Source organism: Rhipicephalus sanguineus, chromosome 4 (assembly GCF_013339695.2).
Source record: "Rhipicephalus sanguineus isolate Rsan-2018 chromosome 4, BIME_Rsan_1.4, whole genome shotgun sequence".
Taxonomy (NCBI): domain Eukaryota; kingdom Metazoa; phylum Arthropoda; class Arachnida; order Ixodida; family Ixodidae; genus Rhipicephalus; species Rhipicephalus sanguineus.
The window spans coordinates 63,990,212-64,134,390 of NC_051179.1; the positions used below are offsets into that span (position 1 = coordinate 63,990,212).

The following is a 144,179-nucleotide window of genomic DNA, read 5'->3' on the forward strand; positions in this document are numbered from 1 at the left end:
GTAAGCTTAAAGAAACAGTGTTCTTCATTTTACTTTGAGATAATCGATGATAGAAAGCTGAAGGCGTGAGTAAAGAACTGCAATGGAAATTAAAAATGAGGCAAAGATCGATGCATCCGTCAACCAACTGAACTATAGAAGTGCTTAGTGACCTCTTATTCCGGTCGCGTCAAGCAAAACCCTTCTTACAGACCTTCCTGGCTTTTTTTTGTTGTTGGTATTGTTGTTGTTATTGTTGTCGTGGTCCCCCCCCCCCTTTCTCCGTTCCTTGTTACGTTCCTAATTCCCTTCCTTTCTGTCCTTTCCCCTCCACTCTCAACATGCTATAAGACGACACACACACGCTGTAAATATTGTTATGTCCTGAAGAAGACGGGGCTCCCGTCGAAACGTAGACAAAATAAACAGTTGTTTTTATGAAGGCGCATATACTTTTATACTTATAACAACCTTGTGGCAACCGAAGTTACTCTTCCGCATTTAAGCCTTATATATATATATATATATATATATATATATATATATATATATATATACACAATATTAATGAGAACTAACAGACAATAATGCCAAGGAAAGTATAGGGGATCTTTTTAGTAATAAATGTAAGCTAATTGTGAAGAAAAGTGGACTAAAAGATAGCTTGCCGCGGGCAGGGACCGAACCTGCGACCTTCGAATAAAGCGTCCGATGCTCTACCAACTGAGCTACCGCGGCGGCCATCCCCCCGTCCTCTTTATAGGGTATATGTGTGCATTTAAACGTGGGAGCGTCAGTCAGCGCCGCCAGTAGCCATGACGGCGAGTGTGGAACACTCTTTTTCTGCCTGTTGGCGTCACGTAGCACGTGAACTTATTACGAGCTGGCAGCTGACCAATAATCCCTCGCATACTACCTGAAAGCATCAAGTCTGCCAGAACGAGACCCTCGCTATGAATGAAGGAAAGAAGTGTGAATTTCAGGGGCTCGTTTTCTTTGTTATACACAATATTAATGAGAACTAACAGACAATAATGCCAAGGAAAGTATAGGGGATGTTTTTTAGTAATAAATGTAAGCTAATTGTGAAGAAAGAAAAGTGGACGAAAAGATAGCTTGCCGCGGGCAGGGACCGAACCTGCGACCTTCGAATAATGCGTCCGATGCTCTACCAACTGAGCTACCGCGGCGGCCATCCCCCCGTCCACTTTATAGGGTATATGTGTGCATTTAAACGTGGGAGAGGGAGCATAATATATATATATATATATATATATATATATATATATATATATATATATATATATATATATATATATATATATATATATATATATATATATAGTTGAAGGAGTGGTTGCCTTTGGTTGAAGAACAACTAATTAAATTTATTGATGCATTTAACAACGTTCATAAAAACATTTCTTTCACGCATACTTATTCCAGAACTGAAATTAACGTTCTTGATGTTAACGTAAGGGTGGAAGGGGGTAAACTGATAACTAGTGTTTACAGGAAGCCTACAGACGCGCAACAACACCTCCACTTCAAGAGCTGTCATCCGCGGCATTGCAAAACCAGCATCCCATACTCCCAGGCACACCGATTTAGGAGAATATGCTCTGAAACAAAGGACTTCAAAGAGAACACGGACCGTCTACGTAACGTCCTTATAAAGCAGCATTATCCACCTCCAATCATCGACGACGCAATACAAAAAGCAGCGAATCTGAACCGCCACCAAATCCTACACAATCAGAACAAAGAAAGTAAAGAGGAACGAAGCAACCTAATTCTTACATTCACTAGTAATGCGCCGAATGTTAACAAAATTCTCAAAAAGCATTTCAATATCATTGAACAAAGCGACCGCCTCAAAAAGATCTTCACTGTCCCGCCGCGGGTGGTATACAGACGCCCGAAAAATGTGAGGGACTACGTAGTACACTCTAAAACAAAAAGAACAGGACAAGTTGGCTGTCATCCCTGCGGGAAAAGTAGATGTCAGGTGTGCAAGCACATGCAAACAACGACGATCGCTGAAAGTACGCATGGTAATTTTACACACACCATACATGGTGACCTTAACTGCGACTCCCCAAACGTTGTCTACCTGTTGGAGTGTGGAATCTGCGCTAAACAATACGTTGGACAAACTGATACACCTTTTCGAATCAGATTCAACAACCACCGCTCTCATGTGAACACACTACCGAACCTTCCCCTTTCCAAACATATTAAGTCAGAAGGTCACAGTTTCGATTCCATTAAAGTAACACTACTCCAAGGAACTTTCCGCTCTCAGAGAGAACGTGAACAGCGTGAAGCATACTTAATACACAAATTCAACACCGTTGAACATGGGATAAATGAACATCCGGGTGCTCTTCCTGTTTTACGTGCCTTAAAGCACAAATAGTACTTTAAATGAAACTAACATCAACCCAACAAAATACGCAGCAAAGATGCATGTGTAAGCCAATGCCTTCGGTGATCGTACCTGCAGTGTTTTCACCCTTTCATGTGTGCCGTCTTTTACCTTCCCCTGCTTTGTATTGTACAGCGCTTGGAAAGAGCAGCAATCGATCAATCTAAGTGGAAGCCCGCCCTCCCTCTTCCTTCTTGCCCCTACCTCTTTTTTTTTTTTTTTCCCTTCTTAGATCCTTGACCGGAAGTCCCTAATGTCACTCAACGTGTTCGTTCTCGCTTTGGAGGCGGGCGTCGTTTATCAGACAAACGAGCAGGCTCGGCAACAAGTCAGATGGTATACAAGACTCCTTCGGCATGGCCCAAAAGTACAATACGCCGCGTCAACAGTGCTCACCGACACCCACTTAACCCCCCCCCCTTTTTTTTTTTTTCTCTCTCTGGTCAGCCTGTTTGAACCGCACACCGGCTGTTTTTAACTCGAGCCGGCTCTTCGTCCAGCCCTACGGGACAGAATAGAGCGACGAATTTTAACGATGAGTAATAGCCGACGCATAAGTATAAGCTCTGTCGCGAAGCACTCCGCTGTCGGCGGTGGCGTGTTACTCCTCGCTCCTGATGGGCCCTAAGCAAACTTTTTCTCCCTCCCGCTCCTTCTTTTTCTCTGTCACCTCCTTCCTCTCTCATTTGATGTCCATATAAACACGGAAATATGCACGAAGATTTCGTCTTGAGAAAGGTCAGGCTCTGACCGAAACGTCGACGTAATAAATGAAGTTTTCTTGAAGTGCCACCTCTCATACTTATATATATATATATATATATATATATATATATATATATATATATATATATATATATATATATATATATATATATAATATATATATATATATATATATATATTATATATATATATATTACTTACACTCGGCCACGCTGCGAAATCGCCTCTGGAGGGCGGCATTGCGTGTCGGTCGGTCTTGGACACGCAACGATTTAGTCTGATGAAGTGCCAACGATGCCTCATGCGGTCGGCATCGGCTGTGTTGCGGAGGTCGGTAGTGTGTCTGGTGTGGTTGTGGTGGTCGCGGCTTGTCTGGCCAAGCTGACGAACATTCTGGGGGGCGACACTGGCTGTGTCGCGGTGGTCGTTCTTTTGCACTGCACGCCGTGTCTTGCTGAAGTGCCGAAGGCTCAGGTGGCCGACATTGGCTGCCTCGTTGTAGCTGCAGGTCTCGGCCACACTGCGACGTAACGTGCTCTGCAGTAGGTGCAACTAGCGGGTAGCACTGAATATTCGGTGCGGGTAGAAGGTGCTTGCGACGATCGTCCCGTCGCAGTTCTGAACTTCCTGTCGGAGGCGAGAGGAGCCCGTGAGGAGCCAGCAGTTCTGCCGGCAGGCGAGAAGAGCCCGCAGTTCTGAACTTCCTGTCATACTTAGGCGAGAGGAGCCCCTGCGCATCGTTGGCGCGAAGTAGCATGTCGCCGGACAAGTAGTTCCTCCGAACCACAATGGAGGCCTGGACGCCGTCCTCTGGTGGTGGGATGGATACTTGCTGCGGCGGTCGACTTCCATCAGCGAGGAAGCGTGACGGTGTTCCTCAGGAAGACGCGTTACCTCAGCGCTACATTTTGCCCCGGAAATCGTACCCAACCAAGTGTACAGGATCGAAATTTGCAACTTTACGGTCCGATTATACGAAAGAGAGGCGAGCAAACGGGACATCCAACGCATCGGATAAGCGAACCTTGAGTGTTCTCAACTGCGCAACAAGTCGTATTTAAAAACTGAGCGCGAGTTATTCTCGGCCCGCTGTGTTTGTTCGGAAGAAAAGAATTGAGGTAATCCTGATGCTGGATATGCCATTATCGAAGCCGACCAGCCAATAGCGCACTACAAGAAAGAAGTTGTGAATTCGGACCTCATTTATTGGATTCGTGGTTATCCGTGTGCATTGGCAGGCGAGCTGTAGAATCCGCAACCGCATTCATGTTTCTTGCCGCAGTCGGTTGTATCGCGCGAAAGCTGACACCCACGACGTTCACAGAGGCCAGAAGGAAAATGACCGCTGACTAAAATACTAGAGATGCGCCGATGAAGCGGTGATAACAGCGCACAAGTAGCCAGGGGTGCTATGCAGGATGGCCCGAGTTTGGCGATACTCGGGATCTTTCCGAGCTCTGGCGACACCCCCTTTTGAACGAGCTAATAGTACGAGAAGGTGAAATCCATCCCTCAGCGCGCGCTCCGTTCCATTGGTTCCGATGGAACGCGGCGTCACGTCAAGGGCGGTCGAGAAGGTTGGGTGGTGTCTTCAAACTTCTTTCATTTGTTTGTCGTTCCACTGAGTGCAGAAGTGCACCCATGCAAGAAAAGTGGCAGAAAGCTCTAATAACTATATTGTTACGAGGCATTGTGGATGAGCACGCCGTTGGAGACGAAGAGACGAGGAAGAAGCGGGTATGCCGCGCGAGATGCTGGCAGCCATTCGGTGGCACAGTTGCTTGTAAATATTGTAAATATACTTGCTGCTGTCTCTCTCGTGTATTCGTCATCCCCGTGACAATTTGGTGGAGCTGCGGGGTAGAAGAACCGCTGTACAACGGAGCTCCGCAGTGGTCGTCGACTCGGAGTTTCCAGGATGGAAGACGAGACCGATGCTATGACTACTCCTGCATCGGCCACGACAACGCGTGCACCGGCCCCGGCAACGCCTGCACCGGCCACAACGCCGCCAACGTACGTGTTGACGCATCCGAAAAACCCTGGGACGTTCTGCGGTACGGATGAAGTCGACGTCGAAGATTGGATTGCTGACTATGAGCGTACCAGTGCTCTCAATCGTTATGACCCGACTCTCATGCTGGCCAACGTGCTCTTCTACCTGAAAGGCACGGCAAAGGTATGGTACGAGAACCATGAGGAGGAGATCGGAAGTTGGGACACATTTAAGCGAAAACTGTGCGACTTGTTTGGAAAGCCCATGGGTCGAAAGGCAGCCGCAAAGAAAGAGCTATCCACCCGTGCTCAGACGTCCACTGAACCCTACATATCGTACATTCAGGACGTGCTGGCTCTTTGTCGTAAAGTCGACAGCGACATGTCGGAGTCGGACAAGGTTGGCCACGTGCTGAAGGGTATCGCGGACGACGCGTTCAATCTATTACTGTGCCGGAATTGTGCGACCGTCGACGAAATCATTGAGGAATGCCGGCGTTTTGAACAGGCCAAAAGCCGACGTATTGCAAAGCCATTTTCTCGGCTGCCAAACACAGCTGCGACGTCTTCATGCGAAGATGGACTGACCTCTCATCTGCAGTCGTCACCGGCATCCGATATTACACGAATCATCCGTCGGGAAATCGAAGCAATTGCACCTGCTCTTCCCAACAACGGTCACGTTGATTCGCACCTGCCCTCAGTTGCCCTCGTCCAGTCAATTGTGCGGGAGGAACTCGGCAATTTGGGCTTCGCTGTCTGCGCCGTTGCTCAGTCCCGGACATCTGACGTTCGCCCAAGATCGCCGCCTCGCCCCAGGTCGCCGCCCCAGGAACAACGGTTTGCTCCACGGTCTCGTAATCCAGCTGAATGGCGAACTGCAGATGATCGGCCGATCTGCATCAACTGCCGCCGTATAGGTCACGTCGCACGACATTGCAACAACCGTTGGTCTTCGCCTTTAAGAACCCGGTATGCCACTGCTAGCCCCGCCGACAGCTACCGCCGTTCCCAGCCTCCTGAGCCGTACCACGATAACTACCGCCGTTCCCAGCCTTTCGAGCCATACAACGCCGATGCCACTGCTACGCCGCACAGCCGCTCGCCGTCGCCCCGAGGTCACCAGTCCCGTTTGCCGCCAGCGCGTCGCCCGTCGTCTCCGTCTCCTCTACGACGACGTCCGACCTCGCCGCTCAATCTTCGACAGGGAAACTAAGAGATGCAGCTCTTAGAGGTGATGCTGCATCTTCTAATTCCACCTCAAATCCTCTTCTTGTACTGCCGACACGACGAAATTTGATCGACGTTGACGTTGACGGCCTGGCTGTTTCCGCACTTGTTGATACTGGGGCGCATATTTCCGTGATGAGTGCTCGACTTCGTCGCCGCCTGAAGAAAGTGCTTACTCCGGCTGCTCCTGGTATGATTCGTGTCGCCGACGGAAGAAGTCCTGCCGTTATAGGAATGTGCACAGCACGCATCACGATCGCCGATCACCACACATCTGTTTTGTTTGCTGTTCTTGAGCAATGCCCAAATGACCTCATTCTCGGATTGGATTTCTTGTCTACTCACGCCGCCCTCATTGACTGTGCAACCGGCGTTCTTCAACTTGAACTGCCTCGGCTTGCTGACGGCGCAGCTTCACCGCCAAACCACTTGTGCTCTGTGGATTATGTTCGGCTGTCACCGCAAGCCGCCACGTGTGTGGCCTTGACGACATCACCACCTCTTCCCGACGGCGACTACATAGTGTCCCCATTAGTTGACGTGCTGTTGGCCCGGAATGTTGCTGTGCCGCATACCCTCGTGAATGTTGTCGACAACTACGTACAGCTCCCTCTCCTCAACTTCAGTAACTCGACCCAAGTTCTCCCGCAAGGCATTTCGTTGGCCAACATATCAGCACTTGATGCGTGTAACATCGTGGCATTAGACGCAGGAGAGTGCTCGTCCGGTGTTGCAGCCAGCTCAGCAAGCGCACCCCCCGACGAAATCGCGAAAATGATTGCGCCTGATCTTCTACCGCGTCAAGCAGCGCAACTTCGCCATGTTTTAACGACCTATAAGGATATCTTCGATTTCGATGAGCGCCCTTTAGGTCAAACGTCATTCGTACGGCATCAAATACATACCGGCGATGCTAGTCCTGTCAGACGGCGGCCATATCGTGTATCCCATTCCGAACGCCAGGTCATACAACGAGAAGTCGATAAGATGCTCTCAAAAGGCGTCATTGAGGCCTCCTCAAGTCCATGGGCGTCACCTGTCGTCTTGGTCAAAAAGAAGGATGGCAGCTGGAGATTTTGCGTCGACTATCGTGCCTTGAACAAGATAACCCGCAAAGACGTATACCCGCTGCCACGAATCGACGACGCCCTTGACTGTCTTCATGGTGCGAGATACTTCTCATCCATAGACCTGCGCTCGGGTTACTGGCAAATTTTTGTCGACGAGTTAGACCGAGAAAAACTGCCTTCGTCACACCAGACGGCCTTTATCAGTTCAAGGTTATGCCTTTTGGGCTGTGCAACGCCCCGGCGACGTTCGAACGCATGATGGACTCTCTCCTCCGTGGCTATAAATGGTCAATCTGTCTCTGCTACCTCGACGATGTCATTGTCTTTTCCCCAACGTTTGAGAGTCATCTAACTCGTTTGTCGACCATTCTTGCTGTTTTTCGTCGAGCGGGACTCCAGCTGAACTCCAAAAAGTGCAATTTCGGCCGGCAACAAATCACTGTGCTTGGTCATCTTGTAAGTGCTACTGGTGTACAACCTGACCCTGACAAGATTAGCGCCGTCACGCACTTCCCTCTGCCTTCTTCTACTAAAGATGTTCGGAGCTTTGTTGGCTTATGCTCATACTTCCGACGCTTTATACGCAATTTCGCCACCATTGCCCGACCGCTCACTGACCTTCTAAAGAAAGACGTCCCCTTCTCGTGGGGCCAGGACCAGGCGGCTGCATTCTCGACGCTGATCAACTTGCTCACTTCACCACCAATACTGGCCCACTTTGACCCGTCCGCGACTACGGAGGTTCGCACAGATGCCAGTGGGCATGGAATCGGCGCCGTCCTCGCCCAACACCAGGGGGGCCAAACACGTGTGATTGCATACGCCAGCCGCCTTCTCTCCACATCTGAGCGGAACTATTCGATCACGGAGCGCGAATGTCTTGCGTTGGTCTGGGCTGTCGCAAAATTTCACCCCTACTTGTATGGCCGTGAGTTCTCAGTTATTACCGACCACCACGCTCTCTGTTGGCTGTCATCACTCAAGGACCCAACTGGTCGCCTTGGTCGCTGGGCTCTACGTCTCCAGGAGTATGCCTTCGACGTAATTTACAAATCGGGCAGGCTGCACCAAGACGCCGATTGTCTCTCGCGTCATCCGGTGGACCCTGCTAGCCTCGCTGACCATGACAATGATTCTTGTGTACTCGCCATATCTGATTTGTGCGACATCGGCGCAGAACAGCGTCGGGATGCAACCCTCAAGATGGTCATCCACCAAGTCTCCTCGGGACGTTCCGACCCTTCTCTCCGCCAGTATGTCCTACGCAATGACATTCTGTATCGCCGCAGCATGAAGCCTGATGGTCCAGAACTTTTGTTAGTTATTCCCCGACACCTGCGTGCAACCATTCTTCAACATCTCCATGATGCTCCGACTGCGGGACACCTGGGCGTTTCACGCACCTATGACCGCGTGCGGCAGCGGTTCTTTTGGCCTGGCCTTTATCGTTCTGTGCGACGATATGTCGCTGCTTGCGAGCACTGTCAGCGGCGCAAACGTCCTGCTCTTCTTAAGGCCGGCCTGCTTAAACCTATTGACATTCCATCCGAACCATTCTTCCGCGTCGGTCTCGACTTGCTCGGACCTTTTCCTACGTCCGTGTCAGGTAACAAATGGATTGCTGTCGCAACTGACTATGCGACCAGGTATGCCATAACACGGGCCTTGCCAACTAGCTGCGCTACAGACGTCGCGGACTTTCTGCTCAATGACGTCATTCTTCGACACGGTGCTCCGCGCCAGCTTCTTACGGATCGGGGCCGCTGCTTCCTCGCAAGAGTCATCGACGAAATACTCCGTAGCTGCTCTACCGAACATCAACTTACTACAGCCTACCATCCGCAGACTAACGGTCTTACCGAGCGCCTCAACCGTACACTCACGGATATGTTGTCAATGTACGTCTCTGCTGACCACCGTGATTGGGACGCAACCCTACCCTATGTTACTTTTGCCTATAATTCGTCGAGGCATGACACCGCCGGCTATTCGCCGTTCTTTCTTCTGTACGGCCGCCATCCTACGTTGCCCTTCGAAACGCTCCTCCCTTCTGATACCATCGTACCAAGTGTGTATGCTCAGGACGTCGCTTCTCGCGCCCGCGAGGCTCGCCGAGTCGCCCACGCCAGGCTCTGTGATTCCCAGGTCTCGCAAAAAGCACGCTACGATAACCGGCACCGCGACGTCGACTACCCGCCCGAATCTCTTGTCCTACTCTGGACGCCGTATCGACGCGAAGGCTTGTGCGAGAAGCTTCTCCCTCGATACACAGGGCCCTACAAAGTTCTCCGCAAGGTCACTGACGTTGACTACCTCATCACTCCCGTCCATCCGCTCTCGTCTTCTCCTACACCACCTACTGGTGTCGTTCATGTGTCGCGCCTCAAACGCTATAACACTCCCAGTGCTGAATGACTTAGGAGGCGCCGTGACGGCGCTCCGTCCGCCGGGGGTGATGTTACGAGGCATTGTGGATGAGCACGCCGTTGGAGACGAAGAGACGAGGAAGAAGCGGGTATGCCGCGCGAGATGCTGGCAGCCATTCGGTGGCACAGTTGCTTGTAAATATTGTAAATATACTTGCTGCTGTCTCTCTCGTGTATTCGTCATCCCCGTGACAATATTTTTATGTGTGCGCGGGCCGTTTGAATTCATTTTCAAGCGTTTAATGTGTGCACTAAGTATCCTTTAGGATAATCAGCACCGTGTCCTCTGAGATTAGTTCCGACCGAGCGCCTTATAACACGGCGGCTAGAGCTAATCGCCGAGGCCACGTGTATAATCACCATGGTCGGCCTGTACATTCTAGAGCGTTGCTCGGCCGGCGCGCGCCCTCGTCGTTCTCTTCATCGTCTGCTCGCTCCCAGAGCACGTGCGCCCGGCTGATTAGCTAATTGGCTGGGTGGTATACCTAGCTAAGTCAGGGCGTGCTATGACGAAGCTGATTAAGCCAAATCATGCGAAGGCCGAGCTAACTAAGCCACGTCTTACTAAGACCATGCTAATGGAGTCGTGTAAAGCTAGAAACAAGGTAATTAAGATCATGCTAACTAACATGACGCTAATTAGGAGCATGTAATTAAAACCAATATAATCAAGACCTTAGTCACCGAGATCGTGTTCATTAGGGTCGTGCTAATTAGGATTATGCTAATTACATCTGTACTATTCAGGACCTTGCGAATTAAACCTGAGTAATAATGCCGTGGTAATTAAGACACTATAAACTAATGTTAACTAACGCGACGCTAATTGGGAGCGTGTTAATTAGAATCGTGCTCATTAGAATTTTGCTAATTACATCTGTACTATTCAGGACCTTGCGAAATAAACCTGTGTCATTAATGGCACTGTAATTAAAACACCGACCATTAGTGCTCATTAACACGACGCTAATTATGAGCGTGTACTTAAAACCAAGATAATGAGGACCTTACTCACGGAAGTCGTGTTAATTAGGTTCGCGCTAATTAGTATTATGCTAATTAACTCCGTGCTATTCAGGACCTTGCGAATTAAACCTGGGTAATTAATGTCGTGCTAATTAAAATCATGTTAGTTAAGACCTTCCTAATCAATTGCTCCAATATTGAAACCGAACTGACACGGTCATTACTCCGAAGCAGACCAAGCATACTGAGTAGACGAGCCACGTAAAAAGCTGCAGGAAGCTAGGTGATCACAAGCTCCTCCGATGGCTCCAGCCTTCGCACAAGTAGTGCAAGCTGACCAAATTATTTTATATGCAAAGAAGCTGCTGAGTAGCGTCCACCGCATAAAACACTTGACAAGCACACCGGCACTATGGCAGTTACGAGTTGAACTGGGGCCTTTTCAGAATCAACGAGTTTGTGCCCGAGTTCGCGCGTCGATCAATTTGATTGACAGATGCCCGCGGCGAAGAGCGGGTCCGCCCACCGCGTTTCCTCTTGCCGAGGAACAGTGCTCACGACACAACGCCAGCGAGCGGCACGATTCATCTATGAGCCTAATCGCACAGACTATGCACACACGAACGAAGAACTAAAGGTTATATCATCACGTGGCTACGATATCTCGCAATAACTTTCACCGCTCTCATGACGTACCACTCACAGCTATGAAGCAAGCGCCCCTGGTGGGATTTTCGGCCAGAACTATTTACTTGTTTACTATTTACTTGTTTGTGGAGGCATTGTTTCTACCGATTCGCTACTACAGAAAATTTTCAGACGTGTAATGTCAGTATAGCAGTAACCTGTACATTTATTTATCTGTAATATTCCAGAGAAGCGAAACGAGCTGCACCAGAGTGCTGCGCGTGCGCCCTTGTTGCCTTCGAGTGTGGAAATTTCCATGCTGCAGGTGGAACGAAAGAATTTTCCGAAAGAGGACAAACGCGCATGAACACGCCCGTGGGAGGCGCGATGATCAGCTGGCAAAAAGATAGCGCGACAATCCCGCTGACGTCGCTGCACTGTCAAAATGTTGACTGAGTGGCGGCGCTGACGCGTTCGCACGCGGTGTTCCTTTGAAAACCGCCGCAAATGCCGCATATGCGCTTGTGACGCCATTCTCGTTCTTGTAGCCGTTTTTATCAACGCTGCTATCACGTGCTCCGCACTGTCTTCCTGTCATGACCACCGTAATGCGAGCTCGGAGCAAACTCGTGTGCCCGAGAAGCTCGGGCCATCCTGCATAGCACCCCAGCTCTGATGCCGGCACTGAACAGAAGCGGCGAAGGTCGCGTGATGTCGCTCGACCCCAATGAATCCAGCTTTATATATCGAACTATGAGCGTTAAGATGTACTGTATTTGATCGTGCACGGAAATCAGCGCTTCGACAATTCAATAGTACAATATTGAAAACTGAGCATATCGCATCAAGGGAACTTTTTTCGCAATGCTAGCCTTAAACTGTAAACGCCTCGGACCTTTAATTGATAGTATGTCGTTTTTCTCCAAACTGTGCACAAGTGGCGCTCTAACAAAAACAAATGCTCGCGACGTTTTTTTTTTTTCCGGTGTCACTTTAAGCGATATACTTTACCAACGACATGGTACCGAAATTGTTCCGACCACCCCACCCATCCTGCAAATGGCATCCAGGGATCATCTGGTTATTCCTCTTAGTTTTCAAGATCGCGGTTTCTTAAAAATGCGTAATCATATTGCACGATAATAATATTTAGATAACTCGCAGGGGAAAGCAAGTGTCACTTTAGGCGTTTCCTATAAAAACATGGAGGGCACGACTAAGGACACTGAATGAAATTGGCTGCATCATCGTACTCCAACTCCCGCGGAAACAGAGAAAGAAATAAAACAAGCTTTTATCCTTCACGGTATAGCCCGTCTGCGTGCCATGATTGCAATACTAGTAAAATTACATTGGTTACCTAACCTTAGTTTTGCTGCAAGTGCGTGCCGTCCAGTGTGCCACCGCCCCCAAAAATTTTCGGAACGCGAAATTTCCGAAAAGGCTATATTCCCACTTTGTCTGAGGACACAGCCTCCAAACGAATGTTCCAGCCTGCGGTGGTGCCTGCGATTTATGCACCTACCCGCTAGGTTAGAAGCGCCGTGCACCAACAAAGCAGAAATTCGCATTTTTAGTGGAGCCCACGTTCCGTAAAACTTTGTGGGCGGGAGGTTGTGGATGATATAGTGTTGCAATTAGGCCTCTTAATTTGACGCTGCGAGTCGGTGCATTCGCTCTAATGCGAATCTTAAAAAGCGGTCATATAGATAGAAAACTAATCTCCTAATGTAAGTGTTCTTCTGTCGAGATACATAAAAAACGCGCGTTCGTTAAGAAGAACTATATTCAGCCTTTTCGTAGAATCGAATCCGCTATCTAAATAAGGAAATAGCTTGATCGGGGTGTTTCGTCTTCTTTTTCTGTGCAGAGCACTGAGCAGAAGAAATCGCGCTTTCATGGTGACTTCGTCAGCCACTCATGAAATAATGTTTCTCCTTGACGGGATTTTTTCGAAATGAAATAGAAAGCAAAACTGACTACGCTAGCGCGTGGCGCGAATGCATTTGCCACCGTGAAACGAATGTTCAGAAGTCAACATAGTTTAAGTTTGTAAGCATAACATAATTTTTGAAGCAAACGAAAGTTCCATGCTTTAAAAACTTGGAACATTTCTGGGAATGATACACAGGAATATTGTTGATATCTAAACAATTCAACCTCCACAATGGGAGTAATTCATCTAGACGAAAATGAATTTCGGGTGTTCATCAATGTTATTGTTAGTAACAGAAGGCCAACTTCACAAACGTTTAAGTCCTTTCGTACCACATGTTAATTGATAGCTGGCAGCCTATGGTAATATGTTCAATGTCACAACTGGTTGGCACCTGTCCTTTGAGCAATTTGCGGTACTTGCTTATGAATTCTTTCAAGAAAGCGGGTCATTTAGGGGAGCACGATCGATATGTGTAGAGCACTTGACTCAAATTACATGAGACACCCTGTCTTTATTCTCCGTAACATATATTGATGTTGATTCCACTTTTCCTTTCCTTCATGACAGTTCACTGGCTGCATCGTCTGCCTTTATACTATTGCTGATCTTCGTGATCACCGATGCTGCCAACAGCGAGTTGCCAGACTCGAACGCGGCACCGAAAGGCACATGTCCAATCGGAAGTGGAACAGCGCAGCCAAAGGCCAATGCTTCAAGGTCCATTCTTGGAAACTACAGCCACTGGGCAATCACCACGGACGCCGCACAATGTGCAAACGTGAGCAGGTGAGAAAAATACATTTACAAGTTGCTCAGTGAAATAAGAGTTACTATAACAAAATTTCGCAAAGAAAGATCTCATATAGTGCAAACTGCTGTTAAAATTCTGAGGCCTTTCAGTGACACACAATACTAAGGTCAAGGGCCAGTAGCTTGAAGCTCGTTACCGCAATCACAGTGGTAGTAAAGCTGTCTCAAAGCAGTTACGGTGGCTTGAAAGTGCTGCGTAAATGCCACAATTATTGTGCAGCCAACTAATTGCCAATTGCAGGTAATTTTCTGCACTTTGAGAAGTGAAGTTTAATGTTTGACGGAAGGCCCGTCTGGTACGGATGATACATGGTGAAGGTAAAAAACTCCGAGACACTGCGCCGACTAAAGTGAAAATTAGAACACACAGAAAAAGACGTTTCGGCTCCTACACAGAAGTCTTGTTCACAGGTGATTTCACTTGTGAATAGCAGAAGGGGGATCTTGGCCTCTCTTTATATAGCATAAGGATGCATAAGGACATAGCAAAAAAGGAAAAAAAAACATGGCTGATCCCTCCGTCATAGGAATCGGTATAACACTGTGGCATACTTTTCTTCTTCTTCTGGCACGACGCACTTGGGACATAAACTAGTAGTGGGTAGTCTGCTGTGGAGAGATAATTGTAACCAATAGCTCAAATCAGGTTCTTATGATAGATTACGAAGAGATTTTTCCTCCAAAATCTAAATTTCAATCCCAAAAATTCTTAGAGAACAGGTTAGAGGATTTTCTGATACATGCACAAACACGAAACGTAATAGCCACTGATGCTTCCGTGAACGAAGAACGGGCAGGCGTAGGAATTGTCTCCCAGTCGCTGGGCTGGTCATTCGCTGTGAGGTTACCCGATTTTACTCCGGTTTTCGAAGCTGAACTCATGGCCGTCATCATGGCACTGCGAAAACTCCCGTCAGACGAGATCAGGGCGATAATAATAACTGATTCGCTCTCCGTATGCACAGCACTTACAGCTTCACATAACTCTCGTGCCCTCAAGACATTTCGATCTTTAGTTCCGTCTCAGCTGAAGCACCTAAAACTAGTGTGGGTCCCAGGTCACTGTGGCTTAAAATTAAATGAAATGGCTGATGCTTTAGCGCGCGCATCGCTAGATCTCCCAATAATCCAGGTTCTTCCAGTGGTAGAATATTTCACCGCAATCAGATATAGAAAATTGGCAATTCACACTGATAGGATGGAAACAATAACAACGTGGACGGAATACAAACATCTCAACTTCCCATGGAAGTCTCATTGGAGCCAATCTAGACAATCTGAAGTTACGATCACCAGATTTCGATGCCGTGTCCCCCCATTAAATCTATACTTACACAGAGCTGGTCTGACGATATCGCCCCTATGTCAATTCTGCGGAGAATTAGAAAATATTGCACATTTCTTTTTGTCATGCCGCAGATATTCAATTATTAGATCTCGACTGCTCATTACTCCGCTGTTAAAAATAGGCTTAAACTTAACTGAAGAAATTATACTAAGCTTTGGAGCCTCAGGGTTGGGATACTGCCATAGGGATGCCTTCAATGCCGTGTGTAATTTCATGCAAACCACTAAACGTGTACCATTTTAATCTTCCTTCAAAAACGCTCTTTATTAAAATGCGGTTCAATATATCTAATCTCACCAAATTGTTCTGATCAGGGTAATACGGCTGTCTGAAATACGAGCGCAATAGCATAATTTTTGAAGTATTAATTTGATGTCTTATTTATTATTACCATTTCTACTCTTAATTTTTTTTTAACCATTTTACATTCTTCGAATAACATTTTAAGCTTCAACTACATATTCTTGGCCCATCCCCCAGAGTGGGTACGTGCCATAGAAAAGAAGGCAAAACAAACAAACAAACAAATGGCGGAGATACAATAATAAACCGCGCTGTGTTTTCGGAACCGCGTTTCAGTGTGCTATATTTATTGGTGACCCGGACTACGTCTTCCACCTACCGTGCGAATGGCTCTTGTCCCAGCTCAGGATAAGACGCTGTCGGAGCTGGCAGAAATGGCCGATGACATGATGGACGTTGCTCCGGCAGTCATAAACGCTGCCCACACCTCTCCGATTTCTGAAGCAGATTCCCTTCGAGAAACGGTAAAAGATCTCGCAGCTGAAGTCGCTAACTTGCGTCTGCAATTGCTGAGCATTCATAACTTAAATGACCATCCTCGTCCACACCGACCATCTCTCACGTCGCCTGCTCCGCAACGGCCCCTCCACCAGCCCGAGCACCGCTTTTCACCGCAGAACACATGCTACTATCACCGGCGTTTTCGTGCCGCGGCTCGCAGATGTGTGCCACCCTGCTCATGGCGCATGGGAAACGCTCCGGCCGATCGTCAGTAACAGCGGCGGGCGATCAAGGCCAAGCATCAAGCCGCCTCTTCCACATCACCGACAGAACCACAGGTCTTCGCTTGCTGGTGGACACTGGAGCAGAAGTCAGCATAATTCCAGCGTCCAAAACTGACCGGCGTCTCCGCGAGAAGTCTACTCCTTTACAAGCGATCAATTCTTCGGTCATCGCAACTTACGGACAGAAGTCTCTGACCCTTGATCTCGGTCTCAAAAGGAAACTGCAGTGGTTATTTTGGATAGCAGACGTACGCTACGCAATCTTAGGCGCCGATTTCTTAAGGCATTTTCATCTGCTCGTGGATATGAACCGCTGTCGCCTGGTGGATAGCTATACCGGCTTATCGGTCAATGGTTTTCTGTCACGCGCTACGGCCCTAAACCACACTTTCGTGAAACCGCCTACGTCACCATATACAGCTCTGCTCAACGAGTTTCCGGAGATTACAACGCAGTCTCCAATGGATAAGACCCCCAAGCACACTGTGACCCACTGCATCGTAACCACAGGCCCACCGGTTCACTGCCGCCCTCGCCGACTTGGCCCTGATAAACTTCGCATTGCTCGCAACGAGTTTGAGCATATGTTACAGCTGCAGATCATTCGTCCGTCATCAAGCTCGTGGTCGTCGGCGCTACACATGGTTCCCAAGAAGAACAATGACTGGCGGCCCTGTGGTGATTATCGGGCTTTCAATGCAGTCACCGTTCCAGATCGATACCCGTTACCCAATATTCAGGACTGTACTGCCTTTTTAACCGGCACAACAGTATACTCGAAGATTGATCTCGTGAAAGCTTATCACCAGATCCCCGTTGAGCCTTCTGACATTCCCAAAACTGCAATAATTACCCCATTTGGGCTCTATGAGTATTTACGAATGCCCTTCGGTTTGAGAAACGCAGCTCAGACATTTCAGCGTTTTATAGACGAAGTCACAAGAGGCTTGCCGTTTTGTTTCGCCTATATCGACGATCTTCTCGTTGCCAGCAAGGACGCTGAAACGCACAAGGCACATCTACGTGAGCTTTTCACTCGACTGCGTGATTACGACCTTGTCATCAATGTAGAAAAGTGTCAGTTTGGAGTCTCGGAGATAGCATTCCTCGGACATCAGATCACTAAAGATGGCATCACTCCTCTACCTGACAAGGTTCAAGCTATCCTCGAGTACCCGCCTCCCACGTCCATACGTAGTCTGCGACGTTTTCTCGGACTCGTCAATTTTTATCGCCGCTTCATCCCTTCATGCTCTACACTGCTGCAGCCTCTGGAAGCACTACTCTCGACTTCGCAAGCCGAGTCAGCCGCACTTTCCTGGGACACGGTCGCGGATCAAGCTTTTTCCGCCGTTAAGACCAAACTCGCCCAGGCCACCCTCCTGCATCACCCTTCACCAACTGCTCCCACTAGCCTCATGGTGGACGCTTCTTCAGAAGCAGTTGGAGCCGCTCTTCATCAATGGATCAATGGTGCATGGGCTCCAATTTCCTTCTTCTCCCGCAAGTTACGCGACACTGAGCGCCGATACAGTACTTTCGGACGGGAGCTCCTCGCAGCCTACCTTGCGGTGAAGCATTTCAGGTACTTCCTTGAAGGGCGACAATTTGCCATTCTTACCGACCACAAGCCACTTGTTTCGGCTTTACGTTCCTGCAGTGCCACGCACACTCCTAGAGAACTTCGGCACCTTGCTTTCATTGCCGAATTCACCACAGACATACGTTATGTAAAAGGCAGTTTTAACAGTGCAGCGGACGCTCTCAGTCGTATTACCATCAATGCCACGACAGGCACCACCGACCTTTCATTGTCTTCGCTCGCGGAGGCACAGGCATTAGACGATGAGCTTCCACGACTCCGATACTCTACTTCCCTCCGACTGGAACAAGTCAACTTTCCCGACGACGACGTTACGCTCTGGTGCGATGTTTCACACAACTGCACTCGTATCTATGTTCCTTCACAGCTGCGTCGTGCTGTTTTTGACACCCTCCACTCCATCTGCCATCCAGGCGTAAGAGCTACGCAACACCTGGTCACTGAACGCTATGTCTGGCCGCGCATACGCGCTAACATTCGTGACTCGGTTCGCACTTGCACAGCGTGTCAGCGTATCAAGGTACAACGGCACACCAAGCCTCCATGGGGAAAATTCCCTCTCCCTGATGCACGTTTCGACACCATTCATTTGGACATTGTCGGGCCTTTACCTCCATGTCGGGGAAATACGTATTTGCTTACGTGTATTGACAGGTACACTAGGTGGCCTGAAGCAGCTCCAATGCCTGACATCACGGCAGAAACAGTTGCTCGTACCTTTCTTGCTACCTGGATTAGCCGTTTCGGTGTACCATCAACGGTGACTACCGATCGAGGCAGACAGTTTGAGTCAGCGCTTTTCACCTCTGTCACATCTCTACTGGGTTGTGCGCGTATTCGCACAACTGCGTATCATCCAGCATCAAATGGCTTAGTGGAGAGACTCCACCGTCATCTAAAAGCAGCACTCGCCTCGCAGCCTCACGCCGAAGATTGGGTATCACACCTCCCTATCGCGCTTCTCGGCCTGCGTTCAACACTTCGGCCAGAACTTGCCTGCTCTGTAGCCGAGATGGTTTATGGCTGCACACTCCGTTTGCCTGGTGACCTCGTCAGCCCCGTTACTACGCAGAGTGTTTCGGATCCATCTTCTTTCGTCCAGCGTCTGCGGGTTTTCATGCAAAACTTGCGCCCATCACCAACTTCAGCTCATACTAAGAACGACGTTTTTCTGCCGGCAAACCTACAGACATCTTCACACGTTTTTGTTCGTGTCGATGCGTCTCGCCGTGCTCTTCAGCCTCGCTATGACGGTCCTTTCCCAGTCATCAAGCGTTCTGAACATCATTTTACAATCCTGCGTAATGGGCATGAAGACACAGTCAGCATTGAAAGGATCAAGCCGGCACCCATTCTGACAAGCTCAGTCTGACCATTTTTTTTTCTTCAAGTGCCCACGGCCACTTGTCTGCAGGGGGGGCCTATCTGTGGCATACTTTTCTTCTTCTTCTGGCACGACGCACTTGGGACATAAACTAGTAGTGGGTAGTCTGCTGTGGAGAAAGAAGAAGTAGTTGGAACAATGGCGGAGATACAATAATAAACCGCGCTGTGTTTTCGGAACCGCGTTTCAGTGTGCTATAACACGAAAGTGAAACGTGTCTTCACAGAAGTAGTGCTTATTGTGTAGTGATATATGAGACCTTGTACAATGCCTATTCGTGTTTGGTAGCTATAGCACCGTTTGACGTGGATGCATCCATGTTGACAGCATGTCTCTATCGCGACGACTAACGGCCATGATTATGAATAAACCGTTGTGGTAGCTGACGGTGTGAACATATATTTGGACACAGCGGATCGTGAATCCCGCGTAAGGATGATATCAACAAGCTCATAATCAGCACTGGTACTCGGTATGCACTTCTTCAAAGCGTCGTCAATTAAGGAGTGAAACGCACGGTGTGCGCTTTCTAGTAATGGGTAGCCGACGCCTGTGCTCATGCATACACTAACACAGAATCTATCTATCTATCTATCTATCTATCTATCTATCTATCTATCTATCTATCTATCTATCTATCTATCTATCTATCTATCTATCTATCTATCTATCTATCTATCTATCTATCTATCTATCTATCTATCTATCTATCTATCTATCTATCTATCTATCTATCTATCTATCTATCTATCTATCTATCTATCTATCTATCTATCTATCTATCTATCTATCTATCTATCTATCTATCTATCTATCTATCTATCTATCTATCTATCTATGTCTGGGCGCTCTCCTGGTCGTCTCCATAACTTGTAATATACCAAAATTGGCATAGGAGGGGATCAGTGTATGACGAACCCGATTCACTGGTCATGACATGAATAACGCATAACGTTTGTGGCGTACGTCATGAAACCCTTTCCATCACTCACGTGTGGCACATAACCGCCTACCGCAGTCATGTTATGCGGGTATGTGCCACAGGTGTTTCAGTCTCAATCAACACAGCAGCCGAGAACATAACACATTGAAACGCAAGGCAAGTGAGGGAACTGAAGGCAGAACTCCCCTGGAAGACGCTCGAGTGCCATCCACTCGTCGACGTGGTCCGCCAGAATGACGCAGTGTTCTCTCCACATCATATGAGACTGGGCGATGGCCTCATGCTGGCTCAGGACGACATCAAATTGATTGAGAGCCGCTTTGTGATACGCGATGGTGCCGCCGCTAAGTGCCCTGACGGCATACGGCTATACTACAGCAATGCCTACGTCGACCGCTATAACACACGTTGCCTCGACGCTGCCGACAACGCGTTATGTCATCCTGCATGCGATAACGTAACTGGCAATAAGAACGGGCAGGTGCACATGAATGCCCTGACCAAGGTGGCCAAGATGAACGCAAGCGACGTGGGTGGCCTGCCGGCCTCAATTAGCGTAAGCATCGGCAAGCCGTACATGAGCACAGCCACATCGACGTAAGCGATGGCCTCGTTAATGGAAACAAAGGCACCTTGTGGTACATCGAGCGTGACGAACACGGGAACCTCTTGCGAATGTGGCTTCAATTTCCAACGTCCACGGTAGGACCATTGTCATTGCAGCCAGGACGAAACACATCACTACGGCAAACCCATCAACAGAATTGATATAGATGCCCGTGGTAATGCGAACCACCACAATCACAATATACACCAGAAAAATATCTCGTGTAAGAGGACACAGTTTCCCTTGACGCAAGCGCCATAACTATATATAAGTAACAAAGGGCCACATATCGCCCGGGTAGTCTACGGATACGATCAGCGCCAATCACTGAAGTTGGTCTACGTAGCACCTTCCAGGGCTGCTAGCCTCGACAGCTTATACTTCACCAAAAAGGGGACTGCGGGTTCAGGCATGTCGCCGGCTCTATCGACAGACAGTTTGTCGACATGACCCGGCTAGCAAATAGGCCTCTAGACACTGTCTTGGACAGGGCTACCATCTTCATTCTGTGCCAAAACCACAACAATCACCTCAGGCTTGCCGCTCTCAACGTACAGACTGTGCACGCGCACGTGTACGACCTCGAAAAAGACGCTCTGCTCACAGAAACTGGCGTGTTAATACTTCCTGAAACCTGCAGCGGTGAGCCCACTGTGTCGTCAGCAAGCGGCTTCATTGCAGGTGCGAAGGCGTGGGCACAAAAAAAAAAAAAAAAACACGGTGATGTCCAATTTCAACGCAGGCCGTATCCCACTTTGCCGGCCGCCAGACACAGGACACACGAAGACAAGCAGCGGAATCGGTGAGGTCTGCGTTGCGCACATTAGTTACAACAACAAAGACATTCCGCTCGCCGCTGTCTACCTGAGAATTCTCAAGAGCCCCTTCCACACATGCACACGGGTTCGTGAAACGTGCGTGCGTTCTCCATCATAAGGAAAAGTATAAGCACTACGTATCAGCTTAGCGCATCTGCTTTTGTTAATACCTATGTTGCTGTTGGCATCGTTCCGCTACTGTAAACAACTGGTTATATAACACATGTGCGACTCGTCAACATGTGTGTGTGCGTATACCATTGCACATATCTTTAGCGTTATTTCGTAACGTTTTGCTCAATGTTAAAAATTACGCGCCGGTCACCTACCCGCCTCACGCTTCGCATAACATTGATTCCCACGATGCGTGGTATCTGCCGAATTTTTTTTTCATCGTCCGTGTTTTCCCTATGTTTTGGTCGCCCAATGGCAATATCAATGTAATCATCTAGGTTTCCTTCAGTCTCGACTGCATCCACAGCGTCACGCAGGTGACACTGCCCCTCGCTCCTGCGGCACGACGGGAGGTAGTTTGGAAAGGAAACATTGAAGCCATCAGAAGAGCGCGAAGCATTGTGCTAGTGAGGCTGGAGAGCTACGCGAGCACAGCTTTTACCTTCGCCGCAGGGTCTGTCTGGCTGTGCCAGGTCCGGCAGCGTCGGCGACATCACGAGAAAAGTGCATGACTGATGCCGAATACCGAGTTTGGTCGGTTCAGTTAGCGTTCCTCTTCAGGGTCCACTCGACCTTATGTCCTTGTAACGCAATCATGCTCGCAGTAAAACAGCGCCGGCGAAAACAACAGACCAGACGAGAAGGACACGTAACACACCTCGTCTGGTGTGTTGTTTTCGTGGCGCTGTTTTACTGCGATTATGAACCAACTAGCCCAAAAGTACATCTTGGCAATCATGCTGCTTAAAGGGGTCCTGCGACACTTTTTAAGCGTGTAGTTTTCACCGCTTCTTCTCGAACTGGTAATGTACCGATATCGTCGCGCGAGTGCCAACACCAGAAACAAAGCCGTTACAATTTTATTTCAACGGAGAAACCACATTGTTTCTGGAATAGGGCGCCACACAGCGACTATTTTTGTTATGGGAAGTGACGCTTCATCACGTGGGAGTGACATCATTGTCCGTGCGTTTTGATTGGTTCGACGCGACCAGTCCCACGTAATATTCATATGGTTTTAGCTAGGCCATATGAATGAGTGCTAAAAACAATAAAACTTTCTTTTAAATTCTCCCAGGTAGAAATCATTTCTATTTCTAAATGACGTTTTTTCAGAACAACGAACACGACACTAGGAGCACTGTGCAACTAGGGGGATACTTCCCCTTGTTTCACCTTTTGCGGTGTTGTGTCGGACTAGGAGCGTCGTACACTCGGTGATCGTTCATCGCTCATAATTTGCTGCTTGGCCCTCTGTAGTGTAGTGCTATAGCCATGTAATGGCCTGCGTGCGTGGAGTACATGGTGCACGTTCGATGCGCAGTTGCTGGCTGCGCGAGCAACAGCAACATACCAGCAGGTGTATCGTTTCACCGGCTACCGACGAGCCATGAACGACGGCAAATGTAGCTACAGGCGCTTGGTCCTGCGAGCCAAGAAAGCCTTCCAACTCGCAAAGTGTGCTCTTTGCACTTCACTGCGAGCGCTTACGATGACGGAGCCGGACTGAAGGGCACAGTGGGCTATTGCTGCCGACGACTTCGTCCGGACACGGTGCCTAGCTGCGCTCTGCGGGGTGACCAGTGGCATGGCAGTGAGGATTACCAACCAACGCTTTCCGTGTCATCGGGCACTGGCGGTTCGTCCGGGTCCGCAGAGTCTTCCTCGCGTTGCGTGGGGCTCGGCGGCGCACTCTCGATTTGCAACGGCGTGTCCTCATATGGCACGACGTGCAATTCATCGCTCCGTCGTAAGAGCTCGCGCTCGAGTTCTGTCAGGTCGTCCATACTGTTACGTGTGGCGTCGGTGGCCGACGCGGACTCAGGGTGTAGCGTGGAGCTGAGTGGCGGGAGACGTACCGCAGGCCCAGGGATGTCCAGAACAGCAGGAAGCCGAGGCAGAGAGACCGGCGTTGAGGAAAACTTAACAGACGTTTATTTACAACATCTAGATGACAGGATCGTCAAAACGACATCTAGTCCGATCGATCCGTCCCGAGCAGACGCGCTGCTGCTTCTTAAATACTCTTCATTTCCAAGATAAGGGAAACTCCTTAACTAGAAATGTCCAATCACAAACGTGCATGCTTTTGAAGGGTCCGTCCCTCCGACACATAGGTCACCGCCCCCAGGATGGCCAGACAGGGACCACTTTACTCTCACTATCCACGTCCGACCAGTTCGGAAGAGAGGGGGGCAATGCCACTTCGGGGAACTGTCAACTTTTGACGAACAAAGGCACCAGCTTCCACCAAAAACACGCTCGTTGCAAACACGTGTTCCACGGAGGAGACCCGGCTGAAGGACTTGATTGCAGTCACCCTTGCAACATACAGCCGGCATTCCTCGCATACAGGAGAGGCCCGTGCGTAGCTGCCACCGTGCAGCCGAAGCGCCCAGTTGAGGGAAAGGCCTAGTGCGCTGCAGTTTTGACTGAACAAGTTGCGCCGCCCGCGGCGCGGCGCGTTTCTAGTCAGTCGCGGCTGAGAGCGGGTGCGTACGGGCGGAACCATAGCAGCTCGAAAGGACGAAGCTAATTCGCGGTCAAACAGGAGTGTAACTATGTATTGTGGCGTGTATCGCTGTCGCAACAGCTACAGAAACACTGTCGGTAAGCTGCCAAAAATAAAATTATATGGATTTATATGGAAGGCTCACGAGAACGAGCGATGACAGCGTCGGATAAGGGTGGTGCGACATGCGAGATAAACAGACGCTCTTAACTTTTAATGCTTTCCTTGCTATTACTGCGCATATTTGCTCGTTGTGATCGTAAACTCTGCCTTCTTTTAGCCCCGATGGAGGTCTTAGGCAGCTTGTGAAGCACCGAAACCGCATATGCAGTGCCCACTTTTTGCGCAATCATGAGAGAAGCTCGAAAGCCCTGCATTCTGCCTGTGTTCTGACGCGTTTTCTTGCGTGCTATGGGAAGGGTGACAGCGTGACCCTGCGACGAAGCGTTAAACATCTTGCTATCTAGAAGGGGACGCGGCGATGGCCAGAGCCAAGCGCATGATAGGTCTGCGCAGGATGTGTGCTCGCACTTGTTGACAAACATAGACAACGCGGCGACGAGCTTACACCATCCTCAGCGTCCACCCTTGCATCTGCACCTTGCTCCCACAATGTGCAATTGGTTCTAAGACAGCTGGGAAAATGTGCAGAAATCATCGAAAAGTCCGAAGGAACGAGCCAGCGTAAAAAAAAGCGAGAGGAACGAACGTTTTTTCTCTTGCTGCTTAGCGCGAACACCAACACATGCAGACTGATTAATAGCGAGAAGCCCTGGTGAATAGCGAGAACGGATGCAAAAGTCAAAGGTAGCTCTCCGCGTAATAGATGAGGGAAGAAAAAGCACAAGCCGAGCGTGCCGAGCGTTGGCGATGCTGCTGGATGGAGGCGCATCTTCGTCACAATGATTTTAATTTAATGTAAATAATAGAAGACCTTGATAAAACTTTGATAACCTGAATGCGGACGTCCTAGTCGACGCCCTTCACACACTTGCCACACACTTGCAACTGACTTCGAAGGGCCTTTTTGCTGACACAGTTTCCTCCCTGACGCCGCAAACATGATTAGCGGCGTAAAGATCACTGCCGTGAAGAAGATTGCTTTTATTTTAAATATCTTTCTACGTATTCAGTACAGCGGAATCCACATAATCGCGCGCGCTGCTCGTTCCGCAATGCCATTGCTCTGCTCCCACAGAGCGGCGTTCGCAGCATGAAACGACGGGATAACGCGCGCGGCCGCTACTCGCGGCGCTGACTGTCCTAGCGCAGCAGCGCCACCATACCAGCTGTCGAGGCCTTACAAACCCGTTTCCCGCAACGAAAAGGGGTCCAAGAAGCGGGAAGACTCGTTTTGGGACAGCTGGCCCAAGAACCTCGCTTCTGCTTTGTAAAAATACTCATTTTGACTAACGACAAAACGCGAGAGCATCTGCTAGCCGAAGCACATGGGTCGTCGTAACCATGGTAACGACGCCGTCAAAACAGTGGTAGCAACATAGTGTGTGAAGGCCACCTTGAGGCGACACTTCCGGTATGTCTCGATAAGACGCGCGAGGTGATTGGAAACGGACACCGACGTCAGCGGGTGAGTGAAATGTGCGAGGGAAAGTTTCTCGTCGTCGTCTGCTCGAGTTTTGAACTTTGAAGACTAATAACTTCACTTTTCGTGCACCGATTTGCATCATTCTTTTTGCATTCATCTCGGCTTTCATTACTAAACACATTCCAGTCCTAAAACAAGGCAGTTGCAAAAGTGTCGCAGGGCCCCTTTAAAGCGAACGATGCGGCGCTGGTGTTCTGCGCAACTGAAAGGACATTTCGATGGCCCCGCTGTGCGCACACGGTGTTTCATGAACATCTATGTTTTCGTGCGGTATCTAACTCGATAAATACTGCTGCATACATTAAACTGTCATTTCCAAGTCAGTCGAAGATCATAGTAGCGCGAAATCATTTTTCCTCGCCTACTCCAAGCCGCACCAGAAGCGCGGCAGCTTCCCCGATGCCTCGATGCCTCACTGGCAAGCGCCGCGGTGCGGAGGAGGAGTCGGCGATGCCCACCTCTGAAATTACGCTCTCTCCATGCAATTGGGACGGCCGGAGAGAAACCTGCCGGTGCGCAATCTCGGAGGCTATGGTACATGTAAGCATGTCCCGAAGAATGCGAGAGATGGCGCCACGCTGCCTCTAAGATTAGGGCGCCGTTTACTCGCCAGCTGCTGGCGTTCAAAAGACCGCAGGCTTGGCCCTCGCGTTGAAAAGAGCAAGCGTATGATGCCTTATCTGCTTTTGGAACGTCGCTATGCAAATAGTAAATAAAATGTCAACGCACAAGACGTTACAGCTTCAGTGATAGTGTGAACAAACAATAACAACTCTGAAGCAATATATATCGTAATTTGTTTGAACCGCACCTAGGATATGTAATGCGATCGTCTGTCAAAGACCCAACTTTCTTTTGACTGTCAAAGACCGAACTTTGAAAAACTTTTCGGTTTTTGATTGGTCACGTTGCATGACCTCAGTTGTTACGGATTGCCAAGTTTTCTCGCGAACCGAAAAACGATTAAAAAATTTTCGGTTTCACTCCGGAACGAAATAATAGATAAAGTTACGTTTTTGTTCCGGTCAGAAATATGGCATTTCTTTCGTTTTTCGTTTTTGGTTTTCGTTCCGTTCCGACACATTGATGAAGACACTTTCGCGACTTCTTAGTACTCCTGCGAAGTTGACAAGAAGCAGCGACAAGAAACAGAAGAAGTAATTTTTTATCAGCCAAGACGTTTTAACACAACTTAACCACATATTACAATCCTCCTTTCGGCGTAGTTCACTGGGATGTACTGTACTTAAGTGGCGAGCCAAGCGTCGGGAGCTAATAGAGGTTTTTAGCTTGTATAGAAGCTAAGCCCCTTTTCGTATACTTGAACAGCGCATACGGTATTCCGGTATGCGCAAAGAGGTTTACGGAATACTGGGTTACCGGACGATGGTATCGACATCTTGTGACACTTCGTGGTATCACAATTATGTACACATTTGTTTCTTTTGGTCTAGTGTATTCGATTGAAAAAACATCGAAAAGGCAGCTCATTCAGAATACGCTTGCGCAAGGAATTTACGCAAGCAGAGAAGTAGAATACGCTAGGTTTGCACAATAACAATGCTGTACTTGCCTGGTTCATCTCTGCCCCGCCATATGAGAACACCTATCAGGTGTCTAATGTTTACTGTTTACGGCTACGGTACCCCTCATAACGCTAGCTTAAAGAAGTTCGCGGACAAACTAAAGCTCTAATAACCGAGCGAGATATCATCGGCTCGGACAGTAATCTATGCATCTTAGAAATCTCACATTTGCCCATTAAATTTTGATAAGAGTTTACCTTCCGCTGAAGCAAGTAGAAATCGCGCGAAACCTGCGGTACTGCTGGGCCAACAATCTCATACTGTTGCGTTTATAGCATTAGGTAGGGAAGCTTAACACAATGCGTTGACGGGCTAGTTCGTGCAAGTCCATAGTGACATTTAGCGCAACAATACGATGCAAGAAGGGAGACAGGACAGTTGAGAGTAGCGCTGTGTCCTGGCGTCCTTCTTCTGTCGTTTTATCGCGCTAAAAGTTACTAAGGTAAGGAAGTGTACGCACACAAATTTCGTAGCGCCTTTAGAGATTCGTTGTAATTTTAGTATTTTACTTGGAGCAACCAGTGTTATGTTACCAGAAAGTTACTTCTTCTTGCGATAGCGTTTAGAGCATTCGAACCAAGACTTTCTGTGAATATGACCCCGATCTGCAATATGTTGAGTCGCATGCCATGTCTGCATCATGCTGCTATACTAACATCAATTCCAACATCAAGGAAGGAAGGCATGGGCACAACTAACGCAGCTTGGCCTACGTTGCCGAAGTCGCAGCGACTTGGAGATTCACAGTGCATATGGGCAACAGTGAACACTGAATCTCCGACTGACCTTTTGCCTGAAAAAGACAAACCAGTCATCACAGTCCTTCAGTCACTGTTCGCGTGTTCGTCGGCAAGTTGAAGTCAACATACACTCAGTCCGTACAACAGGTACAGTGTGTTCTATGCCCACTACTTGCGAGGCTTCAGTAGGCACGATGACACGACTGTCTACAGTGGAACATGATATGCCCGAGATCCTGAGTCGTGTACTATGGAACTCAGCAGTGTTGTTCAAGCTTACGTGTATCTTTTTTGCATGTTTCCTCCTTTCTATCTCCCTTTCGTTACCTCCCTTAATCCTCTTCCCCCAGCATAGGATAGCCAACCGGACGTGCGTCTGGTTGACCTCCCTACCGTTCCTTTTGTTCCTCTTCTCCTCCTCGTCCTCCTCTTATCTATATACTGAAATCAGGTATTTCGGCGCAAGAACTCACATGCCTGTTTGCATTTGTTTAACTCAGGAGCATCTATGCGAAGAACGGGAGCACCGTGGATGCAGCCATCGCCACTCTTCTGTGCATGGGAGTCGTCATACCTCACTCTATGGGCATTGGAGGAGGCTTCATAGCGACTATTTACAATGAGTACGAGAAAAAAAACGGTACACATATATGCATGCGATCTATATTTATTAATACTGTTGGAGGCCTGGTTTGGCAGAGGTGAGGAAAATATACGCTTTGACAGCTCGATACCAGAGAGTAGACCACCAATTATTGATTAGGAAAAACCGGTCTGCCGAGAGGGTGCGGATACATATGAGACAACTTGCCACCATTCCGCCGAGAAGCGGGGCAAAAATTTCCTTAATTTGTTAGCGAAACGCTCTTCCACCGTGGTGATAGTGAAAAGCACTGGACTCCTGGAGGAACGATCGAAATGACAGTAGAACGGCCGCCACATCAGTTTCTAGCACAATATGTGACTACTTTCTTGAGGCAACCATAAATAACAGACCTTGATGCCAATTTACGTACATTTATAGAGAGCTCTTGCTGCAATGGCTACAAGGTTAACTTTTTCCTCCGACATCCAATTGCGACTCTGAAAATAGGTGGATGTGTAAATAAAAAGGAATATGTATCAAGATTAAATGAATACGCTTCAACTTTCTCTCCACTTATACACTGAAAGCAGCAAAGCTTTGAAGGACGGCAAGTAACCGACAAGAGCTTCGCTTTTCAGAGACATTTGAAAGGAGTAATTGCAGTACATCCTTTCCAGGTCATCGCGAGAAGCACAAGTGTTGATCGCCAGAGAAACAGCCCCGGCAAATGCTAGCAGGGATATGTTCGTCAACAATACAGCACTAAGTAAATGGGGTAAGCTGCGCATAAGTTTCCTAATAACCGAGATAACGTCTGTGCACCAGACGACGTGATTGTTACACCACTGCAAAACTATTTTGAGTTCGGTTGAAGTGATGAAAAACGGAAGGCACGATAAACATGAGTAGTGACAACTCCACGCGACACTTAACGCGTGATTAAACGAGAGGAAGGATTGATGCAGTGGGAAAGAAAGAGAGGCACGCAAAATAAACTGTGCATCATTTCGACGTCAAGTCTGCAGGTGTTTTTGATGTTTCCATTACGTACCATATCTCGCTTAATATACGAGAATAAACCTAAAAAAAGATAAATGCGAATTTCGGGAATTATCGAACAATGCAGGGTGGAGGGATGCAGCCCTGTGTGCATTGAATTGTGTTAAGTGTACTAATACCATGTTTTTGTGCTACGTAGTATTCGTATAGGTTCTATGCGATGAAAAGTCACGGCAATAACGACAGGCGTGATGTATGAAGTTGGAGAGGTGCTTGTGCTTAAGTGATGGATTTTAAATGTGGTTGCCAAGGGTGTGTGCGTCTTGAATAATATGTGTTCAGAAGGTTGTGTTCTAGAAACCGCATATTAGTGAACAGTCTCTGATGTCATCACATTTATCCAAAGACAATGGTTCCTTAAGCAGCAGCGATATTACCTAATTTGGTCTAAGTAGGTATAACCTCGTTTCCGCTGTTCTCGAAAAATCTCGCGGAATAGCCTTGACAAGACAGGACAATTAGGCGAATGAGCTTCCTTTCTTTTTTTTTTCTTAGAAAAACATGTGAATAATGTATAGTTTGGAGTCCCAGTATCAATAAACCTGCGCCTCGGTGCCCAGGTGTTCAATACGTGATAGATTGTTCTCGAACTTTCTTTCATGATGTCCTAGGACTTACTTTATTCTTTTTCCTTTTTAATGGAGAGGGGGAGGGCAAGTTATAATATATTCCCCTAACTTACCCATAACGTACAATAATTGTAACATGTAAGAATCCTACACACGTTCCGTCGAGATGCAGCATAAATATTAGCTTCTGGAGCCGGAGCAGAGAACATGAGTGCAGGATAACATTCGTGGTCACTTGCCGCCATTCAACTAACATAGAGTGCGATGACTGGCCCCCGGAAGACAAGTTTCGTTTCATCACAGGATAGAGCCTACCACGTCTCCACGGATATGCACACGATGGTGGAAAAGCTCCATTACAGAAATATAGGCTTCGTGTTCCATGAAAAACTATATTTGAGAGTCTGAAAATATAGTTCTTCAAACATTACCGGGAGGCACGGATAAGGTTATTTAGTAATGAAGCGCACCTACAGCTCTACGCACGTGAAGAGTAGTAAGTTGTTCGGGGTAGTGTGCTAGCCTTTACTAATAAGGCTTCTCTAAACAATTATGGAAACGTGGTCAAATTTTTACGCAAATACCTATCATAACAACTAGGAGCACTTAGTTGGTGAAGTATAAAGTGGCATGCCTAAAAGAGGAGGAGGAAAGAACTCACGGGGTCCCTTATGCATTCGCCTGAGACGACTCGAAGGCGAAGGCCATCTTCTTCTTTCTCTTCTCAGTCGACGCATTCATCCTCCCCCGCCCACCTCCAAAATCTTTCTGCACCTAACGTGGTATTGCGCCACCTCCAGGATCGGAGGCGATACAAGGCTTCTGCACCTCATCTGATTTTGCACCGCTTCCGTGATCGGCCCACATTTGGCCAAGTGACAATGTCATGTGATGACGTTATCATGGGAAGCCATAGTGACGTGATTTTTGCGATCTGATTACGCCATACGGTGGCGTAACCACGTGACGATGATATTTCGAATCACTCGTGTTGACGCCTACGCTGAGAAACGGAGGTCGACGCTGACGGTCACTTTACGCGTTTGATGAGGCATCTAAGGCTTTCGTCTGAATAAGCTTTATTGAAGAGAAAGGGGAATGAGAGGAGGGATCAACGTTCAACATAATGCTGATTTCTTATGGCGCGCTACCAATCCATGTACCATTGTACGGATTCTTTCTACACCCCCTCTCTTGCCCCTATCCCCCCCCCCCCCCCCCCCAGTGCTGGGTAGCAAACCAGATGATAATATCTGGTTAATCTCCCGGCCTTCCTTTTTTCATCCTCTCTCTTGCAGCGCTAGACGCACACACGACGCCGTGCTGGTGCGGACCATGCGCGGTGGAATGAATACGTTGCAAGTATCTTAACGCGCTAGGCTTGCAAGCGGGAAATTGTCAAGGGTGTCCCATAGGCCCTGTGTACTTCTTTGGTCATTATGTAGTACTATTTTTAACCGTTGAAGAAACGAGAAGCGTGCAGTATGGCATTACTCCTGGGACTCCGCAGTACATTGAAGACACGCATGCAAGTGAGGCACACCGAGCTCGGCGTGCATCCTCTGCAAGCAAACTTTATCGAACCTAATGGGCACGGAAGAGAAATGTGGTGTACGCAGGTTAAACCTTCTGAATGAATCAACGTATTTAATTTCACCTGCGAAATACAAAAACAAAATCTAATAATTTGTTCCAGCCTTACAGAGGTTCAAACGCGCATTTATCATTTCGTATTTTATGTCTGTATGTTGCAATGGGCCAACCGAGGCACTAAAGCAAGCAGATTAAGGCATACGGATTACAATGTGGTGCTTCCAAGCTAGAGGTCCTGGGTACGAGTCAGAGGAAAACGTCACTTCATATTTATCATTCCCTTATCTTTATTCAATGAAGTTTACTTGTTATTGCGCCATTTTTCAACTATTTTTTGCCTTAAAGGACGCTCCTATCGCGGATGGATACCGCACGAATGCTTTTCCCGCATTTTGAAGTAAAGTGAGGCATCTAATGCTTAGGCATTAAAAGTAGTATACTGATGCAGCTCCCAACACACAAGGTATTTACCCGCGACGTGCATTTTCCAGGCGGCGCAGCTAGCCAGAGTCAAGGTTCTGCATAGCTTAGTATTAGAGATAACCGAAGAAGTGTCCTGGAGCTTTGACAGTAGATTTTCTGCAATTAAGGAGAGGTGTGGAGCTCTAGCGACGTGTGGAAAAGTAAGCGAAATGCACGGCGACATACTTGGTCTGTGGTTCATAGGTTACCGCCAATGAAGTTCGCCTTTTATTGGTGAATGCATTGCATGGGACAGATAATAATCCATAATGAAGTTCCCAGAGATGTTAGCCTGGTCTGTCGCCTGGCATGAAATTACTATATATTTAATTGCATGGAACATATGGTAAACCATTCGTTTTGTAAGACACTACTTAGTTCAACAGGATCCATAGACCATAGCTAAGAGTGAGCTTCAGTCAAAACTTCATCAATAGCTCTGTTAATAATTCTGCCTTTTATTTCAGGAGGCATGGCGGTGGCAGTACCAGGAGAGTTGCGTGGCTACGCTGAGCTTCACCGTCAATATGGCAAGTTAAATTGGAGCGAATTGTTTGAAGACGCCATTCTACTGGCGGAGTGTGGTTTTCCTGTTGGCCGTCACCTGGCAATGGCTCTGAAAGCAGGCGAGAACTTTTCGACCGCGCTGGCAAACGAAACAAGGTAATCCAATAAATAAAGTGGGATCAAATTACCCGTATTTTGTGCTTAGGCAACCTATATATGATATGAGTAGATGATATTTATGCACTGCTTTTCAATTCTTGAGCGGCTTTATGGGACGGGCCTGCGACGTGTACAATGATTTTGCAAGGACATTAAGTCGATTGCTTTTACAACTACTGCCCAAGTAAACGCTTTTTTCTTCAGTACTTTAGAATTCGAAATAGCGGAAAACGGATTTCGCATTTACACTCGTTTCCTCTTTCTTCCGCCTGTCTCATGTTCTCTGCGCTGGTAATTACCACTGGAAATATGTAAATGCTAATGAGACGCTAGCACCATTTCATGGCTGATTTGCCTCCTGGCGTTCTATTGTGTTGAGTGCTTAGTGCTGAGTGCGATTCTTGCTTCGTTCTGTTTATGAACAAGCAAAAAAATAATAAAAGGCTAACCAAAGTACCTGATATATATATATATATATATATATATATATATATATATATATATATATCAGGTACTTTATCAGGTACTTTTACATATGTGTGTGTGTGTGTGTGTGTGTGTGTGCGTGTGAAGGAAACAAGAGGACTTTTTTTAAGGGCTCGTTTTTCTTTGTTAGACACAATAGTAATGAGAACTAACAGACAATAATGCCAAGGAAAGTACAGGGGATGTCATTTGTCGAAATTAGGATATCAATGTGAGGGAAGTAAAGTGGACGACAACATAACTTGGTAGCCGCCAGGGACCGAACCTGCGACCTTCGAATAACGCGGCCGGAATAACGCGGCAAAGGCCTCTCCCACGAGTTGGAGAGGCAAAAGCCTCTCCAACTCGTGGGAGAGGCCTTTGCCTCTGCCACGAGACTGTCCCGGCCCTTGTGGTACTAAATTTCGTGACTGTGGCCCGCGAGCTGAGGTGTGTTTGAGACCCCTGGCGTAAGAGAACGCGGCCGCTGTAGCGAGCGAAGCGACCTTCGTGATGTGTATCCCTTCAACGCAAACTAAGCGGTGAAAGCGCGGCACGTACGAAGGTATGAGGCGTCTGCTCATTGCTATCAAAGTGCGCAATACGCACCGCAACGGTGCACGTCACTTGTAGACAGCGCAGCTCCCATTCGACCAAGAGGTGCCCACAAAAACTTTTGGATTATTTGTATGAAATGGAAGCGCCCGCGTTGGATTGGCGGTGACGATGGAAATGCTTGAAAGCATTTTAACTGACGTGTTCTAGCAAACTGCGCGGCAGACGGGACACAAAGAAGGAACGAAAGAGACAGACGAGCGCAGGCTGACGTGGCCATTCGGTGTCCTAAATATCTGCAAAAGTTGCTACGTAATATGAGCAACATATATTGCTAGCCAAATTTTACGTTAGGTCAGTTATGTCAAAAGTTTCATTAGAATAGAAGCTTCAGCGAGTTGGATAGTTGGAAAAGTGTGCGCTTCACGATGTTTTTGACGAAAGACGAATAGACATCCAGTCTACTTTTCTTCGTCTTTCACCAAAGCATCGTGAAACGTACATTTTTTCCAAGTATGAATATCAAAAGTAGCCAAGTAGCTAAGGCGAATATTTCCCTCCAACAGCCTGAAAAAGTAGTGAATCTGGCGCAAAGTAGCCAAACGTTGCAACCATGCTATGGATAGTACCAAGCAGACAACACGGTGCGCCGATGTAGCCATGACGTCTATTCCGTTGGTGATTGGCCTCGCGCTGTGCGGCTGCCGTAGAACATCGCGAAAATGAGACTCGGTCCCATTTTCCGAATGGCAAGAGAATCTTGATATGCGCGATGGAAAACGGCGCACGGCGAGCCGCCGTGCCGCTAGCGGGGCCGTGACTTTACATGTATTTTCGCAGATATTGAAACTACACTATTTATAAATTCATTCACCTGTACTCCAAAGAATGGCCTCGCTCTCGATATTACTTTCTTCGGCGATTGCTATTTTTCCTTCCGTGCGAATGTGATTGTTATTTTAAATTTTCATTCTATAGCTTGGCAAACTATTTGATATTTTTTCTTCATTTTGGTAATTATGGGTAATTTGGCCATACTATATGCTGCGCCTTTGTACCGTGCACTTCAGCAAGCGAACTTTCTTTTGTGTGCAGGCGAGCGTTCTTGAATAAAACGACAGGGAGAGTTCTTAAAGAAGGAGACACACTAATCCAGGAGGATCTGGCTAAAACCCTCAAAGAAGTGGCTCAGTATGGAGCAGACTACTTCTACAATGGAACGTTGGCCGAAGACATTGTCAAGACAGTAAAGAGGTGGGGTACGTATAGCAATTTCAATACCTGCATCGCACAAGAGGGGCCAGACAGAGAGCTTGCCTCCACATGAAGAAACGACAAAGGACTAATCAGGATCCGATATTAGAATCTTATGAGGATGCTATGACAAATACCAGCCAGGTGATAATGTATTGATGGAAGTAAGTAGCGCGAAAAGCAAGACGCCGCACACAGGGAGGAATGACAAGAACAAGCGCTGGCCATACCAACTGGCCCTGCTAACTATACTTTTGATAATGTATTGGTCTGGCCTCCAATATACCGACAAGATTTATGTGAAAAGTTCAGGCAGAACCCGTTATACTGTGTGGAGATTATTGTCAGACTAGCATTTAAGTGACTGTGAACTGAAAAAGCCTCCGCTAAAACATGTCATGTCTGAGTGGCGTAGTGAAGCCGTGCTCGTCCACACACGGTGACCTCTGAAAAACGCACTGTCATTCTCGGGTTTTGAGCAGCCGTTATCTTACTGAGCGACTGACTAAGGCTACCATAGACCGCAGAGATTTGTAACCGGCGCCCACTGCTCATGCACGTTTATGAATTTACTTTGCTTGTGGTCGATAGAATAAGTCTACAATAATGCCAGAATAACGCTTCTAAATTATGAGTGGCTATTCACAAAGTCTGTTCTTTTGTCGACGACACTTGGATGCCGCGACACTAGTCCTGGAGTTCGACGAAGGTAGTCGTTTCATAATTGCACTGAAAACGCCATTTATTGTTCGCAATTGTAGTTTGGTGTTAACAAGCAGCACCTCGCTGACGGCTTCGCATAACAGCGATTCTCAAAGTTCGTGGGATCTGCCAGAATTTCCTCAGCCTGTTTCTCATTCTTGTGAGAAGGCTCATTATAAGCGCACAAGTTTTGTCAATGATACAAGTTGTTTGTGCGGTCGGCTAGCTCAGCATCTGATCGCCGCGACTGAAGGGATTCCAGTACAGCGAGGGCCAGCAAGCAGACTATTTTAGTCGGCGTCGTTAGCACTAGAAACCTCTGAAGGTGATGATTGGCATTTACCTGAACTGAAAATTTTGTCGTTCAGCCACACTGCGTGCTGATGATTTGGCTAATCGTTGACGTTGGATTCTTGTCTGCATCAGCTGATGCATACAGTGACATGTCGTGCCAAAGAACGACATATGCACATATGCAAAGAGAAAACGATGACCCAGAAAGCATGGCACACAACTGTAGTACTGCAAACATGCACTGGTAGTCAGAGGAACCGAAGTCGCTTGTATGTGTAGAAAAATTGACAGTTTGCGAACTCTGGGGGGCGATCGGAGATCTGTTCGTTACGCTTGTTCGTTCTCCTGGGGAAGAACAAGCGTGCTGATTGGCTGAAGCGGGAGATGCCACTCAAGGCCGGGGGGTGTCGCCATTTCTTTTTTTTTTGCTTGATGTTTTCTTTTTTGGTGACGTCATATCGCGGCATAACGAGTGGGGTGATCGGAGATCTCTGTTCTGCGCCGTTCGTTCTGTACCCATTCTGGCGGCGTACGCGATTGGCCGAAGCCGGAAAAAACCACGTCTCTGAGGGGCGTAGCCATTTTTCGTTTTGCTTCATCTTTTATTTTTTGGTGACGTCATACCGCGTCATAACGAGCATGTCGTCTGCTACAAACGAACGGAGCGCGAGACCGTTCGCACGCGTTCTCTGGAGCGAACAAACGGCTTCGCACGGCATGATGCGGCGGTTGCGGCTGCCGCAACAGCTGATTTTGAGAAAATGGCGCTTGCGACGTGTGCTTCTCTTGCGGTTGGAGGTGCGAGATGCGTTTGAAGACATGAGCGAGTGCGGCGTCGCTTTCTGTTCTCGAAACGAACAGTGCGAACAAAATGAACGGGCCTGCCACTGGGCTGTGGTCTTACGCGCAGGGACTTAGTTCAAAAGCGCTACCAGCTACTGCCACGTGTCGTCCCGGTCCTCAGTCGTGAACGACGGCCCCAGTGGGCACGACGGCGTAGGTATCTATGGGTGCTCTTTTATAAAAGCAAGCAGAAGCTCCTTTTGACGATTCGACACCCGGGAGCCAAGCCAGACATTCCGGTGGGGCGACATCTTGAAAAACTGCGCCAACCGCTACTTTTCTCTTTTTTTTTTTCGCGTGCGCGACTTCACATAGCGAGCACGTTAGAAAAACTAACACCAATAAATATCAGCGCTCAAACCTATTGCTGTTTCAGAAACTGTTTGAGCTTGAAAAGAAAAACAATATCTTTTCGTATAACAACTGTATTAATAGAAGGCGAGAAACACTTCGTTTTGAAATATATGGTCCCCTTGCCGAGGACAAACGATGCGCGGCTACTTCCGGAAAGCTCGCCGCTCACCGCTTGACGATTGGCTGTCCTCTTCGTCTCGGCGGAAGAGAGCTGCGGACCGCCCACTTTTGTGACGTAACACCGCCAGAACGAACGCGGAACGAACAGAGATCTCCGATCCCCCCCCCCCCCCTGGTCTCAATTGTTGGTCTGCTTGTGTCGTATTGCGAAAACGATGGCAAAGTCCTCTAGAGTAGCTGGGATTGTCAAATTGACGAGCTATCCGTACCGGCAGCACTGTTATGTTTGGGATTAGTCGTCACAATGTTTTGTAGGTAATAAGTCTGACAGTTCATTGTTAAAGGAATTTCACCGAAGAATAAGGACGCGCTGGTGCGCATACGGTAGACAGTCTCAACCCATGACTTGCAAGTTGCCGTTGTCACTAAAGCAGAAAGTATACAACCGTTGCATTGTGCCATTTCTAACAAATGAAGCCTAGACAATTAAAAAAAAAAACGTCCCGAAGCACTTAAGGACCACGTAGCTTAAGAAGGAAAGAAAAATTATAGGCGTACCTTTAAAGGGGGCTTGCAACACTTTTTCAGATAATCGTCAAATGGCTTCATTAAAATAGCTTATTGCCTCACGAATCGACTGCCGCAAACATTTTTGGAAACCGTCAAGTACGAGAGGAGTTACATGGATTTGCCGCACGCTTAAAGAGCTTTCTCTCTCCTTTCGTACTAGCGAGCGCGCTGAACGCTACGCAGGGAGGGGGATGACAAGGGAGCACGAAGATGCGTCCCTTCGTCAGCGCGCGTCATGACCTTGAGCACTTTCTTTTCATGTCTTCTTCGAACGCGGCTTACTTTCAGCGTGATCGGGAGCGCGAGCGCGAGCGCGATCTATGCAGTGCAGCTCGCTATGTTGAAATGAGCCAACGGCCGTCGACTTGCGTATATGGGGCAGTGATTTGGGTATATGACATCATTTGTGGAGAGAAGAGGGAGAGATTTCTAGCTGGCTTTGAGAATTATTTGTAATTTCCAGGCCGCGCGCTGCGCTATAATGTTTGGCTCGCGTGTTCTCAGAAGCCTCGACTACTGATCACAAGCGCTTTCTGAGATGCTGAAAAAGTGTTGCGGGGTTCCTTTAGGAGAGAGGAAGACAGCGGAGTGGAGAAGAAAGAGAACGAACATGGGTAACCAATATCCATTAGATATTAAAAGAAAGAAATGGACATGGGCAGGTCATAATTTTCCACGCATGAAACGAAAACAGCTAGCGTAGGACATGGTGGGTTGCAAGGGAATCGGGTGCTTTCCTCCTGCTGAGGATGAAGACGACAGTGATCGTCCATGGTGGAGGGAGCGGTGAGCACTGACACGCATGTGGGTCCGTTTTCATAATATGCATGCATTTCATGGAAGCCTCGACGCAAGTGGAAATTCATGCTTTGCTTTGGTAGCGTTTGTACTCTGATCGCGAGTGGTGGGCAGCCTATGAACCAAAGAACCATTTGGCACCTTGGTAAATACATTTTCCTTGAATACTTTCATTGGACATTTCTCAAGAAAATGGAGTTATTTTGCTGGCCTAAGGAACATGAAGCGTATATATCCGAAGATGCTTAAAAAAATTGCAGCGAATTCTTGTTTTTACTCCGCGAAGGCACAAGACTATCTACGATGCCAAGATACGCTACAATAAAATACGTCTTAGTACGCCACTCAAAGTCCCCTCGCAACACTTCTCCAAGTAAACGTCGAGTTACTTCACTACCGGTGTTTATGTCCTCACGAGTACGTTGCTGCATTTTTTTTCTTCTCAAATCGGTCAAGTACGAGCGGAGTTACAAGGATATGTCGCACGCTTTCAGCACTCTTTCTCTTCTTTTGTCTCGACGAGAGCGCTGGAAGCTACGCAGACGGGGGGGGTGGGGGGTGGGAGGGAGACAAAGGGCCAGTCAGCTAGATCAGCGCGTGTGATGACGTTCAGGATTTTCTCTTCTTTTTTTCTTTTGAACTTGTTCGCACACTTATATAACGACACGTGCCCCGCCACGGTAATCTAGCGGTTATGGCGCCCGACTGCTGACCCGATGGTCGCGGGATCGAATCCCGGCCGCGGCGGCTGCATTTTCGATGGAGGCGAAAATGTTTGAGACCAGTGTACTTAGATTTGGGTGCACGTTAAAGAACCCCAGGTGATCGAAATTTCCGGAGCCCTCCACTATGGCGTCCCTCATAATCATATCGTGGTTTTGGGGCATTTAACCCCAGATATTATTATTATCATATAATAACAAGAACGTTATTTCATAATTCTAGCCAACTATGAAGTGCGCGGGCGCTACGTTTCGACACCCTTTGGCGGCCACGGCAATGATGTAGCGCAATAATGCTCAATGTGCGAAAGTCAGGCTACAGTGTCTAGTACACTATAGTTAGGCCGAGCTCTGTGAGTACGTCGTGCGCACCGGTTTTGTCCTGCGTCAGCTTGACCGACGGAAAGAAGCCAAATTCAATTATATAAACCCCGAACGATGTCTTCAAAGGCGTCTTGCTCGCGAGGCGCGTAAAAGAGACAAAGCGTGCAATGACAAGCTTACCTGTGCTATTGAAAACAACGACATACATAGGCAAGTACTGTCGCAGCAGGCTCATGGTGAATTCCCTTGGTTGAGCTGCAGCAGCTTTTCTTGCTCGGCGGCCGAGAAATTGAATTACACTAGTCGATGCGGGGCAACCTGCCCCACGACGGAGCATTCCGCGTTGATTCGCTTCATGGCGCTGGATTTAGCCGGAACTCCGACAAAGTGGTGTCGTCATTTCCGGTGCATTCGAGGGCCTCGATTGTTTTCGGCACTTTATGAAGTGTTGCCAACGCGGGCAACTGGATATGTGCGACACATATCCGGTTGCACCTTGCCGGACCGAGTTTACATTTCGCTGGTCGATCTGAATCGGGCCGCGCCTGATTTTGCCGCTCCGTCGTGGATTTACCGCAGCGCTCGAGATCTACCAGTGGAATTCACAATAACACAAAGCGAACACATAAGAGGACGACCGTTAATCGAGACTGGGAGTACTAAGATATTTACTTTTTCAGGGTTTCTTAAGAAAGAAACAACACGTCGATATTTTATTTATTGAACTCAAAACAAATAATATAAATATTATTAAGGATGTTTTCACGATCATGATATCAGCAAATGGCAGTGTTCTTTCGTATGCATAGTCGGTCTCTTAATCTACGTAGTTTGCTGAGAGGAGAGCGAGCGATTCTGCCCTATTTTTAAATCTAAATTGCAATACATTATTATTTGGCTCGCATGTTTACAGCAGCCTTGACTACTGGTCGCTGGGGTTTACTGACTATATTCACACGCACGTCGCAGCACATCAGTCATCAACTGCAAGTTACCCGTCCTCGAACACGAACCGTAACATTACAAGCCTAAATTTTTCCTCGGGCTGCCAGAGTTTGGAACGACCTGACGCACACTGCTGCTGCCGTAACAAGTCATTCCGAATTTTCGGACGTTGTGCAGAGAGAGAAGAAGAAGGAGATGTTTTAATGAGAAGAAGAAGGAGAGGAGAAGGAATGTAGGAATGGCAGGGAGGTGCAGACATGTATTTCACCATAGCACCTGCTTTTTTTGTTATCGTACAAACATGATAACCGCCCTTTACGTAATACACCAAACGGGGCCTTTAAGGTATTAAAATGAAATGAAATTAAAAGTCTTGCAGGGCCCTTTAAAGCTCTCGGTGAAAAGGTTAATGGAATTTGAACGAGGCACGGACAGCTTTTGAAAATCTGCCATGCACACAGCAATGAAGCTACTATATAGATTCTAGGTACATATCACATAACACAATAAACCAACGGGCGATCTTAAAAGAAAACGAGAGCATGCATGTACTAGCATGCACGTAAAAAAAAACAGAGCGAAAAAAACGGACAAACAAGAGACAAACAGCGCTGTGTTCGCTGTTTTTGCGCTGTCTTTTCACGACCATGATCAACCAACTAGCCCGAATTACCGCCCTTGTGAAGTTCATCACTACCATGCACTAGAAGAAATGTTATAAAATTATGATTCGATATTTTTAAAGCAGTCGCGTGTTCTACTGATGGGTCTATATTTAGCGAAATCCGTCATACTAATGTCACTCCAGATGGTATTTTCGTGACTAATGTGTTACTTAAGTGTTATGGTATTGTTAAGACGTTATTGCTTACTACATGACTTTGGTTGTTTACATTAAACGTAAAATTTCGCGTTCTAAATATGCGGTTATTGGGCTGCACTTCTTTTATTTCCTTTTTTTGAAGGAGGCATAATGACTGTAGATGACCTAAAGAACTATTCAGTCCAGTGGATGACACCTGTGAACACGACCTTTCAAGGCAACTACACGATGTTTTCACCACCACCCCCGGGGAGCGGTCCAGTGCTAAGTTATATCTTGAATATTATGGACATGTTTAGAACGACGGAGAAGCCGTGCCTGCCGGACAACGTCACTACTTTGCACAGGTGAAACGACATCATAGGAGAAAAACACATTTTGTTACTTGCGTTTTATTTCCGATGGTGACCCATTCGTTCAGCCGTGTCATTAGTGTTAGATTTCCTTTTTCTGGGCATATCGAGCAGTGCGTCCTTAGAACTCATATATATAAAAGACGCTCTCTCTTGACTGCGGATACGAATACATGGTAATGGTTATAGCTCCTGTCGAGTCACTGAATTAGGCGAAGTAGACAAGCTACTCGAGAAGGTCTACAAACATTTCAATTATAAAGAGCGGAGAAGTGCCGATGAATAAATGCACCGACGAAAGGAACGCAGATATGGAGAGGAAAGGCACTAAAAATCATCGCGCGAAACTCATCGGCAACTATCCGTTCTTCATGAGAGAAATGGCCCACGAACTAGCTCAATGGTTCGCGCTTCTGTAGTCTGCAAACAGGCTCCCCCTCTCCCCCAACCGGCTCTTCGTACTTGCACCTTCTGTTTAGAATTTGTGGGCGACTACAATACTATGATAAAGAAATCATAGAGACGCTTTGAACCAACGAAAGGATAAGTCTTGTTCTCGCACCTGCTGGCAGCATTGAAGTTTGCAATCTCACCGACAAGCAAGGACTACATCCACGAATTCGGGTATAGATAAACGTCCCACACTGCGAAAAATGCACCCGTATTTCCATTACGTACGTCACAAAACTTGTGTAAAAAGAATGGCGATGAATCTGGCGCCGTTAGGTAGGCGCGGCTAAGCACATCCATCATTCTGGCGACATGGCCAGCACGGCCGAGAATAACGACAGAAAGTCGCGTCAGTCTCGTTTAAGCTTACCAGTTTCATTTCAACTGAAGAGGCGCGAATTTTCATTCCAAGCGATTGTAGACCAAGTGAGGAACAAGTGATAGTTATCTGCTAAGCTTGCGGTGGTGAGGGGGGATATGTTGTGATAACCTCACTACCACCGACCGCATCCTTTGACAAGTTACCCTCATGGTACCCAGCATCTGTCTTGTATGAACTCTAGGCCACGAGTGTGTTCGCAAAAACCGGAGAGCCCACGTTGCCCGAGGGAGCATCAAAGGGCGCCGCATGAAGAATTAGACCATGAAACGCAAGGTCAAGGTGGAGTCCATATGTACGCCTACAGGCATTTCTTGCTTTGGCACCCAAAGATTCGTACACGATATGCTGCAACACAAAACAGGAGGAAGAGCTTACCCCATAAAGAAAGCGAAGAGTACTGGTAGGACAGGGGAGGGGGTGATGAGGGTATTGCTAGAAATGTGTTCCAAAATCTCCAAAAATTAGGGTATTGCGATATTTGCTCCCGGCCTTCATAATTGCTTTTTTTTAGCGGCCGACATCGCGCATTTCTTAATTCATTCATACCGCGTACATCGAGTGTAATTGTATTCTCGCACTAACGGCTGAAATTAACGACAGTGACCAGTGACGTCGTAACTCTTTCTTTGCTGCATATAGTGAACACAGTGGAAGTGGTATGCTTCAGTTTACATTATGTTCGGCGTTATTTCACTTTTCACTGCTTTATTGTGTTACTCTTAATTTTTTCCCTTTTTTCCCTCAAGTATCATTGCATAAATTTATTGGTTTACCTATTGTGTTATATCGTATTATTAACTTGTGTATTGTGCAATTTCATTTTAAGCTATTATTGTATCAATCGGAATGACCACTTCACTTGTACGAATAACCACTCCCCTCTGTAATGTCTATTGACCCTGAGGGTAACTAACTAACTAACTAACTAACTAACTAACTAACTAACTAACTAACTAACTAACTAACTAACTAACTAACTAACTAACTAACTAACTAACTAACTAACTAACTAACTAACTAACTAACTAACTAACGTTGCGTGTGCAAACGATATGCTTCCCTCGCGACGGTTCATGACAGCGATAAGCAGACGCAGCGATTATCGCTTGTGGCGCCGCTAGCAAAACGCGCGTCATTGCACAGCCACCACCATCGTCGCTGCCCTGTCGAGGCAGCGCACCCGGCCGAATGGTATGGTCGTTTGAACGCGGAACATTTTGGACCACTGCAATGCGGCTCGCAAACGGGCATGTCAGGTGGTATTTTATTGCATTTCGTGGGCATCTGTAGTAAGCGCAAAACACTCTAATACTTAATACATAGGAAGAAAGAAACTGTCCAATCGGACGTTTTGCAAACTGATGTACAACATTTCTCTTTGGAATTTTTAGCCCAGCTTCGCTGCCTCAAAAGTTAGGTAATCAAACGTGCCTAATTAGCCAATTAAGAAGAACACAAAACAGTGTGACGTACTCCAGTCAATAGTCAGCAACCTGCATTTGGCCGCATATATATATATATATATATATATATATATATATATATATATATATGTATGCATGCAACCATTACTATTCCTACTTCACATGCATAGGAAAGCCGCAAGAGCTGCAGTGAGCTGAACGAACGTTATGCAGAGGAGGCGCTGGCTATGCATATGGGCAATTTTGGATAACCTCCCTTAACCTTTGGCGCTTGTTTTCTTTGGTAAACTGGTACTTAAGGAGCTTTTTTTTAGGTTTTGGCAGTTAAAGTTTTCCACGCTGTTTGTTACAGGAACTGTGTGCTTGAAGGAACTGTAGAAAAATGGAGATGTGTAGCTTGAGCCCAATTAAGTACGCCGTTTCATTCTGTCGCGCGTGCACATATATTCTCATTTGCGGTCATTAGGCATACGAGAACGTTTGCCTCAGAAAGTGGGTTTATCCCCTCGCGCTTACGCTACAGAATTTCACTGCTCCAATATGTTATTGACAAGTAGAACAGAATTTTGTGCCCTGTCTTTCAGGTTTGCTGAATCATGCAAGTTTGGGTACGCAAAAAGAGCTCAGCTGGGTGACATGAGTTTCGTGAACTGCAGTGAGGTACGTGCGCGAGACAATCTGAGAACGTTAAGGTTCGAATTGGTGTGTAATTTATGGTTTCAAGGCAATATTACGTATCGATTAACAGTATATGTATATATATATATATATATATATATATATATATATATATAATATATATATAATATATATATATATATATATATATATATATATATATATATATATATATATATATATATATATATATATATATATATACTACAAAACAACCAGAAAAGATGTATTTTCTAAGCGGCTAATCAAGTGATGAAGTATAATTACGTCTGTTTACTTATTCCCGCTATGCTCCTTACATACTTTTTTACAGACTCTACTACTAACATGCAGCACAACATATAAAGGAGGCAGCGTTCTGATGCCGAAGGTTGCCTTCGACTAGTAATAGGAAAAGGGAAAAAAGTTGCAAGAAAACACACAAAGCGCATAACACTGAGAAGAAAAAAAAACCGAGCAATTCAGGAGAACGCTTGCGAAGACTTTTGGGGCTTCTGGACGTGGGCACGAGAAAAATATGCAGAAAATGCAGGAGCCTTTAGATTTAGAAAACTATCTGGCTGTTTTCTCCGGAAGCAGAGTAACTGACAGCGATAGCGAATATTAACATTGTGATCAGTGTACTCGTACTGAACATGGGTGTAACGTGTTGGAGCGGCGCAATGCGCAGAGCAGCTTCTGAGCATTTGGAACACCGCCCTGACAGCTATACTAGGGATTGTACAAAGCTGGTGTGACAAAGGGCGCTACGACTGGCATTGCAAACACTGCATTTTTTTATGCATAATATCACGCAGACAGAAACCCATCGACATTAGTCAGAACTTTGATACGTACAAGATCAGACCGACGTGTTCGGTCTTTTACTTTAGGACTCATGCATTGATAAGGCTTCTCCATAGAAATTGTGCTCTTCCAGTACGAGCGCGCACAATGCTCACGCCAGCATCGGAAGGCAGAATCCTGTCCTGATTCCGTCACTGAGCCGAGTGAGCGAAGTGTTTTGCCGCCAATTTCTTGGCTCGTCTATGGAGGTGCTATAACCATGCCTCCTCATTGAACAAACCGAGCTTTGAGCCTACAGGTTCGTGTGCAAACAACGATAATGCTAAGGAGCCTTGCGCGTCTACATAATTTTTCGATCGAAATAACAGTGCCAAACGAACAATGAATGAGGAACGAAGGTCCCTCGAGGGAAAAATTTGGCGGTGTCAACTAAAGAGTTAATGAAGATTGCACACGTAGTCGTTTGCTCAGAGAAGTTATGTTAGAAACCACTGCTTACATTGAATAAGCGTCAGCGGACGATAACATTGTTAGGTTAGAATAACAGAGAGCTGAGCTAGTAGGTAAGTATTCATTCTAAAAAAGACAGGGCGTGCAAACACGGACACAAGAAAGAAGTCAGGACACCACAAACACGAACTTGTGTTCGTGTTTGCACGCCCTGTCTTTTTAGAATGAATTGTGAGGTTATTACTGTTACCCTCCCTATCCACCAAAATGTTACGTGAGGAGAAAGACAGATAGAATATTCACACTGTTTTCTCAAAAGCCGGCTAGCCGGAGATCGTGATAAAAACTATTGCGCCAAAAGCCAAGACACTTCGTTGTCGTTGTCATTGCAGTCACATGATTTCTCAAGAATTTGCTGATGCTACCGTGATAAATTAAACAGACCTATACGACGCGTTTCAAGCTGTTTTGTATAAGTTGCGTGATACTTCATGCTGTCAGACAGATTTACTGGCATGGATGGATGAAAGTTCAACCATGCAGCTAAGTATGCTTTAAACTCAAAGCGTTTCAAACATAATTGGTTTAAAACGTTAAAATTAACATCAACTTATTGTTACGATCAACCAGACCAATTAAGAATGGTACCGTTACATGCGACATTAATACCCAAAACTTACATTTTACGAATGGGCCTAAAAAGTGAGACTGAAGTGAGGCAGTGACGTGAACAGGTGGCATGGATATTAATGTTTATATAGTGTTTTTTGACCCAGCGGCGTGTATTTTCCTCAACTTTGTGCCATATACAGAAAATACTAAAGAAAATGATTATAGGCCGAACATGAACTTCCCTCTTTCATCGATAAAGGAAAATGGGCAAAGAAGAATACATACTTACTGCGTTAATAGACGTCGCAACACTCGACGGGCCAACATATCATGACATGCTCTTTTTCTTCGTATTTAAACAGCTCGTTGCAAATATGACGTCTCGAGATTTCGCCGCACAAGCGAAGGCTAAGATCAACGACTCTTGCACGTACAACGACCCGAAATACTACGGCTTTGTGAATGAGACTGCGCAGAAGGATACAGGAACTGCCCATGTAACCTTGTACGGCAGTGATGGCATCGCCATTTCGGTTTCCAGCACCATCAACTATTAGCAAGTATCATCTTTTATTTATGTACTTTTCTGGTGGAAGAAGAAGGTTTATATACCAAAAGTAATCGCTTTTATATCGATTTGTCACGAGTGTAAAAGCTTCAACTCTCTTTATATAGGTTTGGCAGTTAAAATACACGGAACACAGATGCATGAGCACAAACCCGCATAAACACCCGCATAAACACACAATAGGTATTCAGGTCATTGTACACAAATTGTACACCTCATAGACCTACGCTTCATTATTTGCTAAGATATAGTTCACATTTGCTTCTCTTGCAACGCATTTTTATTCGAAACGACAAATGAATACATTTAGTACATAGAGAAATTGTAAATGATAGAATATACTGTACTGTTTAACGCGAAAGCGATAAAGCGTCTTTGCTGCAGATATTCTGGTGTCGGCGTCGTAGGTTGTCAGCGAGAAATCGGCGTTTCCCGTGACCTATAAAAATCGCAAATGATGCAAATAATAAAATTCCGAAATGATGCAAAGCGGGGGTTCAAGGCAGAAGTGATACCAGGCCTTCTGCGTGGCAGACAGACGTTCTACCACAGAGCCTCGCCTGTGCATAAAACTGCTTCGAAAAAAGAAAAGAAACACTCTATACAGACGCATTTTGTGCGAGGAGTCGCGTTAACGCACGTAATATTGCGTGGCAGAAGCATGGGAGCGCACCACACTCCAAATTATGCGAACTAGGAACGAGCGGGTGGATAAAGGCTCACTCATAACAAAGCGCTCGGGCATAATTTATCATGATCATCAGCCACAGCACCAGTAAAGTGTGCAGCTGCGTAAATCTGCATATTGCCCAGCAGATGCTTAATGGGCACTTCGCCAATTCACAAAATAAAATATGGCGTAGTGGGAACTTCGCAACTGTACTTGCAGTAGGCATCCTAGGAGGATATAAAGGGGCACTAAAGTAAAACAATAAATTAGCTTAGACTAATAAGTTATACTCTGGAAGCTGTAGTGTCGTTAATTTCACTACCATAGGTTTATTACCCATATATGCGCAGTGTCCTACATGTAGGACGCTTTTTTGATGCGCTTTAAAATCGCTACTTCTTCAGGTGAAGACTGGAGTCATTTATAGCAAATAAAGCAGGTGTCTACCGAAACATGTGATATAGCCTACACATTGCTTGCCCTTAATATTACCACGCACGGACTACTTCATCTGAGCGAACGTGTACTCTGTATGGGAGAGGCCCTGGAGCAGAGGATAGCCTAAGTCATGACGCTTGTTTTTTCTTCAAATTATTGCAAGAATCCCGCCACTCCACCATTCGTGCTAAAAGTAGTTTGGTAGCAGTGACCATACTATTGCCCGTAATTGCAAGCACGTAACTTGAGCTCAGTGCTACGAAAAAAAAAAACTGGATGCAAAAAGCGCTGCAAAACTGTGTTGCACTTACCTGAGAGTAAATAAAAATGTTGTACGTTTTGTTGAGGGCACAAATCCCCTATTCGTGAATAAAAATATTTGTTTGCTCAATTTTTTCCGAGTATGGGCATATGTGGGTTAATAAAATCGATGTCAAAAGCTTCCCCTTTAAATTTCCCGCCGAAATCTCCGATGGTGACGTCACTGATTTTAAAGTGTTCTTTTTCATATCTTGGCCACATCGGCTCAACGAAATCTCTTGAAACGTGGCGTGTTAAGATTCCAGCTCCCTGAAAAGACAAAGTACTTTATTTTTACCGTTTAGGAACTACGTAGGCCTTTAGATGCCGTCAAAATTGATGCCGTCACGGCGATTAGAGTGGGAACTTCAAGGTGGCGTCGCCACCCGAATTTTCTTTTCGCGCGTTTTCTTGCTTAACAAGCGTGATCTCGCGGCAAGCGTAGTGATTCTGATATTGTGAAAGAGTAATTACTAATTCGAGAAAAATCTTTTTCACGTTAGTGCCCCTTTGACATGTACAACGTTACACGCACAGACGCACCTTTCCACGCGGCACACTTGAGGGGTCCACAGAGAAGAGAAGCATGGCAGGCAAATGAGAAGCTATCATGTGGAAGGCTATCGCGTTTCACTCTTGAAGGAGAAGATCAAGCGCCTCTGAAGTTTTTCTTACTACTTGACGCATACTTCGATTAGAAACTACAAAATCTATGTACACTCGAATAACGTCATCTCTTGTGTTGGTGCAGTTTCGGCAGCTTAGTACGCACAAACTCGGGCGTCTTGCTCAACGATGAGATGGACGACTTCTCGACGCCGGGAAAGCCCAACCTATACGGACTAGCTCCTTCCAGTGCCAACTTTATCGAACCAGCAAAGCGGCCCATGTCGTCCATGGCGCCCATGGTGCTTGTCGACTCGGAAGGAAAAGTTCAGTTGTCCTTGGGTGGAACCGGTGGCCCGCTGATCACCTCCGGCATCTCTCTGGTATGTTGATGTTGAAAGTTTTCTACTAAAATTAATGCAACACTCAAATAATTCAAGGTAAAGCCAAATTATGAAAAACTACAAAACTGTCACGTGTCGTTCTATAACGCATTTCATATTTTCGTACATAATTTTTATAGACCTTCATTATCAATTTACTTTCTAAAGAACTTGCGTTAGACACAAACACTACTTTTTATTATCGCATCGTGATCGTCCTCTGGAGAATATTTGAGCGCACGTTATTACGGTAAGAGACATTTTACCCAGAGGTGACCAGTGCTTAGAGAGCATCGGCCGCTGTTCGGAACCAACAACCGATTTCCTTATCTTTTGTAAAGACATGATCGCCTTGGACATTCAACACGAAAGTGTTTTATGTCGGAGTCCACCACGGCTCCACTGACGTATTTCAGTCACGGATATGGCGTTGTAAAATACACACTTACAGATGGCGAAGAAAAAAAAACTAGAAGAAAAAGTTCCGTTACTGGGAGTCGAACCTACGATCCCTCGCTCCGCAGCTCGAACCGACTCGGCCACAGACGGCATGTTCTACAGCCTAATAATGACGAGCTATTTATATACACCATTTCCCGTTGACGGTACTCAGAGATTGGTGGCATTGCAGCGTGTTTTCGTTATCACTAGAGAGATGGCGCGAAGGGCTGGCAGGGCGCGCTTTAAAGGTCGTCGCTCCGCGCGTTGCGATGCGCGGGCACCTCCACAGGGCGTGGTCGCTCATGCGCGCGCGATTATCTCGTGATGGGGGGTGGTTTGTACGTCTTGTGCTCTCACCGCAAGTTTGCGTTGAAGTTACAGAGAGCACGAAGGTCACTTCGCTCACTGCAGTGACCGCTTTTGCGAAAGGAGCGCGCTGCTCACACACAAATAAGTTACAACTGTGACAGTTAGTTCGCGCTCATCCTGTGTATACTTGTGCGTTCGTTTCGTGCATCCTCCTTTGTGTTTGAGCAGCGCGCTTTAACTGTCGAGCTGTGACAGTTGTTAGTTCGCGCTCATCCTGTGTGTGTTCTTTCCGTGCGTCCTTTCTGCTCGAGCAGCGCATTGCGAGTTTCGAGCGGCTTGCTGTTCTTCGCGGGACATTACAATTTGCTGCTATAGCATTCATTCTTTCGCCCTTGTGTCGAAACAATGCAGAACAAACGCTCCACTACGTCTGTGAAGACTCGTTTCACTTTCGTGTTATACGAATTCCTATGACAGAGGGATCAGCCGTGTATTTTTACATTTTATTTGCAATCTTTTCTTGCTGCGCGACGCATTTCAAATGTGAACGTTGTTTCAGAGCCGTGATTGTGACCCGATGCTTCATTCTCTATCATGTAATCTATCGCTGGTAGCCGAAGTGGCTCCTCCCAGATGAGCATTCAGATTTGCTGAATTTAGGGTGACGTACAACCGTGAGTAATACGATAGAAAACCATGAAGGTCATAACGGCTAAACCCAGTTGGTAAACGGTAAAGTGGTTATAGCACTGACTGCACAAGCGGAGAGGTGGCACTTGTAGTTGAGTGCGTCAAATTCATATCTGTACGTTACAAGTAATAATTGATTAAACACGCATTTGATGTTCCCTCTCAGATAGCTCACGAATGTACATAGGCGTAATGCTTTACACAGTTGACCGTAAGTGTTTAAGTGACATGCTGCGTTTCTGTCTTTAAGATGAACTACCTGTGTATACAGGGTGTTTCAAGAAATGTGTCCAAAATTCTCAAAAATCAGGCAAATGCGATATTTATTGGATGTGTTCATAATTACTTCCTCTGTAGCCGCAGGCATCTTGAGATGGCTAATGACATAAATTGGGATAGTAAATAAAGTTAACTTGATTAACTTTTTGATTAGTGGAGTTAGACGGTTATGTCACATGGAAAAATTGAAGTCCTTCATGCGAAGAACCTATTGCAGCTTTGAGATTTCAAAAAAAGCGGTGTCTTGTGATAATTGCGAAGTAATAAAATTGAACCAGATTCAGCCGCGAAACCTAAACCAAAACGCGGAAGAGCGCAACTGCCACATTCTTCTGAGATGTCCAGAATGAGTGCGTTGCTTTTTCTGTAGCTGTAGGCATCTTTAAATGGTTAAAGACATCATCCGGGCCAGTAATTAAGAAAGTCAAGTTAATTAACTTTTTAATTCGTTGAGTTAGGCGGTTATGTCAATGGGCGAATTGAAATTCTTTATGCGAAGAACCCATCGCAGCTTTGAGTTAAAGAAAAAGCGGCCTCTATAGATAAATTGTTGCGGCGCAATGAAATTCAGCCAAACGCCGTTGAATTCGCTCATTTGACATAACTGCCTAACTCAACTAAATAAAAAGTTAATTAGCTTAACTGTCTTAATTGCTGTCCCGGATGATGTTTTTACTAGCTTAAGGTGCCTGCCGCTACAGAAAAACAACTCTGAAGGCAGCGAGTAAATATCGCATTTTCCTGATTTTTGAGGATTTTGGACACATTTCTTGAAACACCTGGCATATGAAGCCAATGGATGATGAGGCTGAAAACTTATGGAAGTTAATTGTAGTTTTCATTGCAGTGTGCATATGATAAACTACAGAAAACCAACACGCACGAAAAAAAGAAAACAACTTGCCGCTGAAGAGACCAGAGTGAAACCTAGTGCAAATGGTCTTGCACTACTAGGCGGTGCTACGGCGGCTGCTTCTCCCGCGTCAGCTTTCCTGGGAGTTGATGTATATGTACAGGATATTACACTGGCAGGGTTAAGAGCCACCCATGCTATGGCTGGCGATGTGCAAAACTTTTTACCGCTATGACTTCATGTAGTGCGCGGGAAGCTCTCGTATAAGCTCTCGTATGCTACCCAAAGGAATCAAACCTGCCGTAGATGAGAATATCGCCACTCAATGGACAAGAATGGGAACCAAAAGGTTCAACTTACTGTTGCTTGTTTGCTAGACTAAAAAAAATAGGGCCCCCTTTGTGACTGTCGTTCTTGCTCTAGAGCAAAGCTTCTTTAAGGTGCCTCAACGATACAAATCATGCATTTTGAGCATATTTACGGCTGTCTCTCACTAGCAGAAGTAGAAACTTAACGTGCATCGGGAAGCTCTTTATTGCGCCTGAGGGGCCGCGAAGACGCGTTTCCGCGCGGCAAATTCAGAACACGAGGGGCTTGACTACCCGTTCCACATGAATATTTAACATGTTGAGTGGTTTTCAACACGAAACAAACTAGTGCGAAACTTCTGTTCTCGTTTGTTTCGCGCTGAAAACCACTCAACATGTTTAACTAGAAAGAGCGTATGGTTGTTAATGTTGGTAATTCATGTTTCACATTTTTTGCGCACAAACGAACAAGAACGAAAAGCGACGCGTCGCTTTTCGTCCTTGTTCGTTTGTGCGCTAAAAAAGTGAATCATGTTTAACTACATCCAACTCGCCCAAATTTCAATAATTGTTGGGATTTAACCTCCCGAAACCGCGATATGATTATGAGGGACGCCGCAGTGGAGGGCTCCGGAAATTTTGACCACCTGAGGTTCTTTAACGTGCACCTAAATCTAAGCATACGGGCCTCAGGTATTTTCGCCTCCACCGAAAATGCGGCCGCCGCGGCCGAGATTCGATCCCGCGACCTTCGGGTCAGCAGTCGAGCGCCATAACCACTAGACCACCGTCGCGGGTCCCGCCAAAATGTCAGTTCTTCTACATGCATATACGTATATTCACCGTGCATATGAGACATTTCTTTAGAAACGGTTACGATCGAAGTTAATTTGTTCGCCAGCGAAGCAAAATGGTCGTTTGTTTAGGGAGGAGGAGGAGGAAACACTAAAAGGTCGTTTGCTTAATTGCACATACTTTCAATGAGGCGCTGCTTATAAACAAATTTGGGCGTTCCTGAATTTATTAGGTACGCGATGAATGAAATCCAGGAATAATGAATATTTTATGCGCAAAGTAAAACAGACATGTCATCAGGCTGCAGTGATTGCTCTTCGAGCTTGAATGATAATAAACTAAATGGGTAATTATATATATTGCCACGCCCGCTTCTTGTTTTATTTTTATGTTTTCGGGTTTAATTGACCCGCAAGGACGGTTAAGCAACGCTCGACGCTGACCACGCCGCAGTGTTCGAGAAGCTTCGCGATTGTTGTAGATCACTTTGTTAAGATTACGCGCAGGACGCGAACGGTGTAGATTATTCCAGAGCTTGCGCGACCACCAGTGATAGGAAGTTGGACGCGTGATGTATAAAAGACGGCGCGTCCCAGCCATGAGCAGTTTTTCGACGGCCGACGCTCTGTTCGCCGCTATCAGTGTACAGACGGGGCCACTGTTAAAGGGAACACTTGCGTTTCGGGTATGTTCGGATTTCGCTCTCCTACAAAAGCATAATGGCTTAGCTTTGCATAACACTACTGGTCGTTTACAGTTCCTAACCCTTATGACGGACTAGTAACGTGCATGAACAATCTTTCCGCAAACACTAGCCGTTAGGGGGCCAACAAAATGAAAGTTGCTCATTCGAGAGTGTTCCCTTTAACAGTGGACCATAGTGTGCAGCGTGTATTGCTGTGGTTTGACTTTCAGTTTCCCGTCCACAAGTTCGGCCAGATAAAGAGTTTGATCTTGGACAAGCCGAGTGCTACCTTCATCGACGTCACGACCACGTGACAATATATATATATATATATATATATATATATATATATATATATATATATATATATATATATATATATATATATATATATATATATATATATATATATATATATATATATATATTTGCGTATCTTCCACAGGTGACTGTTCGGGCACTTTGGCAGGGTTACAATATCAAGCAGGCCATCGACGAAGCAAGGCTACACCACCAACTCATTCCGAATATCTTGATGGTTGAACCTTTCTTCCCGCAGGTAATACAAAATTATACCAACCCTGCCGTTAGAATGCAGAACAGACCATAGCACTGAAATACCACAAACCAAACTTCAAATGGCGTCCAAGAAGTTTAACTGGCATTTATTTAAAGTTAATCTTGCAATCAGGAATATATTGTACTATAACAGAACGCAAAGTTTTGCAGAAATAAACTGTCAGCTGTAGTGGACGCCCGCAAAAGCTAATGTCACCTGTATTAGTAGGTGGTCACTGAAATGCCCTCATTAACGTTTGACTATTAACTAAACTGCACGAATTGCAAATAACGAACTGTAGCTGATTACTCTGGAAGGCGTATCCACTTCGAACAAGTATTCAGGTCGACGCCAATTTCGATATAATAAATTCAAGACTATGCGATGAAATATATGAGTGCTCCAGCCATATTCCTGCTTCAGTGCGCGAAATGGCGCTTTAAGAAAGATAAAATAGACAACCACCCCTTTGTACCACGAAGCCACAAGGAAATCTATACGGATTTCTCAGAAATAAAGCCTCTTAGTTGCCGAAATTTTTTTCCGGCAACTAGGAGGCATTATTTCTGAGAAATCCGTATGGATTTCCTTGTGGCTTCGTGCTACAAACGAGTGGTTGTCTATTTTTCCTTTCTTAACCCTTCCGCCACCTTGCGGGTTCCCGCAGAACTGATTTGCGAAATGGCGCTTTGTTGCAAGTATAAAAGGATCAACAGTGTACTTTAAGCGCAAGCTTGATGGCGCGTATATCAGTATCCACCCAGCACTGATATTCAATTACAAGTGGACATGCCTAGCAATATCGCAAGATTTCAGTTCCTCAATGTCAATATGTTGCACAGTGTAATTAATCAAAGAGTTCCCATTAGCATTCCTGGTAGGCTTAGTATTATTGCTACTTTGTCCACGTACAAATTAAGCCACGTTGAAAACAGCAGAATAATACGAACCGAAGTAACAACATGTATATCACAAAGTAATTAACTTCGCATTAACTTCCCATTAGCGCTACTGTTCGGGTTAGAATTATTTTTACGTTTCCCACGTACGAATTAAGCCACGTTCAAAACAGCGCAATAACACCAAACGAAGTAACGTTTCTACCTCACATGGCAGCGTTGCGTCATTGTAACGTTTCTACCTCACGTGGCAGCGTTGTGTCATTGTCTTATTCTTATGGTTTGAGCTTGCTTTGTCTGTTCACAATGCCAGTTGGCGTTTGTGAACACACAATCACATGAAAAGCATTTCGTTATAAAGTGCTAATTGCATTATGCGCTGTAATATTTACCTGACAATGCTCGCGAAAGCATTCATAATTCTCGTTTAAAATTTGGGTCGAAGAAAAGTTCGGCATTTAAACACAAAGATGGTGTTTCAACTTAACACTTTGCGACAATACACGTGACTCACTTTTACCATTTTTGTGCACTATTGGCAATGAATAGACCGCTATCACTGAGCTCATGGTAAATTCAGTATTCGTGTTACCTAAAGTTCCATGCTATCACTTCTCGTTAAAATATTTTGCTAAAAACGATCGCTTTGGTGAAGGCAATACCGTGTTTAGCAAGACGTTGGGCATAAGACGTTTCAGCATCAATTTCAAAACATCTTTTTACCTTTTTAGAAATCCTTGCTGCGAGCTGATAACGTACTCATGTAGTTTGAGTGGGTCGCTAAATTACGGTTTAAGGAAATACAGCATGACTGATTGCAGAATAAGTAAATTATTATTTACGTTGTAATTGCAATTATTTGCTCTAAGTACATTGTAATTTATTCCAACACTTCCACTTGCTTTAAATGTCGCCTTCAGATCTTTACATTCAATTATTAAATTTCATGCCTTTAGACAGTCGACCATGGTACTCGTCGCAAAGAGTTAAAGTAAAATGACCATATTCTGCAGACCCCAAAGCGGGAAAGGGGGGAGGGGGAGTCGCGGAATGACGGAAGGAAGAACATGTCATATAGATCAAACCGAAAATTACGCTTTAAATAGCGGAGCTGTTTTAAGCTTGAAGGCCGCGTATTGTACGCGAAAACTCGGGCGTATATGCACCACTGGAATTGGGCAAGCCCCAATACCGAGTACAGCAGGTGCGAGGGCCATTGGAGGGCGAGAGCGGGGCGAAGGAGAGTGATGGACTGTGGTGGGGAAGGAAGTTGTATTCTGGGGTGGGTGAGAGTAAAGCCTAGTAAAACAAGGAGTGCTGAGGCAAGGACTCGGGGGGGGGGGGGGGGTGGAGGCGAGCGTTAAGTGATAACTGTGTTCGGCGAAAACGAGAGGAAGGAAAGGAGGAGGAGAGGATGAGGAGAAGAAGAATTAAATGCAACGCAATAAAATTTTGAGGCGGGATTCGAACCCGGGTATTGACGGTCCGAAGGCGAGCGCCGTAACCACTCGGCTATCCAGGCGTAGTACATGAATAAGCATTTGTGGGAGCCACATATGATTGCGTTGCTATAGGCGAGAGAACGAGGAAATGATCGAGACAAAGAGAAAAAAAAAGATGGAAACAATGAAAGACAGAAATAAAGAGAAATAGAGAGAGAGAGAGAGAGAGAGAGAGAAATTGAGATAGACAGAGAAAGAAAGCAGATCAGAGCCATGTATAGTATAGTATTGCAAAGGGGTGTGATAGCTGACCGCGACTGCGCTAGCTGACCGCGACTGCGCGCCGGCTTTCGGCCGAAAGCGGGACAAAACAGCGTCCCGCAGGTAGGTTGGCGGGACAGCGGGACCCCAGCCCCAAAACCAGGAGATGTCCAGCCTAAATCAAGACGCCTGGCCACTTTACCTTAAACAGAAAGTGAAATATTTCAGACGATTTGCTGGAAGAATTTTGTTTACAGAGTACTCAGTAAATGCTGTTGCAGGAAAATGCAGAAATTAGACTGAGCACTGAAGCGATCTCGTTTAAGAAAGATTATAAATATTATATTTACACAGTTCAGTACTTTACCAAACTTGAATTATCTCACACAGCTTCTTTTTCCATGAAGGTTAGAATGGTTGACCTATTCATGCATTTAAGTACACTCATCTGAAAATTCGTAGGATTATTTCAGTGCCCGCACTTTGCGGTGCAATGGTGCGTTAAAATACGAAAAGAAATGACCGGTAGGTGGAGCACAAAAAATTCTACATTACTTACTACCCGATATACCAATAAGAAACTGTCTCATCAATAATGAAATGTTGATAACCACCCCTCTGTCGAAGCTAATAGCTGTATAACCAAGATATATCCGCATGAATTACATCGAGATATGAAATCCCCCCCCCTTCCCCCCCCCCAAAACACGGCAGGAAGTGGAAGATGGAAGCTTGCGCTGAAAAAAATCCGTAAACAGGGGTTGGGTGCTCGAGCCGACGTTTCGACAAGTGGACTTGTCTTCTTCAAGGCTGGAACTTGAAGCCCTGAAGAAGACAAGTCCACTTGTCGAAACGTCGGCTCGAGCACCCACCCCCTGTTTACGAATTTTTTCGTCGAGATATGAACTATTACTCAGTAATCATTTCTATTGAGTGAGGAAATGCAGAAAAACCTGAAGATATCGCCACTTCTTCAAAAGACTTGAGGAAACGCCAAATGAAAGAATCAGGCAAAAATGCTTTTTAGGAGCTTGCTCGCCAAGCTTCTTACGCTCGCGCCTTGTGCATCGCGCCGTATCCGCTAGTTCTAATTGCTCACGCTAGAGGGGCAGCTGTGCTTTCTCCGGTGATTCAAGCGCGCTCACTAGGTGGCGCGGTGCCGCACACTCCGCTGCACACTCAGCGCGTGCTCTCGTTAGATAGGTGACCTTTAGAGGGCCGCGCCCATATACAGCGCTTGCTCTCGGCGCGCTTCCTTTCTCTTCGCCGGTAGCTCACTCAGTGCACTTCCCTACAACTACTCCAGAGGCGGCGGCAGCGGCGAGGGCTCGCGCAGTAAATTAATAAACATTGTGTATGTAATGTGTACATATATATAAATACGTGGCCACGTCTTTATATGACGACAGAGGAATTTGTACGGAGGATTGACGGGTTACCCGATCATTTCCGAGCAAGCGTTTTTAACATCATTCACTTCGTGGATATGGCGTTATCTTTTTTTTTATGGCGATCCACACAAAGAAAACGTAACCATACACTCAACAGCGGTTCCGATGAACGTTAGCTTCAATACAAAGTGCCGCTTGAATGCCGTCTGGTACAATAGATGCGTTCTTTTCCAGGACTATGTAGAAGAACTGAGAAAGCTGGGCCACAACGTTACAAACCGCACCGGAAGGTTCAACGTTATCTTGGGTGTTCAGCGAGATGGTGACCACATACTCGCCAACTCGGACTTCAGAAAAGGTGGCACCGTAGATGGCGAATGACACTGCCGCCGGCCTGTTGCAGGTCTCTTAGGAGATAGTTACTACAATTACTCTTTTTTTGATAATAAAATATTTCTCCAAATATATAAAAGTTTACCTAATGAACTTTCGAAGGCCAGAAATTTTTCTGTTTGAAGCTCGGAGTATTTATTCGCCATTTTAACCAGTCCTGTAAAATAAGTGAGTCTCTGACGAAAGCTGCAGTTATAACATTATGGCAGAACAGCGCCCAAAAAAACGGAACAGCGAACATGCAGGATACAGCGGTGCGTACTTTGTGTTCCATGTCCTGTTTTTTGCACAATTCTGCCATAATGTTCATGCACCAACCAGTCCACCTAAGAGCCCTTGTAGTTAGGAATATTTTTAATAGACGCACTGAATCCCTCTTGCCGATTAGGTACTTTATGCTTGGAAATGTTTCAGCTAATCGATGCACGAAAATTGCAATAATTTGTGTATTTATTCAGATAAGTTCGAAGATCATAACAGCCCGTCAGTTTTTTGTAAAATGTTAAGAGTAAAGTGTGGCTTATGTCAACAACGCGCCTTGAAATATTCCATCACACAATTTTCGATGTGTGCCACTGCGTGCATAATAGATATAAATCACAGCGTCTTTCAGTATGTCTTGAGAGTTAATGGGACTCTGTGAAGTGCAATATTACGCTCAATTACAAAGTTACTCGAAGAACTAGAAACAAAAAGAATGCCATTATTATAGTCATAGTCGGTGGATTCTCGGTAATCCAGAATGAGCACTGCTGCTGAAAGAAGTATAAGAAGGCGACCTCATAACCTCTTTGTCGAGCAGGTCCTCGTGATGTCAGACATTTTCGTAATACTGCCTGGGCACTGATTCATATTTTTACTAAGTGTACTTAATGATAGGTTGGTGCCTATGTGCGGCGCCGGCTACTCCTCTCCTATTGCCTAATAATAGTTGTCCGCCTAAAGTAGTGGACAGTCAGAAAAGTGTACAAAGTAGGCACATGAACGAGCACTGACTCACTTATCGTATTAACTCGAATCTAACGCACACCCAATTTTCCCTGGCTCAAAATAAAGATGCACCTGATCCCAGACTACACTTTATCTGGAGAAACCTTACCTAACACTTCGTTAACGTACCGATCAGAGTACGCGGAGCAAAACTGGAGTTGTTTGCTTCCCTCTTTAAAGGTACGGTCGACATTATAATGTCTTGTGACTGCGGAGAACACTAATACTATAACATCACAGCTTCGAGCATACGCGAAGATGACAGAGATGCTAAAGGCGTTGAGTAGATTTACTGAGTTACGTCACCATATCATAGCTTACCGATGACCTGAGACCCGCAAAGACGCAAACGTTCAGTTTGGCAAACAAGACTAGGAAATTCTGTTCCGTACTCTGTACTGATGCTGCTCTTTCCGTTTGGCTCGTAGAATAAAGCTGACGACGTATAATTCTACCAAGCAGCCATAAAGTGATACGCACCCACAACTAAACTTGCGTGCTGCGCTGACGTGATTTACATGTTATATTCGGCGAGATGAGCTTCTTTTGCCCGTTCATGAACGAGTGACAATTGCTTTGAAGAACAGAACGCTGAACACGTTATTGTAAGCACAAATGCACACAATCTAATCAATATGCATGCATAACTTCGCAGACATAGGGATAATACGCATAACGTTATCTGATTTTACATACAGACGGTGTTCTACAGCGCACACAACTTTGAGAAAAGGTATAGGTAGAGACAAAGGGATAGTCTTTGTCTCTGCCTTACCCTTTTCTTAAACACGTGTGGCATGCAAAATACGTTCTGAACGTATTTCCACCAACTTGCCCAAGCCTAACTCTGATATTAAACAGATATGGTAGACACTTTTATGAATGTATTATTTAGAAGGCCGTCTCTGCTTAAGGTGCCTATTTTTTGTTATAAAATAACAGATTACGATTTCTGGAGTAAGATCCGCCTGCTTTAAGTTTACCTGGTGCAAAGGTTTTATAGATAATTGTCATAATTACTAAAGTAACTTCATGCCACGCAGCCTAGTCGCAGTTTCATAAAATGGAAGTAGGCGACTTTCAAAGCTATTCCTATTGCAATAATGGCCACCTCAGATCTGTTAAGCTTTGACAAAGCGGCAGGTATGCCACTTAGTTAACCGGCAACGTTCTTCACGATAGCAACAACTTGAAGTTACCCCCATGTCTAGAAAATTTCGCCTGTATTAAGTATAAAACATCTTTGTTTATCTTGTTATTTGTATGCGTTGTTGCTTTATGTTTACAGTAGATTCTATGTCAAGTAACAGTGGCCGAAGAAACATTTCATTAAAGAAGAGCGACCACAGAATTATCAGTGTTACTGCATTATTCAGGCAACTTGAAAGCCTTAGATGCCTCATCAAACGCGAAAACCTACTGTCGGCGTCGGCAGCGCCATCACGCGATCGCGTCACCGTGTATCGTTCTCATGGCGTCAGAGATCGCCATAATTCGTGACGTAATCATGACTTCACTATGACGTCACATAACGTGACTTCATATGATGACATCATCACATGACGTCGTCGCTTGGTCGAAGATGGGCCAATCCCGGAGGCAGTGCAAAACCACGTGAGGTGCAGAAAGCTTGGAATGCCTCCGATCCTGGAGGCAGTGCAAAACCACGTTAGTTGCAGAAAGTTTTGGGAGGGGTACGGGGGTCTAGTACATCGACTGAGAAGAACAAGATGGCTTTCACCTTTGAGTCGTCTTAGCCAAATGCATAAGGGACCCTGTAAGTTTTTCTTTACCGCATATACGTGGGCGTGCGTGCGTGTGTGTGTGTGTGTGTGAGGGAGGAAGAGAGAGAAAGAGAAACTGGGCATTCTAATATCAGAAAAATAATTCGGTCGGCCTGAGAACCCTTGGCTCTAGCTTGCTGGTTTGCTGTGCTGTGCAACGTTAAAGTGCATATGTATTATAGTGCTAAGATTTTCTACCATACAGCCATAACTGTGCTTAGTGCCAAAATATTGCAGAGTTCCGACAAATTTCTATGCGAGTTGATGGAATTGTTGCACATGAGATGGACCAAGATTATATCAGCGACACCTGCGTATTAATGCGTAGCACCGAACGCAATTACTTAGGTCATATTGTCTTGAGGCCCGTGTACTTAACTTTAGGAGCACGTAAAAGAACCCCAGGTGGTCGAAATTTCCGGAGCCCTCCACTACGGCGTATCTCATAATCATATCGTGGTTTTGGGTCGTTAAACCCCAACAATTAGGTGATACTGTTGCAATGAGTATCAATAAATGACTCCATAGAATGTATCTTCAATAAATGCTACAAAAAGGTAGGATTTTTCTGTGTGCTATTTCCTCTCCTAATTTAGTGCGTGCACGAAATAAAGGTTTTTGTACATCAGTATCCACCTTGCGTCTCCATAGCTTATCAACATTTCATGACGAACTAGTTAAGCAACCCTAGTATCATTAGGGACCGATGTTAACGTATCATTCGTTGTCGCTCAGGACCGTAGTTCTCGATCCGTCCACAGCCGAGTGCCGGCTGTAGACGTGGAACTAGCTACTACAGCGCGACGCCTTCATCTTCTCCTCCCATACCACTTGTCGCCACACGCGAGTTCGTCTACCATTGACGTCATAGAGTTAATATACTGACTCTAGAGGAAAAGCTCCCCATAGGGCCCATGCATTGAAACCTATAACCGCATGGGTTCCGCCATGATGGAACAAAACGAACGTTGCCAGACCCTGAAACGCTCGCTATATTTGACGGTAGTAATAAGTTTTAATCTACCAACCTGAGCCAGCTACGCGCTGTTCAGGGAACATCAGCTGTGTTTTGATGCGTGAAGCCGTGTGTTAGTGTCGCGTTGTCTGTGCAGCTGGTCTGATTGATAACAGTTAAAGTTTGCACCTGTTTGTGCATGGTTTTTACTAGGCACTCACTACCAAAGTTTCTCCTTTCGCTGGCACAAAGGTCACTCGACAGATTCGCAGCTCGAAGCAAAGTGTGTAGACTGTGGTCGCGCGCTGATTCGACTTGCAATGGCGAGACACCTGTATCCACGTTCTTTTTCAGCTCATTGCTGCCGTACTTCAGCGCAGACAGCAGTAAAGCAGAAAAATGTCGATTGCAGCATGCAGCGGCGAATGTGAGTGAGACATCACCTGAGAGCTTCAATCAAAACTAAAGAGACACGGCCCACGAAGTTTTATCGCCGTTAAAAAGTCTAAAAAAAAAATCGGTTGCGCCTAGTTGGTACATAACTTTCAGGGCTTGCCTCATCTCCTCTTTGCCGTCCGTCCTGGTTTGCACTCAAGTTTTCAGCTTGAAAGAAAAAAGGGCTGTCACATGAAGTAGAGTGGTATACGACGACAGAAAACGCATACAACGGGACACTATGACAACTACGAGATACACGACATGAATGAAGTTTCAGGGGCTTTAACACGACGCGCAAACCGGCGCAATCGGCCGCGAGCACACACTCGCGTACTCGCGAGCATGCTCGCGAGTGTTGATATGGTGGTGCCATCTAGTTAACCAGCCTGCAAGCGCTCCTTTCCGCGCGCAGTAAATTGCATAAATAACCGTCGTATTCTTTCGTAGAAGTACTCAAAATAAACACAAAACAATATCCGCGCGTTTTTAATTGTGCAAATGCTTCTTTAGGATTCATATGTGATGGCAAGAATGACAACGTTCCAAGATGTCAGCGTTCTTGTGGTTAGCGGTCTCGCGGCCCAGCTTTTCCTCTAGAGTCAGTATACTAACTCTATGATTGACGTGCCTTGTTCTCTGCCGCACCTATACGCCTCCTCTTTCCACTGTTTACTTTCCTGGCGTTTTATTATTGTGCAAGACAAGTCAAGCTCTATCCAAAGTCGTTGAATCAGCTTTTAGATGCGACATATATTCTCGGGAATTTACAGAGAACGATGACATGGGAATATTCCATATGCCGAGGTGAACTTATTGGTTGGAGAATATATGCAGTGGAACGTGTCCTACAATACATGTCCACGAAGTGATGATGCAAAATTATCGGTAATTTGAATGTCGATACCTTCGATAGCTTTTCGAAACTATCGATAGTGTTAATAAAATATCCATTGTGCTACTACCGATAAACTATAGATAACGCCATCGGGAGTACTGCTGCTTCAAATACTATCGATAGTGCTGTAAATTATATAAGCTGTTGTTGGCCGGCGACATCGACATCGCCGTTTTCTTCTCCGTAAGAGAGCAGCCAGTACGCCCTCAGTGACATAAGTCAACTCTCCTTTTGGCATTCACTGCACGAGATCGGCAGCAGTCTATCAAAACTGGGCGAAGTAGCATGTCGGACTGTTGGCAGTAGGTTTGGAATCTGGTTCCACAGTCCATCACAACAGAGGCCCGATGCTCTACCCATGATCATGGCCACTCGATAAAAAGTCAGTTTCGCCGCAAGGGAGAAGTAATCAATACAGTAGCAACAAATTAGAATGCCATAAGAAGGAAGGCTAGCAGTAACTTTTTGTAGCGTTAGTTACACTGGCCTAGGTTGAGCAGTTTCGCGTGGTTTATCGAGAGGAGTGCTGCGCTTGCGCGAGGAGCAGTGACGTAACGGCGCATAGCTGACGCCGCTGGCGCGCCGGAGCCGCTGCCGCGCCAGCGGCGCGTTTGCGAAAGGAGCGCGCTGTTCAAACAGAAACAACAACTGTGACAGTTAGTTCGCGCTAGTGCTGTGTGTGTCTGTTCGTTCGTTTCGTGCGTCGTGCTTTATGTGTGAGCAGTGCGCTTCAAGTGTCGAGCTGTGACGCATGATAGTTCGCGCTCGTCCTGTGTGCGCTCCTTTCGTGCGTCCTTTGGGCTCGAGCGACGCGCTGGCAATTTCGAGCTGGTTTCCGTTCTTCGCGTTACATTCCAATTTGTTGCTATCGCATTCATTGCTTCGCCGTTGCGGCGAAACTGTGACTTTTTTATGTCACGACATCGTTATTCTATGTCACCCTTCGTTACCTGAGATCCGCAGCGTAATAGCATGAATAGTTCTAAGATTACGCCTCCTTGAATGGCCCCTGATTGATTGGTTTGTGGAAATACTGGTAGTTTTTGAGTCTTTTAATATATGTACGAATACCTACTAAGCGTGCTTAGTAATGTATGTACTGAGGTGCGCAACATCTACTGATATCTGTTCAATGAAATGTGCTTTAGTAGCTCATGAAAGCCATAAACAGAGCTTACCTGCACTTTGTGGGTCTACCTATTACCTGATTCACTTACGTATTACGTATTCCCTGTCTCATGACATGAACGAGATTTATGGTAAGACGCACCTACGTTATGGTATACTAGAATGGGGTAGTGTGCCGTCTTCGCAGCAAACCAATTGGATAACGGTGGTCACTTTTGCGATGACGCCACCAGTAGGGCGCCACAATCGAACGGTGTGCGCGGCGCGCGAAATTTAAATTGGAATTGCGAAAATTTCTGCCACTCTTGAGCCAAATGGTCACGTAACACAATTGAAACTAAGTATATTTGCAAGACTTAAACACTTAAACACATTTGCTGCATTATTGCAATAAATAAAAATGCTTCTGCGTCGTCTGAGCTTGCACAATTCCTATCGCAGAGCAGCGTCCCGGATCGTCTGCATGCTTACTGTTTTGATTGCCAAAGGCATAAAAAAGCACATTGTTGTTCATTCCATGCATATGTACGCCTGTCTAGCTATCCCAGTAATTGGAAGTTATGCGTCGAAACACACGAGGAGGTCCGGAAGCATAACATTAACAGCATCAGGTGAGTTGCACGACCACCCATCACCTGCATCAGCCAGAAGAGCGGTCGCAAGGTTATGGACGGAAAAAATGCAACGCTCAATGACGAACGCTGCTCCATTTCTTTAGAGATTTTACTCCTCAAAGGGGCGCCAAAGCGCAGGAATGCAGCTAAATGCACCGCGATGTGTTCGGGGTGTTGGATTTATCCTATGTGAATACGTTCGTAATTCTAATCGGTCTGCAAAAACTTGAATGCATCAGGCTTCCTCAAACACTGAGTCTGCCACGCACACAAAAAAATTCGCTAGCGCGTCATGAGAAACAGAAGGGAACGATCAACAAGTTTCCCACGTGCACGCACGACCAGCGCGCCAACTACAACTGCTGATCTCGGAGGCTTTGTATCTCAGCTTACCATAAAACCATAAATTAGTAAGTAAGTAAGTAAGTAAGTAGGTGTTCCTAATCCCTTTTGGCACAGGGCAGGCGCTCGCAGCGCCACAGGACAAAATGTTGTGCGCTCCAACACGCACTCACACACACACACACACACACGCACACACACACCACTAGGCAGGCGCTCGCAGCGCCACCAGACAAAACTTCGCGCTCCACACGCACTTCACTTCAGGGGGCGGCGTCAGGTGGCGACACAGTAGTACGGTGTGCTCTGGCACCGCAGGCTGTTATCGCAAAAAGAGCCATGTTTCCGGCGTCAGACGGCACACTACCCCATTCCAGTACACCATACCTACGTCTAAGCAACCTGTTCTCTGAGTTCACGAAAACCAAATGTTGCCCTGTTCCACTGGAACTTGCGTTATAAAATACGTCGTACAATGAAGACAATCAATCAACGCAAGTGACGTCGGCAAAACGCATAGGAACAGATGACAATAAATCACATTTCGCCGCAAGCGCAAACTAGTGAATGCGATAGCAACAAATTGTAATGTTATATGAAGTAAGGGTAGCAGCAAACTCTTTTGGATCCGATCTCGCGTACCTCTACAAAACGCTGGTGTAAGGGAATACGGCCGCTCCAGGGAGAGAAGCGGTTTGCGCGCAGTCGTCTCAACGAGAAGCAGTGAGAGCACAGTATGTAGAACGGCATATAAGCCCTTTGCTGATGTTTGCCGCGACAGCGCGCTCGCCAGCGATCGCGACCACGCTCTTGCGATCAAAAGTCCATAGTTGTTGCTCAAGCGACACAGCCCCTCCCCTCCTCCGGCGTGTCCATTCATGCTCCTTCAGGACTAACGGGCCGTTTCCTCGCTGCTTGAGGAGCAATCAATAGCAGGCGTCGCACGCGGGATGTTGTTATCACACGGAGCCCTCCGCGCGACGGAGGTGGTCGGCTCGTTTCATCTCTGCTTCAGCCGCGTTCGTCGTCAGCGCTCACACGCTTTTACTCGCGGGTAGAACATACGATGCGCAGGGCGATATTATCCATTTGGATTTTAAAGAAATCATGACGGCGACGGCTAGAAGCTGTCGAGAGTGTCCATATAATAGCTATCGCAATAAAAAAAAAATCACAGCATATCCACGGAGTGAATGATGATGAGTGGGCGAAGCTGCGGAGGTTCATCGGTAAACCGTGAATCTTCCGTGAATTCTGCCCAGTACATCATCACCGACGTGAGATCGGGCGCGTTTATACTAAAGGTTCGATGAGTTATGACGACTTGCAGCTCAGTTTAATTTTACATGTACGCTGTGAATTTTCATTGTTTAGAAAACCACTGCTTTAGAAAACATCTGGCGTCTTTCGTTAAGCAGCTGGCGTCTTTTCGTTTTGCTTTAGAAACATCTGGCGTTCTTTCGTTTTGCTTTTCGAAAACATCTGGCGTCTTTCGTTGGTTTATTTCATCAATCAACGGCGTTTTGAAAAAAATTTTTATTGTTTAATCACGCACAGGAGAAATCTCACCAGGCACTACCTTGGAGGTAAACAATGGCTGCTAATGGGAATGAGAGACAGAAGAAGTCGGCTTTTAGCTAACACTTACACTTCTACTAACGTTTCCTACTGGAACATGCCAATGGCTGCTAATGGGGAATGAGAGACAGAAGAATTCGGCTTTTAGTTAACGCGCACGCTGCGAATTTTTTATTGTTCAACAACGCACAGGAAAAATCTCCCACCGGCACCACCTTGGAGGTCAAGATCTGGTACTAGCGTTACGACTGGTTACGCACTACGACTACGAGGGACGAACGGGTGCCGCTTTAAGGAGCTTCGCCCCTAAAAGTTTCGTTCATTTTGGAGTCGAACCCACAACATCGTGGTCCGCGACGATAGGTGCCGGGCGCGCTACCCACTGTGCTACTGACGCACATGCAAGAGGCTTCACAAACACGCCTTATACTTCTCAGACCTTCTCCCTTTCACATTGATATTGGTTGGCTGGGGTGGTTTCACCATTTGGGAGAGGTGAAGTACTGCATCATGACAATAACGAGCGCCGAGAGGCAGCGCTTCGGTAGTTCCAGCGCAGCGGAGGCTTTCGGTGTATTAAAGACGATAGTCTTTCTTGGGGAACTTAAACGCAGAAATTTTGGTCTGTCTTTCTGTCTTTCTGTTTGTCGGCACGTCCCTCGATTCAGCCACTCGGCCAAAGTTGAACCACTTGCCCAAGGGCCAGCCGTCTTGAACTGGTACGGCTGTTCATACTTGTGAACGTTGTCGATCAAAAAGTAAATATCATGCATATCTGAGGTGCAACATCACTAGGTAAGTATTAGGTGGCGTGTTCCTTTAATAGAAAATGCATACATACGTAATTTTAAGGACCCTAGTTTCTTAAGCTGCGCTGAAAATGCATAAGAATGGAAGCTTGAGCGAGTTGGTATGCGTTCATCTTTATTGAAACAGCGCTCACTAGACGACGACGAAGTAAAAGAAGGCCCAGTACAGGCGCTGCCTGTCCTGTGCCTTCTTTTACTTCGTCGTCGTCTAGTGAGCGCTGTTTCAACAAAGCTGAAAATGCGACTGCGCTGAAATTTGCCTTCCTCCGTGCCCTTCGCACGAGCTCATTGTTGTGTTTCGGTTTCGGTTCTGTATTGCACTGTACGAATGCCATGGGTTGGTGTTGAAAAACTTTAGTTTTGAGAAGGCCAAGAAGGTGAAAAAAAATATTTAAAAAATGAAAAAGCAGCGTTGTGGGCGGCCTTCAGGCTGCCGGTTGTGGGCGCCGCTCTGGCGTTCCTGTTTTACCCAGGCGACGTGTAAATAAAAGAGTGTGTGGAGAGTACTCGTTGAGTGCGGACGTTTCTCTGCTTCAGCGCTTCGCGCCAAACCGCGTTTTCGGGCTGGCTGGCGTCCCCGCCGGTCGCGTTGGTCACCGCCGGTCTTCGCCTGCTGCTGCGCCGGGACTATACCAGCACGCAACACAGCACTCATGTTTCCCGACGTATTGCCAGATGGCGTCCATATCTCACACAGCGCCTCTTCTATCGTCTTTACACGACATTTGGAGCGAAGCACGCAGATACGCGGCCAATTTTTTATTCAAGGAAACTCTACGATCGGTGCTTTGCACCGTATGTTGTGATTAGGATCGGTGACGACGCAGTACCTGCTTTACCTTTCGCGTCGAGTTGCGTGTGACGCTTCGTCGCATGAGTATATGATGCAGCTTCCAGATGCATCAACGGTATTTCTCCGCCACCTGCTGCATCGAGTGTGACAGCACCGACTAAATAAAACTGCTGCAATAAGCGGCACAGAAAGGCAATGACGTCTACGGGCGAATGTCGCGCAGTAAGTGTTTAGGGAGCCTACATGAACGGCCGTCATGTAGGCTCCCTATAAGTGTTTGGTGCAGCGAGAGACCTGCCAGCGGAAAGCGGAACTCCTTCCCGCGTTCACGGCTAAATCTAGGAACTCTGCCTCTCGCGTTTCTGAAACGCTGCGTAGTATATGCATGAGCACAGGCATAGGTTACCCTATTACTGGGGAACGCACACCCTGGCGTTTCTCTCGTCAAATGACGACGCTTTGAATGAGTGCACATCGAGCACCAGTATTTATTAGGTACTTGTTTATGCCATCCTTGTGTGCGCTATATGCTGCGTCCAGGTGCATGTTAGCTACTTCTGCTACCACAAGGGTTAAATCATGATGATGGACATTAGTCGTCGGGAGGAGATGTGCTACTAGGCGTCAACGTGCGTGTATCCACGTCAAACAGTGCTATTGCTGCCAAACACCGATATACGTTGTGCGAGCTCTCATATATCAATGTACAATAAACAATCAACTACGCCTGTGAAGATAGGGTTCACTTTCGTATTATACCGATTCCTATGGCGGAAAGGTCGACCATGCTTTTTAACAAGGTATGAGCATCGCCAAGCTGCATAGTACCGATATAATTGTCAACGATCTATATGAGTGAATGTTATCCTTGTCTCCCTTGCATTTATGAGTTCAATTAATCCTTCTTTGACGCGAATTGTTCAGAATTCGCCTTTCCTCTAAACTTTGCTTTTTCTACCGTTTCAAACAGTGCTCTTTTATTACATCGATGTTACAACTTCTCTGGAGTTATACAATCTCATGCTTTTTCATTGTTCTTTATTAGATGCTCTGTTATTTTCATGGCTGGCGTCTTCTTTATCACGATGCGTTACCTAGAACTTCGGTAGCGACATTAAAACTACATTATTTCAAAGTTTTCGTAGTTTTATTATACAAATCACCGCCCAAGCGCTCCATACAGATGGTTCACCAGTGAAGCTGAAACGTGCGGCAACGTTGTTTATATCGCTGGCTTCATTCCTACGGTTCATTAAAGTGTCTTCAATCATTGGTTACGTGTGTCTAGAAATCCTAATTGGTGTTTGCTACCCCTGTGTTCCGTTCTTCATTTTCAGTAGACCACTGGTGAGTAGTGGGACTTGGCCAATTTCTGTGGCACACGCATTTGTGCCCGCGAATGACTTTTTAATTTTTGGTGGGCCAGTGGCGAGTAGCGGAGCTTGCTCGATTTCTGCAGCACGTACGTGCTAAGAGTTCTTGCTCACATAGGGCGACCAAATTTTGGTTTCGCCCAGCCATATACAGTCATTGTAAAACCTCCAGTGTGTCGCGAGCGTTATAGCTAAATTGAGTCTCCTTTTAACCAGACTGTTAATGGGTTGCCCTATTTCCTCTTGTCAAAATTTTCCTCATTAGCTCATGAAATACACATAAATGCTTAACTAAATGAGCCTATAGTCACTCCGCATTACCCAACCTTACTTATGCTTCATCTGCAATTGTACGTTCGGCATCGAGCACGAAATACATTTTATTTGTTTTATCTCGTTCAGGACAGTTGCAGGTCGACTTTCTGTTAGTGGGCTTAGTGCACGTTCTTTTTCAAGAACTTGACTAGCCTTCAGAGAGAGAGAGAATGCAGAAAAAGCAGAAAAATTATAATATACCGTTCGTCCAGTTTGGCACCGTAGAAGTGGGGAGGGGCATGAGGTTGTGAAAGAGAGCATGTCTCCTTCTCTCACTAGCCTAACTTTTCTGTTGCTGCTACGGCCTATGTCATAGTAGCCGGGTGCGTGTTTCCCAGCCTGTTCCTTTCTCCCAGTGAGCAAATTTCGACCGTGATGAGTGCTCCTTCGTTTAAAATAGTGTTACTTTTTCAAACGCGTCATTCCAAGGATGGTTTGTTTTCAAGGGTGCTGCGGAAGCAGCTAATTCGCGCGCGCGCGCGCGCGCGCGTGCGTGTGTGTGTGTGTGTGTGTGTGTGTGTGTGTGTGTGTGTGTGTGTGTGTGTGTGTGTGTGTGTGTGTGTGTGTGTGTGGAGGGGGTGCTCCTTATACTGGCTTATGCGTGAGCACATTTCAAGAAAAAAGACAGGGAGAAAACAGATACAGCATTTTGCACTGTGTATCGGCAGCAGTAAGTTATGTGCATGTAGAACTGTGCGTATTTATTTATTTTTTAAGGGCGACAGTGTTTCTTGGGATACTTGAACGCAGAAATTTTGGTCCGTCTGTCTTTCTCTCTGCCTGTCTGTTACACGATTCAGCCACCCGGTCGAAGTTTAAGCACTTGCTGAACGCTCAGCCATCTTGAACTGGTAGCTGCGTTCATACTTGTGAACACTGTCGACCAAAAAGCAAATATTGCGCATATCTGAGGCGCAACATCAATACGTAAGGATTAGGTGGTGTGTTCTTTTACTAGAAAATACATAGATACTTAATTCGAAAGACCCCAGTCTTTCTTAGGCTGCGCTGGAAATACGACGGTATGTATGAAAAAGCCCTCTGCCGACGATATAGTGCTGCCACCTGGCAGTGGCCGTGGGTTCTCGACAAGCCCATGTTTCCCTACGCCACTGCCAGATGGCGTCCATATCTCACGCAGCGTAGAGTCACTAGGAAAATTTCAGAGTATCGCATCTGTTTTCCGCGCGCCGCCGCCGACGCGATTGGCTTACTTGCATCACGAGACCTCTCGCCGCCATATCCCTTCCAAGCGCTTTGGGTGCAGGCGCATTGAATGCAGAGCGCGGCCGGACATTTAGCAGTGCCACGGTCCCTAGAAGTACTTCGTCGCTTTTTGAACGTCTCATGCAGATGCCAGAGAGTAGCTCACCAGTAACCGAACGTTGCTGGTGAGAAACTCCGGGAATTTCATATATTTTTGAATTCCGTGTGGGAAGCATTAACGTCAAAGAGCGTCGTTGTACGTGGCTGCATAGTTGGCCGCGGAATGAATTCGCCCCCTTCGAAGAACACTCCTTTCTGCAGTGAACTACACAAACTTTGCTGGAAAAGATGTCATGCAACAGATTACTTCACATTTACGGTTCGCTATGTTCAGCGATATTGAAAACTACACACTACATACCTTTCTATTTGCTTGGCTGTTTATATCTCGATCTGTTGAACAGATTGTGCATGCATTTCGAGTTATAAGTGTGTCACGCACGAGAGCGAAATCGAAGACTTATTAAAATAATAACTGTTTCCTGTATACCTTGAAGGCAACTGTCGCGTGATCATTTGCCACTGCGCAAAACTGAAGCGTGGAACTCTGTTGATAAACTTGATATAAGGCAATGTTATTAAGCGTATTTTATTTTTATTTTTAAATATTGCTAATGCTGCATTGCGCCGAGCACACCCTTACAATACTGTTTAGTGGGTGAGAAATGGTCACAGCAAAAAAGAAAAAAAAAACGGCTTATCCTCCCACGCATTGAGGGAATCGATTTCATGCGAGCCCTAGCTCGTATACACGTACTGTGTTGCAGTAGCATGCTCGTTAAAAATTTTTGGGATGTGCTATTTCTGATCAAAATAACATAAAGCACTGTGCCGAGGAAGTTTTAACAAGAGTGCATAACAAAAAAAAGTTGAAATTAAAAGCAGTGCAGAAACCGAACCCTAGCTGTTTACGCGCTGGCAACGCCCAAAAAAAAAACTTTGTCGGAACACAGCAAAATATTTGCAAATGCACTGTAACGTTGGGAATATTAAGGAGACAAAAAAATAGGAAATAAAACAACTGAGTAGTGACGTCAATCATTTTTGATGGCCTATTTTCTACGTATCTATTAGGAAATGACAATGTATTCGCAAAATAAAATGCACCTTACCTACCGCACGCCGATTCGCCCGTGCGTTCGGCTGCTGGCGTTCCGAACTGAGACAAATACTTCACGCACAACTTCCACTTACCTTACACACACCACTTCTATTACAGATAACACCCAGCGGAACAGCAAGCATGGTGCGCAAGTAAGGTATGCGTCAGCGATCAGTCGAAGGACGCAATGCTGAATGTTCTCGATGTTCGATAATGTTCTCGAATGCGCTATGAAGTGAACCTGAACACCGACTGCAAAGCTAGCGCAAACAGTCAACGTTTACCAAGTGTCGAAATAAAGGGCATCTCGTACGGTCATTACGCTAATGCAACTATACAGCTCCGGACCTTGCGATCACACCCGGCCGTGAAACGAAAAGAGACCGATGAAGCCACGAAGAGAGTTCGCGAGCACATGGCAACATTCGCCGCACGTTTCATTAGCTACACCGCTTACCGCGCAGTCGATTCATGACTGCCGATGACTCGAAATCACTTCTGATATCCTTTTGAAGAAACACACACACACATTGCAGTTACGCCGAGCGTAACACGGCATCGAGGGGAAAAGATCGGTCACTTCTCAACACACGCTACCAACGCACCGGACGGTCCGGAAGGGATATGGCCGCCGCCGCCCAATGTTGCTCGCGTGCAGCCTACCTTTGCGGTACTCTGAAATTTTCCAGTGACTCTAACGCAGCGCCTCCTCTATTTTATCAATGCCAGTCAGGTGCGGCCTATTCAACACAGAGGAGGCGCTGTCTGAGGCAAGGCAAAACATAAATGGCAGAAGACTATCGTCTTTTGACGACATTTGCAGCGAAGTACGAAGATACGCATCCAATTTTTTAAAAATTGAAATCTCATTCTACCCCCTTATACACAAGTAGCCTGGCAAAAATACACCAGCTGTTTGTTCACTACTCGTCCATACGCGCTTTTCTAGTAGCGCATCGGCGCTAAAGCAAATATGAATATTTTGTAAGTGTTCTTTATGGCAATCGCAGCATGGGTGTAAGAGCAAGAGTCCATGAACTACTATTTTACCGCGGGATGTAAATTTTGACGTCCCGACTTTAAAAGCACCTTAGGAAGTAGAAGGAAAGAAGTGTTAATTTCTAAGGGCTCGTTTTCTTTGTTATAGGAAGTAGAAGTAATTCAATACTGAAAGTGTAAGGATATTTCTCCCCGTTAATTTTCGTCGTCACTCTTAGTGACCGCGAGAATTAAAGAGTCGTTGGTATTTTAGAGCAAAAAAGTAATAATAATAAGCGGAAGGAAGTAAAAGGTGAGCGATTTCGTGCCTTCTTAGTGCAACGAACTCTCCGGTATGCAGCGATAACCTTCTAAATAAAACTAAGTATATATTTATTAAAGGACCCCTCACCAGGTTTGATAATATTGAGCTGACGATGGCAATGCATACACTCGGCGTTCACGATCATGTCTGCGAAAATTTGCAGCGCTACGCGCCGCGGAAATGGGTGAAATTTCAAGCTGAACGCTGATTGCCCTTCTTCTCGCGGGCGCACGTCCAGAGAATGAGGGAATGATCGACGTACACGATGGAATGGACCTTCGTAGACAGTGGTGCTGTGACGTCGGTTCTCTACGTAGACGACTGTGCTCTGACGTCGCCCACAGTAGCATGTGACACTGCGATAATTATTTTACGCGACATGTGTCGTTTGTGTAATTTGTTGCTTCAATAGATGAATGAAATTTGAGAGAAATAATAAGACGCACAAACGAAATTGTGCGTGTTTTTCTTTTTTTTTTACTGCGAATCGAAGCGAGATGTGGGACAAATCTGCATTCTTTTCGCATGCGTCAGTGTTATCGGGGTTTGCGCATCGAGCAGACGCCAGCCCTGACAACGAAAATAATATTCTGGCGCTTTCGACCACTCATTAGGCTTCTTTATTCTCCCGCGTCTACCTAAATGTTCATGGGGCACTGGCTCTTGATACCGCTAGTTTCCTGTCCGTACAAATGTCGCAGCTTTCTTGCCCGTCCCGCAGAAACAGGCAGTACGCCACAGAGAACGCCGACGCAACGCCGACGGCCGCTACATAAAAAAAAATTGCAGTGGCTTAGCTCGGCTATGCCAGGATGTACCTAGCGTTAGCAAAGGTTCAGCTGATTATTCTGAGCTTTCCAGATTGTCTAGGATTAGCTTGACTGTCATGCTTACTGCTGCTGCAATGACACACATTCGGCCACATCGTTCAGAACCGGTAGACCTCGGCATGGCCGGGTAACGATACCCATTGGTAACGCTAAAGAGCGGAATGTTCTGCTTAACGGGAAGGTTCTTGCACGTTGTACAAACCCGCGCTACGGTTTCACCCCACTCAGGCGCCGCCACTAAACTCAACGTTTCACGCATGGCGCTACTTAGCGGCGTCAAGTCTTTCATGTGCCATAGTCTTTCACACACGTCGCACACGTATCCAAACGGATTGTTTACGAAGTCCGTCTCGAAGGTCCGAGTCGCACTGGCGCTTTCGCTAAGTTTCACAGTATAGGCAGTCAATCGGCGAGCCTTGACGTCATCGACGGCGTCTTGTTGTTGCTGCTGCAGAGGTGGTCGGGCACGTCGCTCAGCATCCTGGCGACACCGCTTTGCTAGACATTCCTCCCTTTCCTCCAGTGTCTCCGCAGCACGTTTAGCCTTGCTCTGTTCATGCTTCGTACGCTGAACCGCTAATTGCCAGGCAACTACTTCGGGATCCGATGACATAAGCTTCTCGGCTCTTCTGCGCCGTTGAGCAGCATTTGCGCTCTCCTTCTCCATGGCGTTACCCACCTGCAAACGCCAGTCAGAGGCGCTAATAAGCGGCACCAGCGCATTGTCAGACGGCGACTGCACAGCGAATGCGAATAGCTGCGCGCGCCATGGCTACGACGTCACCCCTCTCGAATGCGCAGAGCAGCAGCGGCGAGTCGCGCGCGCCGGCGCCAGTCTGTCTGCCCGGCTACGACGCCACTCCTCCCGCTCTCCGCCACCAGCAGCGGCGCGCCGCGCGCGGTGGTGGCGGAGAGCGCGTGAGATGCCGGCTCCGCACTCATCCTCGCGCATGCGCAGCACGGCTCATGATGACCCACGCGAAATCGGCTCCGGCTAGGGAAGTGTACCTAACGCTACAAAAAGGTAGTGGCCATGCTACGCCTCTCGCGTGCTCAGGCTGGCTCGGGCACGTCATGCGCACGTGACCATGCATGCGCATGACGTGTTCATGGGTATGCGTCATGTGATCCTCTGGCTGCGCTGCCGAAGAGGACAGGGAAGGGATTTGACTTACGAAGGCTACACGGGGCGAGTGGCAAGGGTTTGCAGCTCGCCTTCTCGCATCATGGTTTCGCGCCGTTACAAATTATTGTTTCTCAGCTTGTAATGAACCGATATGAAAAATTCTTGCGGCATAATGCTCTTCTTTCGACACACAACTACTTCCAGCGTCGAACTAATATTCGCTAAGTGGCTTGGTGAGAGGCCCTTTAAGGCGAAAGGCTGATATATCTGATGCGAAGGTGACCTTGAGCAAAAGCAGGGGTCGACTCGTAATCGAACAAAAATCACATGAGTACACGCGCGCCTCGTGGCTCGAGACGCACGAGCTGTGCGTTTACGTCATCTCTGCGGCGTTCGCGTGAAAAAAAAAAACAGAATATAATATAAGCAGCGTTCTTGTGACTCGGCCTATGCTGAACGCTGTGGCGTGACGCGGAAAGGGTGCGTAATGGAAGACGCTCAGCCAGGGCCTAGCGGATTGTGTGGTAGGCCGAAGAGGCATGCAACGACAGAGGAGGCTGACTCGGCAAGCACGAAATGAGGAACGACGATCTAAACGGCTCGTCGGATTCTTACGTGACGTTTCAGTCTTTCACGAATCGCCACTAAGGCTTTCACCTTAGAGCTGTCGTATCGCCAGCAGAGTCCCTGGGAATTTGTTTTCCTGATGAATTTACCCATTCAACCGCGGTGCATTTACACAGGATTTGCGGCCTGCATGCAACCGCCCTGCGGACGGATGGATACCTGTTTCCAACAGATCTGCACGAAACACGCGGAAAAGGGAGAATAGATGTAAGTAGAGCATAGGATTTTGGTGTAAGGGAAGGTTGCGTATCTTCTACTCCAGATTTATCTACAACGTATTACCTTTTCGACGTAACTAATGAAGATTGATTGATTGATTGATTGATTGATTGATTGATTGATTGATTGATTGATTGATTGATTGATTGATTGATTGATTGATGGTCAGTCCGGCGGAAGCGGCGATGCGTGAAGCGACGTTCGTAAGAGGGCTCCACAAAGCAGCGGTGGGTACAAGGCTGAAAGAGATGAGATCACTCGTGCTTACGGCGAAGTTGTATGTGATTCAGGTCCCGGGATTCCCTCGAGTTAATAACGATAAAGAAAAACCGTTCCGCGAACTGAAACAAAAATTGAAATCACGCGTACAAAATAATTGATATCACTTAGTTCATGTGTTCGTACGAAGTATAAAGGCTGCCTTCTTGGTGGTCAACTCGGCTTAGCATATACAATCAGCATTTTCAAATTGCAGGGCAAAGAAAGGACCGAACTACCATATTCGATACCGACAAAGGTCTAATACTTTGAAATTTACGATGTGGAATTCGTTGTGAATCGTACTGCCAATTTTCTCGGGCAACAGCTTCTACTTGACAACAATTTCTATTTATCTCCCAAGTAAAAGTGTTCAGTTTAAATAGCAATATTTCGTAAGTGCAGATTATCGGTGACGGGCGCGGCCTCTACTAAATGAAGGTCAAGGTGAGCTTCGTGATTTCACTCCGAATATTTATTGCGATATATCACATATGGAGATTATCGACGGGTGCTTGTCGTCGCCGTCGGCGTCATGTTCCATGTAAAGTCCTTTCGATAACATGTTCTACTCGCGGGTAAAAGCGCGCGAGCGGGGGCGACGAACGCGGCTGAGCCAGAGATAAAACGAGCCGGCCCTTTTCGTCACACGGAGGGCGCATGCGATAACATCAACCCGCGTGCCATCGATTGCTCCTCAAGCAGAGAGGAGACGCCGCGCCCGTCTTTCTTCGGGCGAAGGAGCACGGGCGCCGGAGGAGGGGGGGGGCTGCGTCACTCGAGTAAAGTTCAGTTGTAAGTCAGTGCTCGTGCTTGTCATTCTTTTCTTTGTGTTTTGCCTTGTTTTTTTTCCGATGATTAATGGGATGAAGTTTATGCATTAGCAATAGACTGGCCTACACACACTGTCTCTAGGCAATCTGTAGACCACAATCAAGAAAAAGTGCAAGGCCATAAGTCCGTCGACAATCTGTATACTGGTCTATAGTAATAACCTATAGCCTATAGACATTTTCCTTTAAATATTTGATAGACAAAAATGACTTTTCATGAATCTACAGACCGTTATAGCCAATCTAGAGACTTAGACTTTTTGTAGACTAGTATAAAGAAGAGTGCGACCATAAATCCGTGGACTGTTTATATACTAGTCCAAGGAAACAGATATGTCTACAAACCTTACATAGACTTTCTTTTTTTGACAGGATAAGGTGCACACACAAACATGGACACTAGGAGAAAGACGCAAGAAGCACAGGCGCTGCGTGTTTGCGTCTTTCTTCTAGCGCCCGTGTTTGTGTGCGCGCCTTATGCTGTGAAAATGAGCAAGTACCAACTAGCACAATTAGCCACGATACTTGTGTAGACTATCTGCAAATATTTTGTAAGGGTGCACAGACAAGGATACACCACAGCTTCGCAAAATTGTTGCGAGCTGCTGCTCCCACGGGATGGCCGACAGCATCTCGAGCAGAATATCACCTTCTTGTTTCTCTTTTTGGTTGAAAGGTGCTTCAAGGGCGCGCTCATTCACAATGCCTCGTAACAACATACATCACCGCACGAAGGTAAAGAGAGCACTGTAAAAACAGCTCTGTCACTGTCATTTTGAAATTCAAGCTTCATTCCTTCAAAGACCGCTAGATTAACTGACAGGGTTTGTGAACTCAGAATTAGAAAATAAATGAATAAACACACTACTTAATAAATCTTGTTTCTTAAGGTAGACCGTGATAAGTAGAAAAGGACGACGCTCCCAATGATTTCTCTGCGCAAATGTCATGCCAAACGTTCTAGTCGCTTTACTGGGGGCGATAGCCGTTAAATATATCCATAGCAGTGTTGCCAGTGTCGTCCGGAGAACGCCGTGAGCTAGCTATCGCAATAATTCCTAGATTTCGGCAAATAATTTAATGAAGTACTGTCGTGAAAGGTTTATAAAGGCGTGAGCGTTGTAAACTTTTTATTCCTGGCGTGAATTTTAGCCTTATACTGCCACTTGCAATTACAAATATCAGGCTTAGTTACTAGCATTGTAGCTTTCCGACTTTTTTTTTCGCTGCCCGGACACAATTTGCTAAACCACAAGTGGAAGTTTCTAAGGAATAGAGTTGATTTTGTTACACTGTGGTCTTCCTTCGGCAACCTAACTGCTAACAAAGGTAAGCTTTCGAAGTGTGCACCTACCTTTTATACAGTTCATGAATGTCGATTAGGAGATCTTGCAGAGAAATGCGTGCATTAAAATCGCATACCGTGGTTCACATCAGTTTTTAAATGATTCAGGCTGAAACTTGTAAGAAAAACTGTTGTATATGCACAAAAAAGCTGCTAATTCTGTACACCGGCAACGATAGCCAGCCGCAGCCAACACTCGCCGATATAGGCCAACAATTCGCAACGATTGAAAAACGTTAGGCAGCATATCACACGTCCAAGTGCCTCTTTTATGGACTTATAATTCATGGAAGGTTTCAAATGCGAAATACTCTTTTAACAGGAACTTAGCCTCCGATTAGACGGGACTAGCACTGGTCCTGCTTTCCTGTCTTCTCTTGTGTACGTATGGATGGATGGATGGATGAATAAACTTTATTTCGGTCCCTCGGAACGCGCCCTAGCACGTTGCGGGCCGCTCCCACGTCGGAACAGAAAGACCAAGTCTCTCTGCTTCGTCGCGGGCCCGTTGGACTGCCCATAGTTGTGCTTCGAGTCCGGAGCTTGTAATAGCTTCTTCCCATTTTGGCGGCGTGATGACTTCGCCGCCGTGTGACGCGGGGCACCGCCAGAGCATATGTTCGAGATTAGCGATATCTGCGCATAATGAACATGCATTAGTTGGCTGTATTTCAGGATAGATCTTGTGCAATAGCGCGGGGTTAGGGTACGCCCCGACTTGAAGTAGCCTGAGTGTCAGAGCCTGTGGTCTGCTTAATTTTCTGTGTGGTGGAGGGTACTGTCTCCGCCCCAGGTAAAAATGTTTGGTAATTTCGTTATACGAGGTGGGCGGGTCCCGATTCTCCAAAACCTCAGCGCGCCCTCCGGTAGCTACACGGTCTACTAGTCCTCGCGCAGCTATGTGGGCCGACTCATTGAGATTGGGCGGGGCTCCCTTGATCTGTCCCATGTGAGCTGGGAACCAGACGAGTGTGTGTGGCTCGATGTTCTTGTCCCGGAGGATCCGCAAGGCCGGTTCCGAGATGGTGCCCTTGGCAAATGCTCTAATCGCTGATCTCGAGTCGCTGTAAATCGTGGACCTCTTGTTGTCCAGCAAGGCCAACGCAATCGCAGCTTGCTCCGCTATTTCGGCTGCTTTCGTCCGGACCGTCGTCGAATTTGTGATTATCCCCTCGTGGTTGATGCTCACTGCCACATACGCCTTCCCCTCGGGATACCGGGACGCGTCGACGAAGCAACAGTCCCCGGCCTGATCGTGAGCCCTTTCTAAAAAAGCCTTTGCCCTGGCCCGTCTCCTACCCTCGTTATGCTCGGGGTGGACGTTTCGCGGGATGGGGACAACGGTGATTCGTCCTCGCTGTTCATGAGGAATGCTGCAGAAGCGAGACTCGATTTCCGTCGCTGGAGTCCCCAACTCCCGCAGAATGTTCCTACCGGAACGCGTGGTGGACAGCCTCGCGAATTGCGCCTTCTCCTGAGCCTCCGCGATTTCTTCCAGCGTGTTGTGCATTCCGAGACGAAACAGTCTCTCCGAGCTTGTGTACACAGGGAGCCCGAGAGCTCTCTTGATGGCCTTCCTGATTAACGTGTTGAGCTTGTCACGCTCCGCTCTCTGCCAATTGTGCATGGCTGCAACGTAGGTAAAGTGGCACATCACAAAGGCGTGACCAGCCTTACGAGATTATCTTCCACAAGTCCCTGTTGCCGGTTGGCAACCCTCCTTATAAGTCTGATGGCATTGTCCATTTTTCTAGCGAGTCTTGTTACCGTCAGGTTATTGGAGCCGTTCGATTCTATAGTCATACCCAGAACCCGGAGGGAGTCCACCCTGGGGATGATGCAGCCTTCACCTGTTCTAAGAGTGATGCTGACGTCCTCTACTGGCTTCCAACCTTTCGGTTTGGGACCCCTGCGCTTAGGCCTGTACAGCAGGAGTTCCGATTTCCGCGACGAGCACCGAAGACCAGTCGGTTTTAGGTAGTTTTCCGTGACTTCAATAGCTTCCTGTAGCACCGCCTCTATTCGTCCATCGCTGCCTCCTGTACACCATATGGTAATGTCGTCGGCATAGATCGTGTGGTTAATTCCGTCGACTTCGGACAGTCTTTTAGACAGACCGATCATGGCGAGATTAAAGAGGGTCGGGGATAAGACTGACCCTTGTGGCGTCCCTCTGAAGCCAAGCCTGACCGGGTCCGAAACTAGGTCGCCCATTTTGAGAATAGCCTCTCTGTCTGTCAGGAATGATTTCGTGTAGTCGTGGAAGCACTTGCCAAGCCCGATACACGAGATCTGACTCAGCACGAAGTGGTGGAGAACGTTGTCAAATGCCCTCTCCAAGTCCAGTCCCAGTATTGCTCTTACGTCCCTTGTGTTGCGATCGATGACTTGGCCTTTGATGAGCTTCATGGCGTCTTGCGTCGAGAGGCCCGGCCTGAAGCCGATCATATTGTGGGGGTAAATGTCGCGGTCCTCCAGGTATGGGGAAACCCTGTTCAGGATGGCATGTTCAGCCACCTTACCCACGCACGACGTGAGCGAGATGGGCCGGAGGTTGTCGAGGCTGAGAGGTTTGCCCGGTTTCAGGATGAGGATAGTGGTGGCCGTCTTCCACATCTCCGGGACCCTACCACTCCTCCACGCCTGGTTGACGGCATCCGTCAGGTACTCCACCGACCTGTCATCCAAGTTTCTCAAGGCCTTGTTCTTGATCTTATCTGGACTCGGGGCCGACCTGCCGTTTAGGTCGTGCATGGCCTGTCGGATCTCCTCGATTCCAAATTCCGCGTCCAGTTCCGGGTTAGCGCCCCCAGCATAGTCAGGGGCGGGAGGTGGCGGGCCGGAGGCGATTGGTAGGTACTTACCAACCAGTTCTGCCAGTACCTGATTGTCCGAGGATCCTTGCCTAGCTGCATGAAGTATGCGAGTCAGTGTACATCTCTGGTTCGATTTGGTGTTGTTCTCGTTCAGCAGGTGCTTTAGGAGATTCCAAGGGCCTCCCCTCCGCATCTGTCCGTCTACCGAATTGCAAATCTCGCCCCATTGCTGCTTAGAAAGGACCTTACAGTGTTCCTCAATGCTTCTCTTGACCTCGGCTATCTTCTTGCGAAGCCTGCGATTGAGGCGCTGCCCCTTCCACCAGGTCAGGAGGGACTGTTTGGCCTCGAGAAGATGAGCTATTCTGCTGTCCATCTTTTCTACGGGGAGGTCCGTGGTGATTTCCTTAGTGGTAGCCTGGATGTCCTCGCCGATCTGCGCCATCCAGCGTTCAAGGTCGAGCTTCTCCTCGCCCTCAGACCTCTCCTCTCTTAGCTTGCGGAACTTGTCCGAACCGGTCACTCGGAACTTGTGTTGTCTTGTCCGTCCAACCCGCAGGACAGTGGCCAATAGGTAGTGGTCGCTACCAAAGTCGACGTTCAGGTTAGTCCAATTGACTTCCGCCACGTTCCGGACAAAGGTGAGGTCCGGTGTTGTGTCCCTGCTGGACGAAGTAGCACATCTGGTGGGAAACGCAGGGTCCGTTACGAGCATCAGGTCTTGGTTCATCGTTTCCCGGCAGAGGTCCTCCCCTTTGCGAGTGTCGTACGAGTAACCCCAAGTGTGGTGAGGAGCATTAAAGTCACCCGCTATAATAAGGGGGGCTCCTCTGGAGAGTTGTACGGCCTTGGATATGAGAGCCTTGAAGCGCTGTCTCAAGTCCTTAGGACTGCTGTATACGTTCAGAAGAAAGATGCTCTCTCTGTTAGTGGGTCCTGGGATGATTTCTATCATGACATGCTCGATTTTGCTCGAAGCCATGTTAAGATCGTGGACGACGTGAGTCAGCTTGTTGCTTATTAGCGCGCCAACACCTCTTCCTTCTTTGTTCTTCACGACAGAGCGGTAACAGGGTAGCGTGACGTTATCGGTTAGTGTTTCTTGTAAGAATATGACGTGCGGTTTCTCCGAATGTGAACGAATAAATTGCTGCAGAGGGGCCCTCTTGTGAAGGAACCCCCTGCAGTTCCATTGCCACATTGTGAATGCACTAGTTTGTGCGGCCATCGTGTGGCTGTTGCGACTGCGTCGTTGAATTATCCGTCGCCGGAAGTGGCAGCGCTTTCGGACCCATGACGGGTGCAACGACGTTTTCCAAAAACGACTCTATCTTGCAAAACCTCTGATTGTATCCTTCCTCCGTGGCAAGCATGCTACCCTGGATGCGCGAGACCGTCTCGCTTAGCTGTTTTATGCTCTCGCTGAGTGAAGGCAGCATTTCGCGAATCTCCGACCTAGCTCTACCCGAGGCCTTATCCTGCTCGCTAACTATGGCCCTCTTTTTGGCAGGCCTCTCCATTCCTCGACAACGGGCACCTCCGTTGACTGAATCGATTCCCTGACGACCTCGACCGGCTGTTGGCCTCCTCCACTCCTAATCTCAGATATCTCAGCCATAAGTCTAGCTATCGTGTCTCTCATCTCCTTATTTTCGCGTTCGAGTTGCGCTAGCCTCTCATTATCCCTGTCACACTCTGGCGGTGAACCCCGCGTTACCTTTTCCGCTGCACCTTGACGGACTTGGTCGGTCCATGATGGCTGGCCCCCGTGATGGCGATCCCTGGAGCGCGACCTCCTCGTCTCGAACCGCACCTCTCCTTCTCGGCGCCGGGAACCGGAGCGCCCCCTAGACCGGGATCTGGACCTGGCTGTGTTGCGGGAGCTCCCTCTGGAACGAGAGCGTCCCCTGGACCAGGATCTGTATCCGGCTCTGGTGCGGGAACGTCCCCTAGAGTGGGAGCGCCCTTTAGAGCTAGAGCGCCCCTTGCATTCTTGTGTGAGTGGGCTCCAGGCCATGTCATCGCCGTCCTTGCTTCCAGAAGCTTCTGCCGCCTTCTCCCATCTTCTTCTTCTCACAACGTAGGGAATCTGGTACCGTTTCCTACAGATCTTGTCTGCCGTTATGTGCGGACCTCCGTACAACTTGCATTTTGGCGTGCATTGATGGTGATCGTCCGTGTTAGAAGATCCACAACCCCTGCACACCACGTCGTTGGGGCTCGGGCAAACGTCGGCTCGGTGACCAAGCTTGCCACACGCATAGCAATTGTCCACCTGCTTGCGATACAGAAAGCACCGCACTAACACGGGGCCGTAACGCACAAAGTTTGGCACTTTGAAACCGTCGAAAAGCACAATGACCGTCCCTGTATTCTTGATTCCCTTCGCCCCTAACGCCAAGGGGTTCCTTGCGTTGACGATGTTTCTTTCCAGGTCCAGCGGGCCGTCGCTCAGCGTAATTCCTCTGATTACCCCTTTGCACGTAGAATGCGGGGCAGCCTCATAGGCGCTGACTTCGTGGATTTTACTCGCCACCTCGATCGTCTTGATCCTAGTATACCTCGACGCGTTCTCCCTGTCTGGTGTGCTAACCACCACAATATTCTGCTGCAAACTTGGACAGATGACGTCGCTGTTAGCCTTGGCTTCGTCGATCCCCGACGCCTTCATTATTGCTCTACCCACGGCCGTCACACCGGCCCTGGAAACATCGAGCCCACCCCTGGGACGAAGTATGATCTTCGCATCTTCCTTAGGAAGCGGGGGCATCCGAGCTGCCTTGATCACTTTCCTCTTAACTCTGTCTCCATTCTGCCGCTCTCCAGCAGACCCGCCGGCCTTAGGCGCAAAACCTTCCATCTTGGTCTCAAAACTCCTGGCGACGGTAGCCTTGTTGGACGAGCGTCTAGCAATGGCCGCTTGCTAGCCCAAATCTTCTGAAAACAACTCTGGGGGTAAATCCTCCCCTTCCACAATCACTTCCATTACGCTCAGAGAGTTCTGGAACCACTTCCTCTAGCAAGAGATAGCCGCGTAGAACGGCGCCACGCCGGGGTTCACCCTAGCCCCGTTAGGCCTAGCACCACCGCGGCGGCGTGGTCCGGACGAAAATCGCTAATAAAACCCGAAAAGTCCACCCACCGGCCAAAAGTTGGTGTCGGCGTAGTCCTCTCGTCTTATGCGCTCGCTGGTAACAGAATCCACTCGAAAAAACTCGGAAAACCGACCGAAAACATTTCAAAAATCGAGAGCCGCAGTTTGTACGACCATCCTACTTCAGCTCTTCGTCTTCCTCTCCCCTTGTATCCGTATGTCTGTTTATAATTTCCGCTGCAAAGATCACTGCCACTTCTATAAATGTTTTGTGTAGACGTGCGCACCTCGGGCTCATCGCGGGGGCCATGGTCTCGATTGCAGTTTCATGTGATGGTCATATACGTCACTAGTAGTTTTAACGCGACAGCGTTAAAGAGCCCTTGTCGCAGAAATTCCGTTATGGGTGCCGGCGTCGCTGGTTGGGAGCGAAACCCATGGAGGACTCTTGAGCTTCGCCTTCAAGAGTGGAACCCGATAGCGTAATCGGGCCCCGTTCGCATCGCCTTTTCAATCGCTAGTCTAGCTTCGCTTCTCGCTGGACACCTTGTTATGACTGACCGTCGTTGGCGACGCGTTGTCTATGAGAATGGACGGGCGATGTGTTCTCACACTACTGGGGATATCTGGATCCTTCCCAGAAACGTGCTGTCCGCGGCGGGAAGCAACCCACAAAGGAAAGAGACTCTTGCGAGCTCCGAAGGGCGGTGTAGCGACGTCAAAGATGGCGCCGTCTTAAAAATGTATGTTTTGACAAGAGCCATTAAGTCGCCGTAAACCCTTTCCTGCCCTTCTGGGGAGGGGTGGGAGAACTCACCCGACCTCCCCTCCTACCGGCCTGACCCCACAAGAGTACCATTGACCGCCGGAACATTGCTGCAACAACGAGTGCAACGACCCTTCTGCGACAGCGTAATAGACCTCTACCGCCCTACGTCACTCACGCCCCGTGACATCAGGTCACGTGACCTCTCGGCGCACGTGCAACGGCGGTGGTTAGCAAAACACTCCCGCTGCCGGCTCAGCGTGGTACAGTCGCAAGGTGTTTGGCGCATGTTTTTTTTTTCTTTTGAACCTTTTCCTTCATCTTTCGGTTCCAAGATTACTTGTGGTATGTGTCAAAAAGCATATAAATGTATCGTGAACTGCGTGACGAAAACTTTGCCATGCTGCTGGCTGTTTAACTTGGAGAACTGAACCCACGTGGTGGTCTGTGCGAGAAACAGCGGCTTCGTCTTCGAAAATGTGCGCGTTTACTGCGGCGTGTAGTATGCGTTGAAAGGTAGCAACGATATCGGTTCACCTTTGCGGACGTGAAACTGACAATATTGTGTGTGGTATGTGAATAACGATGCATCTTGTTTGCGAGAACATTGGGGCGCGTTGTGTCTAACAGGGCCGTTTGCAGTGACCGGTTGTCGACGGAACATCACGATTGGACATTTTATTTGACGCGATGATTTGACACCTCAGTGTTTGTGCTGCGTGCACAAAAAAAGAAACGGGCATGATGTCCGGGCTGAAAGGTGAGACTACGCATGAGCTACCAGCTTGTTTTAGCATTGCCGAACATGCATGTACGGTTTACCACAGCGAATACGCAGAACCATACGCGTATCGCCTTTTATTGGAGATGTAGTACGTCTTAATGGAAGCAGTGGAGATTCTTGTTTGTCATATTTTAGTTAGCTCATCTTTACGGCTCGATATTTATGAAGTGACATTCCGAGTTTGTGTACCAAGTCTAAAGGAGAGGAGTAAGTATGGAAACGCGTTGTAGGCATCAGATACAGCGAAGGAACCGCGCAAGGGGCTATGTATAATAAATTATTGTGCTTAACGTCTGAAAACTGCTGAGTGGATTATGAGGAACGCCGTGGGGGGAAAACTTCGCTTTAATTTTCACGGGGATTTGCTAACCTCAACCGAACGCACGCCAATGAGTGTTTCCTTCGTTTTTTTTTCATTCATCCCCGATCAGAATCTTCCGCAGTGAGTGAGAATCTATTCCGTGACCTCGCGCACAGTAGCCGCCAATGCTGCACATCGTTTAAAACTGCAGTGCAGATTTCGCGACGGAAATTGAGTACGTTCACATCCATTCCATGCTAATATTTCTACAAACACCAGTCGCCGTGAAAATGTACAACGTTCGCTTTCGAAGAGCATCAGATTTTTTTTATGCCTGTCATCCACGACGAGTAAATCATATGTTGACCTACATAAGCGTGCGCAGAGGAGGAGCAGGGGGCGCTCCCCCCTTTAGTCACCTAAGAAGAGGGGGGCACAAAGTTTAACAAGGAGGGGGGGAGGGGGATGAATGTAATATGTCTGAGCACTTTGTAATGGGTAGGCATTTAAGACAGCCGCTTGTTGCGCAATTCACATGTTTTGACGCCTGACGCGTTTCTACGCTTCTGTAACGCAATATTACATGCGTTAAGGACACTCCTTCCACTACATGACATTCATATAATGTTCTTTTCCAACGCATTTTCAAGCAAAGGCGTAGCTCTGTGGTAGAACACCTGCTTGCCGCGCAGAAGGCCACGGTTCGATTCTTACTCGAACCGAAGATTTTGATTATTTATTTTTATTTGCACCTTTCTCTATTTTTCGGTTACGGGCAACGCTGATTTTTCGCTTGCAACCAAGGACGCCGACATGACACCGTGCCGACACCGGAATTTCTGCGAAACTCGCTCTTTTAACGCTATCGCGTTAAAACGAAGGGTCCGAGTTGGAATCGAACCCAGGCCGCCTGCATGGTAAGCAAGTGTTCTACCACAGAGCCACGCCACAGAGTAGGGGTTTTTAAGACCCACCCATTCCAAAGCGCTCGGGCATAAGCGATCATCATAAGCCACAGAATCAACTAAGTGCGCAGCTGAGTAGGTGCATGAACTGCATTGAGGACGCGTAGTGGGTAGATGGCTCATTCGCAGAGCGATGAAAGATAGCGTAGTGGGCACTTCGCAACTGTACTTGCAGTAGGCATTCTACGGGAGTTTAAAAGGTCCGATGTTACGCACACAGCCGTTCCGTTCCTCGCGGCGTGGTAGAATTGTCGACCAGGAAGTCGAATATGTCAAACGAATGCGAAAGGGATGCGAACAAAGTTCGGTGTCACTATCACCTTGTTCTCTTAAATGCTGAACTTAAGCGTCTGTTAAGTTCTTTAGGGGTGTATTCGCCTGCTACTGTTGGCTAAGCAAACCGCAAGACAGTGCTGAAAAAATGGTATAGATAAGGTCAAGCAAAACAGTCGCGTTCTCATCAACGCAGCCTGTAGTGACCACTCCAAAACATCTGTTGAATCAACGCACTGTGGGAACATGTACTGACAGCAGGGTGAAGAGACGCTGAGCAAACGATGAGGAACGAATGACACCTTGAGGGGCTTTCTCTCTTCCTTTTGAATAAGGAGTGCTACAGTATGAGTGTACTTTATGGAACTACTGTGATAGAGCATAGTGTTTCAGTGCTTGAGTCGCCACTTCAAAGTGTACTGATAAGGCCGCAAGATGGGGAGGCAGGCCTCACAGCTTGATGCAGGGGACGACGACGACCGAAAAATTACGTAAACATATTACGCAATATCTTTACAGGCTGTGAGTAGGCTGGAGGCCCAAGATAATCTTATCGATAACATTGATACCATTACTGTCTCTTATATTCTGTTGGTACCCCTGTGGTCTCATTAATACCATTACTGGTAGTAATGGTAGCGGTTGTGTCCAATCACAGTGATAGCTGTGCATCTTGACCTGTGTTATTTCCCCATATTTTCCAGCTTTAGCTAGATCTTGTGGACGTGTGGTAGTCTCTACTGCATTATTCTTAAGACCCCGTGATCACTGTAAAACGTGAACACAAAAGTTACAAATTTATTTTTAGAGATGCTGCCGTAGCTTGCCGTAGTTCGTGCGTTGTTGCAAAAAAATTCCACAGGTGGGTATGCGCCACAGGAACTGGACAAGACCCACTACCGAGTACAGAAGGTGCGAGCTTTGAAACGAAAACTCTACTTGGCGAACTGGTGCATGTGAAACAGGTGAAAGAGAAAGAGAGAGAGAAAGAAAGAGAGAGAGAGAGAGAGCGAAAACGACGAAACGAAAGAGAAAAACACAGAGAAATAAAAGGAATGAAGACATAAAAAGAGAGAAAGACAGAGAAAGACAGAGAAAAAGAGAGAAATACATAGGAAGAAACAGATACAAAAAAAAGACAAAGAAAGAGAGAAATAAAGAGAAACAAAGAATTAATGAGAACGAAGCAGAGAGAGAGAAAAAAAGGGAAGAAAGAGAAATAAAGATAGAAAGAGAGATAAAGAGAAATAAATTGAGAAAGAAAGAAATACAACGAAAGAAGTAGAAACACACAGATACAAAAAACTCACAGGGTCCCTTATGCACTTACTGAAGACGACTAGGAGGCGAAATCCATCTTTTTCTTCTTAGTCGAAGTACTGAACCTGCCCCGCCACCCTTCGATAGCTTGCTGCACCTAACGTGGTTTTGTACTGCCTCCAAGATCCGCGGCACCTCACCAGGTTTTCCATTGCCTCCGTGATCGGACCACCTTTGTCCAAGCTACGATTTCACGTGATGACGTCATCAAGACGTTACGTCACGTTAAGTCACAGTCACGTCATGATGACTTCACACGTTTTGGCGATCTCTGACGCTATATGGCGACGTCATTACGTGATGATACTTTTTTGTATCACTCGTTCCCGACGCCCCGGGACGCCGACACCGACGGTGACATCTCGCGTTTGACGAGGCATTTAAGGCTTTCGCCTCAGAAGGAGATATAAGAAACAGAAAGATACGAGAAAGAAGGAAAGCCACCCAGCTGCGCTCTTCCTTCAGGCTCGACACCACTAGTGCGACGCTGGTATAGCATTTTTTTGTTTATCTTCATTTGAAAAATAAAAGTAAATTGGCCCCAGTAATTTTCTAGAACAATACTACCGATTTTTTCCTTCTTCAATGCATCAATAAATCGTTTTGTGTTAGTATGGTGCATGCACTCACAAAAAGACATTGCACATCTTTATGCTCTGTATTAGGTGATTGGCAATGAAGTCTGCAGTGCTCCTCGGACTGTTTCTGACCACCAAGGGTTTCTTGTATGCCAGTGCTGATTCGCTCGGTCAGCAGCAATCAACGAATGAAAGATGCCAGGCACCCGACCCGGGCAAACAACCGAAACCTCGTCCTCTCGGAAACTACACCTACTGGGGTATGACAACAGACGCTCACGAATGCAAAAATGTGTCTAGGTGAGAAGAAGGTATATGACACCTACTTACATATCTCGATCAAGACTACAACGCATATAGAAAACATGATTTGCACGCTGTTAATGTATTTTCTGCTTCATTATGCTGTCCCACAAGAAATACCTTATTTAGATTCCTAGACGTTCTACGCATCGAGCACCCTCATCATCATCGTTATCAGCCTATTTTATGCTCACTGGAGGACGAAGGCCTGTCCCAACGATCTCCAGTTTAGCTTATCTTGTGTGAGCTTATTCAGTTTTATCCATGCGAACTTAATTTCGCCACTACGTCTAACTGGCTCCATCCTCGGCGTCCTTTTCCATCCCATGGTATTTAATCCGATGCATTAACTGACCACGCCTTCTCTGTCCAAATTATTACATGGTAGGCCCAGGCATAATACTTTTTAAAGCCTAAATATTTCCACGAAGCCGGATATGCAAACTTCCATAATACGTGTACCTAAGTTCGTGCACACACATACGCGCTCTATTAGTATTTATTTCTGTAATTGTAAGGAATATTTGAAGTATTTAAATGAAACGCTGTCACCCGTCCGTTTGTAGTACAACGATTCAAAATAATTTTAAATTTAATTTGAATATTCGGGCTGTAAATGTGATAACGACAATTTTTTCTCTTGATGTACTTTCCGCAACTTTTGAGGGCTTCCGCAAAAGTGATTTTCCATATATACGAAGTAGGGTGGAGCAGTCTGTATTTTTATATTTAAATAATAAGCAAATTGTAATTTGCTGCGGTCGTTTCAACGGGATGTTATTGCTATTATAAAAAAAAGAAAGGTTTTGAGTATCGCCTCAGCAGACAGACTCACCTAGCACTTAAAACGGGCTGCCAAAAAAAGGCAGTAGAATACGTGAATGAGCAATCGAAATTACTCTTCTATTTACCTCACATGGCTCATGAATTTTTGCGTATTTTTCTGACGTATAGGGCTATTTATGAATTGTAACTGCTGACCGTCGCAAGGTCATATACGATCTTAAATGGAGTTTCAAGATCACAACAGTTATGCTAAAAACAGCCACTCCCTGCCATAATTACTAAATTGCCATACTTTCAGCTAAGGCTGTGTTGGAAATTTAACCGGAACGCATTTACTAGTAAATTTACTAGTAAATCTGAGAATGTTTCGTCATCGAGGAAGGCAACTCAAAAATTAGATTAGTGACAGCTGCCATGGACAATTACTTTTGAAGGTTCGGTAAGCTGAGAAATACACAGATGCTGTACTTTGAATTTAAATTATTAGCCTTGAAAGTTCAATACCTATCACCGGTTAAGGCATATCGACGAAGTAGAGGAAAGTGAGACTACCACGTCTGAGATGACCGCATACATTGAATGTCTGCATATGTGAGTTGCAGTGCAGAAGGGAAGGCAACAGCTGAACATGTTGCGCTTAAGACTTATCTTGAGTTACGACTATTGGCTTAATAAGGCAAATAGGGAATCCTAGCATCTTCCTTACATGAAAATTATGGCAATTTTATTGACGCATTGTATTGGCTGTTGTCTTAGACCATACAGAATATTTTGGCGTTTATTTCGCACAAAATTTCAACGCCGTGGCGCTAACGTACGACTGCTAAATCGGCGCAACATGTGCTACTTTGTTGACAACATGGATTATATGAAGATATAAGTAGGGGACGCTTTGCTATTGCAAGGCTTCGCGACAGCTTTGGTCTGTGTGTTAGAAATGCGCCATGCGCGCAGATTACACTTCATTTTCCCTAATGTATGCTTGTGTTGTTCCTTTTTCCAGGATAATAATCTACAGTAAGAACGGAAGCATTGTGGATGCCGCCATTGCGACCCTGCTGTGCATGGGTGTCGCCTTACCGCACCGCATGGGACTTGGCGGAGGCTTCATTGCCACCGTATACAATCAGTAGGCGGCGAATTTTTTACGCTAGTACAAATTACCTACTTGAGATCACCTACACCATCAAGGAAGAGGAGTTACAAGGACGACACACACTGTTAACAGCTTTAGACAAATCGCACGCACGCACGCACGCACGCACGCACGCACGCACGCACACACACACACACACACACACACACACACACACACACACACACACACACACACACACACACACACACACACACACACACACACACACACATGCGCGCGTGTGTGTGCGTTATCGTTTATTAAGCGCAGATTACCGTCACTCTGTATACATGACGAAATTCCTTCAGCGCGCACGAGTTGGACCAAGGACGAGAAGTACAAACGAGAACAGGCACAGTTCTTCTTGTCCCTTTCTGCTACTTCTGAGCGCTGCACGAGCTTCGTCATAAACACCAACCAACTAGCTCAGCTTACCATCGTAACAAACCGTAAGAGTATCCAATACTGCACAAAATTTTCATTGTAACTTGTTTCACCACAGTATCTGTCAATAAATTGCGGATAAACCTTATCTAACCTCTTTGTAAACTACATACAATATATACGCTTGCGTGAGCTGGCTGGGGATGATACAACAGCGACTTGCTGGCCAAGGTATACGCACTTACAAAAGGTAGTAAAAAGTTAGTGACAGCAGCATTCGCTACCCCCTGTAGTTTGAAAGCGTTGACGCTTGGGCAAGTTGGCGTGGGTTCATTTCTAAACGTTAACAGCGCGCAGAAGGTTTCTAAAGGGACAAGACAAACATGGGCAAAGAGCGCTGACTTCGAACTAATTTTATTTCGATAAAAAGGTGCATTTATACAAGGCAAGGGAGAGAGTGCAAGACGAGAATGGTGCTCACATCGTTGCCGCATCATCTGAAATGCTTCGAGCGTGCCACCACGTATGACCTAAAACCCAGCCAGGTCATAAAGTTCTAATAAAACTAGTTGGAAGTCAGCTCTCTTTACCTCTGTTTGCATCGTCCCATTGTAAACCTTCTATGCACTATTAACATTTAGAAACGTACCCCTTGCAAGCTTTACTACGTGTCGCCAGCGTTTCAGTACTATAGAAATATATGAGAGGTATTAAACATTGCCATTACTACTCATCGTGTCAGGGTCAGTAGTAGGAATTACTATTTGTGTACTAATGACCGTAGTCTGTCATGTTGTAATTGCGACAGTCTCATGGAAAATTTAGGCAAACTATAATTTACTTGGTTACGTTGGAATAACAACCTTGTGCTTCGTCATAGCCCACGTAAATGGAAGTAGTAAAGCATAAACATTTAGGTCCAGAACACCAATATATATGTATAAGTTCATCGTTGCTCACTGGTACATCATGTCATACTACGAAATATGACTGCATACAGCCTTCAATTTGCTGTTAGGGCATATGACATACAAGCTTGGAAGCCTTGATATTCTATGTGTGCGTGTGTTTGATCTCGTTTGTGGTTCGTTCATGCCTCGATGCACAGAATGTATACTTGCCCAGGTAACACACCACATGAGTAATAAGCGGTTCTTATTTAATGTAACAAAAGAATGACTCTTTCACTAAGGCGCCTCTCGTAACCCAATCACTTTGGGACGGTAAACCCCACAAACCAACCACCCGTACCGTTTAAGCTTTCTGTCATAGTAGTTAAAATCTTTTGTATTAGTATCTTTGGATTGCTACATCGCTTGGGGTGGTAACCATAAGTAGTAAGTCTCAAGGTTGGAAAGTTACTAATTTGATAGTTACTACCTACATTTACTACCTCGAAGTTTTTAAATACCACTGTTTGTTTCAAGAGAGTATTTATGCTTCACGATCTATCAAGAGCTGAAACTCACTAACGCTTTTCTCTGGACTGCACAAATAAATAAATAAATAAATAAATAAATAAATAAATAAATAAATATATATATATATATATATATATATATATATATATATATATATATATATAATATATATATATATATCGCAATGCCAATATGGACGCGGTGGAAAGGAAGCTGGACACTGCAGCTTCACAAGTCGATGGCCCGCTGCAGAGACTAACAGCAAGTGAGCCAAGGTGTACTTCTAAATCTATGTGTGAAACAAAGGACAAAACATCATAAGTAAATCAATGCACCTTGACGAAAGGAAGGGAGAAAAATATCAACAATTACTTAACAAAGAACAGGTCTTTTTGATACATTGACGAAATATACAAAACCCTGCAAAAGATTTCGCAATGAAAGTAATGTTCTAAGCATAGGTAATTTCTTGTTAATTACCGCTATCCCCACTACTTCAAAGCCTTTTATGCTGTGAGTAAGCTATACTATCTTCAAACTATGGCAAAAGTAAGTGGTATCAGCCTATGGTCGTAAAGGCAGGACGGAGGCATCTAGTGGGTGTCTTCACTTCACGGGACCGTCATTTATTATATAACGCGGTCTAAAGGTACCGATCGGAGTACGTTCACGGAAATAAACCGGAGTTTCCTGCTTGCGCTCATTAAATATATGATCCTCATTAAAATGCCCTGTGACCGCGGGGAGCGATACCAGTGCGTTCACCTTCACAGCGTACAGCATACACGAGGACTACACATACGCTAAAGGCGTCGGGTAGATTTACTCAGATATGTTATTTACCGCGTTCTAGCTTGTAAAGCGTGCTTATGCGAGAAAACAGTCTAAATCTACACCCCAAAGATGGAGGCTCGTTGAAAATTGCAGCAACCCACTACGTTCTCTATGCAGGTCTTCACAAGAAGCGCAAGTCTTGATCGCTCGAGAAAGAGCCCCATTGTGCGCTTCGCAGAACATGTTCTCTAGCAATCCTAACGAAAGCCTTGTGGGTAAGTGCAGACATTCACCTCTAGTACTCAAGGGGAAAAGCCGGGGCCAAATTTACGAAACTTCTCTTTCGTAAGTGCGTTTTCCCATTGATTGGCTGAAACGAAAAAAAAAACTTGATCTCTCCGTCATATGAATCGGTATAACACGAAAGTGAAACGCGTCTTCACTAATGTAATTGACTATTGATTGTACATTGATGTATGAGAGCTTGCACAATGGCTATTGGTGTTTGGCAGTTACAGCACCGTTTATCGCTGATACACCGACGTTAACCCCTGGTGGCGCATTTCCATCCCGACAACTAACGGGAGTGATCATGATTAGACCTTTGTGGTAGTTGAAGTAGTTGACATACGCCTGCGGTCACAGCATATAGTGAATCCCGCGTAAAGATGCCATCAACGAGCGCATAATCGTCATCCCCTCTAAAGTTGTTTTCGCCTCATGGTGCCGCGCATCCTGCGGCGTAGTTAGCGTACTCACTGTCGTACGAGGGAGCTGTTCCTGGGCGAGAGGTTACGCGGGCGCGTGAGGAAGGATTTCGCTCTTTGGGGTCTGGCATCGTTCGTTGACGGTCGTCTCTCGCGGGAGGTTCGTGGAGACGATTCGGCGGCTCGGTCCCGTTGACTTCGTGTTGAGTCGATCGTCGGCGGCGCTGGATTCGCGGTATACTGTCTATGTTATGTTGCTGTGTATGTTTCATTGACATTTATTAGGTTTTTGGTCATGTTACTGTAGTTATCTGTACGACTCGGCCGGCGGGCTCGCCGTTGTGTAAAAGGCGCGGATAAACGCCCATGTGTTAGACCACGATGTGTACTGCGTCTGTTTGTTCCAGGAGTGGCATTCTCGAGACCCGGCAACACTTGAACAGAGTAACATGACATCATGTATTCTTTTCTTTAAACAAGAATTGTATAGCTTGATTTCAATTAATTTACAAAGTTTGCTTCAGCAGCTACGATTGCTTTATATAATTTAACAGGATTTACAGGACATCGCATAATCTATAGTTTATCTTGGTAGGTAATAGAAGTAATTTATGAATATGCAACGAATTTATGGAACAGTGGCTGGCTTTCCGAACCGCGGTAATACTTTGATTCTAATGAACCAATTTACTCATGGAACATGATAACCTGGTGGAAAAACGAGACTTTCTCCTTGTTTCTTAGAGGGGGCCTAAAGAAAACTTAAGAACTACGCATGCGCTTTCCGCAGGCGGGAAGGCGGTTGCAGTTCCAGGAGAGCTGCGTGGTTACTACGAGCTTCACAAACGCTATGGGAAGTTAAACTGGTCCGATCTGTTCGACGAAGCTATAAAGTTGGCGTACTACGGATTCCCAATTCAAGAGGAGCTCGCCAGTGCCCTAAAAGCTGCAAATAATCAGTTTGCTTTGACAAACAAGAGCAGGTAGTTCCATTTATCGTTTTGATAACTCCTGCTTTTTTCGTTTCTCTCGTGAAGTACAGCTTTTTTTATTGCGATATAGACCTGCTCTTAAGGCATAATACCTTGTGTGCATATGTGTACTAGATGTTTGCTGTAAGACCGGTGTTTCGTATTAATGAAGCATTGTCTTGTGGAGTCTGGTCTCACGTATCCGACGGGCAGAAGACGTGGAATTGTACCAAGCAGCACATAACAAATCCAGGAATAAACGTTCGCATTGAACTAACGTGATTTGTATGTTATATTAGGCGAAACGAGCCCTTTTCACCTGATCACGGAACGCAAGAATTCTGTAGGAAAAGATGAAACTCAGGGCATAAATGTAAGCACGGGTGTACGCAGTACATTTTCGTGGTAACCAGTTGAAAAACTAGGATTCTGTGAGGAACGTCTGCCGGGTGGGTCATTAACAGTTCCTCAAGAGAAAGAAAGCGCGAACTTAACGTTCGTGCCTTCTTTGCCGTACGGTTTTCTTGCACGTACTTCGCGCGGTTCGCAAAACTCTGCAACAAGAACCAGAATTTAAAGGTGCCAGATATCGCAGTGCTTATAACGCGTCTCGTATCCTACAGGAGGGGTTTCAGTGCTACCCGATCCGTATTAGGCAAAGCTTTGATGGTGGCAACCGCATAGAGCCACAGCACTGTTCTACGTCATAATACAACGCCATGTTAGAAAATTCGAATGTCTCCATTTTTTTTTACCCTGCGGATTAACTTCGGACACACAAAGAAAACCCGATATAACGTATCTGAGGATTGATCAAGCGCGATGCAGGATTCGAGACTATGCCCAAATATTGCTTCGCTCCAGGCTAGCAAGAATGGTAATGTAGGCGCTCTACAGTACGTTGAGTTTTGTGCGATTGGCCATATGGCGAAAGTCAAGGCGAGGACGAGAAGATCACGTGACAATGTCCGTGTTCAAGGCCTTGCCGAAAACATTTTTGATAGATCAAAGAGGTACTTCACAACATCGTAAAAAAAAGAGAGCAAGGCAGTGCATGACTATTTTGCAAACTCAAGGCGAGGACGAGAAGATCACGTGACAATGTCCGTGTTCAAGGCCTTGCCGAAAACATTTTTGATAGATCAAATAGGTACTTCACAACATCGTAAAAAAAAGAGAGCAAGGCAGTGCATGACTGTTTTGCAAACTCAAGGCGAGGACGAGAAGATCACGTGACAATGTCCGTGTTCAAGGCCTTGCCGAAAACATTTTTGATAGATCAAAGAGGTACTTAACAACATCGTAAAAAAAAGAGAGCAAGGCAGTGCATGACTGTTTTGCAAACTCAGGGCGAGGACGAGAAGATCACGTGACAATGTCCGTGTTCAAGGCCTTGCCGAAAACATTTTTGATAGATCAAAGAGGTACTTCACAACATCGTAAAAAAAAAGAGAGCAAGGCAGTGCATGACTATTTTGCAAACTCAAGGCGAGGACGAGAAGATCACGTGACAATGTCCGTGTTCAAGGCCTTGCCGAAAACATTTTTGATAGATCAAATAGGTACTTCACAACATCGTAAAAAAAAGAGAGCAAGGCAGTGCATGACTGTTTTGCAAACTCAAGGCGAGGACGAGAAGATCACGTGACAATGTCCGTGTTCAAGGCCTTGCCGAAAACATTTTTGATAGATCAAAGAGGTACTTAACAACATCGTAAAAAAAAGAGAGCAAGGCAGTGCATGACTGTTTTGCAAACTCAGGGCGAGGACGAGAAGATCACGTGACAATGTCCGTGTTCAAGGCCTTGCCGAAAACATTTTTGATAGATCAAAGAGGTACTTCACAACATCGTAAAAAAAGAGAGCAAGGCAGTGCATAACTGTTTTGCATGGTTATCCTACTTAACGTTTTTTTACTGGAGTAATTCTTCATGCTTACACATCGTGATGTCCCAAAATGATTTAGCAAAAAATTTTCGGGCTTACCTAAACCGATAATATAATTCAACGTTAAACGTCACCTTTGAACGTGCGCAGCTGGCAAGTCTTCGTGAACAACGAAACGAAAGAGGTGTTGCAGAAGGGAGAAAAATTGATCCAATCAGACTTGGCCAAAACCCTCAAGGCCATCGCTGCAAACGGATCCGACTACTTTTACAATGGCTCCTTCGCTGAGAAACTTGTTCAAGAAGTCGGTGACAACGGCAAGTAACTAATCGATACAGTTGTTATAAAATATGGTTGTAAAATATCTTTGACCTTAGTAAAGAGTGACTATGGAAAGGGGACCAATGCCTCGGAGAATCATAAGTGAGGTATGCACTACTATGATATAAGGAAACAAAAACATGCGGAAATCTATATACGGGGAATCATGAAAATGTTGTTAGCTATTAAAAATATCGCAGAGTATCGCGAGGCTATAAGGGCACAGTAACTGCTCACTTTGCGAGAGGACCAGATGTATGAATATTTTCTTACAGAAGTGAGAATATGTGGTTACGCTGCATCGATGTTAACAAAAATCTTCAAGACGGTGGTGAATAATGTGATGTTCATAATTATGTACGCGTGAGCGGCATTTGTCGTAAAAAAGCGTATATTGGTCCTGTCGGCGCCACGAAAATACGAAAAAAGGAATGCTTTGCTTTGAATGATGTACCCAAAAATTTATGATGATGTCAGGTTGTCTTATGAACTTATTAATTACAGAGAGCGAACATGTTTATATAAATGGTGCACTTAGAATACTGCTACTACTATTACAATATTTACTGCTTCTTATAATGGTCACGTCATCCGTACACAACAAAGTACATGATCGGGAACATCCTTGCAATGATAGGCAAAAAATAAAAAAGATATTAGTAATCAGCGAGTAATAAAGTGCCGCTGCATCGTCCAAACATTTCTTAACTAGCCATATGATTGAATTGTGCTGGTAGAAAGTTGGAATATTTGCTGCTTCGGGAGGTCGAAAATTGTCTTCGATGGGACACCGTACACAAGGATTAACCCCTACATGCATCTTCCCCGCAGTGAAGTTAATAAGCATTCAATTAGTTTTTGCGTTCATTCACTGATTTGGCTCCGAAACAGGCTGCACATAAGCAATAATGTTTTGATAATACACGTACCACTCCGCGAAGTGTGCCATGCTTCCCTGTCAATATAAGGGAAAGCTGATACCCGCAAAATACTCACGTTACCTCTCACATTATTATTTCTATACTGTTCCACGCCGGCAACATCAAAAAGCCCGTGTAAGTTGTCGATAAACAATAAAAAGGAAGGATTTCTCTCACAGAGAAAGAGAACTATGGAACGGTTCATTCTCATGACCGTATAGTTCGAATGCATTGTGGCTGCATTGGGATGTGTTCACGCGCTCCTTTCAAGTGAAATACGCAACATTTATTAGTGTTATCGAACGACTTGCTATTACGTTATGATAAAAATATTGTAGAGGCAAGCCTTGTAACGATTACATTGTCCGCCACTTGCTTTTATTCATTAGCAAAATAGAAACATGCTTCATAGACAAACTGCATCTCTGCAGAACATTAGGTTTCTAGACTCGTCAAACTGCCCTAGGGCAGAACTTATCTACAACTCTCCCATCTGTGTTACAAGATGGGAAAGTGAAATTGAATTGAGTTGAACTGTTAGTGAACATCAATAATTTCGCTTTTGTCTCCTACATGGTTTAACAGGAGGTGTGATGACTTCATCGGATCTATTGAACTACTCGGCGAGTTGGGTGACGCCGTTGAACAGGACGTTCAAGAATAACCTCACTTTGTTCACCGCGCCACCACCAGGGAGTGGCGGAGTCGTCGCTTATATACTGGGCATTATGGACGCTTTCCGTGAGACAAAGAAAGAATGCCTGTCGGAGGACGTCTCGACGTTGCACAGGTGAGGAACTCACGTTTAAACTGAGCAGAAACTAGCGCGGAGCTAGAAAACGTATGGAAAATACAATTACAAAGACAAAAAAAACAGGGTTCGAGCGGAAATCGAACCCAGGCATTCTCCGTGGTACTCATTTATTACATCACAGTGCTAAATAAGCGATTGAAACCGCTTCGGAAAAATGCATGGCTGATCCTTCCGTCATAGGAATCGGTATACACGAAAGTGAAACGTGTCTTCACAGAAGTAGTTGAGCGCTTATTGTGCATTGATATATGAGAGTTCGTACATTGTCTATTGGTGTTTAGCAGCTATAGCACCGTTTCACGTGGGTGCACCCACGTTGAAGACTAGTGACACATCTCCATCGCGACGATTTACGCCCATGATCATGATTTAGCCGTTGTGGTACTGAAGTTCTTAACATATACCTGGACACAGCATATCGTGAATCTCGCGCAAAGATGGCATGAGCAAGCACATAATAAGCACTTGTACTCGATATGCACTCCTTGAAAGCGTAGTCCGTTGAGGAAAGAAACGGCAAGGTGCGCGGTCCCGAGTTATAGGGTAACCTACGCCTGAGCTCTTGCATACACTACCACAATGCGCTTCAGCAACACGGGAGGAAGAGGTTCGACGTTTGAGCCGTGAACGCGCGAAGGCGTTCCACGTCCCACCAGCCTCCGTTTACCTTCACCAAGGCACGACGTTGGCCCTTCGACATCGTTGCCTTTCTGCGGCGCTTATTGCAGCAGTTTTATTAGTCGGTGCTATCGAACTGGAAGCAGTAGGCGGCGGAGCAGTTGGTGCACGTGGAAGATGCACTACTCTGACAACGAGCCGTCACACGTTAACACGAAGCGAAATGCAAAGAAGGTAACTGCGTCTAGGGCAACTGATTGATTGATTGATTGATTGATTGATTGATTGATTGATTGATTGATTGATTGACTGACTGACTGACTGACTGACTGATTGATTGATTGATTGATTGATTGATTGATTGATTGATTGATTGATTGATTGATTGATTGATTGATTGATTGATTGATTGAAGCTTTATTACTCCCAGAAGAGTGGAACCGATCCGGAGGTCGGTTACGCTGCTTAGAGGAGGTCGGCGGGGATCCCTTGGGATGCCGAGGCCTCCAATGCGCGTAAGATTATCCAGCGCTATTGTGCGGAATCTCGGCGGTACGCAGGAGGGACTTCGTACTGGTTGTGAAGCGTCAGCGTATTGCGGGCATGTCCACGCCATGCGTATTAGGAGGGCTGACCGCGAGCAGTATCTGCGGTGTGATGACACGAGGCGTGAGTATACTTTGCTATAAAGCCAGGGGTTGGGGGGATTCGCTCTGTGGATTTCATAAGCAACGGTTGCGTTTTCCGCGATGCCGAGTCTTCTCCGCCTCTCGCCGATTATCGTGCCGTGACGGTTGCTGCGTCCGCCAAGCCGAGCACCTCCCACTGATTAAGGTTCGCCTTTCCGTGATGTCCTCGTACCCCTAGCCGATCGTTGCCCCGTCCCTGAACTCTTCTGACCGGATCCCCCTACTTTTTCCTATCATTATTTTAACCCCTCCTTATCCCTTCCCGCAGAGAGCTACTGCTGAGGAGTCATCCATGAGATAGACAGTTGCGGGGCTCTCGTTTTTTCTTACCTTCCTGTTTTTTTATTATTAAGAATCACTTCTCCCGGGATTCGGAAAGACACCCGTCTAAAGCTTACGTCACAGGACGGCATCACGTCGGGGGAGGCTCTTATGAGCGGAGGGACAGTGGAAATGGCCTAGTCTGTAGTGTTGTAGAATGTCGGTGTAAGTAACCAAAGGTGCTAGTTCCTCGTGGGCATGGTAGGGCGAAGACTGACAAGTGTGGGTCATAAGGGAGTCCACCAGGCAGTTGAGATCTCTGGCGACAGTGTGCGCCTACACATTTTCGCTATGGTACTCATGGAACGGGGCCCGGATAAAAAGGCGAGGTGAGGTTGGAAGGGTGTGTTCCGTTAAGATGGAATATGCCTGCACAGAGATGCGGCCCGCGTCAAAGTGTCGGATGGCCAGTTGGGAATCACTTTTACTATCCCCTTATTTGCAGGATCGGTTATTGCCCAAGCAATGGCAACCTCTTCAGCAACTGTAACATCGGTGGAGTGAATTACACTGCATGCAGTGCTCCAGCCGCGGTGTCGGGCCAGGGCGACGGCCACCATTGTAGATCGATGTGGGCGCGGAGAGGCTCTGTGTAGGTGCCATCGGAGCGACCTGCGAAACGTTTTTGTAGTTGGCGTGCACGGTTGGTCCTGCAATCCGCGTGATGTTCGTGGTGCATGTGTTTAGAAAGTGGAGGAATACGGAGGCTGAGCCGTAGAGCTGTCGGTAGGTATTCATAAGTGGGGGCTGCCCGCGAAAGAAGAAGCCGAATTCGGTGCAATAAAGCGCGCTCCGCATGCGTGACTGAGAGTCGCTGCTACTGGGACGTAAGGGTAGCTTCTATCAGCTAGTTAACCGTGTTAGACACCTCAAGGGCCATAAGTTTGGAAGTAGAAGTGGACATAGGAAGTTCTAAGGCGGTCTTGTATGCCTTGCGAAGAGAAGCATCCAGGTGATCCAGATCAGCGCGTGTAAGGCGGAGGTAGGGAGCCACGTAGGTGACGCATGTACAGACAAAGGCTTACACAAGCCGAAGAAGGTTGGATTCGCGCATGCTTGCATCCTTATTGGCAAAGCGCTTGAGGAGGCAACCAATTTGCATGGCAGATTAGTCGAGCCACTGAAGAGCAATGGAGTTGCCCCCATTGGCCTGTACGTGCAGTCCGAGGATGCGGAAGTGATCCGTTTGAGGGATTTGCATCCCCTGTACTTGGAAATGCATCCCGGTGGTGCAGTAACAATTTACTCAGACTTGGTTGCCGAGCTGGACAGGCCAACTGTAGAGAGGTAGCTACCCAGGCGGTCGATGGCTGTTCGTAGGGTTTCTTCGATTTGGCCGTCGCTAACTCGCGTAACCCACATGTTGAGGTCATTAACATAGAATGTGTGATGTAGATTTGGGATGTCAGCCAGGAGTTTGGGAAGTCCTACTGCTCTCTGCTGGCGCGGCCACCACTCCTGGCTGGCGTCTAGACGCCCTAACTGCGCCGTCGCCGAATCGCTCCCTATCGGAGCTCGTTAGTGTCAGTGAAGTCTTGGTGGAGCCCGGCATAAAACACTTTTGCGTTGAAAGACCCCATGGAGACGTCAGGTCGGGCGGGGAGTCACGTCAACAACTATGGAAATATTGCGTGGCAGAAGCGTAGCTCGTGAAACTGTATGATTGTGTTACGAGTGGTTTAAAGCTTCCTTCCCGTTACAAATGCAGCCATAATTCAGAAACATCACCAGCCACGCCGTCAACAAATTGTGCAGTTACATGGTGCTAATATTGCTTTACAGACACGCAAGTTTAATATTCTTTTTTTCTACATAAAACTGCTCTGACACTGTGCGAAAATGTAAATGTGCTGCGTACATATCCTACTATGGATCGATTTTATTGTTTCGAATATTCACTTGTTAATACCACCTACAGCCGGTTCCATGGCAATTCATACAATCTCCACCCACTGCCTTCACTGTCACACCGAGGCATAATTTGCATACGCGTCCTATCCAATCACATTACCTCGTTTTCGTGACGCCAGACACTTTCGTCGTGTTTTAGATAGTTGGTGTGCCCATAAAGACACACGCTCATCTCGCTGGCTTTAACTCGAAAACTTGAACGTCCTGGCAAATTACATCAGAGATTTGGTCACTACTGCTTAGCCAAACATTATATTTTAGGCAGTAACGACGAACCTTTAGTTTTCGACAGTCGTGGTATATACAATAGCCTAGAAAACCCCGAAAGGCTCGAAAGAAAACTAGTTTGCACGGCTCTATTAATAGGTGATTGACAAGCGCGCCAGGCTTTTGCAGGCGGAGCTTGTATTTATTCTTCGGTTGTAACTATAGACAAATTGTTAGCGTCTGCAAATTGCAGTTAGACGTACGCGCGTTGGCCCGTCCATTGTGTTGACGTGGTCTTAAGGGCTCGTATGATGAGCGTTGTCGAGAGGAAAAGAAAGCGAGGGACAGAGTTTCTTGTACAGGAATGGACGAGAAGTATTGTCTCCTGGTGTTGGACTAGCCTGGTAAGAAAGTGTAGAAAACGAGATTAGTAAATGACATTAAAGTGTACCAGACGCAACTTTCTCATGCATCAATCTCATATGTTAGGCTGTGCTAAGAGGTTGCAAATATATATCCGTTCCATCCCGACTTCGCAGGTTCGCTGAAGCATGCAAGTTTGGTTATGCGAAAAGAGCCGCCCTTGGTGATTCTGAGTTCGTAGACTGCAAAAAGGTACGCGCAAGCAACGCTAACTTGCCCTTGTTTTTTTTAACCGAGTTATATCTAATTTACCTGATACTTTGCCGCAGTTCGAGGCATCGACGATGAGAAAGATTCCAAGATAATTAGAGGCTAACCTATAGTTTGCTGCACTACATTGGGAAATAGAAAAGGGTCTTTACGATGAAAAAAATAAAATGGAAAACATATGAACGTGAACAGGTTATACCTGTTCGTTTAACTCCTTCCCGTCCTAACATTGTTCTGTGTGCTACGATCACCCATCCGTTAGTTTACGCAGCTAAAACCCACAAGAAAGAAACGACAGGGCCGCATTTTGTTCTACATTTGCGACAGCGCCAACAGAACCCGAAATCAGAGAGGTTGCTGTTTTGCAACTATGGTATCAAATCTTCAAGGACTTATTAGAACGCTTTCGAGACACGTATTTAGTAGTTCAGAAGAGTTGAATGCTAGACAATAGTTCACATTTTGGCGTTAAATTCAACTTAAACGGTGCGCCTGCGCAGCCTGTGCATATATATACACCTGTGGTTCTGCCCTCAATGAAATCAGTTGTCAGCGCGAGCAGGTTTTTGTCTTTCGTTTTGTTGTCCCAATCCGTCACGCTGTTTCCGGATTAATTTAATGTATCTAGTAATTGTCTATATAATACTAATAAGATCTGCAAGCGCTACAGAAGCTCAATAAAATACGAAGGAACCTAAAATTAGTTGTCTGTGTTCGCCATTGCACCTAGTAACCATTGCACCTAGTAGTATTTCGATACTGTAATGTTCTGTACTCTGGCCGGCTATGTTCCGTTTTTTGATAAACCTTTTGAAGTGGTACTGACAACAGCTTTCCAAGGTGAATTTACTCCGCCATACAAGTCTGCTGTACACGGAGACAGGTTTGAGCAGGTGTGAAGGTCGGGAAATGCTTATAAGATATTTTATTTTGATATTCGAAGTCAATTTTTGCATGTTGCACCTGCTGACATCGGCACTAGAATGACGTCAGGCCACAGTACCAATCCTGGTTACTTCACGCAACAGTCCGGCTACTTATGAGGACGTCAGGTGCCAAAACTTCCAAAATGGCCGCTTGTACGTCACCAAAACATTAAAAATATGACCGCCTGTGAGTCACCAACAGAGCCACGGTGCGAAGCGGCCATAGAAACGTCACTATATAATTGTGCGAGCACGTGACGTGAAGCCCATGCGGTGTTGTGACGCCAGGGTACAGTAGGAACCGAAACTAGCGGCCACGGGAACGTCACTATATATTGTGCGAGCACGTGACGTGAAGCTCATACCGTGTTGTGACGTCAGGGTACAATAGGAACCGAAACTAGGTTTTAGAAACATACTGTAATTACTTTTTCAGGGTGCACTCACGCGAATGCGCAAAGGACCCTGGGAGTTTTTTTGCGATCTTGGCAGCTTCGCCTTTCATTTCACGCAATAAACGACAACTGAAAATTTTCGTGTGAGTACCACTTCAAGAAGGCAAGCAAGAAAGACCGCACACGACGGAATTACATCGCGATTTAGAGTCCGTTGGAAACACCACTAATTATATATATTTTTTTGTTTTAGCACGTGCTGCGGCCGCACTCCGATTATGGTGCAATGAAAGAAAGCATTTAGTTACATTAACGAGCGCGACGGGACCAAGCGTAAGGCGGATGTTTTGAGTAGCGTATTTTTGCCCCTGGGCTGAAATTACTGCATTCTTTCTCATTAACACTGGTGCTACACTTTTAGGCGATGAGTAAAAGAAAAAGAAAACTTTGGAATCCATAAATTATTCTTTTGGCTTCGCTTACCTGTCCGCACTAAACAGTGCTTCATTCACCACTTTCATTCACTTTCGTTCAATTTTTGCTTCAACAGGTGCTTGAAGAAATGACCTCTCCGGACAGTGCGGAAACTGCGAAGTGCAAGATCAATGACAATCACACGTTCGACAGCCCATATTACTACGGCTTTGTGAACCAGACTGCGCGACATGACGAAGGGAATGCGCACGCCACCTTTTGGCACGTGACGACATGGTCATTGCTGTATCCAGCACAATTAACCACCCGTACGATTCACGTTTTATCTCAATTGATCTCAATTGTCACTGATAACAGCTAGAGGGCCATGTTATATTGTTGCGGTGAAAAGAACGAGGAAGCTGGCCCCAGATTAGAGGAAGACGACGTCTCTTACCGCCGCTTGAGCACCAGCTGTATTTATCGTAAAATACCAACTCTGCACTCGTGTGCCTGTTTTCTTCGTGCAACATTTGGTGGAGGTGCTGGGTACCAGTACGGAACTTCGCAGCGGACGTCATCTGCCTGCCGCCTCGATGGCACACCCACCGTCAACTTCGATGCCAGCCGTCTTCCTCACCCATCCGCGGGACCCTGGGCCGTTTTGTGGCACGGATAAGACTGATGTCGAGGAGTGGCTAACACTGTACGAGAGGGTGAGTGACAGCTACAGGTGGGACCCGACCCTCATGCTAGCGAACCTGATATTTTATCTTCAGGGAACTGCGCGGCAATGGTATGACACGCATGAAGCTGACCTAACGAGCTGGGACGTCTGTAAACAGAAAATGCGAGATCTGTTTGGCAGACCGGTCGGTCGTCAGCTGGCCGCAAAGAAAGAACTTGCGGGCCGCGCTCAGACGTCAACAGAATCTTATGTCGTCTACATACAAGATGTGCTGTCTCTCTGCCGCAAAGCTGACGACAGTATGACCGAGGCAGACAAGATCGGGCACATATTAAAAGGTATTGCCGACGATGCCTTTAACCTCCTAATGTGCAAAGATTGCTCCACGGTCGATGAAATCATCAAGGAGTGTCGGCGCTTCGAACAGGCAAAGGGCCGTCGAGTTGCTCAAGCGTACGACAGATTGCCGAATACCGCCGCGACCTCTTCCTGCGAAGACCCACCACGGCTCGTCCAATCGACAGCACCTGAAGACATCACGCGCCTTATTCGCCGTGAGCTCGAGGCCATGTCTCCGGCTCCAGTTCATTCGGACTTTAGGAACAACATGCCCTCCATCTCCCCCATACAAGCTGTTGTTCGGGAAGAAATCGCAAGTTTGGGCATGCCATCACTCTGCTCGGTCCGTCACACGAACACTTATCAGGTTTCCCCGGCCACTCGCAGCCAGCCGCAAAGTTTTGTTCCGCCCCGCCGCAATCCAGCCGAGTGGCGCACCGTGGACGATCGACCCATCTGCTTTAATTGTTCCCGTATTGGACACATTGCCCGTCACTGCCGCAGTCGCTTGTCGTCACCTCCACGGTGGTCGTCTCCTAGTCATTACCACCAGCCGCCGGACAGTCATACTTTCTCGCCCTACACGCCGACTCAGAGCATCAACGTCGACAATGTCCCGCCAAGGTCCAGCCGCTCCCCGTCTCCGCAAGGTCGTCGCTCGCGTTCACCTCTCATTCACCGCTCCTCGTCCCCATCCACAACCGGCCGCTTCACTTCGGGAAACTAGGCGGCGCAGCTCCCGGAGGTGACGCTGCAACTAAGACCCGGCCTTCAAATCCTCTACCGACCCTGCCTACATGCGGAAACTTACTGGACGTGGAAGTTGATGGTGTTCATGTCACATCTCTTGTCGATACAGGGGCGCAGCTTTCAGTTATGAGCGCTGCTCTCCGCCGAAGGCTAAGGAAAGTTCTGACACCCGCCGCTATGAGCACTGTACGAGTCGCCAATGGTGGCACTGCAGCTGTTCTAGGAATGTGTACAGCACGTGTTACCCTTGGTGGCCACTACGCCATTGTTTTATTTACTGTACTCGAACAATGCCCGCACGACCTCATTCTCGGCATAGACTTTCTTTCGAAGCACTCAGCCCTAATTGACTGCTCCGAAGGAGTTGTACAGCTGGATCTGCCTTTCTCTGCCGACGCCGCAACTTGTGCATCACCCCGTTTATGTTCTGTTGAGTTCGCTCGCCTGTCCCCACAAGTTGCTACAGCTGTTCTCCTGACGCCCTGTCCTCCCGTCCCAGATGGCGACTATGTTGTGTCGCCGCTCACCGACGTGGTTCTGACGCGAAATATTGCCCTGCCAAGCACCATAATCCAAATAATCGAGAATCGGGCGTGCGTCCCAGTCGTCAATTTTGGATTTTCTACTCACGTGCTTCCACATGGCATCGCCATGGCGCATATCACCCCTTTGGGAGAATACGAGATCTCTTCTTTGGCCACTGAATCCCTCTCCACTACCAGCACACCTTTGCCGCCTATTACTTCGTCCTCGTCGACTGCGGCACAGCATCTGTAAGATGATTGCCCCTGATCTTCCTGCAGAACAAACAAGAGCTCTTCGTCACCTGCTGTCATCTTATCGGGATATATTTGACTTGAACGACCGCCCTCTCGGACAGACATCTATTGTCACCCATCGCATCAACACCGGTGACGCGAGCCCCATTCGTAGGAGACCATATCGCGTCTCCGCTGCGGAAAGGGCCATCATACAAAAAGAGGTCGACAAGATGATGGACAAGCACATCATTGAACCATCGAGTAGCCCGTGGGCATCCCCGGTGGTCTTAGTAAAGAAAAAGGACAACTCGTGGCGCTTCTGCGTCGACTACCGTCACCTCAACCGGATAACAAAAAAAGATGTGTATCCACTGCCCCGCATAGATGACGCCCTTGACTGCCTTCATGGATCCAACTATTTTTCTTCAATTGATCTCCGTTCCGGCTATTGGCAGATTAGCGTTGATGAGATGGACAGGGAAAAAACCGCCTTCGTAACACCAGATGGTTTATACCAGTTCAAAGTCATGCCTTTTGGTTTGTGCAATGCGCCGGCTACATTCGAGCGCATGATGGACTCTCTTTTGCGTGGCTTGAAGTGGTCAACGTGCCTGTGTTACCTCGACGACGTGATTGTCTTTTCGTCGACTTTTGAAAGCCACCTGCAGCGCCTCAGAACTATCCTCTCTGTGTTTCGCGCTGCTCGCCTTCAGCTCAATTCCTCTAAATGTCATTTCGGGCGCCGCGAAATCACCGTGCTCGGACATCTCGTAAACGCAGCAGGAATCCAACCTGATCCCGAGAAAGTTCGCGCTGTGCGAAATTTTCCTATTCCTTCTTCGACGAAAGATGTCCGCAGTTTTATGGGCTTATGCTCTTACTTCCGTCGCTTTGTAAAAAAGTTTGCCGACATCGCTCGTCCTCTGACCGACCTTCTCAAGAAGGATGCCTCTTTCTTCTCGGGACCACACCAAGAGCAAGCATTCTCTACCCTTATTGAGCGACTTACGAGTTCCCCGATTCTCTCGCACTTCGACCCTTCCGCGCCCACTGAAGTGCGCACTGATGCAAGTGGTCATGGCATCGGCGCTGTCCTCGCTCAGCATCAACAGGGCCACGACCGTGTCATCGCCTACGCGAGCCGCCTTCTCTCCACGCCCGAACGCAATTACTCGATAACTGAGCGAGAACGCCTTGCGCTCGTTTGGGCTGTCGCGAAATTTCGACCATACTTGTTTGGTCGTACCTTCCGCGTTGTAACTGATCACCACGCACTCTGTTGGCTCTCCTCTTTGAAGGACCCAACTGGACGACTTGCACGTTGGGCATTGCGTCTTCAAGAGTATGACTTCTCCATAGTGCACAAATCTGGACGCATGCATAACGACGCTGACTGCCTTTCTCGCAATCCCGTGGATCAACCGGACGACACCGATGCTGACGTGGACATCTGTACTCTGTCCCCATCCGACTTTCTCCACATCGTTGACGAGCAACGACAGGACCCTGTTCTTCGGAGCCTTATGGACCGCCTAAGCTACGCGCCTACCGACCCTTCTCTCAGGATGTTCGCCTTGCGTGATGGAATTTTATACCGCCGCAACATTCAGTCCCGTGGCCCTGAGCTGCTACTAGTCGTTCCCAAGCATCTGCGACTGGCCGTGCTCCAGGAACTCCACGACGCTCCTACTGCTGGACATATGGGCTTCACTCGGACTTACGATCGCGTGAGGCGCCGCTTCTTCTGGCCCGGTCTCTATCGCTATGTGCGTCGCTATGTTGCTTCTTGTGACCTGTGCCAGCGCCGGAAGACGCCTGCTTTGCCTCCCGCTGGTTTGCTTCAACCTATTGAAATCCCTACAGAGCCATTCTTCCGAGTGGGCCTCGACCTACTTGGCCCGTTTCCTATTTCTACCAAAGGCAACAAGTGGATTGCCGTCGCCACAGATTATGCAACAAGATATGCCATTGCGCGTGCGATACCGACCAGCTGCGCTACAGATGTTGCCGACTTCTTACTCTACGACGTCATCCTACACCACGGCGCCCCTCGCCAGTTACTCACGGACCGAGGCCGTTACTTTTTGTCGAAGGTCGTCGATGACCTGCTCCGTTCCTGTTCTACTGAACACAAGATCGCTACCGCGTATCATCCTCAAACGAATGGGCTCACCGAACGCCTGAACCGCACTCTAACTGACATGCTTGCCATGTACGTTTCCGATGATCACCGTGACTGGGACGCCGCTTTACCGTACATTACTTTTGCTTATAATTCGTCCCGTCACGACACCGCCGGATTTTCGCCATTCTACCTTTTGTATGGCCGCGACCCTGTCTTGCCCTTCGACACGTTGCTACCCTCTGACATACAATTCTCAGCGACTGATTACGCCCGCGATGCAATAACCTTGGCCGCCCATGCCCGAGAGGTCGCTCGTCATCGCCTCACAGCATCGCAAGTTTCTCAAAAGCGACGCTACGATCATCGGCACCGAGAACCACAATTTTCGCCTGGTTCCCTTGTCCTTCTCCGGACGCCATCTCGTCGTGTCGGCTTAGCGGAAAAACTCCTTTCTCGCTACTCTGGTCCGTACAAGATATTGCGCCAACTGTCTGACGTGACGTACGAGATCGCACCAGCCGACGTGTCTTTGCTACCTCAGGTCACAAGCGATGTTGTTCACGTCGCCAGACTCAAGCCTTATTACCCACATTAAGTGATGTGCCATGATTTGCACCGGGACGGAGCTAAACCCGCCGGGAGGGTGATGTTGCGGTGAAAAGAACGAGGAAGCTGGCCCCAGATTAGAGGAAGACGACGTCTCTTACCGCCGCTTGAGCACCAGCTGTATTTATCGTAAAATACCAACTCTGCACTCGTGTGCCTGTTTTCTTCGTGCAACAATATTAATAGAGTTTGGCTGTGAAGTGTACGGCAGTAATAGTGAGGCATTACATAGTGAGATTATGTTTTCAAGCGTATGCAGGGTGTTTTTTTAGACAATACAGATTTTTGATATAAATGCTATGACAGTCAGGCCCCTGTGGTCTTCGCAAATGAACCCTACGCCGAGGGGTAAAAACATTGCCGCACCGAAAGTTGCATTCAAATGGGCAATTAATAGAAACTTGTTAATTACCTTTTTAATTATTAAGTTTACGGCGGTTGTTTATATGGAAGAGTTGTAGGTCCTGACAATTTATGGCACGCCCTTTTTTTTTAATCGCCAAAAACGCTCGTAATTTGAGATAATCACCGAAATTCAAGACCCCGGTCGAGGCGATACCGAAACTGTGAGCAGCGGGCGCGCAGAAAATCAGTCAACTCTGTTACGTCAGACCGGAAGCTCACAAGTTTTGAAAAAAAAAGGCGCCGATAAAGAAACGGATAAGCACTACACACCAAACGCAAAGAATAAGATGTCCATTTGGGTATTTGAGATGACCAGCCGTTTTTGCCGACCGTATTCTGCTGCCACGCGCCTTTTTTCAAAAATTGTCGCGTGAGCTTCTGGTCTGACGTAACAGGGCTGACGGATTTTCTGCAGGCCCGGTGCGCTCAGTTTCGGGTCCCGAATTTCGGTGATCATTATCTCAAATTACCTGCGTTTCTTGCGATTTCTAAAAATGGGCATGCCATAAACTGTCACATCCTAAAACTCTTTCATATAAACTACTGTTCTAAAGTTAATAACTACAAAGTTAATTACCTAGTTTCTGGTAATTGCTAATTTGAATTTAACTTACGGGGCGGCGAAGTTCTTCCGCCTCGGCGTAGAGTTTATTCACGAAAACGACAGGGGCCTGATTTTAGCGAGAATTTTTATTAAAAATCTGTATTGTATAAAAACAAAACTCCCTGTATATGGCCGCAGTGAGAGGAGGAGAAAAACTTTATGTCTTTCACTCTATTTACGTGGAAACATTTATGTTTGGTTTATTTTTTGTTTTCTCCAACGATTCACTTGCTACACTGTCGAAGCTGCTACACCGTCGAAGAAATATGACTATAAATCTGCTCTCAGATGTCGAGAGGCTTAGGTTGTTGATAATGCGTCTTTGTGTTGTTTTCTGTAAATACGATAAATTTTTCTATAAGCATAGATTTTGAGACTTCCAGGCTACACGGCGAATGGATTGTTCAAGGCAGTGGATATAACTAAGACCCTAACCGCGCCTTGCTGGGTTAGTGGGTTCATGAGCCTTACTTCTAATTCTAGTGCAAGAAACGCAACGGAACATAATGGAAGGAAGGAAACGACGGGATAGCGCGTTCAGGACGCGGGATCGAATCCCGGCCGCGTCGGCCGCATTTTCGATGGAGGTGAAAATGCTCAAGGCCCTTGTACTTCAAATTAGGTGCAGGTTAAAGAACACCAGGTGATAAAAATTTCCGGAGCCCTCCACTACGGCGTCTCTCATAATCGCATCGTGGTTTTGGGACGTTAAACCCGATCAATAATTATTAGAAATAGCGCGCTGTTTCCTGTTCCCTTGTTTCGTTCATCGCCATTTGTGTGTTCTCCACCGTAAGAAATAGAAACATTTTCGTTCATGCTACACTTATCTGTAATTTTCTTTATTTCGCTTTTCACTTATCATTTTGAAGCAAGTAACATATTTTCTCGTCATAAATGCAGCTTCGGAAGCTGGATACGCACAAACTCTGGAATAATACTGAACAACCAGATGGATTCATTCTCGACGCCGGACGAAGTAAAAAAGAACGGATGGGATCCATCCACCGCCAACTACATCGCACCACGAAAGCGGCCCATGTCATCTATGGCACCCTCTGTGGTGGTGGACAGTGATGGCAAAGCCGTTTTTGCCTTAGGAGGAACTGGTGGATCATTGCTTGCCTCAGGAATTACACTGGTATGTCATATATTCAAGACGTATGTAATAATCTGCTGCCACCTACTGTTTCCTTATAACAGCCCCGGCGGCCGCCTTTCAATGCGTAAGAACTATAAGGCACTTGAATTCCTAGGTTTGGTTGCATGTTAAGAGACGCCAATTTCTCAAAAGTATTCAGACATCCCTAATTACGGCGCGCCTCATAATCGGGAAGTGGGAGATTGGGTGGGGGGGGAGGGTTACGACACGTAAACCTTCGAGTTCCTTGATTTATAAACTATTAATATAGGTGCATAGGCCCCTCTTGTATGATGATGTTACTAGAGAAGCAATTACGCCGAAAACTCAGCACTTCAACAACCACAGCATAAAAAGTGTGCTAGACGTGTCGTGGATTGTGCAGGCAGCAGGGAAAGCAAGATAACAGTTATGGTTAAAGTAAGTACATCCGGTGGAGCACGAAAGAAGGCGCTTATATTGATATTCATAACCACCGCTTCCACCCCTTACAATGATGAACACAGTTGGGATGGTTTTGTTGGACTAGACCCTATAAAGCACCGGTTAAGAAGAAAATGTTTAATGATGATTATATACAGACGAGGACAACGAGCCATATCAAAAAGCTATTACAGTTAAAGCAATTCGTTATCAATTTCCAGGCTGACGTCAGGTTTTAGAAGCTGAAATAATAGAACTAGTCGCAACGCTGCATTCTCGCTCATGTCCCTTAATTTGTTGTTTTTGTTGTCGCTTAGGAAAACTTGGGTCTTACCGTAGAACTTCCACTTCTTTTAACTTTCCGCTTGTCTGCATAATGCATGCGCCACGGCGGAAAGCCGTCACGGGAAATACGCAGCCACAAAAAAAAAAAGAAGAAAAAGCCCGAATGCACCGCTGAAGGAGCTACGTGACAGTGTGGTAACCAGAAAAGCACAAAAAAAAAAGTATTCTACCTACCTTTTTACCGTGAAAAAGCCAGCGCGAGCAGCGGTCTGTTTTTCGTTATTATCCCGCGGAAGCATCCTCCTTTTCTTCTTTCCAAAAATTACATAGTGGCAAAGCGGGGGGGGGGGCACACTGGGCCCGTGCCCCCCCTCCGGAATTTCCCCCCTATGCTATACAGACTACAATATAACACTCGAACCCATTTATCTGCCCAGACCCAATCTTGGGTCAAGGCTTGGGTCAAACTGTATAACGTTATTTATTCCCAAGACAATAAAAAAGAAATGGTTAATATTTATTGATATCTGAGCTGTTTCAAGACGAAAGTGTTTTATGCCGGAGTCCACCAAGACTTTCATGACGTATTTCCTTCACGGAAATACGTCATGAAATACGTCACGGAAATATCTTTTTCTGTCGCTCTCTATTTCTTTCTTTCTCTTTCTTTGATTCTCTCTCTTTGTCATTATTTATATGCTATGCTTTACTCTCTCCCCTCACTTGGAAAACAGACTGTTTGGCGAGTTGGTAATTCATGATGAAAGAAAATAGCGCGAAAAAACGTAAAACAAAACGAAGAAGGATACAGCAGAAGCGCATATTAACAAATGAACTTTTATTAGAAAGACGAAAATATATAGGAAGCCCAAACCGCATGTTCACCATGAACAGAACCAAAAACCTAAGATGTGTGCATCCAGGTACCTTATCTCTTGTGCTGTAGCCTTCTTTGTCTTGTGTTACGTTTTTTCGCGCTATTTTCATTCATTTCTCCCCTCCTCATTCCCCTCCTCCTCACCCTCACTTTCTTTCCTGCCACCTTGCTATACGATACTACACAAGGCTATGCCATGTTCTTTCAGCGTGCCTGGATAGCCGAGTGCTTAAGACGCTTGCCTTCGGATCGTTGGTGCCACGTTTTGCGTATGGGAAATGCCGATACGTCTTATATACTCCCAACTTAGCGAATAGCTCGCAACATATGTTCTGGCTTTTGAGTAGTATAGTAATATGTTGTTTTAACCTATAAGTATGAACAAGTACTAATATCTCGGCTTTCTGTTTTGCCTCAATATATTGCTTTTGCTTGTACCCATCGAAAAGTTTGAATATCGTAGATAAGTGATTGTGATTGAACGCGCAGGTCGCAACACGGGTGCTTTGGCAATGCAACATGATCAAGGACGCCATTGACAAACCGCGGCTCCACAACCAGCTTGTCCCCATTGATCTGATGGTTGAACCTTTCTTCCCTAAGGTAAAGTACGGCAGTACCTTATGAGGGGTTGTAAACATACTATTTAGCAGTGTTTATCATGTGAATTGACATGTAAAATTTCTATTGCTGATCGTAACTAAGAATTTTCTGAAGGAGACAAGGCTTGAAGATTACAAAATATATGGTGTTGCATTCCTTTGCGCTGATATATTCAGCATGAAAACATGTTTTCTATTCGTGCAATATTTGAATTTCATTTTACAGCAGGTTGCTTTATTTCTTTAGTCAAACGGCGGGCAGCTTGAACTAAAAGCATTGGTCACCTGCACATAAACGTGCAAAACTTGAACTGCAGCGCATAAGATTTTGTAATAGAAATGGACAATTTCTCAGAACAGGTGGCAAAGAACGGAATAAAAGTTTAAAAGTTTCCTCTTAACTATTCCACCTGAACAGAACTTTAGAAATTAGGCCCGGCTAGGAATGTGCCAGAACATCTTTTAAGAGCGGTAACAATATATCAGTGCATTACGGCATTCAGATAGTGTATTTCTCTAGAACAATTCTTAGTGAACTGCGTAAACGGCAGCACCGGCTTCCCTACACTTAAGGATCCCATTATTCCATAACTTTTTAAAGTTAATAAAAAAATATATCCTTTGCCAAATTCTCATTACAACTGCTACAGAAAAAGCGTGAACTATTGAAGCATCGCGTCTTCTGTGGATATTTAGGAATAAGTAAATGGTTCTCTATACCTGCATAATAGAGGACAGATAAAAGGAGCTGAGAAACTTGATTACGTCCTTTAACGAACACTTGCTTCCAGCAGGTAGTAAAATCAATTAAAGGAACAAAAAAACACGCCAAATAAGCTCTCTTTCTCCTCACTTTCTGATATGTGCACATGCATGATGCGCCCTCCTACCCAGACCTCTAGGCTTCTTGAATCCACATTCTCAGACTTCGCTATCGTTAACGCCTATTTCGTCTTTTCTCTGCTCTGAGGAATTGCACTATTTCGTTTTTTCAGGACAACATAACAGCGCTGGAAAACCTGGGCCACAACGTGACCAAGCGCTGCGGAATGTTCAACATCGTCTCCGGAGTGCAGCAGAAACAGGGACGCATCTACCCCTACTCCGACCCAAGAAATCCCGACGTCGAAAAGAACAAATGAAAAGTTGTTGGTCGCACCTCTATATACTAGAGCCTAGGCGTGCAGTCTACTATATGCGTTCATCAACCATGAACTGAGCGGTCAGTAGTGTGTTAGCTAACTTTTCTAGCGCTGTATGTTTTTCAAAAGCGTTGCGTCTCTCGCAGTGGGGAAAGTTAATCTATTTTACATTCGCCGTCTTGTCTTACAATATTACATCGGTGAACGTAGACTTGTGCCAACTGAACAAGAAACCTGTCCTCCCATCCGCTCTTTTGTCGCATCAGACGATCATCGCCATAAAGAAATAAACAAATAAAACGAAATGCGTTTTATTGGAGCGGCTGGGTTTACATCTGAAGCTAAGTGCCTTAACCACTAGCTACACACCCACGCGTGCAGATTCTTAATATACCTCAACCATATGAATCCGTTGCGCCCGCCGTGGAAACAGAACACTCTATAAAAGCTTCGTTGAATTTTGTGGTAGTGGAATAAAAGAATCCCTAGGACAATATTTAAAAGCGACATGGACGATCGTAAACAGAAACGAAATTTAGATTTCGTCAAAAATTCATGCCCAGCTCGCGTTTTGGTGATTGCAGGAAGCGTCTTCTAAGAGACTGGAAAGAAGTTGAAAGAATGAAGGACGCCATGGAATCGATGCCGTCCGAAAAACACCTTTCTATAGGGACGGCCGCAACCTACATTAAATGTCTACGCTTACGCATCACTTTGACCGCTTGCAAAGGATATGCTCTGGGGATTTCTAACAGCGGAGCTATTTAAGCTTGTCAAACCCCCGATCCGCCTCGACATATATCATCATCATGAGTGCGTACAACGCTACAACTCGGCCGGCACGCGCTCTTCGTCCTCTTCTTCGTCTCTTGCTTCGCTCCCCGAACACGTTCAACTGGCGTGCGCTCTCCCGCTGCGCTAATTTGCCCGGCGTGGTATGCAATAATTCGAATAAGGCGAAAGAACGACTACAAAGGGAAAAAAGAGAGAAAGAGAAAGAGAGAAAGAAAGGGCACAGAATGAGAAAAAAGATACAAAGACCGAGAAAGAAATCGAAAAGGGCAGAAAGAAACAGATACAAGAAAGAGACAGAAAAAAGAGAGAGTAAGACAAAAAGAGAAAGGAATAGAGAAAGAGAGAGGAAGCTGAAAATAGAGAGAGAGAAAGCAAACGATGATGATGCACGAAATCAACTTTTAATTTGCCGAAACAGCGTTCCCGAGCTCGCAAGCTCGGGGTCACCCTAGGTGGGAGGGTCTCTCAGTGCAGGAATCCTCTGGCCGCGATCGCCTCGCGGGCCCTGGCGACGAGTCCTCGTTGGTCGTCTAGGTCCCGGGCGGAGATCCTGGCCTCCCACGTCTCGACGAGGAAGTTGATGTGTGCGGTGGTTGCGGGTTTGCTATCGGCATCTTGGTGGCGCCACGGGCACTGGAGTATTAGGTGTGCCAGTGTGTCGGGAACGTCGCAAATCGGCCAATAGTATGTGGGAGAAAGGAAAAAGACAGAAAAAAGATAGAAAGAGCGAAAAAGAGAGAAAGAAATATAGAAATAAAAAAAAAGGAATGCAAAGAAACAGATAGAAAAAAAACAGATAAAAACACAGAGAAAAAAGGAAAGACAAAAAAAAAGAGGAAGAGAAAAAGCAGCGAAGGAAGCTAGCGTGCTTCAAGTGTCGAGCTGTGACACTTGATAGTTCGCGCTCATCTTCTGTTTGTTCGTGTAGCGGCGTCCCTTGAGCTCGAGTGACTTTCGTACGCTCCGTAACATGTGCGCGGACATCACGGTGAAAGCTTGAAACATCCCTCTTCCCCTCACCACGAGAAAACCGCGCGAGCAGACAGCTGGAAGGGCAAGGTTCTCCCTGCGCAAATATAAGAAGCGAGCGAGCTCGCCGACGCGATCCTCGCGCCATCTCGCTGGTAATGAAGAAACGCTTATAAGCACCGTCCGTCTCTGAGTCCTGCCATTGGTAGAGGGTGTGTATATAACGCTCGCCGTTAGCTACCTGAAGTATCTGCGCTTTCTGGCGTAGTGGTTAGCGTCACGCGCTGTGGAACGATAGGTCGCTGGTTCGATACCGCGCTTCGGAAACATTTTTCTGAATTCTTTTTCTTTGGGACTTTGACATTATATATATATATATATATATATATATATATATATATATACTTTTACATATACGTGGAATGACGGCGACAGCGACGGCAAAATCCAGCCGAGACTGTCCATATAATTGGTGTCATGCGCTTATGGGCTTCCTTGGCAACCAATACGAGTGCACTTGCGAGGAACCCACTACGCTATAAATCATTGTAATTTTAGACAAGTAGGGCAGCAGGCACTGTGCCATTTTTCGTCATTCTTTCTGAATTCTTTTTCTTTGGGACTTTGATATATATATATATATATATATATATATATATATATATATATATATAATTATATATACTATATATATATATATATAATACGGGGAATGACTGCGACAGCGACGGCAAAATCCAGCCGAGACTGTCCATATAATTGGTATCGCAATAAAAGAGAAAAATAAAGAGAAGCAATAAGATCGCCAGATCCGCTGTTGGTTCGAGCCTTGCGCGACTAGCCCAAGCTGCGCAATTATCTTCTTACAACGAAAGCTGTTATGAAATCACAAGGGTCGTTTTTGGCGCCGTAGTCGTCCGCCGCCGCCGCCGCCGGTGTCCGTAACCGCTATCGCGCGAAATAAAAAAGATACCTAGGATGAAACAAAGTTCGAACCTGGGCCCTCTGCGTGGGAGCCCAGTATTCTACCTCAGTGCCATGCCGGTGCTTGAACCTGCTTTACAAAAAGACCCTACACAGTCTTCATATCGGGAAGGAACCACATTAACATATGCAATGCAGTGTGTTAGAAGGGTAAAATAACAACCAGGCGTCACACAACGCGAATTCTCTAAGCAGGCGTCACACAATGCGAATTGCGAAACGATTAGGTTGTTGAATGCTTCCAACCCACTACAAAGAGCTCTGCCATAATTCTTCATCGTCATCAGCCACTGCATTAACAAAGTGCACATAATGCCTTACAGGTTTTTAGCGGGTACCACGGTTCTCCGCAGAATGACGAAAAATGGCAGTCACTGCTTCCCTACTTCACAAAAATTATGATAATTTATAGCGTAGTGGGATCCTCGCAAGAGCACTTCTATTGGTTGCCCAGGAAACCAGTAAGTCCCCCATAATCACAGCGTGAGCAGACGGAGGGCAGGGGGGTGGACGTCCCCCCTAGTCACCTAAGAAGAGGTGGCGCAATGTCTGGCCCATACATTCATTTAACAGGGAGGGGGGTGCGCCGCGATGAACCTTCACCCGCCCCTGAAGGGGAACCCGGCGCACGCCTATGCCCATGATCCATTTCCTCAGGGTTTCAATAATGTCAATTCCCTCTCTCTCTTTCTTACGTTAACGTATGTTATAATGCGTGGTGGGAGAGTTAAATAACGACCGGGCGTCACACAATGCAAATTACGTAACTATAAATATTGATGTCATGCTGGGTGCTTCCTAACTTCAGAAAACGCCAGGCCTGCGCTGAAACCGCAGCATAGTCACAGCGAAAGCTGGAAGAGCGGCGTTTCTAGAGCCCGTTAAGCTCTCTTGGGGCTACAAGTACACTAGAAAGGCACCCACTACGCCATAAACCACAATTTTTGTGAAGTTGGGAAGCACCTACTAAGCCATTATTCGTCATTCTGCGGAGAAGCGAGGCACCAACTACACGTCTGTAAGGCATTATGTGCACTTTGTTGACGCGACGACTGATGACGATGAAGAATTATGCCTCGGCCCTTTGTAATGGGTTGGAATCTTTAAACGGCCCACCAGTTATGCAATTTCCATTGGGTGACGCCCGGTCGCTATTTCCCTCTCCCGTCATGCTGTATAACATACGTTGACGTGGAAGAGAGACGGGGGGGGGGGGGGGGGGGAGGGGCGAAGGACTTTACTGAGACCCCGAGGAAATGAATCATGCGCTTATGGGCTTCCTTGGCAACCAATACAAGTGAACTTGCGAGGAACCCACTACGCTATAAATCATGGTAATTTTACTGAGACCCCGAGGAAGTGGATCATGTTCTTAGGGGCTTCGTTGGCAAACAATACAAGTGCACTTGCGAGGAACCCACTACGCTATAAATCATTGTAATTTTTGAGAACTAGGGCAGCAGGCACTGTGCCATTTTTCGTCATTCTACGGAGAGCGTTGGCACCTGCTAAACGCATGTAAGGCATTATGCGCACTTTGTTGATGTTGTGCCTGATGACGATGAAGAATTATGGCAGAGCCCTTTGTAATGGGTTGGAAGCATTCAACAACCTGCTCGTTGCGCAATTCGCATTGTGTGACGCCTGGTTACAGAATTCGCGTTGTGCGACGCTTGGTGCTTATTTTACTCTTATACCACGCTATATTGCCTATGCTAATGTGGTTCCTTCCCGACCTTCCCGAGCCTGTACAGGACCTTTTTGCACAGCAGTTTCAAGCACCGGCATGGCTCAGAGGTTGAACACTGGGATCCCACGCAGACGGCCCAGGTTCGAACCTAGAATTTTTTTTCTTATTTCGAACGATACTGGTTACGGACACCGGCGGCGGCGGCGGACAACTACGGCGCCAAAAACGGCCGGTGAAATGATCTCATAACAGCTTTCGCTGTAAAAAATTATGATTTGTCGTAGTGGGTACTTTGCTAGTGTACTTGTTTTAGTAGCCACAATAGAGTTTGTAAAGGGCTCTATTAATGAATCTCTTCGAGGTTTCGCTGTGACTGTGGTGCGCTTTCCGCGCAGGCCTGGTTGTGTTTTGTCAGGAAAAACGATATCTTATTTTATAAATAACCTAGCATGCCTATTAACACAGAACATATGTACTTGATCTCTAACCGATCCCAACACGAGAACGACATGCTTCTGAGGTAAAGCAGGGACAAGTTCTGGCTACCCATTCGCTGAGAAGAAGCTGCAAGAGCGTCCAAAACAGAATTCTGTTAAAGTTCCTTCGCCGAAATACCACGTACTGTCCTCGCCATCGTGCAAGTGTATTTCCTCCATATTTGCAACTAAGTCCCCGTTTGAGGACACCATTTTTACCCACTGAAAAATAAAATTTGCGTCGGAATGTTTTCTTTTTCTTCTTTTGCACTTGTGGAATCACGTGAAATAAAAGTTTGCAAACTGCATCTCTTTTTCTTGCCTACAAATTTGTTCAGTTGTGAATATATAATACTGCATGTTTTGGCAGCTGTAACAGCAATATCTTTCACTGACATACGAGTGACAACGTGTCGAGGTCATAACAGAAGCAACTGACGATGTGCAAGAATCAATAATCTCAGTAGAACTTTATTTTTTAATCTCAGAGCAGAAACTTCAGCCTGTGTCTGATGCTGCTTTCTGGTTCGGCGGCTAGAGCGATCTTCCGTAGGCCGATAATCAAGACGCCGCAGAGGATGAAGGAACCACCGATAAGGCTGAACCTGTCTGGATACACGTTCAAGAAGACATCCTGGGAACACACGTGTGGAAATATATTATTGGGCTGCAATAAAAAAATATAGGCGAACAGTACGTTTGTTCACATTAGACCAATAAATGTAAAATGATTTGCAGTGTTTCACACACATACATTGATTGATTGATCGATTGATTGATTGATTGATTGATTGATTAATCGATCGATCGCTTGATTGATTGATTGATTGATTGATTGATTGATTGATTGATTGACTAATTGATTGATTGATTCATTGAAAAAAAGCGGATATTCCGAAAGCGCAACCCCATTTTGCATTACTGCAGCGCCTGCATGCACTGTTAGCGCTTTGCCATAATTTTTTTAAAATAGTATGAGAGATTCTATGAGCCAAAACTACGAGATGATTATGAGGCACACCGCAGATGAGGGCTCGGGAGATTTCATCCACCTGGAGTCTTTAACGTGCACTGACATCGCACAGCATTATTCCTTAAGCATTACGCCTCCATCGAAATGGGACCGCTGCAGTCGCGATAGAACCCCCGACCTTCGGATCTGCAGCGGAACACAGTAACCATTGTACCACGAGAAGCAGAGGTATGCAACTTCGAAGTGCATAAAAGAATGCCGTGCTGTCACAGCAAATTAGGAACGAGCACTACGGAGCTCGTAGCAGCGCGATGGAGACTTTAGGAAAAAAGTCACAGTTTCGCCACAAGGGCGAAGCAATGAATGCGATATCAAGAAAAGCGGCCCGTGCTGGAAGCGCTGTTACGCTGCATCAACATCTGCCCCCCCGGCAGCAACTATACTCGCGGACAACTTTTCTTGGCAATGAAGCGAAGGCTACAGAGCCACAATGCACGCATCCTACCACTAATTAATGTAGTCCCACAATTGCGTCTGTATTTTCTGCGTGAGATATATAAAATACTCCTCCATTTTCTACATGTAGCTTTTTGAGACGGAACGCAGCGCTCACAAGCGAGATATATGTATTTCTTTTACTTTATACGTTGTCAGTTTGCGTTTTTGCGTGCGTGAAAAAGTCGCGCCTTTTACCCGTACCTTAGGCGCTAAGCAGCGTTTGCGTCGAAATGCAACGCTGGCCATCACTTTCCACGGCGTTATGAGACGCGCGCCAAGCCGGACTACTTCGCGTAACAGTACATGTGCAGACGCTCTGCCCCGTAGCTTTCCCTTCATTGCCAAGTAAAGTTGTCCGCGACTATACCGCGCGAGAAAACAGCGGGAGGGCAAGGTTCTCCTTGCCCAAATATTAGAAGAAGCGAGCGAGCTGGCCGACGACTTTTAAATGCGCCCGTTTAGAGAGCCTTCATGTGCGCGCCTCCGTGCCTCCGACGCACGGGGGCGCGCACATGAAGGCTCTCTACGCCCGTTGCGCTCGTCGCGCCATCTCGCTGGTAATGAAGGAACGCTTATAAGCGCCTGCCGTCTCTGAGTGCTGCCAGCGGTAAAGGGTGTGTTTATAACGCTCGCCGTTAGCTACCTGAAGGATCTGCTCTTTGTGGCGTAATGGCTAGCGCCACGCGCTGCGAAGCGAGAAGTTGCTGGATCGAATCCGATTTTCCTGAATTATTTTTCTTTGGGATATATATATATTATGAGGTCTTGGTAGGGCAGACGTTTATTTGTCCCGAAGGTCCGGCAGCGAACAGGGCACGATCAACCACACTGATGGTGATGATACACGACGAAGATGAGGATGCATAACCAAATGCATCATGATTGGTGATAATGTACACATGAAGAAGATGTGCATAATAAATGCCCACAATATATATATATATATATCGTATATATATATATATATATATATATATATATATATATATATATATATATATATATATATACGGTGCATGACGGCGGCGACGGGGACGGCAAGAACCAGCCGAGACTGTCCATATAATTGCTATCGCAATGGTACTAAAAATGATTTATTCTGGAATATCTGCACGAATGTGATGGCGTGGTAGCAGGGCCATGTACAAACTGCAGTTAGTACATTCGAGTTGCTTGGGCCCTTCAAACGGAGGCGTCTAGTTAGAGATTCATTAGTCAATATGTTCAAGAAATAAAATGGTCGTTACACGTGGTGAGGAGCGCACTGGACGTCTCATTAGCTAGAAGAAAGTAAAACACAAAACATGTTGAATTGATGCCACAGCATAGCTTGGCTCCACCGCTATCAGAAAGCCGTGGCAGAACGGCCCACAAGTTACCGTAATCCTCACTGGAAAATGTGACCATGTAGAACTAAATCTAACAAAATCTAAAACAAAATTTGTATATAGATGAATTAATTCTAGGGACAGCTTACCACTGTGCCATAGCAGAGCACATCGTGCTATAAATCGTCACCGTTTTTTACAGCGTAAGTTATGAGCTTACAACAGCAGCCAGTTTCTGCGGCGATGTCATCCGCCGCCGCGTGCTTGCGTCGTAGCCATCGCGCGCAATAAGAAAAAAAAAATATTCAGGAACTCTGGCCCTGTAGGGAAAATGGCAGCAAGCGAAGCTTGGCGCGTGCGGGACTGACCTACTACATTTCTTTCTTTCTTTCTTTCTTTCTTTCTTTCTTTCTTTCTTTCTTTCTTTCTTTCTTTCTTTCTTTCTTTCTTTCTTTCTTTTGTCATCCTTTCTTTCTTTCTTTCCTTTCTTTCCTTTCTCTCTTTCTTTCTTCTTCTTTTTCCTCTTTGCTTCTTCTTCTTTCTTTCTTCTCTCATTTTCTTCTCCCCCCCATATCCTGTCCTTTCTTTCTTTCTTTCCTTCTTTCTTTCTTCTTTCAAATTCGGGGCGAGCACATTGCGGAACACGGCGAGAGATGAGGACACCTTCTAACGAATTTCTAGAAAGTGCAAGGCTCGGCGGCACCTAGCGAGATATCGCGAAACCTTGTCCAGGGGTCCCAAGGAATGCTTCGCATTAAAGAAACCTGCACTTGCGTTGTTACGCCAACCTCAGTGAAATCGTTCGCATCTGCGCGGAAAGCTTTTCCACAGCGCTTCTACGTATTGTAAACGGCAGCTAGCTGCTTTTCTATATAATAGATATTTAATGATAATGCTTTTTTTCTCGCGTCCCTTTTTTTTCAGATGCACTATTGCGTATAAGTTCGAGAAAACGTGGTTGTTCGAAATACGTTACCGAACCAAATTCAGCAGTTACTGCAAGAGGACGTGAAGATGACTCGAGCAACGCGCGTCGGCGCTGTGGATTTTTCTCACCTGCATTATGAATCCAAAGATCACGTCCGACGACGTCTTCACGATGGTCACAAAGGACGCGCTCTCCACCTGCAGCGCCTTGCTCAAGAACATCTGGAGCGCGAACGTGAGATGAGAGATGAGCAGCAGGTATCCGATCTGCGAGCCGTCGTAGAACACCTTGAGGCGACCCATGGCTATGGACACAATGGACACCAGAAGCATCGAGAGGCAGCCGTAGTGAAAGACCACGACGCTCCGCGACACTCCTTTCGTCGCCCGTATGCACACGGTGGTGACGCCGTTGATCACCGAGTGACTGAGCCCGTAGGCGATACCGATGTACTGCGTCTTCGCCATCGAACCGGTGGCGGCTGTCAGAAATGGAGGCTTCATCACGAGGATGAGTCCTACTAGGGAAAGGGCCGCCGCTACTGCGCGGGTCCAGTGACAACGCTCGGCGAGGAAAAGCGTCGCCGTGAGACCGACCATGAGCGGAGTGAGGCTGGTCATGATGGACGAGTCGGCCACAGTCAGGTAGGACAGGCTCAGGAGCCTCAACGTTGCCGACGCTAGCGACAGAACGGTCCTCACGATTAGAAGCGGCTGGGCTCGCCTCGGTCCGAATGGCTGTACTTCCTCGGTGGCCACGGGCAGGATACCGATGAAGACGCCAAACGCCATGAAGGTAAGCACCTCGAGTGTGCTCACCGTCTCGAGCCGCTTGACGATCACATTGACGAGGGAAAGTGCGGCGCTGGTACCACTGGCGAGTAGGAAGCCCAGGATGACGGAGTGGTAGCTGGCGCCCCTCAGGCGCATCGTAGTCGTGCTCTCCGTGGTCGTACTTTCCAGAGGCTTCATGTCGGTGCCGCTGGAGGGGGCCACCTTTGCAATGCTCAACCCACGTGAGAGTGAGCGGAAGAATTTACTCAAGGTTGGCCGCATACCTCCAGACTTCTCCACTTTGGTCTCGCTGCCGGGTATCGATGGCTTCTCCGCAGTTAACGTGTTGGGACGTTCTGCACCTTTGACGGATCCCGTGTCCAAGGCGTTGGTGTCAACGAGCGAAACGGCAACCTCTGGTGTGAGACTGGCGGGTGCCGGGGCCCCGCACTCGCCGTCAGGATTGTGGTCCGTAGTAGGTGCTGTGGTGGGATGAGTTCCGCCGCTATCTCCGGTGAAGCTTTGTTCCATGTCCTTCACTCTTTCGGGCAATTTAGCGCTATCTGCCTCCTGTCCGCCTGTGAGCGTCAAAACGGCTGCTACCTGCTCGTGCACGACATTCATTGCAGAAGAGTACGTTGTACGAAAGCCCTTGAATGCTTCGATAGGAGCGGAATGCAGTCTGCAGTGAAATATGCGTGGCACAAACGTCTGGGGCACAGCCACGCCTCGAGCTCGAGAGTCTTCTTCTTCGTTTAGCAGAGCGTTTGTCTGGCATGCGCATGTCTAGAATTTGAGGCATGCGCCTTTCCGAAAATTTGTCAGAAAATCCTGATAAACATGCTGTTAGAAAAGTAATTCCGTTTATAATTTTTCAGAATTCGGCGATATTAACTCGGTAAATTCAGTTCGCAAGTATATGACTCAACTTCTTTTGCAGATAGTTAATACGTGCAACCCTGAATGATAGTTGCAGCTTGCAATGACATCGCTACCGGAAGTAGACGACAAGCAGCGGTTACTGGCTTGAGGTATTTTCTGATCCCACAAGCATCATCGCCATCATTTTTTGTACAGATGGGTTTTCTAGCAGTCTGTGCCGGGGAAAGAAAACATGCGAAATTGCTCTGACGTCGGGCTATAGTCAGCCGGATGTTATGGAGCATCATATTAATGAATTTATGAGGTTTTCAGCGTGTACTAGAGTTGGGCTGGTTGCGTGTAGATTTTCATGTTTTATTGCATTAATTTAGCCGTGCTCGTGGTTATCGCGCTGCGCCAAATGTTTCAGAGGCAGTGCTTTCCAACGGCTGACTACGTAATGTGGAAAGAATTCAGGCAGCTTCGCTCTAGTGGCGCCAAGCCTGAAGGAACTGCGGAGCTAGGCAGCCATCCTTGATTTGTTTCGGTTATCTCTTTCTTTCTTTCCTTCCTTCGTTCTTTCTTTCTGTCTTTTACAAATTTTTCTTCTTTATTTATTTCTATTGATTTCTATTTTTAATAATCAGCCGGATGCTCTGAATCATCATATTAATTAATTAATTAGGTTTGTAGCGTGTATTAGAGTTGTACTGGTTGTGCTCAGATTTTCGTGTTTTGTTGCGCTACTTTAGCCGTGCTCGTGGTCATCGCTGCTCAAAATGGCTGAAAGGCAGCGCTTTCCAATGGCTGACCACATAACGTACAAAAAAAAAATTCGGCAGATTCCACGCTTTGTGGGAATCGGTATCATGTGAAGCAGTTAGGGAATAGCTAGTTTTATGCTGAATTTTTTGGCTTTGAGGCAAGCGCTACGAGGTGGATCGACGTGTTTCTATCATTGTTGTACAGTGAAACCTCGGTGATACGATCACAGCTCATACGAATTTCGGGGTGATACGAATTTTTCGTTGGTCCCGGCCAAGGCCCATTGGCCTGCAATGTAATGGAGTACGGTTGCTGCGAACCGATTTTCACCCAGCGACGTTTGATACGAACGTACGCTACCGCCCAGGTACGAAGAGGTGCTGTCCACGCTGTCGCGGAGGACGCGCCAAGCACGTGCGAGCGCGGTAACGCAAGCGTGGGCATGCGCGCCGCACCGCCAAATCGTCAGAATCACGGTGTAAAAAAAAAAAAAAACGCTTTTTTTACGGTCAGAATAAACCTTCAGAGACGCGTCACGGCCTCCGACATTGTGTGCGCGAATCTTTGAGGCTCTTATGTGCCTCCGTGTGCCTTCGCGTTTAGATTACAGAGGACATTTGCGCCATGATTTTTTTAAAGCGTCGACGCGGGCTGCTGTTGTACTGTGTTTACATGTGCCTGCCTCGTGGATCAGACATCCCATAAAAGTCAACATGAACGTCAACACGCGCGACCGTTGAAGTCGCACTTGTGCGGGCACGACCGTAAATCTCCCAAAAAAGCATCCCCAACACCTCCGCGATAACAAATCATAACACAGGACCGTGGGTCTGTAATTTTGTGGCCTTGACCCATCGCGTCAAAGCGCTTCTTTCGTTACTTTCGCTGCAGTACTCAGGTGTCATGCAAAAAAAGCATACTAAATTTGGAAAGGGCTACTGCTGTCGCGGGTCGCAACGCACCTGGTTCATTAATTAAATACGCGCGTACGGGCCCTATATTTACGAGTGCTGGTATGATTGGCGACCTCTAAAAACTTAACTGACAATCATTCCGGGTTCTTCCTGACGTTGCTGTGGCGCTGAAAAGCAATAAATCAAAATGTACGCCAGGTTTCTTTTGTCGCATGCTAATTTTCCACGCTTTCTGGTGATACGAATTTCGGATGATACGAATATTTTTGGGGGCCCTGTCAGATTCGTATCACCGAGGTTTCACTGTAGTTGTGCGCACATCGTGGGCTTACCAGGCATGTCTACAACACTGGCGTTTAAAGGATAACTTATGGTCTGACGTAACGTCAGGCCTGACGTTTGAGTACACACGTCAGTATTATGAAGTGCACTTTACGGTGCAATGACGTGAATATCATACGTAACTTCTGCTAGCGTATTCCTCCGGGGTTGAGCGACGCTTGAATTTAGCTTGATGAATCATAGAATTACAAATGTAATGTTTATTAGACTAATCTGAAAGCGGAGACAACGCTGGAACTACATACGTTAACCTGACATGACGCCTGTATCACTGAAATACATATGTGGCGTTTATTACTTTGCTATAAAATAAAATAGCCAGCACCACAGCCACAATTGACGTTGCACCGATATTACGCCTCCGTAGCGTGCTTTTCCAAAGCAGTCTAATGACCTTGCGTGGCTCTGTGGCAGAATACCTGACTGCCACGCAGAATGCTTGGGTTCGATTCCTAGAATAACAGAGAGCTGAGTTAATTGGTAAGTATTCATTCTAAAAAGACAGGGCGTGCAAAGACGGACACAAGAAAGAAGTCGGGACACCTGGTGTCCTGACTTCTTTCTTGTGTCCGTGTTTACACGCCCTCTCTTTTTAGAATGAAGGTTCGATTCCTGCTGGGATCTTAATTTTTAATCTTTGCATTCGTTGGGTCAACGCTGCCGATTTCGGTTTGTCTTAATGCTCTCGAATTTAATTACCAATGTCTGTTCTCGCCATTCCTGGGTATAGATATAAACTGCCAATCCACACGTGTCTGGAGGAAAGGGTTTGACGACGTACGCGACAGCATTTTCACGTTACTAATGTCATGACCAGACAGTCATATTGCTACATGCATATTGCCAGCCCCTTGAACCATGCCCGTGTGCGCCGGACGAAGAGAAGGAAGATCTCTCTCCGCTCGGGCATAATCGTCAGTGTGGCCAATCCCCCTCGTGGGTATGAGCCAGTCTCCTTAAGGCAAACAAACAAACAAACAAACAAACAAACAAACAAACAAACAAACAAACAAACAAACAAACAAACAAACAAACAAACAAACAAACAAACAAACAAACAAGCAAACAAACAAACAAACAAACAAACAAACAAACAAACAAACAAACAAACAAACAAGCTCTGAGCTGAACCGGTCAGCGCTGCAACCGCTACTGTAAATATATCGTGTAAGTAGTCTACGGACTACAGTCTACCGAGACGTCATTCAAGTAACGTATTTGGTGAAGGTGGAACGTTCCCCGTCCTCACCACGAAGCTTCGCAGCGGCCTCACCGTCCCGTCTCCGCCCATGGCTACCACTGACAACAGCCCGTCTCCGTCTACAGCTGCGGCGCCAACCACAACGTACCTTACGGTGTCCCACCCCCGCGACTCCGGTACATTTTCCGCCCAAGCTGGCCTTGACGCTCACTACTGGCTCAGCATGTACGAGCGTGTTAGCCAAACTCACCGATGGGACCCCACCATGATGCTTGCCAACGTAATCATCTACTTGGGAGGTACCCCGCGTGTCTGGTTCGAGAGAACGATGAGACCTAGCTCACCAGCTGGGACATTTTCAAGGAGCGACTACGCGACATCTTTGGGGACCCGTCCGGTCGCCAAATGTCAGCACGAAAAGAACTTGCCATCCGTGTCCAGTCATCGACCGAGTCGTATGTCTCGTACATTCAGGGCGTACTCGCGCTGTGCCGAAAAGTGGACGAGCAAATGTCCGAGGTTGACAAGGTGGGCCACGTACTCGAGGGCATCGCGGACGACGTTTTCAAAATGATGCTCTACACAAATGTGTCGACCATCGACCTCATCATTCATCAAATCCTCTTACCCTCCCATGCCAACTTTGGTCTACACCAAGTTAAGGAGGCGATCACGAGAGCACCCAGACGTAGGCGGCTGTAGAGATAGATAGATAGATAGATAGATAGATAGATAGATAGATAGATAGATAGATAGATAGATAGATAGATAGATAGATAGATAGATAGATAGATAGATAGATAGATAGATAGATAGATAGATAGATAGATAGATAGATAGATAGATAGATAGATAGATAGAAACGCTCAAAGTGCCTAAGGTTCGCTAAGAAATGCTTCGCATTTAATTAGGGCACCTTCGCACTGGTGGTGCCAAGCCAGAAGACAGTGCAGAGCTGGACAGGCTTCTTTGATTATCTTCGGTTTTCTCTTTCTTTCCTCCTCTTTTTATTTCTTTTTGTCTTTTCCAGTTTTTTCTCTCTCTCTCTTTACTTCTATTTATTTCTATTTTTCAATAATCAGCCGGATGTTATGAACCATCATATTAATGAATTGAAGAGGTTTGTAACGTGTACTAGCGTTGTACTGGTAGCGCTTAGATTTTCGCGTTTTCTTGCACTAATTTAGCCGTGTTCGCGCTCAAGGCGCTGCGCGAAATGTCTCAGAGGCAGTGCTTTCCAACGGCTGACCACGTAATGTGCAAAAAAAATTAAGGCAGCTTCGCACTAGTGGTGCCAAGCCTGAAGGAAGTGCGGAGCTGGGCAGCCTTCTTTAATTTTCTTGAATTTCTTTCCTCCTTTTTTTTCTCTTGTCTCTTCCAGTGTTTCTTTCTTTCTTTCTCTCTTTACTTCTATGTATTTCTTTTTTCCCTATTTTTCTCTATCTTTCTCTCTCTTTTTAGTTCTCGCTTGCTTCCTCTTTTTCCTACTTTTATACGTGGTTTTGCCAGCGTTACGCCAAGCGACGACAGCATACGGCAGCCAGGGCCCATAAAGTGCCCCGCACATAATATCATCATAAAGGCGCTCGAAGAACAAGAGGAAGAAAACTTATCCTTGGCGTGAGCGCGCGCTAAGTATGCTACAGATGGCTATGCTATACGTGCTATATATGGCTATACGTGCTATATATGGCTATGCTATACAGATGGCTATGCTATACGACAACCATGGCTTTGCAGCCATGGTTGTCGATCATCGCGGTCGCGTATTGAACTCAGCTTCCGTTAGGAAGGTGTCTGCCTCTGTAGCAGGGCAGGCAGCAATAGCTCTAGCGATCAAGGACCCTTCACGTCAAGAGTTATTCACTGACTCCAGGGCTGCTGTGGCAGCCTTCGCTTCGGGGGTGGTCTCAAGAGAGGCTGCCGCTATTCTCAGTTCGAGGGGTGTAGTAGGCTTTCACATAATTGCCTGGTTCCCGGCCCACATGGGCTCAGGCGTTCAGTTCCCAACGTCAACGAACTTGTCCATAACCGTGCGAGAGAAATCGCGTGCCGCGGTGGTCCGGGCTGGTCCGGAGGCGGGTTCGCGGAAAGCTTCAGGGATCCACTTGACACCTTTCACGAAGTTACGTCTCACTGTTAGCTATCAAGGCGGAGGTACCCACTCACGCATTCCAAGCTCATTAGGCCGCAGCCGTCGGCTCTCCGGATGCTGCAGGCAAGTTCGTTCCAGTCGTGTAGCACGTTTAGTCACTTTGCTGGAGGCATAAATCCAGGATTCCCTAGCTGTGGGGCGGATAACTGCACACTCGCTCACATGCTCTGACAGTGCCCAGCGTTACTTAGCGCAATGTACAGCACTGGAAGGCCGCGAGCTCTCAGTCCAGCTGTCGGCAGTCCAAGAGGCTTGCGAACGGGCGGAGACCCACGGTCTTCCAGTACCGGCGTGGGCGCGGCCAGCGACTGCGGCGGACCCTCATCCTGGGGTGGTCTGATCGGGGTTCTCCACGACCAAATAAAGCTCATTTCACCTTCACCTGCGTTACGCCAAACGATGACAGCATACGACAGCCCGGGCGCCTAAAGTGCTCCGCACATAAAATAATTTGGAAGTACTGGCACGCGTCAGAGGAGATCATTCAGCAGGCCTGAGTATATCCGCATCCTCTCAGCAGGAGACGAAGTCCTACAGCTTTGCTCTCGAGGCGGACACCTCAAGCTTGTCGCTAGCTATACAAACAATTGTGATTCGAAGCATGTACGTATGTATATATATATATATATATATATATTGTTACATGCCATCAGGAACAAGAACGCTTAAACAAGACGATGAAGACGAAGAATGAAATAGCGCTCGTGCTGTTGCTGTTCCTCCATCTTGGCAGCAGCTGCTTCTATCTCCGTCTGTATATTTTGTAAATACATTTCTTCTTTTTATACTCTCACCCGTGACATTTGGTGGAAGTGCTGGGTGACAACCGCATACAACGGAACTCCGCAGTGGCCGCCGCTTGGCCTGTCCCGCAATGGCAGAAGAGGGTTCGGCTCCCGCTGAAGCGACCGCAACAACAACAACCGTTGTCCTGCCTCAGGTAAAAGATCCTGGCACGTTCTGTGGCACCGACAATGTCGATATTGACGAATGGCTGCCGATGTACGAACGTACAAGCAAAAACTATCGCTGGGATGACACACTTAAGTTGGCGAACATCTTGTTCTACCTCAAAGGAACAGCGAAAGTATGGTTCGAGAACCATGAAGAAGAAATTGGAAGCTGGGACGCATGCAAGGAAAAGATGCGGGCCCTTTTCGGCAAGTCTGCAGGCAGAAAGGCAGCGGCCAAGAAGGAGTTGGCAACTCGCGCACAAACGTCGACCGAGTCGTACCTGACGTATATACAGGACGTTCTTGCCCTTTGCCGCAAAGCAGACAATGATATGGACGAAACCGAGAAAGTGGGGCACATATTCAAAGGCATTGCAGATGATGCGTTCAATCTTCTCATCTGCAAGGACTGTGACACTGTGGATGCCATCGTCAAGGAATGTCAGCGTTTCGAGGCCGCCAAAAGTCGACGTATCGCCCACCATTTCGCTAGACTTCCGAACACCGCCGCAACGTGGTCGTGTGACGACGTACCAGTCGTCCAGGCGCCATTAACTGCAGAGCATGTGACGAAGATCATCCGCCGTGAACTTGAAGCTATGGCTCCTACCTCCCCGTGCTCCCGCGCCTGTGACTCTAGCTCCCAGATGGTACCACTTGTGCAGGCTCTCGTTCGTCAGGAGCTTTCAGTGCTGGCCTGAATTCGGAATACACTCCAGTCCCTTCTCGACCGATGAACCGCCGTCGCCCCTCACGTCCATATGCCCAAGGTCAAAGCCGTCCAGTGCCCCCTCGTGATCCCGCCGAGTGGAGGACTCCTGATGACCGCCCTATTTGCTTCAACTGTCATCGTGTTGGTCACGTGGCCCGCCATTGCAACAACTCGTGGTATTGGCATCAAACATCCTATGGGTACAACCGTCGCCCAAACACTGACCACGGAAGCTTCCAACCTCACGGCGAACCACCTCAAGCCACCAGCGACGACGTCCCTGCCATGCCGTATCGTCCTCGCTCACCGTCCCCGCATGGCCGTCAGTCCCGTTCACCGCAGTCGCGTCGCCCATCGTCTCGCTCGCCCCAATCTCGCCGTCCAACGTCGCCGACTGACCACCTGCCTCGGGAAAACTAGCCGATGCAGCTCCCGGAGGTGACGCTGCATCGACCTTGTGCCCACCAAATCCTCTGACCACGCTTCCGACCAGACGTAACCTTATTGATGTTAAAGTGGACGACGCACTCGTTGGTGCTCTTGTCGATACAGGGGCTCATATATCGGTGATGAATGCGGAGCTTCGTCGCCGCCTTAGGAAAGTTCTAACGCCCCCCCACGATACCCCTCGTCCAAGTCGCCAATGGTGGGACGTTCCCCGTGCTTGGGATGTGCTCTGCGCGTATCAGTGTTGCTGACCGCTCCACAATTGTCCTGTTTGCCGTACTTGAGAAATGCTCCCATGACCTTATCCTCGGAATGGACTTTCTGTCTGCCCACTCTGCCCTGATTGACTGTGGAACCGGCTTGCTTCAGCTTGACTTACCACGCCACTATGACGCTTCCCCGCCACCTCAACCGCGTTTGTGCTCTGTAGATTATGTTCGTCTGGCGCCTCAAGCCGTTACGTATGTGCACTTACGGTCTTCACCTCCGGTTCCGGACGGTGATTACATGCTAACACCTATTGCCGACGTCCTGCTGTCCAGAAACGTTGCCGTTCCACACACACTTTTGACAGTTACGAATAACCGAGTGTCCCTCCCGGTACTGAACTTCAGCTGGTGCACGCAACTGATTCCGCATGGCATGACTCTGGCCAATGTCTCTTCTATCGAAACTGCTATTTCTGCGTTCGCTGCCGATGCTTCTTGCTCCTCTGCTCGGTCTTCTTCTCCACAGAGCACAGCCGATGACAACATTGACAAGATGATTTCCCCTGACCTCCTTCCAGCACAGACAGCTGATATTCGGCGCGTGCTGAAATCTTACCGCGACATCTTCGATTTCGATGACCGCCCCTTGGGTCAGACAGCTCTTGTCACGCACAACATCAACACTGGAGACGCCAGCCCAATCCGACGGCGTCCCTATCGCGTCTCCCATGCTGAGCGCCAAGTTATACAGCGTGAAGTTGAAAAAATGCTCACTAAAGACGTAATCGAACCATCGTGCAGTCCATGGGCGTCGCCGGTCGTGTTAGTAAAGAAAAAGGACGGCAGCTGGCGCTTCTGCGTAGACTATCGTCACTTAAACAAAGTGACTCGCAAGGACGTCTACCCACTACCGCGGATTGACGACGCTCTCGACTGCCTACACGGGTCCGCTTACTTCTCATCTATCGACCTCAGATCGGGATACTGGCAGATTTCTGTCGATCCTCGCGACCGTGAAAAGACAGCGTTCGTTACACCGGACGGACTGTTCCAGTTTAAAGTTATGCCATTCGGTTTGTGTAACGCCCCGGCTACATTTGAAAGGATGATGGACTCCCTCCTTCGTGGATACAAATGGTCAACATGCCTTTGCTATCTGGATGACGTCATCATATTGTCACGTGGTCGTGACGTCGACGAAGACAGCAGTCGGCGTTGTCAAGATGAAACTGTTTATTTGGCCGAACTTGTGGCCGGGAAACGGAAAGTTAATTTACAGCAATACACACGGTATGCACTGATAGCGGCGTACAGATCGTCGACCGTCGATCAACTGACAAGCAGTCAAGCGCGTCGGCTTTTATACAGGCGCTATCGAACTTTCCAGCGATATCGCTGGTGGCGGCGTAATCTCTAGACAAAGCTGGAACATACGTGTGCGGGGCGCAATCTTAACAAACCGCTCTACTACAATCGCGACGCTTCTAGAACACTACTTCGCCGACAGCGTCGAGCGTTGATAACCGTCCCTGCCGGTCAAACCCGAATACATCAAAACAAGACAAAAAGTGGGCGTGGCATTGCCCCCCTCTGAAAAAACATCGTCCCGATGCTTGTGAAAGAACATAGAAGAGAGAAAAAAAAACAAGTGCATACACAAATAAATCACAATAAAAAGGAAAAAAAATAGTCCCCAGGCTCGCTAACGCGCAAAATACGGCTTAAGGCGCACGACATGGACGACTTCAGGTCGCGCACGGCGCTGCTGAGAGTTCGTAATGCCGTCAGGGACAACCTCATAGTCGAGTGCGCCGAGGCGTCGAAGTACCCTGTACGGTCCGAAGTATCGTCGAAGAAGCTTCTCACTAAGTCCTCGTCGGCGTATTGGCGTCCATACCCATACACGGTCACCGGGTTGGTATTCCATGTGGCGTCGTCGAAGGTTGTAGCGGCGGCTGTCAGTCGTCTGCTGGTTCTTGATCCGTAGGCGGGCGAGCTGTCGTGCTTCTTCGGCGCGCTGTAGGTAGGTGGTAACGTCGATGTTTTCCTCGTCGGTCACGTTTGGTAGCATGGCGTCGAGCGTCGTTGCCGGGCTCCGTCCGTAGACCAACTTGTACGGCGTCATCTGCGTCGTTTCCTGTACGGCCGTGTTGTACGCGAAGGTCACGTACGGAAGGATGGCGTCCCACGTCTTGTGTTCGACGTCGACGTACATGGCCAGCATGTCGGCGATGGTCTTATTTAGACGCTCGGTGAGGCCGTTGGTCTGTGGGTGGTACGCGGTGGTGCGGCGGTGGCTTGTGTGGCTGTATTCCAGGATCGCCTGAGTTAGGTCAGCCGTAAACGCCGTACCTCTGTCGGTGATGAGAACCTCCGGGGCGCCGTGTCGAAGGACGATGCTCTCAACGAAGAACTTGGCTACCTCAGCGGCACTGCCTTTGGGCAGGGCTTTTGTTTCGGCGTAGCGGGTGAGGTAGTCGGTAGCCACGACGATCCATTTATTTCCGCAAGTCGACGTTGGGAACGGCCCCAGGAGGTCCATCCCGATCTGCTGGAATGGTCGCCGAGGAGGCTCGATCGGCTGAAGGAAGCCTGCTGGTCTTGTGGGCGGTGTCTTCCGTCGCTGACAGTCTCGGCACGTCCTTACGTAGCGAGTGACGTCGGCTGCAAGGCGCGGCCAGTAGTACTTTTCCTGTACTCGTGCGAGCGTTCGGGAAAGTCCGAGGTGTCCAGCCGTCGGGTCGTCGTGCAGGGCATGCAGAATTTCTGGCCGCAGTCCCGAAGGTACAACGATAAGGTAGCTGGCTCGGGCCGGAGAGAAGTTCTTCTTTACGAGGACGTTGTTTTTCAAGAAAAATGATGCCAATCCTCGCCTGAATACTTTTGGGACAGCGATGGTCCTGCCCTCCTGGTAATCCACAAGACCCTTCAGTTCCGGGTCGGCTCGCTGTCGTTCGGCGATGTCTTCGGCACTTATGGCTCCCAAGAAGCTGTCATCATCCTGGTCGTCGGGCGGTGGCGGGTCGACGGGGGCACGAGACAAGCAGTCGGCGTCGGAGTGTTTCCTTCCGGACTTGTACACGACAGTAATGTCAAATTCTTGAAGTCTTAAGCTCCACCGTGCGAGGCGACCTGAAGGGTCCTTCAAGTTAGCTAGCCAACACAAGGCGTGATGGTCGCTCACAACTTTGAAGGGCCTGCCGTAGAGGTAGGGGCGAAACTTTGACGTAGCCCAGATGATGGCGAGGCACTCCTTTTCTGTTGTGGAATAGTTGACCTCTGCTTTAGACAGCGACCGGCTAGCATAACTGATAACCCTTTCCAGTCCGCCCGTGCGCTGCACAAGGACGGCGCCGAGTCCTATGCTGCTTGCATCGGTGTGAATCTCTGTATCGGCGTATTCGTCGAAATGCGCAAGTATCGGAGGCGTCTGCAGGCGTCGTTTCAGTTCATGAAATGCTTCGACTTGCGCTGTTTGCCACCTGAATTCGACGTCGGTCTTCGTGAGCTGCGTTAGTGGTTCGGCGATCCGTGAAAAGTCTTTGACAAAACGTCTGTAATAGGCGCACAAGCCGAGAAATCGGCGCACGGCCTTCTTGTCGGTGAGTAGCGGGAAAGCGGCGATGGCAGCTGTTTTCTGCGGGTCTGGGAGCACTCCAGTCTTGCTGATTACGTGACCCAAAAACAAGAGCTCCTCGTACGCGAAGCGGCACTTTTCTGGCTTCAGGGTGAGCCCGGAGTTCTTTATTGCTTGAAGTACGGATTGAAGTCGCTGGAGGTGTTCGTCGAAGTTCGAGGAATACACAACGACGTCGTCCAAGTAAACAAGGCAAGTCTGCCACTTCAAGCCGGCCAGCACGGTGTCCATGACGCGCTGGAACGTCGCAGGTGCCGAGCAAAGACCGAAAGGCATGACCTTGAACTCAAAGAGGCCGTCGGGTGTTATAAAAGCGGTCTTTTCTCGGTCTCTTTCGTCTACTTCGATCTGCCAATAGCCGGTCTTGAGGTCCATCGACGAAAAGTACGTCGCGTTGTGTAGTCGATCCAGGGTGTCGTCTATCCGTGGGAGGGGGTACACGTCCTTCTTCGTGATTTTGTTCAGGCGCCGATAATCAACGCAGAAGCGTAGTGTCCCGTCCTTCTTCTTCACTAACACCACGGGTGACGCCCACGGACTCTTTGAAGGCTGGATGATGTCGTCGCGTAGCATTTCGTCGACTTGTTTCTTTATGGCCTCACGTTCTCCCGTCGAAACTCTGTAGGGGCTCTGTCGGAGTGGTCGAGAATTTTGTTCTGTTATAATGCGGTGCTTAGCAAGGGGCGTTTGTCGGACCCGCGATGACGACGAGAAACAGTCCTTGTATTGCAGGAGCAGGGTTTTCAGCTGGTCTTGCTTGACCTTCGGAAGGCTCCGGTTGACGTCGAAATCTGGTTCGGGACCTCGATTCGTTGAAGCAGGTTCGGCAGCATCGAAGAGGGCGAAAGCATTGCTGGCGGCCACACATTCGTCGATGTAGGCGACCGTCGTACCAATGTTGAGGTGCCTATATTCGTGGCTGAAATTTGTCAGCACTACCTTTGCTTTACCGTCACGCAGTTTGGCTATACCTCTTGCGACGCAAATTTGACGGTTCAAGAGTAGTTGCTGATCGCCCTCGATGACGCCTTCAAGGTTCGCAGGTTTTTCGGTGCCGACGGAAATAATGACGCTGGAGCGCGGTGGAACGGTCACCTGCTCTTCTATCACGTTCAATGCATGGTTCCCTGGCGTCGCGTGGGGCGGGAGCGCTTTGTCTGAGGTTAGCGTTATCGACTCAGACCTCAGGTCGATGACGGCGCCGTGGTCACCTAGGAAGTCCATTCCAAGTATCACATCCCTAGAGCAATTTTGTAGGATTACAAAGCTCGCAGGATAAGTCCGGTTATTGATGGTGACTCTCGCCGTGCAGACACCAATCGGCGTTATCAGATGGCCTCCAGCTGTCCGGATTTCGGGTCCATTCCAAGCGGTCTTTAATTTCTTCAGCTTGGTGGCGAACGGTCCACTGAAGACAGAATAGTCGGCTCCGGTGTCGACGAGAGCTGTGACGCTGTGGCCGTCGATAAGAACGTCGAGGTCGCTAGTTCGTCGTCTCGCGTTGCAGTTAGGTCGTGGCGTGGGGTCACGGCTGCGTCGGTGTGTTCCGCTGCTTCCATTTTGCGTCGTCGGGTTTTCTTCAGTCCGCGAGATTTCGTCGTCAGGGGTCTGTCTGGTTCGCGTCGTGTTCTGAAGGTTTCGTCGCGGCGTCGTCGTCGGCGGCGGAGGATCTTCGGTAGTTCGTCGTACAGCAACCGCACCTCCATCGGTTGCTGCCCTTAGTTTTCCGGATACGGGCTAGGCGACCGGCCCCGGTTTGGGCCAGTGTACGGTCGGCGGTGCGGTGACATGTAGCGGCCGGGCGACGGCGAGCGGGAAGGTCGTCGTTCTTGCCACTGTGTTCCGGTGAGGTAGTCGTCAATGTCGCGCGGCCGTTCGCCTGGCTGCGGGCGCGGCGCGTTGATGGCGAATCCGCGTAGTCCCATCTGTCGGTACTGGCAGCGGCGGTACGTGTGGCCGGCCTCTCCGCAGTGGTAGCAGAGCGGGCGGTTGTCGGGGGTACGCCAGACATCGGTCTTCCTCGGGGTGTTGCGCTGGCCGACAGGTGGCGGCGTCTGGCGACGGTACTGCGGCGGTGTGGCGTCTTGGCGCGGGCGTGGAGGAGGAGCATGACGGCGGGCTGCAGCAGCATAGCTCATAGCTTGCGGCTGCGGCTCTGCTAGCTGAGGCGCGCCGAGTGAATGCTGGATCTCCTGGCGCACGACGTCGGCGATGGACTCAACTTGAGGTTGCGACGAAGGTAGAATTTTTCGCAACTCTTCTTGCACGATTGCTCGAATCGTCTCACGCAGGTCGGCGGGTCCTAGGGCTTGAACGTCGGCGTAGCTTGTAGCCGAGAAGCTGCGGTTGTATTGCCGCGTTCGCATCTCAAGCGTTTTCTCGATCGTGGAAGCCTCCGATGCAAATTCAGTGACCGTCTTCGGCGGGTTCCTTATCAATCCAGCGAAGAGTTCCTGTTTGACACCCCGCATGAGGAACCTCACTTTCTTCTCTTCGGGCATACTTGGGTCGGCGTGTCGAAACAGGCGATTCATCTCTTCAGTGTAGATGGCAATATTTTCGTTGGGCAGCTGCACACGGGTCTCCAGCATAGCCGCGGCCCGTTCCTTGCGGACCACGCTCGTGAACGTGCTTAGGAACGTCGTCCGAAAGAGATCCCATGTTTGTAGGGCGGATTCTCGGTTCTCGAACCACGTCCTCGCGGCGTCTTCTAGGTAGAAGTACACGTGGCGCAGCTTGTCCTCGCAGTTCCAGTTATTAAATGTTGAGACCCTTTCGAAGGTCTCGAGCCAGGTCTCGGGGTCTTCACATGGCGAACCACGGAACGTCGGGGGCTCCCTGGGTGGCTGCATCACGACCGTTGTAGGTGGCAGGGGGTCTGTCATCGTCTCGGCGGTCGATGTGACGGTCTTCGGCTGCCTGGCGTTTTCGGGAAGGAGTCCGTACTCTGGTTGTAGTCCCTTCTGCCGGCGACTGGTTCGAGGATCCGGGTTGTCCTTAGAGTCGCCTTCTTCGCGGCTTGGGCTTGGGTCAGCGCTCCGCGGTGGCGTCCGGATCATGAAGCAGCACCTCCACCAGATGTCACGTGGTCGTGACGTCGACGAAGACAGCAGTCGGCGTTGTCAAGATGAAACTGTTTATTTGGCCGAACTTGTGGCCGGGAAACGGAAAGTTAATTTACAGCAATACACACGGTATGCACTGATAGCGGCGTACAGATCGTCGACCGTCGATCAACTGACAAGCAGTCAAGCGCGTCGGCTTTTATACAGGCGCTATCGAACTTTCCAGCGATATCGCTGGTGGCGGCGTAATCTCTAGACAAAGCTGGAACATACGTGTGCGGGGCGCAATCTTAACAAACCGCTCTACTACAATCGCGACGCTTCTAGAACACTACTTCGCCGACAGCGTCGAGCGTTGATAACCGTCCCTGCCGGTCAAACCCGAATACATCAAAACAAGACAAAAAGTGGGCGTGGCAATATTCTCACCCACATTCGACAGCCACCTGAGCCGCCTGTCAGCTGTTCTTGAAGTTTTCAGAGCAGCAGGCCTTCAACTCAACTCTTCCAAATGCCGTTTCGTCCGTCGGGAAATCACTGTGCTAGGCCACCTTGTCAGCGCTCGTGGCGTGCAGCCTGATCCTGAGAAAGTTCGAGTCGTTAAAGATTTCCCGATACCACGGTCCGCGAAAGATGTCCGGAGCTTTGTCGGCCTGTGCTCCTACTTTCGTCGTTTTGTCAAGAATTTTGCCAACATCGCCCGTCCTCTCACGGAACTCCTGAAAAAGGACGTGCCGTTTCA

The 144,179-nt window shown here is 47.2% G+C and overlaps 3 protein-coding genes and 2 non-coding genes across 5 annotated transcripts; 2 read left to right on the top strand and 3 right to left on the bottom strand.

Moving 5' to 3' along the window:
• Positions 1-644: 644 nt before the first annotated feature.
• On the bottom strand, positions 645-717 carry Trnak-cuu (transfer RNA lysine (anticodon CUU)). The gene has a single exon. It is a non-coding gene; the product is annotated as a tRNA-Lys (tRNA).
• A 379-nt stretch (positions 718-1,096) lies between these two features.
• Trnam-cau (transfer RNA methionine (anticodon CAU)) lies at positions 1,097-1,169 on the bottom strand. The gene has a single exon. It is a non-coding gene; the product is annotated as a tRNA-Met (tRNA).
• Positions 1,170-3,427: 2,258 nt separating this feature from the next.
• On the top strand, positions 3,428-59,642 carry LOC119391253 (scoloptoxin SSD14). The gene is made up of 12 exons (XM_037658930.2): positions 3,428-3,660; positions 13,954-14,172; positions 29,046-29,168; positions 29,809-29,906; positions 33,282-33,477; positions 35,596-35,759; positions 42,392-42,596; positions 45,443-45,518; positions 47,747-47,940; positions 50,112-50,349; positions 55,155-55,268; positions 59,496-59,642. Exons 1-12 carry the CDS (start codon positions 3,428-3,430, stop codon positions 59,640-59,642), a joined length of 2,007 nt encoding a protein of 668 aa, XP_037514858.1.
• Positions 59,643-80,413: 20,771 nt separating this feature from the next.
• Positions 80,414-119,168, top strand: LOC119391254 (scoloptoxin SSD14-like). Its single transcript, XM_037658931.2, has 14 exons — positions 80,414-80,561; positions 91,562-91,774; positions 93,567-93,692; positions 96,458-96,555; positions 97,778-97,970; positions 99,996-100,162; positions 101,672-101,876; positions 106,186-106,261; positions 108,151-108,343; positions 109,080-109,691; positions 110,291-110,564; positions 115,196-115,433; positions 117,508-117,621; positions 118,616-119,168. The coding sequence occupies exons 2-14, from the start codon at positions 91,572-91,574 to the stop codon at positions 118,760-118,762; spliced, it is 2,646 nt and encodes an 881-aa protein (XP_037514859.1). The 5' UTR covers positions 80,414-80,561; positions 91,562-91,571; the 3' UTR covers positions 118,763-119,168.
• Positions 119,169-124,160: 4,992 nt separating this feature from the next.
• Positions 124,161-128,800, bottom strand: LOC119391255 (pseudopaline exporter CntI). The gene is made up of 2 exons (XM_037658932.1): positions 127,532-128,800; positions 124,161-124,310 (listed from the first exon to the last, which is right to left on the bottom strand). Exons 1-2 carry the CDS (start codon positions 128,798-128,800, stop codon positions 124,161-124,163), a joined length of 1,419 nt encoding a protein of 472 aa, XP_037514860.1.
• Between the last annotated feature and the right edge of the window lie 15,379 nt (positions 128,801-144,179).

Excerpts from the sequence above, each read along its gene's own strand:
- LOC119391253 (XM_037658930.2), top strand. The coding sequence starts at position 3,428 with ATGCCTCATGCGGTCGGCATCGGCTGTGTTGCGGAGGTCGGTAGTGTG. Across the intron at positions 47,941-50,111 it reads TCCAGCACCATCAACTATTA|TTTCGGCAGCTTAGTACGCA; the intron begins GCAAGTATCATC and ends GTGTTGGTGCAG. Across the intron at positions 55,269-59,495 it reads TTGAACCTTTCTTCCCGCAG|GACTATGTAGAAGAACTGAG; the intron begins GTAATACAAAAT and ends GTTCTTTTCCAG.
- LOC119391254 (XM_037658931.2), top strand. The coding sequence starts at position 91,572 with ATGAAGTCTGCAGTGCTCCTCGGACTGTTTCTGACCACCAAGGGTTTC. Across the intron at positions 91,775-93,566 it reads GAATGCAAAAATGTGTCTAG|GATAATAATCTACAGTAAGA; the intron begins GTGAGAAGAAGG and ends TCCTTTTTCCAG. Across the intron at positions 93,693-96,457 it reads ATTGCCACCGTATACAATCA|GTCTTCACAAGAAGCGCAAG; the intron begins GTAGGCGGCGAA and ends TTCTCTATGCAG.
- LOC119391255 (XM_037658932.1), bottom strand. The coding sequence starts at position 128,800 with ATGAATGTCGTGCACGAGCAGGTAGCAGCCGTTTTGACGCTCACAGGC. Across the intron at positions 124,311-127,531 it reads TCTTTGGATTCATAATGCAG|GATGTCTTCTTGAACGTGTA; the intron begins GTGAGAAAAATC and ends GTGTGTTCCCAG.